General features: G+C 40.4%; 4 protein-coding genes across 11 annotated transcripts; 2 read left to right on the forward strand and 2 right to left on the reverse strand.

Annotated features, from left to right (window-relative positions):
- Positions 1-1,173: 1,173 nt before the first annotated feature.
- On the reverse strand, positions 1,174-22,418 carry MIX23 (mitochondrial matrix import factor 23). 2 transcript variants are annotated; one of them, XM_070935324.1, is made up of 5 exons: positions 22,340-22,418; positions 16,197-16,322; positions 5,320-5,385; positions 2,190-2,249; positions 1,174-1,491 (listed from the first exon to the last, which is right to left on the reverse strand). In XM_070935324.1, the coding sequence occupies exons 1-5, from the start codon at positions 22,388-22,390 to the stop codon at positions 1,441-1,443; spliced, it is 354 nt and encodes a 117-aa protein (XP_070791425.1). In that variant the 5' UTR covers positions 22,391-22,418; the 3' UTR covers positions 1,174-1,440. The 2 variants fall into 2 exon arrangements, with proteins under 2 accessions (XP_070791425.1, XP_070791424.1); XM_070935323.1 differs by having other exon boundaries at positions 1,175-1,491; positions 5,320-5,466.
- Positions 22,419-25,544: 3,126 nt separating this feature from the next.
- On the forward strand, positions 25,545-38,016 carry FAM162A (family with sequence similarity 162 member A). Of its 2 annotated transcripts, XM_070938385.1 has the most exons (6): positions 25,545-25,669; positions 25,868-26,002; positions 29,223-29,325; positions 35,240-35,348; positions 36,784-36,881; positions 37,618-38,016. In XM_070938385.1, the coding sequence occupies exons 1-6, from the start codon at positions 25,645-25,647 to the stop codon at positions 37,670-37,672; spliced, it is 525 nt and encodes a 174-aa protein (XP_070794486.1). In that variant the 5' UTR covers positions 25,545-25,644; the 3' UTR covers positions 37,673-38,016. The 2 variants fall into 2 exon arrangements, with proteins under 2 accessions (XP_070794486.1, XP_070794487.1); XM_070938386.1 differs by lacking the exon at positions 36,784-36,881.
- Positions 38,017-38,304: 288 nt separating this feature from the next.
- On the reverse strand, positions 38,305-92,508 carry KPNA1 (karyopherin subunit alpha 1). 5 transcript variants are annotated; one of them, XR_011600063.1, is made up of 15 exons: positions 92,150-92,259; positions 79,573-79,706; positions 71,084-71,191; positions 69,022-69,121; positions 60,299-60,393; positions 57,468-57,599; positions 57,094-57,182; positions 56,607-56,706; positions 53,740-53,903; positions 51,966-52,044; positions 46,761-46,886; positions 46,081-46,208; positions 45,135-45,313; positions 44,028-44,272; positions 38,305-43,033 (listed from the first exon to the last, which is right to left on the reverse strand). XR_011600063.1 is itself a non-coding variant. In XM_070938382.1 (14 exons), exons 2-14 carry the CDS (start codon positions 79,699-79,701, stop codon positions 44,085-44,087), a joined length of 1,617 nt encoding a protein of 538 aa, XP_070794483.1. In that variant the 5' UTR covers positions 79,702-79,706; positions 92,403-92,508; the 3' UTR covers positions 38,305-44,084. The 5 variants fall into 5 exon arrangements, 4 of the variants coding, with proteins under 4 accessions (XP_070794483.1, XP_070794482.1, XP_070794485.1 ...); XM_070938382.1 differs by lacking the exon at positions 92,150-92,259 and adding an exon at positions 92,403-92,508 and having other exon boundaries at positions 38,305-44,272; XM_070938381.1 differs by having other exon boundaries at positions 38,305-44,272.
- Positions 92,509-108,545: 16,037 nt separating this feature from the next.
- FBXO40 (F-box protein 40) lies at positions 108,546-141,809 on the forward strand. 2 transcript variants are annotated; one of them, XM_070938387.1, is made up of 5 exons: positions 108,546-108,623; positions 110,303-110,367; positions 126,911-126,940; positions 134,213-136,096; positions 139,927-141,809. In XM_070938387.1, exons 1-5 carry the CDS (start codon positions 108,593-108,595, stop codon positions 140,170-140,172), a joined length of 2,256 nt encoding a protein of 751 aa, XP_070794488.1. In that variant the 5' UTR covers positions 108,546-108,592; the 3' UTR covers positions 140,173-141,809. The 2 variants fall into 2 exon arrangements, with proteins under 2 accessions (XP_070794488.1, XP_070794489.1); XM_070938388.1 differs by lacking the exon at positions 110,303-110,367 and having other exon boundaries at positions 108,552-108,623.
- Positions 141,810-144,179: the final 2,370 nt, after the last annotated feature.

Below are 144,179 nucleotides of genomic sequence, written 5' to 3' on the forward strand. Positions count from 1 at the left end.
AATATAGCTGAACTGAATAGTTTAGAAAACCAAAATGAAGCAGGAGACTGGTCTAGCTATTTCTGTACTAGCAACAGCAATAGCATTGAGATTGATATACCACTCCATAGTGGTATATTTATAGCATTCTCTGGGCTATTTACAATGTAGAAGCATTATTGCATATTGCCCCCAACATTTTGGGTCCTCATTTTATCAATCTCGAAAGGATGAAAGGCTGAGTGAACTCCTGGCTGTAGGCAGAGTTTTCCTGCAATACTGCACTTTAACCACTGCACCAGCAGGGCTCCAATGATTTCTTCATAGCTAACACTGTCTTCAAACAACCAAAAGGATGCCTTTATAAATGGGCATAACCAGATGGAGACATAAAATTAAATATAAAAAATACGAAACTAATATTAAACAGGTAAAACAACCATCCTTGGAAATGGAAAGGATGGCCAGCAGCCAGTTGGATGGACTCAGTTACAATGGTGATGGGTGCACCATTGGAAGATCTGAAAGATTTCCATGAGTCATAGAGACTCCCATGTTGTCAACATCAATTTAATGGCACATAATCAATCCAAAACCATACTGTATAGTATCTAATGTCTCTACAAGCATCCCTTAGGTGTTACATTAAACGACTAAGGGGATATCATATATATCAATGTGGAACCCTTTGCTAAGTATTGTATTTATTCTCACAGTACTTTACTTTGATCATATACTACTATTATCACATTCAGAAAATAAACCTGAAGTCCATATTCATGCAAAACATTCCAAAATTTAACCTTACTAATTTTATGTGTATTCTTTACTTAAATCAACAAAAATTTCTAGGGGTGCTAGGGACTGGTTCTGTGGAGGGCAGTTTTTCTGAGGACTGGGGAGGCGTGGTTTTGCATGCTGCTTGGATCCCGCACATGTGCAGATGGGGCTTTGCTCACTTGCGCGGCCTAGTTCCTGATGGGCTGCGGACCAATCCTGGGGGGGGGTGACCCCTGGGCTTTCACACCTCTGAAACATGCCACCACAATGTGATTATTCCAGGATTATACAATGTTGGTAATTAGAATAAAGTTTTGTTTACACTCAATATTTCTCAGTCTGAAAAGGACGTACACAATTAGCAGAGTACAATGTTGTTTTATATGTAAAAATCTCCAGATATATGAGAGTGGATAAACGTAAAGTACATTTGCTGCTGTATCAAAAGAGGTCAAGTATGTGACATCACATTCCATCTGAATATTTTTTTAATGTTTTTTCTTCTCATATGTCTTGTACAAATTAATAGTTGGTTTATCTTTTATTAGCAAAATCACTCATTGTATAGATCCCGTGGTTATCATTTTTCAAGAGGTCCCATGCATTTTGTTCCATGTTTCTTTTCCAGTTTATTTGCATTACTGAAGACCACTTTCAGGGGAATCTTCCCCCGCATTTGCATTATTGTGTCTTTGGGGGTTTATAATGAGTTCTGCAGCGTTCATTAAATATCTAAAATAGCAAAACAGAAAGTTGATTGATACAAATATAAATGGATCAAAATATCTAAAAACTCAATTAGCTGCAAAGCAGTAATCAGAGCCAAATGTATGTGCTCAGAAAAACAAAAAAAAGTTATATCTACTTGTCTAGGTTTGTAGCTTTCAGAATAAAAGGGAGTAAATAACTGGCTGAAATATTTCCACACGTGGCAGACAGAGGTTTTTTATGACAGAACTGTTCCAAAGTTCTGATGGCATCACCCTTGTGGTCACATGACAGCAATCACATGGTCTTTATGGCCAGTTGCAGTTCTGTGGTCATGTGACAGGATTTGCAACTTTTTTTTGCCAGAAATCAACCTTTTCAGCGGGTTCCTGGCAAGAAATGCCCATAGGAATGCATTAATTTGCTTAATGAATGTGGTGTTCGCTTAACAATTGCAGTGTTCACTTAATGACTGCTGCAAAAAGGGATGTAAAATCAGATTGGTCTCATGGGTGTCTTGAGTTATGATTTATGATGGAAGTCCTGGGCTCCATTACAATTGAAGACTACTTGTATGCATTATTTTGGATGTAAGATATTTCTACTTGATTTTCATATTTGGATTTAACTTGAACTATAGTTCTCTTCCTAGCTTTCTTTCCCCATCAATCAGAGCCTTAATATGGTATGACAAAAATTCACAAATTAGGACTGTTCCTTACCTTCCAGCTTCTGTCATTTACCACTTCTTCGACATTTAACTCTGACTGCATTAATTTCAACTACAATAGAGAGAAAAGAAGAAAGGCTTTAGAGACTTAGCATAACAGTTGGGATTGACCATGAGCAGACAAATAGTATAAATTTGGATAACAATATTAAAAATATACTGTATTTTTTGGAGTATAAGATGCTCTGGAGTACAAAATCGCACATTCGTTTTTGGGGAGGAAAACAAGAAAAACATTTCTGCTCTGCCTACTAGCATCCATCAGTATTCATCTGGCTAGCGTGCTTGCAGCAAACAGCAAACAGCCTGGTAAACTTCAGCATGTTATTGCAGCCTGATTCAGTATGAGCAGCTGATTGGTGGTTGGATTGGCCTCCCAGAATATCGCCAATAAGCTGTTCCAGGCTGCGAGGATCGCCACAGCTCATCACCACCTCCGCGAGTTTTCAGCCTCCGCGCGTCAAGCTTTCGGCCGCCACGCGCCCCGGTTTTGGCCTCCACACATCACATTTCCGGCCTGTTCCAGGCGGCGGCAATGGAACCGGCCAAAAATGCGACACACGAAGGCCAAAAGCGGGGCGTGCGGAGGCTGAAAATGCAACGTGCGGAGGCCGAAAACGCAACGAGCGGAGGCGGCGATGGACGGTGATGTGCTGTGGTGATCCTCGCAGCCTGGAACAGCTGTATTTGTATTAGAAGTAAGCATTTTATAGACATTTAGAAGAGAGCAAAGCTAAAGCTAACATTCCATATTGGTGAGAAATCAGAAAATCTTTTTTCTTTTTACCCCAGCTCAAAAATTGCAAAAACAGAGAATATACTTTTGAATGGGTTATTGCAATGCATATGGGTTAATAATGCAACATTTTATGTGCAGCAGACCTAATTTTGCCATGGTTTGCAATAATTGCATAATGATGTCATCAAGCAAATGATGCAAATTACATCATTTAAATCAATTTATTTCAGTGGCATAAAGATGCAATAACACAAATAACTAGATTACCTGGGTGATGTTGTCATATAGATGCTGTAAATCCCCACAATGACAAATTCTTTATTCAACGTAAGTTTCTGAATAAAGAACCCCTCCCTCCTATTTAACTGTTAAAAAAAAGGCAATTTTTTTTTTAGTAATGATTGCAGTTAATTTTAATATGAGTGAATCAAGACCAGAATGTCAGCCCAATTACATGGACAGAAATACAGCAATGTATATTAAATTCCATCATTTCACATTTGCCTTATAAACATTTGCAGATTCTGATGCCTGAAATTACATTCATATGGCAAGTATCTAGATAGTAGAGCCTTATTTTCTATCCAGTTGACCTCTTTGGAACCCTTTAGGAAGAAACTGAGGGTTCTAGCTAACAGTTGCAGTTACAGTGCTCGAAGTATGATAGTTGCCTTGCCCTGTACTGCTCTCTTCTGGACAAAAAATGATTTCACAGTTTGTTCTCTTTCAGGAAACCTTTTTTCTTTTGTCAGTACTGATTGTTTAACAGTAAATAATATACCAAATGTTTGGGAAGCCACCCGAGAGCAGCTGAAATGCATACAGTACATTTTAAAATCACAGAAATGTAAAAAATTGATAGAACATGGGATCTCCAATCTTTACTATCATTATGGAAGAGTCTGAACCATTTACCTTGTAGTGACCACACACACACAAAGGTTGAGGATGTATGTGAGGGGTAACTTTATTGTCTTACATAGTGACATTATATAGTTTGTTACTTTCAAGTTACAGTGTACTTGGCAGCATCTCATTGGCTACAGAATCTTCCAGGTAACTAGAGTCTTTGGTTAACCATTACTGCTTTGCTTAAGCACTTATAATGTTATCTAGGGTTAACACACATCCCACTTCCTTTCCTCCTGTTCCTCTTGTTTATAGAGTTAGGGTCTTAATGCCATTTCCTGGCACCTACATGTGAGTAACCTTCCTTATCTGAGGTTTGCCATCCAAGATAAGGAAACAGTCCTACACATAGCAGACTACAGGCTCCTACATTACCTGTTTTTCTATATCTAAATAAGCATCCCAAGGACTGCTTAGAAATTTAGATGTATAAAATGGTTTATAGGTTAAAATTTCATGTTTGCTTTCCTTTCAAGTTGTGTTTGACTTCAGCTAGCAAACATTAATTTATTAATTTATATTAATAATAGAACATCTGTTTGTACAAGTTTTCATAAACAAGACCTAATTATGTGTGTTTAGCAAGACATGAATACTGTGTTTCCCCAAAAATAAGACCCAGTCTTATATTTTTTGGGGCTACAAAATAAGCACTAGGGCTTATTTTTGGGGGGATGTCTTAATTTTGGGGGGGATGTCATGTACGGGAGGCCCAGTTTTGCTTGCTCATGGCCTCAACAGAGAAGGCAAGCCAAAACACGGTGGGACAGAGTTGGCGGGTGGGCTTGGAGGCTCATCTTCGTGTCTCTCGGCTTTCCCATGGCCCACCTAGCATGTCAGGATCGCCTGCCTTCCCCCCTGCACCTCTGCCTCCGTCTGCTGTCAGTGTCACCATTCGAAGATGAACCTCCCATTGCTGCCTGCCTGCTCCGGCCCACTGACTCTTGGCTTACCTATGTCCCATGCGATGCATCTGGATCATGTGCCTCCCCCCTGCCTTTGCCTGCTGCTTGGACATGTAATCAACTCACCTGCACTGTGTAGGCTGTGGCTGCTGCTGGACACCACCGGCTCCTGCACTGCCTCTGGTGCTGACCACGCCCCCTGCTGCTGACAACCTTAACTAGGGATTATTTTTGGGCTAGGCCTTATATTAGGAGCATGCTATAAAATCAAGCTAGGGCTTATTTTTTGGGTGGGTCTTATTTTAGGGGAACAGCCAGTTTGTCAATTCAGGATTTCTATTTCTATCTGTTTCCTGAATGATGAAACATGGGCATAGAAGAATATCTAATGACAGATACATTTGTTAAGAGAGAACTGGTCCTTTTCCAGCATTAGGATGATTATAATGTCAAATCACAGAACTATTTTTGTAATTTTGCATGTTTTACTTTCCTGTGCCACTGGAACAGTCAATTTTCAATCATATTTTATATAATAGAACTTAAAGCAAACAAATTCTGCTACTTACTTTTGTCTGCTCTTTCCTGAGTTGTTTTAGTAGTGTTATGTCATCTGGAGATTTCTTCCTCTCTTCCTGCAGAAGTTTTACTACATTAGAAGTTTGGGCAATACAGCTTTTGATTATTCTCTCCCTACTTTCATGAGCTTCTTTCAACTAAATAGACAGTAAATATAAACAAAGAAAAACAGATAAGCAAGCAGTCCAATAATGAGTTAAATGTTAAGTAAAATAAAAGCAGAAATTGAGGTGGTTTTAATAAAATTACCACTTTCCATGCACATGTAATGGACACAGAAGAGCTTCTTATTATTCTTAGCACTTTTTATTCCTAGCTCACCCAGATACTGTAGCTGTTAAATAAGTGGTTAGCAGAAAAATCCTTGTCACTTAAAAATACAGAAATTAGCAACCACTTACATTCACTTTCTTTAAAAAAAAAAGGGTGTGTGTGGCAAGGGTCCTAAAGGAGCTTTGTTTAAACTCTTGAGTTGTCTGCACACTTGGTTGCAATGCTCTCTGTTCAAACTTTTTCCTATTTCAAGGCCTATGAAATAGATAAGTATTTTTATTTATGTAAATCTACTTGACAAATAACTAATGTTGTGTTTAGTTACCTTAAATAGGCAGGCACTGAAAACAAGAGGAAACCTCCATTCTCTTGGTCATCATTTTCCCTCCTTTTATGTACCAATGGAGATGATGAAAGTGTCATCTTTCTTATACAAGTAAATAAAATACAACTCATGAATTTAAAGGAATTGAAGATTTGATGGTTATCTTCCAAGCATTTGTCAATATAATGACAACCAAATATCTTCCATTTAGATTCCAGATGAACAGCTTCTGAATACTGCTATATAACAACTTAATAGCAAGCTTACCAAATCTCACGAATCAATTTTTGAAGGACAATTATGCAGGACAAAACAAAAATACTTTCCATGGAATGTAACATACAATTGCAATATTTTGAGTACATCCCAGTAGGGCTTTGTTAGTAACTGGAGAATTCCTCTGTAAGTAAAAATATTGACATTTTGCTGGCTAAATTCCAATAATTTCAAAGAGGAAATAGCTATTTTGCTTCAAAAATATTTGGAGATAAACAAAGCACTGTCAAATTATTGAACAGGATATGTGCAAATTATATATGTGAAGGTTATTTTATTTCCTATTATGCCTGCTGGAAAATGAAAGGGCATTTTGAGGAAAGCAAACACAAAAGATAAAATTTCCATTGTCCCAATAGGACAGGGGCATCAAACTCACGGCCCGCGGCCTAGATATGTTCTGCGCTGGCCACGCCCACCCCCATTTTAGCAAAGGAGAAAAAAGTCATGATACATCACATGACGACAGCATGACGCCCCTGAAATAGGCTATGGATCCTTTTCCAGAATCAAGATTGGCAAAGTGGCATGTATAAACAGCATGTATTACATTCCACTAAAGTAAACTTACATCAACATGTTTATGGCAAAGCTTTGGTAATCTGGAGAATCAGGTGATAGAATAGTGGTCACTCATGATAAAAGCAACATGGTTGGACTACAATAAAGCATATAAGATGCCATAGATATAAATGTGCAAAATTCAAGAACTTCAGCTCCATTTTAACAAAATAAAATTAGGCAGAAAACATAAGCATGTAATTGATTATATTTGGAGAAATAGCAAGACTAAATAATATAAAGAAAAAGGATATAATGGAAATATGGATATTTTATTTAAATTTCTACTAGAATGTTATTAACTCTGGTATTGTGCCAGTGTCTCTTAATGGAGCTTATATCAATATACTGTACTTAAAAGAAAGTCAACATGATGCCCATTGTCCTGATTAACAGGATGCTGCTGCCTTCTTAGTTGCTGCCCAATCCAGGGAAAAGAAAGGCAGTTTTAAAGGGTTGCAGAAAGTTGGTATATTTGTACTCTCACAAGTTTCAAAACACCTTTTTTAAACTAAATCAGGATCTACTGATTGTAGGTCTATTTATTGATTAGTATTGGTGTTAAAATATATTGTTTTCAATGTTTATAATATTCAGCTGTAATCTGTATTGGCAGTTGGCAGTCTACAACAATAAAACTATACAATAATAATAAAACAATACATTAACCTCCTCATCCCTCCCCAAATACTCTCTGGAAAAGCTACCTTTCCTGCTTACGGAGGGCAATTAGGATATGTACCGATTTGATCTCAGGAGCTATTCCGTAACATTGGGTTTGCAACAAAAAACATGTTTGTGAGCCTGAGCTGCCTTTAATGTTTTAGTGATGGAAAACCGTTAATGGATTTTGTTGGGAGCATGCACCATAATGCAGATTCTTCTTGGAGAAGGAGGCCCCAAAAATATTTAGGAGCCAAGCCATCTAGGGTGTATTCAGAACTCGATGGGCAACTAATGTATTCAGAACCTGATGGGCTCACAGCACAGGCATTATGTGGATGTGATGACTGCAAGCTCCACATTTTGCACAAACTTCAGCTTCCCGTAGTCTTCAAAGCAGCCTTTTATATGACATTGTGGAGCAATATGTGCATGAATGGACCTCTCTGGTCATGACCTCCACCTGCCTAATCTAGTTGTAGCGAGGTATCCAGGAGAAACCCCAATCGCATAATTGCTCCTTCAAGAAGTGGAACACCCCATCCAGAATTATAAATGGAGCTGGCAAAAAATCTCCCAAACAAACATCAACTCCATTTTGTTTGGGTTCAGCTTCAGTCCATTTTGTCCCAACCAAACTCTAAGAGCTTCAGGTACCAGATAAATATTTCCTTTGGCCTGACCCAAATAGTGATGATGTAAAATGAATAGCATGTTGGTGCAACCCCAATTATCTGAGATTGACTTGCAAAGATATTAGAAAGCTTGATATATCCAGGCTAATTTGTCACAGATAAGGAGTTGGCAGTCTCTCAGATTAATTTACCGTATTTTCCGGCGTATAAAACGACTTTTTAACACATGAAAATCTTCTCAAAAGTCGGGGGTCGTCTTATACGCCGGGTGTCGTTCTCCTGTAACCAGGCAGACAGCCTGAAAGGCTCTGACGAGCCTTAAATGGCTCTGGCAATCCAAGCTCTGACGATCTGCTAATCAGGGAACTCAGCTGGGATCGCCAGAGCCATGGAGAAGGAAAAAAAATTTCTCCTTTCTCATGGCTCTGACGATCAAAGCTCTGACGATCTGCTAATCAGGCAACTCCGCTGGGATCGCCAGAGCCATGGAGAAGGAAAAAAACTTTTCTCCTTTCACATGGCTCTGGTGATCCAAGCTCTGACGATCTGCTAATCAGGCAACTCAGCTGGGATCGCCAGAGCCATGGAGAAAGAAAAAAGTTTTCCCCCTCCAGCTTGCTTACCTTAGCTACTTGCCTTGCTTCACTTTGCCTTGCTTCGCTTGCCTGAATCCATTCCATCAGCAAGCAACTCCCTGTCTGCAATCAAGCAGGCAGGGAGTTGTGGACTTCAACTCCCAGAATTCCTCAGCCAGCAAAACAAAGCTGGCTGAGGAATTCTGGGAGTTGAAGTCTACAAGTCTTAAAGTTGCCAAGGTTAGAGACCCCTGTTCTATTGGGTAAGTTTTTTTCCCCTTTGGGATCTTTAAAAAAAAAAAGTTAATTGGGGTTTTTTTAGTTGTTCTTTTTTAGACCTAGCCATTTAAAGTTTAGGAAGTTTTAAATTTATCTGTTTTTATATAAAAATAAAAATAAAATAAAATAAAATAATATTTGTGCAGCTTTCTGAGATTTAGTGTGTTTTTGTAGTGTTTCACTCTAACTACACAAACACACAAAATCTCACAAAGCTGTATGTGGAATTTTGTGCGTGTAAAGTGTGAAAGTTGGTTTTTTGGGCTTTTTGTGGCTGTGTGAGTTTCCTGCTTGTTGCAGGGGCCATTTTGGGTCTAGCACAGCTGCTTTTACATTGTGGGTGAGCCAGTTGTGTTGTGTGTGTGTAAAGTGTGAAAGTTGTTTTTTTGGGCTTTTTGTGGCTGTGTGAGTTTCCTGCTTGTTGCAGGGGCCATTTTGGGTCTAGCACAGCTGCTTTTACATTGTGGGTGAGCCAGTTGTGTTGTGTGTGTGTAAAGTGTGAAAGTTGTTTTTGGGGGCTTTTTGTGGCTGTGTGAGGTTCCTGCTTGTTTCAGGGGCCATATTGGGTCTAGCACAGCTGCTTTTACATTGTGGGTGAGCTAGTTGATGTTTTTTAATTTTTATTTGGTGTGCGTTGGAAGAGGGGTAGTCTTATACAGCGAGTATAGCCCAAACCCTATATTTTAACAGGAAAATTCGGGGGTCGTCTTATACACACAGTCGTCTTTTACGCCGGAAAATATGGTACTTCAATAGATTTATTGAATATATATATATATATATTCAATAGGAATATTTCATTTACTATTAGATTTATACGTTGGCTTCTACTCGAGAGTATAAGTAGCATGCATAGCACTGTTGTTGGTTTTTACTTGTTACTTTTTATTGTGGTTGGACCATTCCCTTGTGGCAAGTCCACTATAAATATTTGTTTTGTTTGCTTTGTATCAGGGTGGATTTGATTTAAATCAAGTTGATTTAAATCACAATTTAAATCATGATTTAAATCACTAGTAAAAAGGCTTGATTTAAATCAACTCGATTTAAATCATAATTTTTAAAGAGCAACTGTCATCTCTGCTACTCCTTTCACCCACTGTTGACTCACTGTTGATTCTGGCTTCCGGGGTGTCCCAAGATGGCGGCGGTCGGCTGAGCTCCGCGGAGGAGATGGAGAGGTCGCTGGTGTCAGGGGTCTTCGGGAGCCGCTTTAACTATCTCCGGCTCCAGTCCCAATGAGGGGAATGCCCGCCCTGCCTGCTGAGGGCTTTTTCGCCCTCCGGAATATCAGGGCAGGGCGGGACACGCTGTTTGAAGCCGCCGCGGGAGATGGGGCGGCGGCCTGTTAAAAACAGCTGTTTCCGGCTTGTCAGCGCCGGGAGGAGTGGAAGCCAGAGCGTTCGGCGGCGGTCGGCGTTGCTATGCGGCGGCGGCGGCTTGGAGGTGCCCTTCATCCCCTCGCCCCTCACGGATCTCTGGGACGCTCTCCTGACGTTTTTCGGGGGACCTGGAGGCGCTATGGGGAGCCCAGGGTGCCGGTTGCGAGCCGGCCATGGCGGTGGTGGCGATGGCAGCGGCGGAAGGCAATGGCAGCCACGGATCATCCGGCTGAGGAAAGAACTTGCAGCAGGTGGATGGGGAATACGGACAGCCTTGCCTTGCCCTCAGGATTACCATCTGCTCTTTTTTGAGCCTTGACCCCTGTTATCCGGGGTTTGTTTGTCATCAGAGCTGAGACTGGGGATTTGGGGGAATCTTGGGACGGGAGAGGCGGGAGGCTGACCAGGGCTCTATTGGTCGCCTCGGGTGGCTTCTCCCCCCCTTCTTCCCCCAGGTATGTGTGGGTGTTGGCCTTTGATGGCCACCCATCCTTGGACTTGGACTGGGTTTTTTGTCTGCTATCCCTACTTTCGCCCCAGGGAAGAACTTGTGCCTGTGGGATTATCATCACTGTCTTTAATAACTTTACAAATTGCTGGCTTCTTGTGCGACCCCGAACTGGAGGAGAACTGGGCAAAATGGTGTGCAGGTGCTGAGGGGGCTGTTTGTCATCCGCCAGATGAAAGGATGGACTATTGTGACTTTATTGTCGGTGTCATCTGCCCCAGTCACTGTGAGAGGGTGACTGGGATAATTATCCTCCAGACGTGGGGGGATGTCACTGGCCCCTTTCACTGACGTGAGAGGGCAGTGAACCAGCTCCTGATATGAAGATCTACTTTGACCCAGTATTATTGGACGATCTGGTGAAGCCCTGACCAGTTGACTCTCCATCTCTGTTTTGTGCGATGTTTACGGCTGCTGACCTGCTTGCGCTGCGAGACTCCCCCCTCTCGCAGGTTTGGCCCTCCTCACTATCGAGGGCCTACCTTGATGACGGATTTTGGAATCCCGAGAGGTGGCATGCAGCGAGGAGGGGGTTGTGGGGTTTTTTGGGGAAATTTTTAGATAAGGTTTTAAAGGTTTCTGGGAGGGGGGTGGGTTCGGTGGGTTTGGGGGAGAACCTGTCGGGGAGGAGGCCAGAGCCGGCTGAAGAGCACGGCACTAGAGATGCGGGAACCGGGGTCAAGGAGGGGGTTAGAGCTTGTGTTATGGATGGTCATTACATCAGTACAGTGGGTGGGAGGGGCAGATATGGTGGGAGCAGGGGGCCACATCAGGTTGTGGGAGTGCGCGCCCGCTGGCTTCAAGCGGTGGCGCGCTCCGGCCTCCAATGCTCCTCTCGTTCCCCAGGTTGCACAGACCCTCAGGCCCTAGGCCTTCGGCTGATGCTGTGCAACGCCCGGTCCGTGGTAAATAAAGCCCCCCTCATTTGTGATCTTGTTCAGGAGGGGGGAGCGGACCTGGCAGGTATTACGGAGACCTGGTTGGGCCAGGAGGGGGGGTCCCCCTCGTTGAGATGAGCCCACCCGGTTTCCGCGCATTCCATCAGCCGAGGACACAGGGGAGGGGCGGGGGGGGTGGCGGTTGTTATTAGAGAAGGTCTTGGTCTGAGGGAGGTCACTGTTCCTCAGACGGCTGGTTGTGAGTCCCTCCTTGTGAAGTGGGGTCATGGGGTGCAGATGGGTGTGCTGGTTACGTACCTGGCTCCCTGCCACGTGACGGCAGCCCTGCCCGAGCTGCTCAACATTATAGCCGCGGTGGCGGTTGACACCCCCAGGCTTATGGTCATGGGGGATTTTAACCTGCCATCCGTCGGTGAGGCGTCTGAGGTGGCTCGGGAGTTCATGGCTTCCATGACGGCCATGGACCTGACCCAGTTAGTTCATGGCCCTACTCACACTGGGGGAAACACGCTAGACCTGGTTTTTGTCTCTGGTCAGTGGTTGAGTGATCTTGAGATAGGGGATATAGTGATCAAGCCCTTGTCATGGTCAGATCACTCCCTCCTTCGCTTTGACCTTCGAACCGCTGCACCCCGCCGCAGGGAGGCGGAACCATTGAGGTGGTACCGCCCCAGGCGCCTGATGGATCCTGATAGGTTCCAGACGGAGCTTGGGCCATTTCCTGAGGCTCTGGCACACGGCTCGACTGAGGAGCTGGTGGCCGCCTGGGATAGGGCGGCCGCTGGAGCTTTGGATCGGGTTGTGCCTTTGCGGCCTCTGACCTGGCGTCGATCTCGCCTGGCTCCTTGGTTCACGGAGGAGCTGAGGGAGATGAAGCGCCGGAAAAGACGCCTGGAGAGTGGTTGGAGGGCCAGCCATTCTGAATCTGACCGAACACTGGTAAGGTCTCATATTAAGACCTACCTGGTGACGATAAAAGTGTCGAAGTATAACTATTTTGCCACTCTTATTGCGTCATCAGATAATCGCCCGGCCGCCCTGTTTAGGGTGACCCGCTCCCTGCTCCACCAGGAAGCGCGGGAGGACCCCTTGGAGGGTAGAGCCGAGGATTTTGTACAGTATCTGTATGACAAAATCGCTCAGATTCGGGAACATCTGGACTCTGACTGGGTAGATTCAGCGGGGAGGACAGAGGCAGGTCTTGTGAGTATTATCTGGGAAGAGTTTGATTCTGTGACGCCCGAAGACGTGGACAGGATACTGGGCAGACTGAGTGCAGCCACATGTTTACTGGACCCGTGTCCCTCCTGGTTGGTGCTGGCCTCTCGGGAGGTTACACGAGGCTGGCTCCAGGGGATTATAAATGCTTCCTTGAGTGAGGGTGTCTTCCCTGCCGCCTTGAAAGAGGCGGTGGTGAGGCCTCTCCTCAAGAAACCTTCCCTGGACCCGGCAGTGTTGGCAAATTATCGTCCAGTCTCGAACCTTCGCTTCGTTGCGAAGGTTGTTGAGAGTGTGGTAGCGCAACAGCTCCCCCAGTACCTGGATGAATCGTCGTATCTGGATCCGTTCCAGTCGGGCTTCAGGCCTGGGTACAGCACGGAAACGGCATTGGTCGCGTTGGTTGATGATCTCTGGAGGGCTCGGGACAGGGGCTGTTCCTCTGTCCTGGTCCTATTAGACCTCTCAGCGGCTTTCGATACCATCGACCATGTTATCATGCTGCACCGGCTAGAGGAGTTAGGGGTGGGGGGCACCGTTCTACGGTGGTTCTCCTCCTTTCTCTCTGACCGGTCACAGTCTGTGTTGACAGGGGGGCAGAGGTCGACCCCGAGGCCCCTTGTATGTGGGGTGCCACAAGGGTCGGTCCTCTCGCCCCTTCTGTTCAACATTTATGTGAAGCCGCTGGGTGAGATCATCCGTGGTTTCGGGGTGAAGTACCATCAGTACGCTGATGATACTCAGCTGTACATCTCCACCCCGGACCACCCCAATGATGCCCTTGAAGTGATGTCCCGGTGCCTGGAGGCCGTGTGGATCTGGATGAGGAGAAACAGACTCAGGCTCAACCCATCCAAGACCGAGTGGCTGTGGTTTCCGACATCCCGATATAGTCAGTTGGTGCCATCGCTGACTATTGGGGGCGAGTCACTGGCCCCCACAACTTGGGTGTCCTCCTGGACTCACGGCTGTCTTTAGAAGAGCACATGACGGCCGTGGCCAGGGGGACTTTTTATCAGGTCCGCCTGATTCGCCAGTTGCGTCCCTTTCTGGATCGGGACTCGTTAAATACGGTCACTCATGCTCTCGTTACTTCCCGCTTGGACTACTGCAATGCTCTCTACATGGGGCTCCCCTTGAGGAGCACCCGGAGGCTCCAGCAGGTCCAGAATGCGGCCGCGCGGGTGGTTATGGGAGCGACGTGGCGCTCCCATGTCACTCCCCTCCTGCGCGAGCTGCACTGGCTCCCGGTGGTCTTCCGGGTGCGCTTCAAGGTTTTGGTTACCACTTTTAGAGCGCTCCATGGCATTGGACCGGGGTATCTACAAGACCGCCTTCTGCTACCAATAGCCTCTCACCGACCAGTATGCTCCCATAGAGAGTGGCTCCTCAGGGTGCCGTCGGCCAAACAGTGTTGACTGGCGGCCCCCAGGGGGAGAGCCTTCTCTGTGGGGGCACCTACCATCTGGAACGAGCTCCCCCCAGAGATACGGAAGATCCCGGACCTGCGCATGTTTCGCCGTGCTCTCAAAACTTTTCTATTTCAGCAAGCTGGCCTGGCCTAACTCCCCATCTTTTAAATTTTTTAAATTTTTTAATTTGTGATTTTATAAATTGGGTGTTTTAATCTGTGTTTCGGCCGAAATATTTAATAATTTTAAGGGACTTTTTTAATATTTGGATTATCTGTATTTTATCTTGGCTGTTCACCGCCCTGAGTCCTTCGGGAGTAGGGCGGTATAGAAATTTGATTAATAAATAAATAAATAATAATACCGATAGTCCCAGTGTTGCAGAATATAGAGCCTCATGCTACATAACTAAGCTCCATTTCATGCTGAATAAACTAAATTATTTATGTATCTTAAATAGAAAACTATCTTACGATAGATTTTTACCCCAAAAGTTTTTTATTAAAATAAATTCGATAAAAATCAAAAAAAATCCGATTTAAATAAAAAAAATCTGATTTTTTTGATTTTTTAAAAAAAATCATTGATTTTTATCCACCCTGCTTTGTATATTTTTACAATGAAATAATTTTCTTCAAGGATTTTTAAAATGAATCATGAGTCTTTACTGATTTCCAAGTAGACATATGAGGAGCAAAAGAATTTTGGTTAAGTCTTTTCTGTTGGAAAACATAACAACCTGCCTTTTCTTTTATGGTTTAATTTGGGGCACAAAGCCCTCTTGGCCGGTGCAATATGGAAAACCAATATAGATTAGGTCTACTGCATGTACTATTAAACCTGAGCCTTATGCATCAAAATCAATACAATTAATTGGTGGTTTTAAAGCCCTTTCTGGTTCTAATATTAATTGATCTAAATCTGAGCTGAGGCTGTGGAGCTACAAAATTGTCAAAGCCATTTTTCTCTGGACACATTCCATATCTGTACAAAAGTAATAATTTATTTGAGGCTGAAAATAATAATTGCTATTTGTAGTGCATGTGTCAATTTATATAAAAACTAGTATGTGGTTGGGGTAGTAGTTAAAATGCAAAAATAGCATTGGGGAGACTCAGGTTTTAGATCTCCATTAGGAATGAGAGCCATTGGGTGACTTTGAGCCAGTCAGTCTCTCTTGGCCCAAGCCTGGGAAATAAAAAATATCAAGCCACACTGGATCAATGTGGTGGATTGATTTAGGCTGATAATATATATATATATATTTCTCTATTTTCTTAGTGTCAAATACACTTAACATTAGCAACTTAAGTATACAACATAATACGACTAAGTTTATAAGACCTGTTTTGATTAAAATAAGACAAAAAGAAATATAGTTATCTTTATATATTTTTGGATATAAATGTACTTAAATAATTAAAAGCAGGATACAAATTAAATTGGCAGAGTTTAAAAAAAACCACACAAACAATAGGGAGTTTGGAAGGAATAGCATTGCCACAGATTATATGGTACTATGGAGGAGAAAGAAGTACAATGATCTGTGTCTCTCTTTTGAATTAAGTATCTTTTATTGTATATGACATAAGCAGGAAAATTGGTGACAAGAACAATGAAGGAATAATATATACTTATGATTAAAAAGGCCAGCAGATATGAACTGCAAGAAACAGCTAGATGGCAGCAAAGAACTATAGAAAACTCTCAACCTTTGCTGTCATCTAGTGGTCACCTAGATGTTGGCACTCCCAGATCTATAGCACTATAAGATGCCAATGTAGTCACAAACACCTGGTGAAAACAAAATTAGGTTTTAAATGAAAAAAGTTAAATGAAGAGGAAGGGCAAATATATTTACCGAATGATGAAGTTCTTCACAAGTTTGCCTAGCATCAACTTTTCCTGCGAAAGAAGCTGTTGGAACTGTAGTATTTAATTCATGGACTATTCTGTCATCAATTGTTCTTGTTACCCTGAGCAATTCCTGGGTGGGAGGGGACAGGGGAGGAAAAACTTAGACTTAATGTTGGAAAATTAAATAATAAACAGTATGTTAGCAACCAGATCAAGTAATATATTTTTGAACCACATATTTAAAATTCCTAGAAACTTGCAGAGTACTTTATATGTTGGTTGTGCCAGATTACTATAATCTATATATATAAAAGCGAAAACCACTCATGCCGCGATCACAAAAACTCCAGAACCGTAAAGCCTACAAACTTGAAATTTGGCACCTATATTCCTCTTGGCTTCTCGGTGCTCGCTAAGAAAGGATTTTTCAAAATGACCATCAGATCATTAGTATTTCTTATATTATTAACACGCTCTGATGCTAATTAGTTAGACGTTCTCCTCCCCCTCCCAACATGAAAATAACTCTGGAGAGAACGGGATAGGATAGGCTTCTGTGCGACAACCCTGAGGGACAGTAGGGGTTAGGACAGGAGAGGCTTCTGTGGGGCAAGCCTAAGGGAGAGAAGTGAATAGGATAGGGGAGGCTTCTGTGGGGCAAGCCTGAGGGAGAGAAAGGAATAAGATAGGGGAGGCATCTGTGGGGCAAGCCTGAAGGAGAGAAGGGAATAAGATAGGGGAGGCTTCTGTGGGGCAAGGATGAGGGAGAGAAGGGGATAGGATAGGGAAGGCTTCTGTGGGCCAAGGCTGAGGGAGAGAAGGGGATAGGATAGGGGAGGCTTCTGTGGGCCAAGGCTGAGGGAGAGAAGGGGATAGGATAGAGGAGGCTTCTGTGGAGCAAGGCTGAGGGAGAGAAGTGAATAGGATAGGGATAGGGGAGGCTTCTGTGGGGCAAGCCTGAGGGAGAGAAGGGGAGGAGAGGCCGATCGTAACTACTCATTAATTTGCAAGCTGTAAGTATCGATTTATCAAGGCCGATCACATAGTTTTATAGTGGAGCACGGGTATTCAGCTAGTAGATCATAAGATTGAAAGGAACTCTAGAAGTCTTCTAGTCCAAACTTTGTCCAGGGCAGGAATCCCCTGATCAAAAGCCATGGTCAACAAAAATGATTGTCCAAATTTGAAAATTTTGTGATGCTTTTTACTGGACAGATCATTTGATTCCTTCTACAAAAAGAATAGCAAGTCAAGTTGTGGGATTATGTTTTAATGCCTACAATAACTTCCTATTTTACAAGTATATTTGATCTGGAATTCAACAAACTGAAATACATCTTGTTCCACCCTTTTTCCATAATACAAGAAAGATGCCGAGGAATTGGAAAAAATCCACAGACAAGTGACAAAAATGGTGAGGGGCTTTTGGCTAAATTCTGTGAAGAATGGTTAAAAAAACTGAGTACATTTAGCTTAAAGAGAAGTGGAGACACAATAGCCGTCTTCCAACTGAAGGATTACCTCCTGGAGTAATGGGTATGCCATCACCAGAGATTTTCAAACAAGAAAGCAATTTTTCTGGGATGGTCCGAGGATTCATCTCCGGAGTTGGGAGTTGCACTAAAAAACTTCCAAGTTCCCTTCCAATCCTACAATCCTATTTTTTTTTTTTAATTTGATTTATATGCCGCCCTTCTCCGGAGACTCAGGGCGGCTTACAATGTGCTCAGCAATAGCCTTCATCCTTTTGTATATTTATACAAAGTCAGCTTATTGCCCCCACAAACTGGGTCCTCATTTCACCTACCTTAGAAAGGATGGAAGGCTGAGTCAACCTTGAGCCTTGGCGAGATTCGAACCCTGCAGTAATTGCAGGCAGCTGGTCTTAATAAGCTTAATAACAGGGTGCCTTAAACCCCTGTACTACCAAGGCTTGTTGTTATTATTGTATTTACAAAGTACATTTCTCAGGGTTAAGCTAGCCATGATTTTATCATGATTTTAGCCATGATCATTCAGTTTTATAAATTTGTATAGTGCATTGAACTATAAATTATCTACATTGGCTATTTACCTAGCACAATAGGGTAAATTAATTGGCTAGTTTGTGGTTCGGGATGTTGTGTGCACATGCTTTCTCACAAATAAATTTGATTGAACATGGACGTATTATGGAGAAACAGAGATGAATGTCATTAGAGTACACATGATGCCCAATCTGCATCCATCTATATCATCTGCTTGTTGATGCCTTCTCCTTCTACTATCTTATGCTGATGGTCTTTTTCTATTTACGATGCTTCCTCCCTCTACCTTTCCATTTCAGGGACATCTCATTCTCCATATGTGCTCTAATACTAATATTCTCGGAAAGGGTGGGAATAACTTAAAATCCATGAACAATCACTTATATTGTCTATCCAACCACACCTGAAGCAGAAATTCAATGACAGTAACCTAGCTTTTGTTGAAGGTGCTGTCTTCCTAACTTAGCTCTCATCAAGTAAGAGTGATTTCCCCACCCTCATGTTACCTTAGCCGAACATGGGAATACTCTCATACAACTCACTCTTTTACTCATTTATTGAATTTACAATAAATCATCACCTGATTGGTTTACAACAATTTCAAAATACAATAAAACCACAATAAATGAAACATAAGATAAATTAAATTAAAATTGTAAACACAATCCTGACAATGTCACAATTCACTTCAAAGCCCTCTGAAATAAATTGATTTTAATTAGCGTTTGGAAGTCTATTATCAATGAAGCTATTTTCACTTCCAGGAGAAGCCATTCAAAAGCATCCCAGAAAATTTTTTTTTTTTTGGAGCCTTGGCCTTCCTCCCTAGCAGCAGTTTCTTCCAGGGGAAACATTTTAGGAGGGATGAATCTGGTTGAAAAGAATCCAGATAATCTGCTTTCTTCAAGATAATTTGAAGATGAATCAACACCACCTAGTTGACATTTCCTAAAAAGGGAAGTTTGGAGAATGGGTGACAGTTATCAAACAGTTGCTTCCAGAGATGACCTCTTAAGGAAGGGCACATTACCTCTTTCATGCCCCCATCTTTCCCCAAAGGAGCCAGAAGAGAACCCCAAAAGTGATAGGGGCCATGCTACAAAATTTGACTTAGTATACACGGGTCAAAAGGAGTCCTAGGAGAACTGTCTTGGTCACTACCTTGAATTCTGCCCTTATGGAGTGAAGACCTCAACAATTCTATTTTATATATTCTGAAAAAAAATTTCAGCAGTTACATAGTGCCCAGGAAGGCATCTAGCCATTCTTGCCATCCTAACAATCACAGGCTGATAGCTTACTGATGAAATAAGAGAGGAGAAATAATGTTGCTTTGCCTCTTTTACTACCATAGTGTAAACTCAAACCTGAGGTATGCCTATGTTTGATTAGATTCACTTCCACAAAGTGATCTCACCAAGGCAAGAGTCAATACAATATCTTCCATATCCTTATCATAGTTCCAAAGCAAAGACAAAGACGAGAGTGTGTCCACTTACATGCTTTGGATTACATATCTAAGACTAGTCCACTGTTGCTGTGATGGGTATGAGCTTCATGGCTGTTCCCAGTCTGCTGTCAGAAGGTTTAAGATGTAAACTGCCCAACCCACAAAGAGATTCCAACTTCAGCTAAGATACAAGGTCAAGGAGTCTGGAGAAGGATCCAACTAAGCAGCAGCAGGATCACCAGGATGACACACAGCTTCTCTTTGTAAGACACTATAATGCTGTGCTTCCCAAACTTTTTCCTTCATTCCCCAAAACCACTTATAAGAAAGTCCTTTTTACCCAACGTAGATAAAACACTAAGTCAATCTAAATATCCCTGTTGTGATTGGGCTTATTTGTCATTATCCAAGAAAAGCCACTTTTATCCAACCCAAGTTTGGGATGCACTGATATAATATTTAGGCATTCACGTCCTATTATCACAGAAGTGAGTCTCTGGCCACAAATAAGATCAGTGCCCCCTCTCCTGGACTCATAGAGGCTGCTTTTTTATATGGCTGAGTCCATATTCATTTTTTTTAAAAAAAATATGGACTCTTTTAAAAATTGTAAGCTGACATTTTGAGTCAGGTACCTTGAAATTCAAGAAACAAATAAAAATCTAGAAGGGAAATTCTCCAAAAAGGTGATATCTCATCCAGTCAATTTTGATAATGCAAATCAGGAATAAGAAAAATAATTACCATACACCTATACAAATAGTACTCTTGAAGGGATACATTACTTTGCTACTGCCACTAGGGTGCTTTCACCGATGATGGGCTGTCCCTTGTTCAACTGGTGAAAACAAGCAAACATTAAAGGATCTCAAAGCATCTCAGAACTGGTTCAAGGATCAATTCTGAATTTATAATTAATGCAGTATTTTGCCATTGCAGTAACTGTAAACCCAACTGTGGCTTAACTGTTTGTTCTGCTATGCTTCATACAATTAACTTTTAGACTACAAAATAAAGTATTAGAACCTAGTCATTCTGGTTACAACTATCATAATTCCCATCTTTCTCCTTACTTGCCTTTTTATCCCATTACACTCAATAGATAGACCTTGTTTAGTGATTGTTCACAGTCGGTGGTATTGTGTTGAAGCAGCATCGGAATGCTTTGTAACAGTGGCGGGTTGCTACCAGTTCGGGCAAACCGGTAGCAGCGGTGGGGGAGGCTCTGCCCACCCGCCCGGACGGTTCTGCACATGCACTCACAAGTGAACAGGTAGCAACAGGTTTTGAAATCCACCCCTGCTTTGTACTAAAGAAAGGATGTCTGTTCCCAGGATAAGTCATTTTCCTCATGTTGTTATTCTACCTCAAGAGACCACAATTCCTGTTGCAACCCAATTTCATTCTGGGGAAGCTATTCTAACTCTAAACCAGGAGTCAGCAACCTGTGGCTCTGGAACCGCATGTGTCTCTTTCACCCCTCTGCTGCAGCTTCCTGTCACTCAAAATATGTGTCACAACCGCCAATGTGTGACACCCACAGGCATGCGATTTATTGAACTTTTCAACCCCTGGTAGGCCAACCATGGATAAATCCTAGAAAAGTTTCAGAAGAAAACAGAATGTTTAATTCAACTACATATGCTAGTTTTGTGACCACTCAAGAAATAGTCAGAAATGGGAAGGGTTTTGTGGCTCCTGGTGTTTTCTTTTCTGTGGGAAACAGGTCCAAATGGCTCTTTGAATATTTAAAGTTGCAGACCACTGCCCTAAACCTAACCTCCCATGTTCAAGAGTAACATGAGTCCTGTCTCTTCTGGGGAAGTCTTCCATGTTCCATAACTATAACAAGTGGCTGCAGTTCTAACTGCAGAAGCCCTAACCCAGAGTTTCTTCTGTACATTTTTCTCCCTTTCAAATAACGAGTGATTAAAATAACAGAATGAAAAGAACAAGATTACATTTTCTATGCCTTTGCAATATTTTTAAAAAAACATATTGAAGATAGCATAAGAATTACAGAAATTAATATAACAGAAGAAGAAATGTGTAAATTAACTTTTTCCCTCTTTGCCGATAGTCTCTCAGCTCCCACCTCCTATTATCTGCCATTTGACCCTCGCCTTTTCGCGGGACAAAGGAAGACTCTGACTGACATTCAACTTTTTAATAGAGATCCCCAAGGTCCTTCGGAGAGGCAAACCGTTCACCTTCTCATCTCTTCCTTCCTGCAATGCAGTAATGCCGATCTATTTTAGAGAAAATTACCAGAAAGAGCGTTTCTAAAACCTCGAATACACTATTACACCCAGGTAGGCATCCCTCCCTCCACGCACGTGCACGGCTGTCGGGTGTGGTGGGCAAAGGAAACATTTTATAGCATCCAGGAACCTGGCTCTCCTTCAAGCCCCCCCAAAACGACCCTTCTGTTCTCCTCCCCTCCCCACGCGTGGAGAATCTCTCGAAGTCTGCTCCACGTTGCTGTCCCCGCCCGTCCCGCTCCCCCTCTACGGCGCGAGCAAAGGTACTCCCGGTGAGCGAGGAGCAGCAGCAGCTCCAGATCGGGAGGCGAATCAGCGCGTGCCAGCCGACCGCGCGCGGGGGGGGGGGGTTGGAACGTCCCGGGCACCTCCCCGCAGGGCTCCACCAGCCTCACTTTCGTCTCCGTACCTGAAACTCAGCGAAGTCCTCGCAATTTAGAGCCGAGCCGGGCGCTGCCATGTTGGAAGGTCTCAACGCAGCCAATTGGAAGGCGTGACGGAGGCAGGCCCACCCCCTCCTGCTCCTTCTCCGCGCCACGAGCAGGCTTCCGCGGGATCCCCGAGCCGGGCCGGAAGTCGCGGGGTGTTTGTTGCGCTCCGCGTTTGGCTGCTCCTGGTTCAGTTGGCCGAGAGCGCCGGGGTGCAGATGGTTAGAGATCTTGACCTCGTCACGTAGTGCTTGAGACTGATTTTAAAAAGCAACAGCAGTTGGAGGTGAACCGCGTTTGGAGGTGAAAACCAACACCTGCAGCCGGTCTTTTTCTCGGGGCAGCTTTCTTGGGATGCAAAGTTATTTTGAAGCTTCAAGGTTCTTGTTTAGGCAAGCCGGTTAGGAAAAATAGCTCATTTAGCACATGCAGCCGATCTTGAAGCCATGTGAGAACCAGGGCATGCCACAAAGGAGATTGAAGAGAGGCTGAAAATACACGATTTCAAACGGCTACAGGAAATGGACTTTTAGGGATAATTTTTATTTCAAAGAAATCTTGTCATAAGTTAAATTTCTTAAAAGCCGTTGTAAAATGGAATTAGTTGGGCACTGGGCTTAGCTCCAAAGACTTTGGTACTGTACATTTCAGATATTATCTCAATCACTCTTTTAGGAATTCAACTTCATTTTGTTTAAGGTAATAGTGGGGCAAAAGACAGTAAAATAGAAAAACCCAGGAAAAAAGAAAAAATCAACCCAGGTTGGCAGAAGGCAGCTTAAAATTGCTCAACTAAAAAGCTAGTTGGCAAGATAGAAGAAAAGGAATATTTGGAGATGTATGTGGCAGCCAGGATAGAAAGTTCCTTCTACTCCTGCCCTCTGGATTCTAGTAGAGATAGTGCTAAAGGCTCAGTGGTAGGGAAGAGTTTGAGTGGAGGAAAGGAAGCCAGGAAGGAAAAGGAAGGAAAAAGCTAAGACAGGAACATGGAGGGGATTGAATGCCAGATTTGGAGAAGGCAAGGCAGAGGGGAAAAGAAAGGAAGAGTATTTGGACCAGGTGAGGTTAAGAGCCCTGCTAGGCGAGCAGAAAGGCTGCTAGTGAACTTTGGGAAGAGAATCCAGGAAAAACTTTTGGTCCTTTAACCAAGGTGGATCATGAGCAGCTGCTAGTTTCCCCAGCAAGGAGACTGCAAAGTGGATGGAGCCAGTTTGGTCTAGTCTAGTGATTAAGGCACCAGGCTAGAAAACAAGAGACCAAGAATTCAAGTCCTGCCTTAGCCATGAAAGCCAGCTTGGGTGACTGGGTGACTCTCAGCCCAGCCCACCTCACAGGATTGTTGTGAGGAAATAGGAGAATCATGTGTTGGATATGTTCACCTTGAGTTGTTTGTAAAAATAATAAAGGCTGATACAAAGTGGATCAGATTGTTTCTACCCACAATAGCCATCACTTTGAAAGGCTTCCACCAAATACATTTTTAAATGAGTGCAAAAGACCTAGAGGTAATCCTCAATTTATGACATTTGTTCAGTGACCCAAGTTATGATGCTTTATGAAGGAATTTACAACCTGTGACCAAAGTTCTGGCCACTGGACACATGATCAAAATTCCAGAGCTTAGTAGCCCACTTGTACTTACAACTGCAGGGGTGCTACAAGTTCCCACACCTGCTTATCTCCCTTCATCTCTGCCTCTTTGGCCACCCTCAATTTGTGAAACCTTCAGAAATCTTACCAAGGCTTGTGGCTGGATGACAAAGAATGGCTTGGCTTGACCTGGGTGTATGGTAAACAACGATTCTTGGTTTACAACTGCAATGGGGAGTTGCTGTTGCAAGTTGGTGCAGTCATGTGACATTTTGTTTTACAACCACACACAATAGCAATCCCAGTCACAACTGGTTTACCTGCAATGCCTTTGATTTGTGTTTTGGAGAAGGGGTGGCAACTTGTCAATGGTGGTAAGAAAATAAGATAAAGGTAAAAGTTCCCCTTGCACATATGTGCTAGTTGTTCCCGATTCTAGGCGGCGGTGCTCATCTCCGTTTCAAAGCCAAAGAGCCAGCGCTGTCTGAAGACGTCTCCGTGGTCATGTGGCCGGCATGACTAAACGCCAAAGGCACATGGAACACTGTTACCTTCCCACCAAAGGTGGTCCCTATTTTTCTACTTGCATTTTTACATGCTTTCGAACTGCTAGGTTGGCAGAAACTGGGACAAGTAACGGGAGCTCATCCCATTACGCAGCACTAGGGATTCAAACCACTGAACTGCCGACCTTTTGATCAACAAGCTCAGCGTCTTAGCCACTGAGCTAATGAGTATTATTAATGAGACTGGGATCCTGGGCATATTCTTTCAGGCTGCTGACACCCTTTAAGATGTATTTGTCTTTGAGGGAATCCTATCAATGACAGTTACTCCTCTGTGGGAAGGGAAAAGAGACAATTTCTATTTCAATATAAATTGAATAAAGAGAGGCTGCTTCTGTTGCATGATGCCTCTCGCGAGATGGAGGAGTTCCCCAATTTAGCAGCTGTTTCTTCAATCTGAGGTAGAATCAGATTCAGATCAGGAAGGGACTTTGGAGGTCTTCTAGTCCAATCCTCCAAGGTTGCATTAAGTGGTGGATTTGCAGGCATTTAAAGTAGTCATCAGATTCTTATAGTAACAGAGGGCAGTAAGGGGGCTTGTCCAGTCAAGGAATTCTATGCCACTATAAAAAGCTGTTATTTCTGGTTGATGACCAACTTGTATGGACTAGTATTACAATCCCAGATTTTTTTATTGGCCCCTTCTTTCCAGGCTAGATCCATCTTTCTAGTCTAAACAGAAGCAAGGCTATATTATAGGGGTCATTTTTCTAGCTTGCCACTGTTATTCAGCATATATTTTACCTTTTCCAGTGAAAGGACTAATCCAAACATGTTGGTATTTTTATCAGAATATATTGGCATCATATTAAAGAAAATATGAATTGATACTAGGAAAGCACCAGAAGGGCAATGAAAATTATTTCCACCCCTACAATAGAAGACAATCGTTTTTAGAGTAATGACATTAATATTATTTTACGAAGCAATCCTTATTCTCCTCCCTGCACTTCGCCCTCGTTTTTATTTGAAGTTCGCGCTGGTTCCACTAGTCGGCCTCAGCCACCCAACCTCTCCCGCTTGGCAAGGGGCGAGCGTTGCCATCGAGCCAGTGCGCGAAGAAGAGGGTTGGAGCGGAAGGGCCGGAAACCCGAAGTCGGACCGCGGAAATCCAAGGACGGTTCGCGATCATGTCTCGGTTATCGCTGGCTGTTGGTGGGTGTTTCTGCTGGCGACTTTTATGTTTTCTCGCTTTAGGAAACGGAGCTCCTTTTTTTCTGCTCAGTCTCGTGAAATTTCCCCCTTCGATCATCTGCCCATTCTCTTTCAAGCTAGAGGAATCGGAAGCCAAGCGTTAGGTTACTTCTTAATTTCTCGTTTTTAATTTAATACACTTGTTTCTTTTTCATCCAGGCAAAATTGTCAGGAGACTGGACAAGCGCATTTTTTCGGTTGCACGTGCTGCTAAAAGACCGTATTCTATAACCAATAGGCTGTGTTGCAAAACTGAGAAGGCCGATGAAAAAAACACGCATGTCAAAGGACCAGGTAAAGTTCATAATTCATAATTTCTTGACGAATCCTGTGTATGCTTCGTTGGGAGCAATTCACATGGTGTAGATTTATGCCCCAAAATGCAGTCAGCTGCTTTTTCAGAGTTGGAGAGTTTGATTTATTTGTGAGATCAATAGCATGCGTTTCCGGGAACTTGTACTCTCTAGTTCTACTAAGATCTGTGTCGCAATTAAATTTGGTTTTGATCAGGCTTTTAACTTGGAACTGATGAGAAAATATTAAGGGCCGAAAGAGTATGAATGGAAGTTGACACATCTGTGGGTTTACAGAGTATGCCAACCAAAATGTGATTGCTTGTTTTTTTCTTTCTTAGTATATTATGTGAACTCAACCACTGTTACTAAACCATGATTTTTATAGCTTGTGGTGTATCAATCCAGGTAATTGGTTTGTTCTGGTTAGATGGACCATGGGTTATGTTTTTGGATGAACACAGCCAGTAGATGACTACATTGTATGCTCTCCTTGGTTTTAAAGCTGTATATGTAGAAAGAAAAACTCCAATTTTAGGAAGTTGTATGTATGTACCAAACTCCCATACCCAAACCATTCAGAGCAAATTTTTAATTTGCCCCTCAGAAAAAAAATTGTCAGTTTGGTGTAGTGGTTAAGGTGTCAGGAGACTATGAGTTCCAGTTCCAGGTTGGACACAAAGCCAGCAAGATGACCTTGGGCCAGGCCCTCTTAGTTGTAGGAAATAGGCAAGGACAAGCCATTTCTGAAATCTTGGCAAGAAAAGTTCAGGGTGTTTTCCAGGAAGTCACAGGTGTCAAAATTGGCTTGGTTTTTTTTGCTCCTTTTTTGTTTTGTACTGTAAGGAATTCACACTCCAGAAATATATGTATAGAGCTAAGCACTGTCTTAAACGTACAAAAGTTGACAAAGAGATGTCAAAACAAGATATTAAACATACTTAAAATGTAGTAAAACAGAGTGGACCAATAATATACAGTCATCCCTGTATATAGATTCTGGGATGGCAGGGATGGTGTTACTCCTTTTGGAAAAGAGGCAGTGGTGGGATTCAGCCAGTTCGCACCACTTCGGGAGAACTGGTTGTTAATTTTCTGAGCTGTTTGGTGAACTGGTTGTTGGAAGAAATTATTAGGGCAGAGAACCGGTTGTTAAATTATTTGAATCCCACCACTGAAAAGAGGATATATTAAATCAGAAGCAAGGCATTTTTTTGTGTTGGATTTCTGTATCATTCCCTTGACTGAAGTATTTGAGAATATCAAGGAGTAAATATTTATTAATAGCTGATAAGAAGGGGCCACTTAGGCATACAATCCAACTCTTTGCTCTATGTGTGAATCCAAATTAAACATTTCAAATAGTATGTCTCTACTTGAACAATCCAGTAAGGGAAAACCACTACATCAATGGGTAATTGATTTCAATGTTGAATTGTTCTATTAGAAGATAGGAGGAGGAAGGAATAGGTATGTGCGCCAGCCTGAGTTATTTATAAAAATAAAGGCCAACTGGGTGGGTGTGGCCAGCTTGACACCACTTACAGGACATGGCCGACTGCGGGTATGGCTGATCGGGTGGGCATGGCCAGCTTGACACCACTCCCCAAACTGCTGGCATGTTTCCTCTTCCCACTGGGTAGACTGGGCTGAAGCCATGCTGGTCCGATGTGTCCTTTTCGTACTGGGTAGGCTGGGCCAAAGCCATGCTGGCCTGATGTTTCCTCTTCGCATTGGGTAGACCAGGCCGAAGCCATATCTTGATTAATGGTTACAGCAAAAATCAATGATTATATGAGTGGCTTAAGTTTTCAAAATGTTGATTTCATAAAGTTTAAGAGAATGTAAGGCTTCCCCCTTCCTGCATAATGACTGTATAGTACAATGGCACCCACATAATTCCTTCTCCTAACTCTGATTATTCAGCAGTAAGACTTTTTTCTAGGGAAGTAAGCAGAGGTTTAGTTCAATGTAAACTTTTTTCAAACTAGCAATTGCAATATAAGCAGGTGTGCTTCTGCTATTTTACACAGGCTCCATTCTCAGAGGAGTTAGCAGGTTTGATATTTTGAATCTTATTTTTAGTAATTTATGTTTTGAATCCAAAAAGCATATACAGGTCACCCTCAACTTACAGCTATTCGTTTAGCAACTGTTTGAAGTTAGAGTGGCACTGAAAAAAAGTGACTTACAACTGGTCCTCACACTTAAAACTATTGCAACATTCCCACAGTCACATGGTCAAAGTTTGGGCACTTGACAACCAGCATGTCTTTTCAATGGTTGCAGCATCCCAGGGTCATGTAATCTCCATTTGTGACTTTCCCACCTGGCTTCTGACAAGCAGTGTCAATGGGGAAAGCTGATTTCACTTAACAATTGAACAAGATTCAATTAACTGCAGTGATTCACTTAGCAACCATGGCAAGTGAATGACTACTTATACTGTATATGTAATACATCCCTCTCTGTATTTTTACAGTCCTCACAGCAGATTAGATTAGGATTAGAGAAAGTGATATTCTCAGACTAGTTCATGAGCCTTCTGCTGACTGAGATTTTGAATCCATCTTAATTAGTGCAAAGCCATGATATTTCCTGTGACACTTTTTGGAAGTGAAAGTTGGACTGAAGCAGGAGAGGTAGATTGTTGATGCATTTCATTTTTGGTGTTGATCTTGACTAACACGGACAGCAAGAAAACTACAAGTCAACCCAGAATTCTCACTTGAAGCACAAATAATGAGGTCAAATTATTTTCCTTTGAAAATATACCCAGCTCTCTAGAAAAGGCTGCTGTGAAAATATCCCTTTGACCTGAATATCAGGAGAGAACAATGAAAGAAGGGATAATGGCAGGAAGTCTGGGAGTCACAGAAGTGAAATGTTTACCTCTGCCATCACATGGGAGTGGGGGACTGAATGCCAGTTGCACAGTTGCTTCTCTTTGTGGTGGGCTAAAACTGTCTTCATTGTTGAAACTGGAGAGCCATTTATGCAGAATAGTATAGGATCTTCTGCTTGAGCAGGGGATTGGACTACAAGATCTCCAAGGTCTCTTCCAACCCTGTTATTCTGTATTCTCTTTCTATAAAGTATGTAACCCTTAGGAAAACTGTTAACATGGGGCTCCTTAGCTTTGATGCTAGAATTCAATTCTGATGCTGCCTTTTGTCCTTGGGTTTTCAGGTGGTGCATTTTCTCTTTTGTTTCTCCTGCAGCACACTCCTCTCCATTCAGCCATGAAGTTTCTGAATGGGATAAGAAACTGTTGCTGTGGTCAGGGCGCTTCAAGAAAAAAGAAGATATACCTCAGCACATTTCGTATGTTCATTACCCATTAAAAATGATTATTGCTGACACCAATTGTTTCAAATAGATATATATTTTTCATGTGGTGAAAAGGCAGATGGTCATGGGGACATTAATACAAGAGCAGCAATCTGAGGCCAACATGCTGTTTTCTTGAAAGTTCTGGTGTAGCTTTTGGTCTATAGTCACCTCTGGAATTGCTATCAGTTGAGCCAATTTGCTCTGTCTATAATGCAGTTTGTAACTGGCTACAAATGCAGTCTGGACTGTAGATAATTTTGTCTACAAAATACTCCCATCAAGAACTAGAATATCATATCTTCATGAAATTCTTTGTCAAGATTAAAACCATTTTCCCCAATCTCTCTTTGTAGGACCACTTTTCCATCTTCCTGTTCCAATTTGTTTGAATCTTGAAATATTGTTTGTCCAAAGCTTGACACCGAACTCTAGGTTTAGTCTGACAAATGTAGAGTAGAACAGAATTACTGCTTGTGATTTGGAAAGTCACATCAAATACTTAAGTCATTTCTTTATGAGGAACTACCAAAAAAGTTTGTTTAGTTCAGATAGAAGCTTATAAAACATTACAGACTTATAAAATATGTCCTCTGGGATATCCAGTCAAGTGGATTTTTATCTGCTTCATGCTAAATAAGGCTGAATACTACTGTGGAATTATGATATTGATAGTTATTGGTAGATGGCTGGCTTAAATGGTGGTTTAAAAATAGTTTTGTATAAAATTTATAAATAAAAAATGATTAGGGGACTGGAGGCGAATGTGTATGATGAACTATTGCAAGAACTAGTCTAATGAAGATGACTAGGGATGATATGATAGCAGTCTTCCAATATTTGGGGGGGCTATCACAGAGAAGGGATCAATAGGGTATAGGTATAGAGTCTTCTGCTTGAGCAGGGGGTTGGATTAGAAGATTCCCAAGTTCTCTTGTGTTATTCTATATTCTGTAAATTTGGTGAGAATAATGTCTGTTGGCAACTAAATGGAATGTCTTGTTCAGAGGACATATTTTATCTGCAGAAAAACTTTTGTAAAATTCTTAGGATGCTGAACTAAAGAATAATTGTAGGCATGATTCAGTGAGTTCTATTAGCTTTTCCCAGACTCATCTTTCTCCAGATGTTTAGATTTTCTTAGTTAATATGAGCAATGAAAATTCTGGAATTTGAAGCTCATACATCTGGCTCACATTCAGATTGGAGAAAGCTGTCCACTGTTTTAACTTTCATAGTATAAGCCTACCTTTTACATTTCACTGTAATTGCTATTGTCATGCAAACATGCTATTTCATCTTTTCGTGTAAGCCTGTATAGGAAATTGCAAACATCCTACTGTAATTAACAGGAAGTATGATTGCTTTTCAGTGACTCATCTGTGGAGTCTCTTCAAATGTATTGTTTTAGCCACCTATCAGTATGCAGAAGAGACAGCTAGAATTGCAAGAAAGATGATCCATCAGATAGATTTGATATTTTCTCCTGTTGGAAATTGGCAAATTGTAAGCATCTAGGTTCTTATCTAATTTAAATGGCCACCCAGCTCACAATAAAGTAAAGCACAATAAAAACAGAGCCTTCCCTTGGGGGAAGGGTTACCTCCATGGAGACCCAGAGACCCCCCCCCAGGGAGAGCTGGATGGGGGGGGACGAAATAGGGGAGCTTTACCCATTAGAATGGAAGGCTGAGGGTTACAGGGGCCGGAAAATGACTACAAACTTATGCAGTTTGAATTCCCCCCCCCTCCTTCCGTTGGACTGAGTTTTGGCCTATTGGCCTATTACGATCATAGCTACCCATCCATCTTGGCCTGCTGAACTATTCCTAATTTTCCCCCACTTCTATCTGGCCTGTCTGGATTCCCTACCATGTAGAACTTCTATGACGAACATTTACGAACTTAAACCTCCTTTGAGCTGGATATTGGATTCCCTGATGCTGCTAATCCCAGGAGGGATACTGGTTCTATGGACACGAGGCCGGAGGAGGCGGAATATGTCTATCCTCACCCCTGAGTCTTCTATCAAAGTCTCCATGGGTTGGCCTTGATGAGAGACGGCCGCCCTGGAAACTTTTGGGGTCGAATGATATGTACCTCCTTAGCCATTGTCGTGAGAGGACAGTGGAGCTTGGCGGCCTGACCATGGACTGGAATTTTCCCTATGTTTATAACATCAGTGGTCCCCCACCCTTGGACTTTGTTTCCCCCGATGATTATATGTATTCGGTGTCGGAACTCCTCGCCCTGCGAGATTCTCCTTTCTCGCAGGTTTGGCCCCCCACGTTATCGAGGGCCTATCTCAATGTAGGACTTTGGAGTCTGGAGAGATGGCATGGAGCAAGGAAGAACTTATGGGGTTTTTTAGGGAATTTTTTAAAGATTTTAAGGGGTTCTGGGGGGGGTTGTAATTATTCTTTTAGAGATATTGGGAAGACAACTATGGCGGATGGGGGAAATCCACCAGGGTCAGAGCCGTGCCCGGCACAGGGTAACGATTTGGGGGGCACTGGATGAGGGATTGGGAAAGGGATGGGGGACGTTATCTATGAGGGTTGTACCATCGGCACGGTAGATGGGAGGGGCAGATATGGCGGGAGCAGAGGACCATATCAGGTGTTGGGGGCTCGCACTCGCTGTCTGAGAGCAATTGCTTGCCCTGGTCCCCAAGGCTCTGCTCAGATACTAGGTGGCTTAGATACTCAGGATCTGGGCCTTCGGCTGATGCTGTGCAACGCCAGGTCCGTGGTCAATAAGGCCCCCCTCATTCACAATCTTATTCAAGAGGGAGGAGCGGACCTGGCGGGTATTACGGAGACCTGGTTGGGCCCGGAGGGTGGCGTCCCTCTGGTTGAAATGTGCCCACCAGGCTTCAGAGCATTCCATCAGCCGAGGGCCCAGGGGAGGGGCGGGGGGGGTGGCGGTTATTATTAACGAGGATCTGGGTCCGAGGGAGACCACTGTGCCTCAGATAGCCGGATGTGAGTCCCTCCTTGTGAGGTGGGGCCGTGGGGTTCAGATGGGCTTGCTGCTTATGTACCTGGCTCCCTGCCGTGTGGCAACAGCCCTACCTGAGCTACTCGACGTGATAGCCACGGTGGCAGTAGAAACACCCAGGCTTTTAGTCATGGGTGATTTCAACTTGTCATCCGCTGGTGAAACGTCTGAGATGGCTCGGGAGTTCATGGCTTCCATGACGGCCATGGACCTGACCCAGTTAGTTCATGGCCCTACTCACAGGGGAGGTCACACTCTGGACTTGATTTTTGTCTCTGGCCAGTGGTTGAGTGGTCTTGTTATAGGGGGCATAGACATGGAACCCTTGTCATGGACTGACCACTCACTCCTTCGCCTAGATCTTCGAACCGCGACCCCTCGCCGCAGGGAGGTGGACCCAATTAGATGGATCCGCCCCAGGCGCCTGATGGATCCTGATAGGTTCCAGACGGAGCTTGGGCCATTTCCTGAGGATCTAGCACATGACTTGGCTGAGGACCTGGTAGCTGCCTGGGATCGGGTGGCTGGTGGGGCCTTGGACCGAGTCGTGCCTTTGCGGCCTCTGACCCGGTACCGATCCCGTGCGGCTCCTTGGTTTACTGAGGAGCTGAGGGAAATGAAGCGCCGGAAAAGACGCCTGGAGAGTGGTTGGAGGGCCAGTCTCGCTGAATCTGATCGAACACTGGTAAGGTCACATATTAAGGCCTTCCTAGTGGCGATAAAGACGGCAAAGTTTAATTACTTTTCCGCCTCTATTGCGTCATCAGGGAATCGTCCGGCCGCCCTGCTCCATCCGGGAGTGCGGGAGGATCCCTTAGAAGGCAGGGCAGAGGATTTCGGACAATACCTGTATGACAAAATCGCTCAGATCCGGGGGGATTTGGACTCTGACTGGGTAGATCAGGGCAGGGTGACGAGGAACAATCTTGAGAATGTTATCTGGGAGGAGTTTGATGCTGTGACTCCCGATGATGTGGACAGGATTTTGGGGAGACTTAGTGCGGCCACATGTTTACTGGACCCGTGTCCCTCCTGGTTGGTACTGGCTTCCCGGGAGGTTACACGAGGCTGGCTCCAGGACGTTATTAATGCTTCATTGAGTGAAGGTCACTTCCCCGCTGCCCTGAAAGAGGCGGTGGTGAGGCCTCTCCTCAAGAAGCCGTCCCTGGATCTGGCAATATTGGCTAACTATCGTCCTGTCTCCAACCTTCGCTTTATTGCGAAGGTTGTTGAGAGTGTGGTCGCGCGACAGTTTCCACAATTCCTGGAGGAAACATCTTATCTAGATCCGTTCCAGTTGGGTTTTAGGTCTGGGCACAGCCCGGAAACAGCATTGGTCGCGTTGGTTGATGATCTCTGGAGGGCTCGGGACAGGGGTTGTTCCTCTGTTCTGGTCCTGTTAGATCTATCAGCGGCTTTTGATACCATTGACCATGGTATCATGTTGCACCGGCTGGAAGAGTTGGGGGTGGGAGGCACTGTGTTGCGGTGGTTCTCCTCCTTTCTCTCCGACCGGTCGCAGTTTGTGTTGGCAGGGGGGCAGAGGTCAACCTCGAGGCCTCTCATCTGTGGAGTGCTGCAGGGATCGGTCCTCTCGCCCCTTCTGTTCAACATTTATGTGAAGCCGCTGGGTGAGATCATCCGTGGCTTTGGGGTGAGATACCACCAGTACGCTGATGACACCCAGCTGTACATCTCCACCCCAGGCCACCCCAACGATGCCCTTGAAGTGATGTCCCAGTGCCTGGAGGCTGTGCGGATCTGGATGGGGAGGAACAGACTCAAGCTCAACCCTTCCAAGACTGAGTGGCTGTGGCTCCTGGCATCCCGATATAGTCAGTTGACTCCATCACTGACTATTGGGGGTGAGTCTTTGGCCCCCACTGAAAGGGCTCGCAATCTGGGAGTCCTCCTGGATAGGTAGCTGTCTTTGGAGGAACATCTGACGGCTGTTACCAGGGGGACCTTCTGTCAGGTTCGCCTGATTCGCCAGTTGCGGCCCTTTCTCGATCGGGATTCCTTGTGCACAGTCACTCACGCCCTCGTCACCTCTCGCCTTGACTACTGCAATGCTCTCTACATGGGGCTCCCCTTGAAGAGCACCCAGAGGCTCCAACTGGTCCAGAACGCAGCAGCGCGGGTAGTGATGGGAGCAACATGGCGCTCCCATGTAACACCGCTTCTGCGCGAGCTGCACTGGCTCCCGGTGGTCTTCCGGGTGCGCTTCAAGGAGTTGGTTATCACCTTTAAAGCGCTCCATGGCATAGGGCCTAGCTATCTGCGAGACCGCCTGCTGCTACCGACGACCTCCCATCGACCCGTGCGCTCCCACAGAGAGGGCCTCCTCAGGGTGCCATCAGCCAAACAATGTAGGCTGGTGACCCCCAGGGGGAGGGCCTTCTCTGTGGGGGCTCCTACACTCTGGAATCAGTTGCCCCCTGAGATAAGGAGAATCCATGACTTCAATGCCTTCCGTCGTGCCCTTAAAACCCATCTTTTCCAGCAAGCCGGGCTGGCTTAAGAAGAAATTTTTAAATTCTTTTAATCAGTTTGTGACTTCTTAACTTTCGGGCCAAATTTATATATATTTTTAACTGTTTTTAATATTTGTATTCTATGTTCTTATCTTGGCTGTTCACCGCCCTGAGTCCTCAGGGAGAAGGGCGGTATATAAATTGGAAATTAAATAATTAAATTAAATTAAATTAAATTAAATTAAATTAAATTAAATTAATTAAATTAAATTAAATTAAATTAAATTAAATTAAATTAAATTAAATAATTAATGCTTTAAACCATTAAACAAGTAAAATTTAAGTGTAAGTTAAAACCATGGGAGAATTGCCTTCAAGATCTTACATATAAGATAGCCATTTCCATGGGATAACATTATGTTTGCTTTTTAAAGGGCAAAGATGATGAGTGCAACAAGGAGCAAACTTCGTGTGAAAGTTGCCTACTTCGCAATGGCTATCCTGCTTATGGGTTTTCTATCTGCAGTTTTAATAGGGAAACAGGTTAGTAGAAAATTGTTACAGGGTTGAAAGTGGGAACAAAAGTATTAATGGATTACCCATTATTCAATAATATTTCAAAGGTCATTGAAAATAATGTGGAGAAGACCCCCTGCAATGGCTGACCAAAAAGTATGACTTTCCTAGCCCCTGCCAATCCATCTGTAACTACCTTTTGTTTAAACATCTTCCATGGAGTAGGAAACACTTAGGTCAGTGGTGAAATCTAAAATTTGTTACTACCAGTTCTGTGGGCATTGTTTGGTGGTGGTGGTGGTGGTGTAATGTGACTAGGTGGGCGTGGCCAAAATTTGTTTTTTTTACTTTTAAAAACGAAGAGGTTGTTAAAAATTGCTTTCAAAAGGCTCTGATGATCCCAGCTGAGTTGCCTGATCGGCAGAGACTTTTTTTCTTTTAAATGCCTCTGACGATCAGGCAACTCAGCTTGGATCGTCAGAGGCATTTAAAAGAAAAAAATGTTTTTTTTCTTTTAAATGCCTCTGCCGACCAGGCAACTCAGCTTGGATCGTCAGAGGCATTTAAAAGAAAAAAAGGGGTTTGAGGATCCCAGCTGAGCCACGCGATCATCAGAGGCTTTTTTTTTACTTTTAAAAACATTTTTTCGGCCGAAGAGCTCAGCTGGGGGGAGGGGGGGTAGAGATTTTTGCTACCGGTTCTCCGAACCACCCGCCTCCATCGCTACCATAAACAATATCCAATGAGCCTCTTGGGTGCTCTCTTCCTTATATACATCATAACAATGGCTTCATGATTAATGTTATTGTATCCATCATTTGTCCAAAGAAATCCAGACCAAATACTTTACATCTCCACCCCTGGTGACCCAAGTGATGCTGTTGCTGCCCTTCAGTGCTGGACACTGGGGGGGCCTGGATAAGGGACAACAATTTCAATGGAACTCTGGCAAGACCAAATGGCTTTGGATACTTGGAGCTTCAAGATCCAGGATTCTCAACACATTTAGTTCTGGATGGGGTTCCGCTACCCCAGCAGACCCAGTGTGTAACTCGGGGGTTCTCCTGGACTCTCAATTCTGCTCAAAGTCATAGCCAGGAGAGTCTTTGCCCAACTTTGTATTGTGTGCCAGTTGCATCCCTTCCTGGATCAGTCCTTGCACTCAAGTCTACTCAAGCCCTAGCCATCTCACGCCTGGACTATTGCAATGTACTCTAATGGGGTTACCCTTGAAGAGTATATCTTAGAAACTATAACTGGTGTAGTATGCAGCAGTGCAGGCAGTTCTTGGAGCCTCAATTGGCCCATGTTATACTGTTGCTTCATGAGCTTCGTTGGCTGCTGGTTTGCTTCTGGCTGCAATTCAAAGTGTTATTACCTTTAAAGCCCTGTATAGCTTGGGTCCCAGCTGAGGAACCGCCTCACCCCAATGAGATTTCTTCCCCCTCATCCATGCCAGCAGAGGACATGCTATGGATCCTGTCAGCCAAGGAATTCCAACAGGCAGGATCCAGAAGAGACTTCTCTGTGGTCCCTGCCCTTTGGAACATCATACCCAAGGTGAGATCTGCACTGACCCTCCTGACCTTCCCAAGGGCATGAAGACCTAGCTCTACTAGCGTGTCTGGGTCCCCAACAAGGGGGCATCACTGTGGAGGTAGTTAGTAGATTGAAGACCCCACCTCTCGTGTTTATGCTTTCTCCCCGCCACCTTTAAATTTTTAGTATAACTATTACTACGATTACTGTTTTTAATGTTTCTGGTTTTAATGTTTGTAAGCTGCCCAGTCACCTAGAGATGGGAGGCACATAAATCCAAAAAATACAAACATACATGAACATGGAGTTACCCAATAAAAACATAGGCTACTCTCCTCACCTCTTCCGTTGCAGATTTCAGGCTTCTAGAATTATGTGTGTGTGTATATCCTTAGAACAATGAATGTAAGTGGAAAAATGGTGGCAATTGGGAGTGGTAATATTTGTTGCATTCTCATGGCTTTAGACCAAACTGATCTGAATAAGGTTTGTAGTTTAGAAATATACCTCTGGCTTATTTTAGGAAGCAGTTGTGTTTTGCTCTCACTACTGCTGAATTTAGAAAACAATGTTTGCTGATTTACTCTGTGTTATCCAGTAATCTAACTAGATAACTAAATTTATTTTCTGTCCATTCCTGTATTAGGGATATTTTCAGAATTAAAATAAGTGAACTTTAAGGCATCTATTTGCCATGCTGTAGAAATAACAGGATTAACTGTCTCTTACTTTCCATATTATGGTCATTCTGCTGCAGGATGTTAAAAAATATAGATCACTGCGGTATATGCAGCAAAGCGTTGAGGAGATAGAAGAGACTGCTGAAAGTACTTCTGCCAAGCCATAATCAAAAAGAAGATTAGATCTGTTGGTGTGCGATTTTCATCATGAATTGAAGAGCAATTTAAGAAAATTTACTTCATTTTTTTTCACATTTCAAAAGGAGAATTTATAGTTCAATGGCAATTCTAAAATTTTCATCCTTTCTGATGGAAGACTCCATTTCTGACTAAACCAAAGTCTGTTTTGAAGTTTTGTTTTTGAAAGTCTGAATCTATATTAGAATGTTTCTTTAAATCCTGGATGCTGGATATATATAAAATCTTTGTAACCTGTAAAATATACCCTGCTCTAATAAATGGATATATCCAGGATACTGAATTCATCTGAACTGGGTGACATATACATGAATGGTAAAATAATTCATACTTATTCCCACTTACATGTAAACTTAGATAACTTGCCTTGTTAGTATACCCCTAAAGTTGTATCTCTTGAGTATGTTAGTCTTAGTAATTGTGGCTAACTAGTGTAGCAATTGCATCCAAAGTTACTCTTATTCTTGGGCATTTTTTCCATTTCATGAAATGTCATGTATGATTTAATTTCAAACCAGAATACTGAAATGACATAAGCCTAAAAAATGAGGAATCATTTCCTGACATTTGAAGAAATGCATGGTATTTAATAAACAATAATCTTAACAGCAGCTATCCAAAAGCTACCTAGAATATGAAAGTCTTAAGAAATCATACAACACTTTTAATTACTTCCCAATATTGCTCATGCCAATATTTATTTCAAATGGGAACTTGTTTTTGTTATTAAATGGATATTTGAAAATATGCAAAAGGCTGGAATTTAAAAAAATAGATCCATTCCAAAAGTTGCTACTCAAGTTAAATATGAATTTCATTTAAGTATTAAATTAGATGGTACTGTATGTCTTATTTGGCTGGTAAGAGCACTAAATCTTAATCTTGTACTGTAGTTACAGCATGTGCAGGGTTGATATTGAACCAGCTTTGCCCGCTAGTTATGGAAGTATAGCTGACAATATTGAAAGCAAAGCATCAGTTGGAAAGGCCATATTTCATTTTTTTGGTAAATGTAAGGTCAATACGTGGGGAGATAAACTATGGTAAGAATAGAGTTGAAAAAGCCTGTTTTGAACATCAGTTTTAATATTAATCTTGACTGAGGAAAGCTGGTCATGCCCAGTACAGTTTCTAATACAGGTAGTCCTCGATTTACAATTGAGCCCAAATTTTCTGTTAAGTGAGACATTTCTTGAGTTTTGCCCCATTTTAGAACCTTTCTTGCCACAGTTATTAAGTGAATCAGTGCAATTGATAAGTTAGTAACCCAGTTCTTAAGTGAATCTGGTTCCCCATTGACTTTGCTTGTGAGGTAGCAAAAGGTGATCACATGACCCTGAGACACTGGGAATAAATATGAACCAGTTGCCAAGCATTTGAATTTTGATCACATGATCATGGGGATACTGCAAAGGTCATAACTTTGACATTTTTCAGTGCCGTTGTAACTTTGATCGATCATTAAACTGTTGTAAATTGAGGACTACCTATACTATGGAGTATCTTATGGAATAGTATGAGAAATCACATCCAAATGCCAAGGAATGAACACCCATGAAAATGAATTCCTATCTGTGAGATTCAGGACAAGTACATTTCAGAATTACAGTAGGAGAACAAATGGTGAAGGAGGTGGCATGTTGGAAGCATTCTGACAAAATGACTTCCATGATGGGTATGGCCAATCATACATGACACCATCCATTGCTTACGTCATCTTTTTTAAATGGACAATTGGGGATATCCCCCCCCCAAAAAAAACCCGGGTGAAGCCACTTGCTTTTTTCCATTGTAAAAAAATGTCTATAGGTCTTATGTGTGCTGGAGCATGCCAGTTTCAAAATTGGTTAAATTAAAAAATATTTAAAAATGAAGTCAGATTGTCACAGAACATGACTGACAATCAGCTGTCTACTGATACCTTAATACCTGTGGACAGCAGGCTACCTACCTTGCTGTTTCGGTGATGATAGAACTCAGATGGGATTCCAAGTATAATGCATAGAAGATACTTTTAAAAGTTTGAAAATTAAAGCATTAAATTTAAGTTAAATGCAAGAAAAAACTGAGAAAGGAAACAAAAATAAGATGCATCTCAACTTTTCATAAATGATCAAAGGAGAACTGAATGGAGAAATTCCCTTGTGCATTATTAATGGAATCATACAGACTTTACTAAAATTTCTTCTGTTTTGGTCAACACAGAATCTGTATCGGGGGCACCAAAAAGATTCTCTACAATAACCAGATCTTTGCTGGCAACCTATGCTCAAATTATTACTGTATTGTGCTTAATAATAATGGTATATAGATAATGCATTTCATAAGGCAACATCCAAGGTGTTAAACTGCAGGTTAGGTAACTGTTTTCACTTAAGAATTTAGTTCAGAAGGACAAAATGATATTTCACTGGGACACACAAGATCTGTCTGACTGCAGAGATTTTCTTAGCTGTTAACTGCCAACAATTTGGCAGAACAGCCAATTTTCCATTGGGGGCTGTTCTTACACAACCATTATGCTAACCATAATGCTGTCCATGAATACTTAGCAATGGCATTCTAGCAACTGGATAGCAACTTGAAGTTCAAATTCTCATTATTCTACGTTTCTCCAAAAACAATGACAAAGATCATCTTATCTGCATTCATGCTAAATTAAAATCTCCTGAAGTGTCCTAATCTGCTCTTGTATTTTTGGCATTTGTCAGTGATGTGTAACTTTTTCAAAAAAAAAAAACAAAAAAAAAACACATTTTTCTTAAGACAAAAAGAAAACATTTTATGAAATGTAATTCCTCACTTGAATAATACTGATTATGTCCTGTAGTTTTGGCCAAGCTTGCTGGCAAAACCAGACCTAATTCCTCCTTACTTTCCAGTTGAAAATGTCCATTGCAGTTCAGGTTCAGAAGTAATAAATCAAGGTACAGGTAGTCCTAAACTAAGGACCAGTTGTTTAACAACCAAAGTTACATTCTCAGAAAGGGTGATCTGTACAGGACTTATGGCCATTGCAAAATGTGACCCCCATGGTCAGAAGACTGAATTTCTAGCCAAAAAATGCCCTTTCTGTACAGTACATTGACTCACAACCACGATTCACTAAATGACTGTAAAAATGGTCTAAAAATTGGGTCCAGTCATGTGGTATTTTGACATATAACTGCAACAACCTATGACTAAAATTCAGGTCCCAATTGTGATTGTAAGTTGAGTATCTGTAGAATTATAGAAGGTTAGCCTTAATTTTTGAAATTGGCCTTGAATTCATGAAGTGATGGAAAGTACAGGCTATCATGGAAGGAAAAGAACAGTTCATCCTTCCATATTAATTTTCCTTCATTCTTCTGGCCTATGTTGGGACTATTAAGAGCAGGGGTTCTCCAATCTCTGGGCTGTGACCCACTACCAGGTCGTGGCCTGTTTGGAACTGGGCTGGACAAGCAGCGTGTGTGCGGAACTCCACTCACGTGAGTTGTAGGTGCTTGAGCAAGCGGTGAACACTTGTGTGAATGCACAAAGCTCTGCTCAAATGGAGCTGTGCATGTGTGCGCGTCTGCCACTTACACAGAACCATCCCCTCCTGCTGTATTAGAGGAATCTTTGCTACTGCCAAAAATCTTGTGACTATAACTGTGGATATGTAGATACGATACTAAATCCAGTGTTGGCTTTTCCTTGTAAACAAAAGGTTTGTTCAAAGATGGTCTTTCCAAACTCTCCCATCTCCCCTTTTTTTGAATCACTTTAAGACAACATCACAATTACAGTCTTCTTTCACATTCCATTCAATCCACCCAGTGCACACCTGAAAAGTATTGACACTTGTTTCAGGAGTTTATCTCCTCTCCTTGCTCCACATTAAAAAAAAAAAAACTACCTTCAGCAGGCTACATAACTAGTATCATTTTACAGCTTCAGCTATCTAAAATACTTCAATTATACAACTCTGGACTGTACAGTCTATTTCTACATTTCACCTATATAATGAATCTAATTAACTCTTCTATAAACACATACACACTCCATTCATTTGAATATATGATTTAATTCACCCTTTTAAAGAGAGAACTGTCATTATTTACTAGAAGAAACACCAATGCACCATTATTGTTCTAGGAGCTTCAGAGAAAAACTTCCACTGTGAAGTTTGTGTAAATATACATATATACATACACATTAGCAATTGTCCCAGAAGAGTGTGTATGTGCATGTACAAACTAAGTATGCACACACATTAGTACTGGTATACGTGATACGTTTCAGTATCACATACACACTTCATTGAAGCTGATTTACAAAATACGTAGCTCCTCTCTCTAGAACAACTATGCAATAAAGTACATGATTTAAAGCATATTATATAGAAATGACATGTAGTCAGTAATTTATCCTTTAAAAAACCCAGCCACAAAAAAAAATCGCTGTGGAAACGAAATGGACTTTTTTTTTCATCAGTGTTTCTACCATTCTTTAAGAAAAAAAGATGATTATATAAAATTAAAAATGTTGTTAAAGATTGCTCATTTACTTTTGAACTGCAAACTACGTATTGTTTGCTTTCCTATGTGTAACAGATTATTTTACCCATCTGACTTCTTGGTATTAAAAATGGGGATCTCGTCCCAAAGTAATCCTAGCCAATCAGGAAGCATGATTGTCACATCATCCGGAGTCAAAGTTGTTATGTATACAACAATTAAAATAAGCCTATAAATTCCTTCTCTCACCTGGGCCCAACAATCTGGACAATCAACAAAATGGACAATTAGTTTATTGCGAAATGTACCATCCTAGCCATCTTAGCTCTATTTTTAAAATACTAAGATCAAACAGGAAATTCAACTGACATTGTCACCTTCAGCATAAAAGTGTGCTATCATGAATGCAGTAATTTGGATTGTGATGGCTGCTGAAGAACAGATATCAACGGAAGCTATGTGGGACACAGGATATGAATCAGGCTTCGACAAAGTAGCAAATGTTGTAGGTGATGCTAGTTTTCTTTTTTAAAGTGTAAACAAAGGTCATGTGTTTGGCAAAAATTAAATTGAATGAAAATGCCACTTAATTCATTCATAGGACAACACTCCTGAAATAATTATATTATACTATCAAGATCAGAGGACACGAATGTAGGAGAAGATCAAAGCAACTGGTATTCATTTCCAAGGTCTTAAATCCAAGCTTATTAGAGACCTCCAACCTCATCTTATCCAAAGGGTATTCTTCAAGAAATGGAATCTCTTAGCTGCTGCAGAGGCTGAAGTACTACTTTTTCATTGGAGATAGCTGTATTGAAAATTAAATGAAAGGTGCAAGAGTGTTAAATGGCTGAAGTGCTTATAGTTTAACCATGAAACAGATTATTATTTGGGCGTGTTGGAATCTATTATACAGGGCAGATAGTTTCTGGTATTTTTAATGAAGTTGCTAATAACCAATGTGTCTGATTTGATTTAGAAACTGCAGTTTGTGAAAGCAGATGCAAACTAGGGATCAAGTGTCCTAGCATCAATAATTTAGAATATTAACCACTTACATACAGCTTTGTTTGATGGAGCTGTACAAAAAATTAAGTTGGAAGTTTTCATCACCATGCTAGTGAGGTGAAAGTATGCTTTAGGAGAGAGTGCTAATTTAGACAGTGGTAGAGAGGTTTTCTCTATCAATGGCCCAATTTAGAACATGTCAAAGAAAGTGCTATATTTTTAATAGAAGGATGAGCTGATTTCCTGTCTGCATTGAAGTGAGCAACTCCAAATCATATGCAGTCAAAATGGGAGCACTGAAATCAGCTTGCTGACAATTAGCAATATTCCTAGAACCTGAAGAAAGATATTCATGGGCTGCCATAAACGCAGGGAATAGAATAATTCTAACCATATATGCTTATAAATTAACAGGAATCCAGGCTGCCGCACAGAAGAATGCCACTCAAATTCTGAGTGTGCATTAAATATTTCTCTTAAATTCACTGAACAAGGCAGGCACCTAAAGGAATGCATGGGAAGGAAGAGTCTCTCAAAAGTCTCAGTAGACAGTGAAGAATGCTCCACATGGAAATGTTGTCCTTGTTTGAGATTCTAGGGTTACGTTTTCAGTGTATTAGGAAAATAGGAAAAATCAGGAAAAACGGTATCTTTACAGAAGTGCGCCAGTTCTGAACAATGGGCTCAGTATTTAAGATAAGCCCTTACCAAAGTGGCATCCTACAACTAAGAGCCAAATATTTTTCCAGTTGTGTTTAAGGTAGTGTATGTGCAAAGCAAGCAAATTAGCTCACACATTTATGGTAAATGAGACCACTCAGAGCTCTACATTAATGGCAGACAGGAGCACTTCAGAGCTGGAAACCTTCCATGGGAGCCTCACACTGCTGGAAGATATATTGTTGCTGGCCAATATCAACTTGTGGGACAATGTTGCTGTCTTCTTCTTCTGTCCCAAAGTAATGCTCAATCAGGTCAAAGGCCTTTTGATATATTTCTTGGTTCTCATGACTTTGCAGGAATTCAATCTTATCCAGGCCTGCAAGAAAATACAGAACTTCCATCAAATTTTGAACTGGAAGATATAGTTGCTCTGTTTCAGCCTTTCCCTAAACCTAAAAACTGAACTAACAGACAGCCCGAACTCAACTTATTCTTATGCAAACTGTAAAGAAGACTAGCTCTGCACTATTCAAGATGCTACAGATCTCTTTGGCACTAAAGTTGGTTGAGCCTTATTAATTAATGTTCTCTTTACTATCTTAGAATCTGCAGATGCCAGCTGGACAACAGAGAATGCAGTATACAAATAATTACATATTCTCCAAATCTCTTAATGTTACAGTTCAAATAAATATAATTTGTTTTACCCAATGTAGCCAAGTACAGCTTAAAGTCTAATGGCAAGATATGGCTTCCACAACCTTTTATTGGGTTATATAATAGAACTAGAGAGTTTTCAAATCTTGTTCTTATTTTGAGAACAAAAACCAGGTTTACATTTGTACTAACCTTTTCTATGGCAATATACAAATATTATTTGAAATGGAATATAGGAGGCAACTAAAAAGAAGAATATAGCAAAGATGAAGGCAAAGAGGTTTACAATAACTGCTTTAGACAGGGATTAAAAGAATAGGCACACTGCACTAAAATTCAGATTAAAATAAACAATGGGAAATAAGCAAAGATCAATGTACTGGATATTATTATATTTTTATCCCACCTTTTTATGTATGTATGTCAACTCAAGGCAGCAAGCATAAATACTCCTGCCAATTTTCCCCACAGCAACCCTATGAGGCAAGTTGAGCTGAGAGGGGGGGCTGACCCAACTGGCTTTCATACCAAGGGAGGCTTAGAGCAAACTCAATCTTCTGGTTTCTAGCTATCATCCTTACCGTAGGCTTCTTCGATGAGCGCACAATATGGATTAATGCCAGTGCCACTTCTTCTTGCTTCTTGCTCACCCAGCCTCAGGATGTTTTCCAGTCCATTAAGTGCTACCTGCACAATCTTTGAATCCATCACGGTAAGGAGATCACAGAGTGGCTTGATGCAACCAAGTTCTACTAGATATCTGAAAACCATACCAATTGGAAGTCACCCAGAGGATTTTGTTGGTCAACATGCACATCATGGTTATATCACTTATAAGGACAAATAATTTTGAAACGTAAAATTAATATGACTCAAATGTAAAATCAATATGGCTCAAATGTCCTAAATACATAAGGAAGATTATTGCTGATAATCAATTTTCTCTGGGAAAGTATTGCCAGTAGTAAAATAAAGAATCTTAAACTGCTAAAAAGTATTAAAAGACCAACCTAAATCATTAATGAAGATATATCAAATAAAATTGGTTGCAAGCCAGACAAAATAAAACATGGAATCAGCTCTTACCAAAATTCTTCTATTTTAAAGTATCTTTGGGAGCAATTACAAGAAGGGCAGGCAATTGCTATGGAATGAAGATAGGGTTTGGTTATGTTTGGGTTTTTTGGGAGGGGGGAATTCTGGTTTTTGAAAGAATAGAAGGAATTTGGCAGTGATGTCATTGGAAGATGGAACCAAAATTGGTTATTTTCGTTTTTTGAAAAGTCTGGGAGGTTTAAAATGTAAAATAATGCATTAAGCACTGTAGAATCTTATTATTTTTCTTCTGCACTTTTAACCATAATAATATAAATATCTGCATTGTCCAAATGGCACTTTGATGAATTTCAAGAGCATGATCTTTGGGGGTGTTTTAAGGGGGACAAGAACATGCAGCTCTTGGATCACCACCCTTAATGTTTTGTAATGGTTCTCATAATCAGCTATGAGCAATTCACTACTACTTACTTTATTTGTTCAGCAGAGCCACCTGATGTTGCATTAGTGATAGCCCAAGCTGCTTCTTTTCTTGTCCGAAACTCAGCAGTTTGCAAAATATTTATTAGAGCTGGGAAAATATTAGCATCTATGACAGTCTGAAAAACAAAGGATTTAATATCAAAAAATTATAGACAAACCCCTTTTCCTAGATTTAATTTAAATAAGAATTTGATGGTAGTCATAGCAATGTGCATTTATCCCAATGTATGTCTACACTATATTATTTGACACCAGTTAACTGGTAGTCCTTGTTTAGCAACTGCCTTGTACAGAAACCATTCACAGTTACACTGGTGATGAAACTACCTTTGCAACTAACCTCACTTTTATTACCTTTGTGGGTCTATAAAGCAAATGAAAGCTGAAGTAAGATCATAACCCCAATTTTGGTTTCAACTGATCACTGTTTCACTTAACAACCAAGTTGCCAGTCCCAACTGTAGTCGCTAAATGAGGACTACCTGTATTTCCAAAATGTCAATATAGGTGGAGTTTACTTCCCTTAAAAGTTTCTGCTTAGAAATACAATATAGCATTTCTTGGATTATCAGGAGAAAGTTACATCCTTTTCAAAAGTTTTATAAGGACATCTCACGCTGCCCTTGCAAATATGTCCCTGTTTCTCCCACCCGAAAATAATTAATTACTTGAATCTGTGCTCTGTTTCCAGCTGTAATGTTTGATATTGTCCAACATGCCTCCTTGTTGATTGATTCTTTAGGACTACTTAGCAAGTGTAATAAACTTTGCAGGGCTGCACAGTTCAGTATTACCTAGAAAAAGGGAGAATAGATTTTAGACTATACTCAGACGATGTATTTACTTCAGGGAAATAAGGACGATAATTAACAGAAGAACAAAGCAACATCAGAAAGCGTGGTCCTAGAGTTCAGCAAATAATTAAAAAAGAACCTTAAGAAAAACTTTCACAGAGAAGCATGACGGCAGATGGCTTATCCAGTGAGAAAGGACTGGAGGGATGGTCAGTGGAAACAATATGAGCAATGATTACCAAAGGCTAAAGGGTAAAGGAAACTCTCCCTTGGGTGGAGCTCATGGCAGCAATATGGGCCATTCCCAAGTTCTGGGATGCTTCTTCAACTATAGCCCTGGGATCCTCTTACAGTCCCCCAATTCAAATACTAACTAGATCCACTCAAAAACTAGGCTTTTGAGATTAACCTAAGAATGGCTGAGGGCTATCATGCTGTGGCATCAGACGCAGCACTCTACACTGATGTGTTTGTTTCTTTTTGCTGTTTACTAGTGGCTTTATGTGTGTGTGTTTAAGTGAAGATTTGGAAATGTGAAATTCAAAACCATGGAATAATGGATATTAAAGGGAGATACCACCCCAGCTACACATCAGATCGATTCCATGTAGTTCCCTGGTTTTACTGGATCCTGGATGGAGATCTTACGTAGGTCATTTGAGGGGACCTATCTGCATTCACATATGGCTAGTGGGGGGCTGATGTATTAATGCTGGTGGGCAATAGTCCCTGACCAAGGCAGGTCTGAAATGGTATACTTGCTTTGTAGCCCACAACACACAAGCATCATGGAGCCAACATGTTGGCAGCAGACCAGAACCTAGACTGAAGAAGCCTACTCTGCTCATAGCATCATGAAGCATCTTCGTGGATGTGCAGGCCTGTGCCTTCTAATGCTATTAAAAAAAAGATTTTAAAGTATAAAACAGGAAATTTCTTTTTTGTCAAGCAAGTGATGTTGTGAGCACAGAGCAGCTCCATTTATTTATTTATTTATTTATTTATTTATTTATTTATTTATTTATTTATTTATTTATTTATTTATTTATTTATTTATTTATTCATTCATTCATTCATTCATTCATTCATTCATTCATTCATTCATTCATTCATTCATTTATTTATTATATTTCTATACCGCCTTTCTCCCTTAGGACTCAAGGCGGTGTACAGTCAAGAAAAATATAGACACACAAACATCATATAATTGCTAATTAAAATTGTTACTTAGTTTGGTCAATTAAATAAAACCCAGAATTAGATAACATTTAAAAAATCATTCGCATGTTTGTATGTTTAGCCCTGCCTGTTGGAACATCAGGGTCTTGAGGGCACGGCGGAAAGCACGGAGATCAGGGATATTCCGTATCTCCGGGGGCAGTTCATTCCAAAGGGTTGGAGCCCCCACAGAGAAGGCCCTCCCTCTGGGAGTCACCAGTCGACATAATTTGACTGACGGTACCCTGAGTAGTCCCTCCCTGTGAGAATGAACTGGTCGGTGGGAGGCTATTGGTGGCAAAAGACGGTCTCGTAGGTACCCAGGTCCTAAGCCATGGAGCGCTTTAAAGGTGATAACTAACACCTTGAATCGCACCCGGAAGACCACCGGGAGTCAGTGCAGCTCGCGTAGGAGAGGTGTTACATGGGCGTAACGAGCTGCGCCCATAATCACCCGCGCGGCTACGTTCTGGACCAGTTGGAGCCTCCGGGTGCTTTTCAAGGGGAGCCCCATGTAGAGAGCATTACAGTAGTCCATACGGGAGGTAACTAGGGCATGAGTGACCGTGCGCAAGGCGTCCCGATCCAGAAAGGGACGCAACTGGCGGATCAGGCGAACCTGATAAAAGGCACCCCTGGCCACGGCCGTCAAATGATCTTCTAAAGATAACCGTGAATCCAGGAGGACACCCAAGTTGCGGGCCCTCTCTGTGGGGAGCAAGATCTCATCCCCTATTGTCAGTGATGGTACCAGCTGACTATACCAGGACGCCGGAAGCCACAGCCACTCGGTCTTGGAGGGGTTGAGTCTGAGCTTGTTTCTCCCCATCCAGATCCGCACGGCCTCCAGGCAACGGGACATCACAGCAAGGGCATCATTGGGGTGGTCTGGGGTGGAGATGTATAGTTGTGATGTATACATCTATAGATGTATAGATGTTATGCTGTGCAGAAATGTTTAGGAGGCAAAAAGCTCTGCAGAGAGGATTTTTATACCTAGGCAGAGCTTTCTGTGTTTTGATGGAGCTTGGGCAGGGGCAGCAATCTTGCCCTTTTTTTAAATCCAGCTTTTGCCAGTGTGTCTGTAATGATGAAAATATTGGGTTAGGACTTTAGAGGCATTTGGGGATGTAACTTCCACAGACGTTCACTGGGATATTTTGAAACTCTCAGATCGATCAAACTCAGATGTTTTGTTGTGAAGATAAAATTAAAGCTGAGTATGTCATGTCATTTTGAGCTCCTGGAGAAAAAAAAAATCTAACCAATATATTTTCAAAGAAATTCTCATGGAAGTATTAACATAAGCGACAGTTGAATACAGAGTTTTATTTTTTAATAGCCAGCCACCACCAAGTTCCCAGCAATTCTCTCTACGTGCTAAATCTGCTGCTTGAACTTGAATTGTATATCAATGGCAGGTTATGCTGACTGGCATCTGCCACACAATTTATATTACAACAGAGGAAAGGGCTGTGGACTAGGATTTTGAGCTTAACTGATTTTTAGGTAGCCTACAAATTTCTTAAAAAATGTTTGTATACAGTTTTGAATGGAACTCATAATCATAAGAGAATGGAAACACATAGACTTGCAGATAGCTAGCTAAAGTCTTTGCTACATCTGCCTAAATAACAACATGATAGGAAAGAATCTGAAAGCAAACAGTAAAACAAATTTACATATCAGACATGATGGCAGGGGACAATAGGAGAGCCACAGATTTGACTGGTTATCTAACAGCTGTACTGAACTGTACAGAACTTTTTATCTTGCCCTGATTCTAACCTAAATTAAGGGATTACAGGATCACAGAAACAGCTGTAGCCATAGTTTTTAAAAATGACTTAGGCAAGATCTGAGAAATTGAAAAGCACTTAGCTTAAACTTCTTCCAAGCAAACTGATAGAAATGGTAATCAAAGAAAAAAAAAGCTGCTACATAAAGGAAAAGCCTCTCTGGAGGAAAACCTAAAATATTTGGAATATCAACAGAGATGTGGATGGAGGTGTACCAATCATCACAATATACTCAGATTTTCAAAGTGTCTTTGATAAAATTCCTCACTGACCTATCCTTTAATGCAGCGGTTCCCAACCTTTCTGGCTCCATGGAAAGGCGGCAGCAGCAGCGGCATTGCGTGGGGATGGTTTCGTGCATGCAACCTAGATCCTGCGCATGCAAAATCTAGATCCTGCATATGCACAAATGAAGCTCCGCGCATTCGCCTGCTGCTTGCACGGCCCAGTTCCCAGCAGGCCATGGACCGGTATCAATCCTCAGACTGGGGGTTGGAAACCCTGCTTTAATGGATGATTTATGGTTAAAAAACAGAAAATAAAGAGTAAAATAAATGGGCAATTTTCCCCACTGGCAACTAGAAAACACTGGGAAAGGTGTGGTGTCAATTTCTGTAAAATAAGAAGTATTTAAAATGTGCTAGGATAGCAGATTCAATGTAGTTTGGAAGCTGGAAGATCATAGGAAGTCTGGGGATATGTTTAAAAATGATCCAATGAATCTAAATGAAATGGGTCAGCCTTATTCTCTTATAGAATATATGAAATATTAGCCCAAAAGTATAAATTATAGAAGGCCCAACATGTAATAGCTTTTCATGTAGCTGATAAGCCTTGGCCATTTTCAAAACAATAATTTCCAACCAAAGTAGTATGTACACTTAATTGTCAAACCATAAAACCAATACTTAATCACCGCTAATCAGAATATCATAGAATATTTTATCAAATGCTTGGGCAAATGCTTGAGTCAAATATTAATGAATGCATACAGCAAATAAAAAATTGATAATAATCCTTGTTGATCTTTGGCAATTATTGGCTATTATGATTTAAGGATGGGGTTAAGGTGATGGAGAATACAGAGTGAGAAGGAAAATGTTAGTCTACACCATAGACTTATACTATTCCTCAACATCTAAACAGCTTGTTCTTGAAGCCTAAGCATGCTGCATTCCCTCCTTCCCAACCACCTCAAAACCCAATTATTGGAATACATTTGGTTACAGGACAATCGACTAAGAGAAATCAGAGCTATCAATAATATTGATTGATTGACCAACTAATGTACTTCTAGCTATTAGAGGACCTGATAGATTTTCCCAGTCTTGCACTTGGAAATAACAAGCATATTTATGGCTACAGATCACATTATTTGATACTCAACCACTCACCTGTTTAAACACCATTAAGATCAGATTATTTACATCTGTAGATTCATTTTGAGGAAGGAGAACATGTTCGGAACCAAATGTGAAATAACTAACATTCGTGTGTTAAAAAACCAGCTATCATCAAGGAACACCTACAAATGTAGGTAGCCTTACCCGGAGACAAATGATTGGGTTCATTTCAACAGTACTGACAAATAACTTTCCATTATTTCAGTAAATTTTTGAAGTCCTAGTTCAAGATTAGGAGCTTATTGAAATATTTTTGTTTGTTTAAATATTTCTACACTATATGTAATAAATGATGAATCTCCAGGCTTTGCAGAAAATTCAAAAATATATAGATCTGGTTGAAAATATCTGCTCAACCACTCAGCAATGGACTCTTTTTAATATGCTAATAAGCAACAATATGTGTAACCCTCACAAAAAGGAAAGCACACAAAGCATAGAGTAAAGAATGAGCTTGGCCCTCCCTCCGCCAGCTCACATTTTTATACTAGTTTTTATTCAAATTCTATGTAAAAAAAATAATGTTCAGGGTTAAGCACTAATTCAACAATTTTGTATTTTGTTACCAAGAGTTGAACAATATGAATTAAAGAGCAATGTCTATTTATAGATAGATCCTATTTCTAAATCTTTAAGAAGATGGTACGAAATATTAATACCTGGGTCTGGATATCATCTCCTGTAACAATATTCCCAACTGCTCGCAAGGCAGGTGATATCACTTTGTAGTCATTGTGCCTAAAACAAGTAAAGGGTGCAGTTTATCAGATGTAATGCTCTGTTATAATCAAGAAGCACAGTAAGGCTCCAAAAAATCCAAACCTGATTAAAAAATACCACACAGGAAATTATTACTAGACTGTAAAATGTACACAAATTTTTATTCAAAGGTAGATATTTTGTGATAATTGCTATGTGGTGTCATTGTTTTTATACTACCTTTTTTCAATGAATATTCATGAACACATGACATTGTAACATTTCTGGCTGTGTTTTGCTTTTCGGTTGTATGTAATAGTAATACTGAATATTGCTTATTATAACATTGCTGTACAGTTGTTAACAAAGGCTGAAACCAAATTTGTCACATCCCTTGAAAACGAGTCATGAATGGTTAAAGAAAAACTGCGTATAAAAAATAGACAGAGCTACATTACAGTCTGAGAAGGGACTGTGTGAGTCCATATATGAAAACTATATACAGCTTAGAGATTTAAATTACCAATAATTAAAAAATACAAGATGGAGAATAAGGATCTATCTTCTACTGTCAAATGGGTAAACCATGTGTAAAAGAAGTAACATCTCTGAATTCAGTACTTTAAAAAAAAAAATAGGATTTTGTACTTTTTGGGGAGGGGGGGTGTCACTGAATGGAAGAAAAATATTACCCTAAAGGGAGTCCAGAGTATACTGAATACAAATGTTTAAACAAATTCCTGTTCTTTGAATCAGAGATTTTCACTACTTAGAAACTATAGCAAATTACTAAAAATATAAGCACCGTTCTATACTTTCCTAATTTACCAGTTCATTTGGGAGCAAAGTGGTTTTTTTCCTGGAATGTATAAAAAGATTCAACTCAGTCTCTTTGTACGTCTCCTACAATGCAAGTATAGTTCAATGTTAAGCTATGTGATCCAGCATTAATTACACATTATGAACATAAAGTCAAGAATTGTTCATATTAAATTTTGTAATTTTGGGAGATCAGAGGAAGCAGTGGGATGAGGGGAGGGAACCACATATGTACAAAAACCATATGAAGCTCTAATTTATTACTTCCATTCCTCCTTGGCCAGTTGGTGGATGTCTGTTGTTTGTGTGTGGGAGTGAAAGGTGTGTAGATATGAATAAGATTAAACAAAATGTGACTATATTATCCTCATTAAAGCTACAGTATTAGCTTTAATGAGGACAATATAGATTAGATTCTTTCCATGCTGTTCTGTCATTTAGTATACATAACTCAGTCATCCTTAATCTCTCTGAGTTTATTATCTCACTGAGATGTGTGCAGTTCCCCACAAAAGCCTCCAATTGTTAATTTTGGTTACATGTCCAGCAATGTCAACATGCCCCTTCCCAGCTTTTCATGAACTGTGACACATAAGAAGGAAGAGTTGTTTATATAGGCTTCAATGAGTGACAAAAGGAAGACTGGGCAACTACAAGAGATATTGCAAATGGGCAAGTTTTACTTCCAAATAAAGGCCTTACTCTGAAAATTATTCTTCATCAAGATCAGATAGATAGAAAAATGTGCTGTAAAGCCAAGTTGACTGCTTGTTTAAATGCTATTCAAAAAGGAGGCACTGGAACCAGATGAATCAGTCACTGAATGTGAAACAAATATTCATTCAATCTTACACTGATACAGGAAACAGTATAACTTAATGAAAAATCACATTTACTTGATCTAAAATCCCTTACATCAACAGCTCTACAAGTCTCCTACACACTCCGGCATCAATCACAGCCTGAATTTTATCATTGGGTCCATCAGACAAGTAGGAGAGAGCCCAACATGCATCTGCTAGAACATCTGTATCATTAACGAACAGTAGCCATGAGAGTACACTCAGACAGGGTGATACCTGCAAAGGAAGAAAGAGGAAAATAATCAATGATTTCTATGAAAATGACTCAAGAAATGCTTCTTTATTCAGAAGGTTGCCAAAATTGAATTCTTATGTATAAAAAGAGTGTTCTAGTATATATCAAGTGTACACTGTAAAACTGAACCAGTCCAAAGATTAAATAATTGGAGTGAAAAAATGTATGAAAGGACAATTGGATTATTACTGTTGATTTTAATATTCTAATATTCAGTTTCTACTGAAAAATAAAACCAAAATTTAGAAACGAATTCTCCTTTCAGATTTTACCCAAACTGAAATATGTATTGTTTATGATATGACAAATGGCTGATCCTTTAAATGCCTGTCCATTTATTATTACATTTGCATTTTGTATTTTGATTTTGAATTAACACTTGGAACCTGACAGAAGTAAACAAACTTTTTATTGGGAAAGGATTCCTGCTTTCCATGCACAAAGAAATTACTGACTTCCTATCTAAATTCCTAACTGTTAACTGTGGCTTTAAAATAAGCCACAGATATAATTACCAGTACATGTCGATGAAAAAGAAAAAAGACATATAAAAATTTTCTATTTTTTAGTCTCTTGGAGAACATTTTTAAACAGTAAGAATGGTAGAGATTTGAATGCTTAATTGTCAAATAATTTTTGAAAGTCCAAATGAATGATATTGATGAGGCCATCTCCAACCATGTTCCTCTTGACACTCTCAAATGTTTCGCTAATGAAATCAAGATATACTGTATTACATTTACAGTATCCCCACAATGGGTTTTCCCATTCCCCCAATGTTATACAGCAGCTTATCTGTAATATTTTCCTCAGGTAGACAAGTTACCATGTGTTCTATAACCATCACAAACTCCTCCTGTCATCAAATCGTCTACAACTAAAAGCCTTCAACTATAAGGGGGACTGTTCTTGATATGAAAGAATGTGCATTCATTATCTAAGGATTAGGACTCTCCTATGGGAACATCTCAGTCTTCTTTGAAATTATTGTCAGGCTCCAACTCACATGCTCCGACACTTCAGAGAATTCAAGGGGTTTATTGAGACTTTCCAAACCCTTCTCGGAGTCTTCCCCAGAAAATCTTCAATCCAGTGACAAGGCAACCACTCCCCCCCAAAACAAACAAACGAACAAAAAAAACAACAACAAAAAAAAACAAGTTCACAGCTCAGTTCCGGAATGACTCCAATATGAATCCACAAAGTTGGAGAAATCTCCAAGGCAAGACAAAATAGAAGCAAGGCAAGGCACAAAAACCAAGGTCCACCTTCCAGAGTCTGGAGACAGGGTTCAAGGCAAAGGCAAGTCCAAGAGGCAGATCCAACAGTCAAGGCACAAATCCAGGGTCTAAAATACATGGTCATGGTCAGGAAGCTCAACTAAAAGGCTGGTAAATGCTAGACACCAAAATAGAATGCATTGTTCCCAATGTCACTTCCCTCCTCCTGCTGCGTTAAATAGCCGGCACTCAGTGCAGCCCATCAAGCCCATCAAGAGGGGCAAGGCTGCTGCTTCGTAAGTAAGTGGGCTGACCTCCATTGTTCCTGTCTCTTCTCCGCCTGCATGCTCTTGGACTGGGTGGAGGAGGCAGTTCCTCCTCCTCCTTGCTGGCCAGCTGCAGCTGCACATTCTCTCCATCTGAAGCCTCAGACCCATGCTCAGCTGGCAGCTCATCTGATCGCTCCCCGTGATTGTTCCACTGCGCTTGGACTTGTTGCTCTCTGCTCAAAGCCACCAGCTGCCTCCGGGCCTGTTGCTGCCTCTCCATATGACATGCCTGGGACCGGCTCATCTTCCTTTGAGCTGGCATTCAGAGAAACATTTGGGGAAGCGTCGAAGAAGGCCATCACAATTATGTCCTTCCCCAAGTTCCTTATTCTTCTTGATAGCGAGTTATTTTTTTGAAGACTGAAATAAAGTTAATACATCCCAAATTATCTCCCCTCCATATTTCTCCACCTCTCTAGCTCACGTATTTGGTGTTCAAGAGAATGAACTTCCCTGAGCACAGGATCTCAGTGCATAAAGCACAAGCCTATGACTTAGGCAGATGAGTACAAAACTGACATCCTGTGCAATATACCAAAAATATAGCAGGTGTTGTTGGCAAGTCTGTCTTACTGTTTCTTTAGAAGTGTTTTTTTTAACCATAGGAGCTATGTTTTACCTCCTATGATATATTTCTATAGAATGGACCCCTGTTTTCTTCCATATAGATCTCTTGTTTTTCACTCTGAAAAAAATTAATTGTTTTGAATAAGTTTGCAAAAAGGGAAAGAAACTTCCCGTTGTTTCTCAATTACTGTACTTGAGATGCTTTGTTCCCTCTATTATTAATAATGAGAAATTGGCCACTTCTTCTCTGTGCAGGAGCTGATTGCTATTCCGAAGAAATATTCCAGAAAGATTACTTATAGGTTACAGAAAAATAACAATAATTGGTACAGCTGAGAATGAGAAAGTAATTGTGAACAAGGCATTCTGGGAAAATAAACCTACTGTGAACAACTTTTTCCACAAAGAAAAAGTAACAGGAAAAAAAAACCCAGAAAAGACCAGAATCGAAGAAGCTTCTTGGATGAAAAGTGAAATGTTTTCAAAGAAACAAAAATCAAGAAAGTCCAGTTGCCTTTTGGAAAAAGCATCTTTGGGGCATTAACTCTTCCTGAATTTTATTCTGTACCTTAACAAAATCTGGAGGAGGGTTCTTCCCTCTGCAAAGATTAGATAGTGCCCATACTGCATTCCGAGTCATGGTAAGACGATTCTGTTTGGAAAGCAATCTGAAAATAGAAATAAGAGGTTTGCAATATCATCTTCCTGCATAGTTGACTGACAGTATATTAGATATTTATTATTCAGGCATTATTTATGAACCAACTATATCTTTTTATTGTTAATGAGAAATTACCAATTTGTGAAATACTTCCTTATTTTATCTACACTACGCTTTTTATTTCACTTTCATCAAGGAAATGAAGGTGGCTTAAGTCAGTTTCCCCTGTGGTATTCTATCCAAGCATAGAACAGATCCAGATTATTTAGTTGTAGGAGGACCTGTCAGTTTATAAACTGGAATTATTTTGATGCACTTTGCTGGTAAATAGTTTCTTTTCACAAAGATTGTATCACCCTTGCTAATAAATCTGAGTATCATTTGTATCACTTACTGTAATAGAGGGGGCAAGATGTTGCAGTCGAGTACGTAGTCTCTACACATGGTACTATCACCTGCAATATTACCTAGAGCCCAAACAGCCTGAGAAAGAAAGAAAAGAGTCAGAATTAAACATGTTTCCACTACAAAGATTTTTCTAATATTATATTATGCATCTAAAAAGATTTAAAGACTATACCTCCAGGCTAACTATTAGTAAAATAATAATACAATTTAACCAGTAATAAATCATAAAGTCTCAGTAAAACAAAACACAACATAGCAATCTAGTAAGATAAAGTAATACTATAAAGACAATTTTCAATTGTGGGGAAATCTATACTACTTCATTTCTCCTTTTCCCTTTTTATTTTTTGAGAATCTAACCTGTTCCTGCACATCTTCAAATTCTGAGCTGAGTAGTTCTATGAAGATAGGAACAGCTCCTGCTTGAATCACAATTCGAGTTTGAAGGGAATTTCCAGAGGCAATGTTAGTCAGAACCCAGGCGGCTTCAAACTGCATTAGGAGATAGAAAAAGCTTCAGCCACTGATTTTTAAAATATAACATTAAATTCCATTTGTTTATACTAATTTGTATTTACAGGGTCACATATAAGTTACCAATAATAACAAGAAACACAAGGAAGTCTTTAGTATCTGAATATCTAAGCATCTATGGTTTCTCCAGTGATACTATCTAACTTAGAGAGTTAGATCAAGATAGATCTAAAGAAAAGGTTCTTTAGATATAGAAGGTTAAGCAGAAATTGCTGTTTTCATTCACAATATAATTCCAAATAAACACATTTTAGTGTCTAAACCAGCCTATTTATATCCTATTAGTTCTCAAATTTAGGAGTTTTATCTTCAGCTCCATTTAATATTTTCCCCACAGCTTCCCAGAAGGGAAATATAGAAAAACTCCATATAAAAGTCAATACTGCCCTTATGATATGGGTGCCATAGAAACCACAGCCATGTTCTTCTGTGTTACCAGTTCTACAGAGCCATTTGCCACCAGTTCATTACCTCTCTTTTCTTTAAATTTCCTGGGCACTCTGATAGCTTTTAGTTGCACCATCTGTTAAATAATCAAGAGAAATTTCTCTAAAAGTAGCAAACTTTTGCTAATTATGTATAAGCTTCACCCACAAATGGTTGCTAGTAGTTCTGGTTGATAGGGGATAGTTTTGTGTTGTTCATTTTATTGATGTTTATTTTTATTGATGTTTATTGGTCAATGACCAAAATAAAGTTCTATATGTCTATCTAGTAATCTATCAAAATTGACTGTATCCTTGCTTATTGACCATTCATTCAGCGATCAAAGTTACAGCGGCAATGAACAAGTTACATTTGATCCCCAAAGTTACAGCTGCAAAGCCCCAGCCACCCCTGCAATGCACAGCTGACCTTCATCATCTTTCTTCCATTGCTGACAAGGAGCTCTGCCCAACCTGGTCCTCTGTAGCTGTTGGCTGTATCAAGCCTTCTTCCCAAGGCTGCTTGCGCCCTTCTCCAAATAGCATGCTCCATTCTCACAATGCTTCTGAGGCCTTCTGATGCATCACAAGAACAGCATGTGCAAACTGAAGAATGGTAGGCACAGTCTTCTTATGAGGTTTCAAATTTCAGAAGCCATTCAAAGCATTAATAGAACAGTGCACATTATTTGTAGAATGGTGCATGCTATTTGGATCATTTGTCTTAAATACCATTAAACTCACATTTTTATAAACAAGCCATAATGCAAATTGTGGTTTAAGGCACATGTCCAAAGTGATTAATATGGGGAAAACACATAAAAAGGAAGAGAAAGAAAATGATTTGGCTGCTTAAAGCCCACCATTTTAAAATGAGCATCTTCGGGTGCAATTTAAAAGAAAAAAAAAAGGGGGGGGGAGGGGGAGAAATGCCACTAAAATCTCCAGAACTACCTGTCTTTATTTTCATATCTCCAATTATAGATACTAAAATATTTGAGTCTGGGCTTGCACTCCTTTCGAGAGAGACAGACAGAAATTCATAATAATAGGGAAAGCTTCAGGGAAGATAAACAGCAGCCCTTAGTCTTCAGTTTACTACCTGAACAACATTACAAGGCTCATGGACCCAACTAGTATTAGTTCAAGCTAATACTGATCCTTTGGACAAATTTGTGTAAAGAACTACCAAACCATGCAATGTAAATGGTGACAAACCCACATATTCCACTTTTGTAGCCTTATGGTAGGTAACTTTATGCAACAGCAAGTGTTGCTGACATCTGTTAGATGTTTTCCCTAGTAAATATACCAATGTAACTGATTAAGATATAGTATGATTAAAACATAGAATCCTAAGAGTAATATAAGAAATATACATTAGTTTTAATATCCTTGGGAGCATTAGATGAATTGATACAGGTAGCCCACGGCTTACAACAGTTCACTTAGCGACCATTCGAAATTACAACAGCACTGAAAAAAGTGACATGATCATTTTTCTCATAGGACTATTGCAGTATCCCCATGGTCACGTGATTGACATTCAGATGCTTGACAACTAACTCACATTTATGATGGTTGCAGTGTCCCTAGGTCATGTGATCACCTTTTGCAACCTTCTGGCAAACAAAGTCAATGGGGAAACCAGATTCACTTAACCAATGTGTTACTAACTAATCAATTGCAGTGATTCGCTTAATAAATGTGGCAAGAAAAGTCATTAAATGGGGCAAAACTCACTTAACAAATTTCTCACTTAGCAACATAAATTTTGGGCTCAATTGTGGTTGTAAGTTGAGGACTACCTGTAGTGAGAAAATGCCTTGGTGAATTCTGTCTTCCACCTTAATTTAAGATCAAGGCATTTTGCACACAAACATCTCACTAGTAGTGGGGAAAATGTTATAGTACATCAAGAGTGTCATTAAAGTTTACTATTAAAGATGCATTTACTTGTGTACTTATGGATCCATTTGGGAGTTTAAACAAATTATAAACAAAGAAACAGGAAATAAAACATGCACTCCTCCCAACTGAGTGGAAATAAACTAAAGTGAGACAATGTTCTTTGTAAAAATAATTTTTTTAAAGCTGAACTGCTAAGTTTTTCACAATAAAAGCTTGAGTTTATCATACAGTAGCTTCACTTCAGTGATTTTAAATCACTAAATTTTTAAAATTATGTATGAATATGCATTTTACAAACTAACGAACACACAAACATCACACCTGTAATGTGCAGTTTTCCTTCCGTTTCAGGAACTCCACAAACCTGGCAACAACTCCTGGTGTGCTGATAACTTCATCTATAGGAGGATTTGGTTCTGTTTGAGATGATACAAAATACAAATATATTAAAATAACTGTTATTTTTTAATATGAAGCAATTTAACATTTGGGCAGATAGCTATAGTATGGTTTGTATCATAAATACAAAGCCATTCTTTTAAGATGGTCTGAATCACATTTTGAACCAGGTGATATCTTCTCAAAAAGGGAGCAGGGAAAAATAAAAATTAAGGTAATTAATTGTTAATTAAATGATAAACATATAGTTTCACTCACCTCCAACTCTTATCTGATTTTTATTATAAAATACATGATAGAATTTAGTATGAAGTGCATAAATAGATTCATGTTAAAGGTTTTAAATGATTTGTGCACTCATATATCATCCCAACTATTTCTCTCTCACATACACACAAACATAAATTGCAGAATTTAACTTTTCACCAACTGGTTTTCTGCTCCTATAAAACCAAATGATTCTAGGGTAATAAATGCAGACAGGGACACTGTCCTTTATTTCCTTCCCGTTCTAAAAGATTTATTTTGTTTGTCTCTAAAGAACATACCTCTAGTTAGGTAGACTGAAATTCTCCAGGCTTCCTTCCCTTCCCTTCCATTTCCTCTCAATTCAGTTTTCTTTCTCCTCCATCTCTGGCCTGTTCTTACACGATAGCAGTGGTGAAATCCCCCCCCCCCAGTTCTATCTGGTTCACTGAACCAGTAGCGCTGTGGCAGGAGGCTCTGCCCACCATCTGAGCATGCGCAGAAGAGGAGCGTGCACACATAGTGTGTGCTCCCGTTCCCAAACTGGTAGCGAAGGTAAATGGATTTCACTGCTGCGCGATAGGCTTTTTCTCCATTATAGACTGTAAAATGTAAAAAGACTTGAAAGAAGCCACTTTATCACTATGTTATTTCCTTAACAAACCTTTTATTTTATTTTATTTCATGCAAGTGCCTGCCCCAAGACTAGGAATTTGAAAGTAGAGTCATTGAGGGGACTTCCGGTTGGCACCGCGGGGATCCAGACGGGGAACCAGACGGGGAACTGGCGAGCTCCGCAGAGCTCTGCCAAAACCCCGTCTGCCAAGCTGCCGCCAACAGGTCTTCGGACCTCCCCTGTCTTGAAGGGACAGGGGGACAAGAAGGGACCCTTGGGCGGCCGAGAGGAACGGGCAGGTTCCTCGAGGCCGGAGGCTTTCCCTTCACGCCAGCGGCAGTGGAACGACAGCCATGGCAGCTCTCCCGAAACCGCAACAGGAACAAAGATCGTGCTGGAGGAGAGGAGGAGAAGCGAGAAGCACAGAGCGGAGCAGGGAGTTTGAAAGCCGGGTGAGTTGATTTCTGCCCAGGCGAGAACTGCCCGTAAATGCTGGATTACAAAAAGTGTGCCCCAGCCTTAACAGCGGCTGAGAAACATCGGGGCAAAAAGACTCAAATGAATGGTGGAGAGAAGACCTGTTGACAGATAGCGTTAATTATAGACTTTTTGGAAATGATTTTATTACAGATTTGGTTCTCTTTTTTTATTTTTCTGGCTATTTCTTGTGGCTAAACGATTGGATTACGTTTGAGAGAGAGGAAGGAGAAGAGGAAATAAATATGGTTTTAAAAGAAAAGATGGCTGCCAGCTGAAAAATGAAAGTGTAAATTCCAGACTGCTTGTTACTTGAAAGAGAAACTTTGTTGCTTGTTACTTAAAGTGGATTATTTTGAGAAAAATTTCAAGAGGCTTGACTTTGGACATATAATCTGTGTATTGGAGGATATTGAAAACCAGAAAGAAGAAACTAAATGGAATAATGAAAACTGATTTATTAAGCGTGGCAACAAGAGAAAAAGGGTGTGGCAACAAAAGAAAAGGATACCATATATGGAATAGTCAATTCAGAATTAACTTTATAGAACTTAAAATTTTGAGGACATTGAAATGGAAAATAAATATACTCAGATAGATTGGAGAAGGAAAAAAAATGGAATATAAAGTAACAAGATAACAAAATACTATAGTTTGAATTAAATGGATGTAATGGTGTCTGGGAGTTTGATCTTTGAATAATTTTAGGAGATACCTTCCTTCTTCTCTGGGCTCTTTCTCAATTCTATTTTAATTTTTTTTTTCTTTCCTTTTTTTTTCTTTTGTCCCTTCCCCCCCTCTATTTTTTCTAATTCTCTTTTCAATTTCTTTTGTTATATTTCTATTCTCTTTCCTATTTTTATTTTTGTTTTTTTCTTTTGTTTTTCTTTTAACTATTATTAATATTGTTACTATTATCTCTCTTTTTTCACTATTATTTTTATCTAAGTTGATTTTATGAATATACAACAATTTGACTTGGAAAAAATGAGTATAAATGATTGAAAATTATGATTTTTGGATGTTTTAATACTTTTTTAAACTTGGAATTTTTAAGCTCTATTTACAGACCTAATAATTTAGAAGAAAATGTTCTCTAAGGTGCTGGATATTAAGAAGAATTAATTACAGACTTAAAAATTGTAGAAAATTGATTTTAAAGTGATTTAAAATGTTGATATTCACTGGAAATAAATATGGCACGGGAAAAAGCCTAGGAGAGAATAGGAGCTAAGATATTTGTCAATATACTTTTTTATTTTTAATCAGTTAAAGATATGGAGGAGAATGGATTTAAAAATGAATATGAGTAATATATTGTGAATTAATTTAAAGTTAAATAATTGAATAAGAGATGTAGAAATGGAGGAAAACATAAAGCTGGACAATAATTAAAATAAAATGTTATGAATTAGTTAAACAAATGAAGTTAGGAGTGGAGGGAAGCATGATTCTGGAGAACAGTGAAAGTAAAGCTGTGATCTAGTCTTACAAATAAGGTAGGAGTGGAGGAAAGCATCATACTGGAGAACAGTTAAGGCAAAACTAGGAACCAGTTAAAAATAAAAACAAGAGTTAGGAGTGGAGGAAAGCACGGGCTGGAAAACAACCAAAGTAAAGTGAACCAGCCATTAGAGTTAGGAGTGGATGGAAGCATACGCTAGGTAACAGTTAAAGCAAAACTGTGAACTAGCCAAAAAATAAAAAGTTAGGAGTGGAGGAAAATATACCTGGAGAGCAGCTGAAATATAGTTGTGAATCAGTTAAAAATAGAGGTTGGAGTGGAGGGAAGCATTGCTGGGAAGCAACTATTTGAGTTGCGAACCAGTTTCATAATAGATTTAGGAGAATTGAAGGAGATAACGCTGGTATGCAGTTAAAATTATACTGTGAACCAGCTCAAATAAGTAAGGTCAGGAGTGGAGGAAAGCATCGCTGGAAAGCAACAGATTAAGTTGCGAACCAGCCAAAAAATAAACTCAGGAGGAAGTGGAGGAGACAATAATGGAGAATAGTTAAGCCAAACTGTGAACCAGTTAAATAAATAGAGATAGAAGTGACGGAAAACACTATCGGGAAATAGCTATTATGAATCAGTTAAATATTAGATTTTAAAATAAAGTATTTTGGGAGTGACAAATTTTAGATGGAAATGTTGATTGACTTAGAAACAATTAAGAGAGGAGGAAAATATTCTTTGTCAAGATTATGGATACTAATTGCCATTTAAAAGAGGTACAATATAGACTCGATGTAATGTGTCTTAGAAATGAGGAATATATATGAAATATTGATTGTTAAAATGACAAAGATTTGGAATGATGTCTATTTGGAAATAATTGTTTAGAATTTAGGGTGACATAGTGGAATGTTCAAAATCTAAATGTTTAGAATAAGATTTCTTTTTCTTTCTTTCTTTCTTTTCTTTTTTTAAAGAAGTAAATGGATAAAAATTGGAACAAAATTGGTTGAGGGAATGTGAGTTATTGTATTTACTTGATACCGGATTAAATCCTTGCTCTAAAAAGATGTATTTTATGTTTTATGTTTTAAAAAATAAAAAAAAACTTTTTTAAAAAAAGTAGAGTCATTGTAAGAATGGAAAACTAGTCTTCACCCCTCTGCTCAATGTCACGGTCCCTCCTCCTATCTAATGATGACAACAAATATGCAAACAAGTGTGTGGAACCAGGTATGGTTGGAACATCAATAGTCTCAAAACTGTAATTTAGCTATCTGAATGGTTCTGGAAACAGAAGTGTTTGCTGAACAATTCTTTGACTTCCACAACGAAAGAGGAGGAAGAAAAGGACAATTTTAAAAAAGCAGCACATAGGAATAATACAACAGGTGACTCTAGGAGAAATATGCTTCCCAATTTCTACTTCAATAAGAGAAAGCAACAAAAAGGAATTTTTGTTATATAGTGCAAATACAGAGACAGAAGATACACAGCTGAAATTCAGCAATTCTATTTGTGATCTATGTTTCATTCTACAAGACACTTTTCCGTTTATAAGTTTTCTTCAATTTAATGTTAGTGGATTAGCTTTCAATGTACTTAACTGTAACTACCAATAATCTAGCTTTTTTCCCCTAAATATCTGCATCTTTATTTTAATCTGCAGCCTCTTAACCTGTTCAACAGTTTTTCTCAGAAATGTGACTTGACTCTACTCCCTAACACAGAAAAGTAAGATGCCAAAAAGCATCTTTTTATGTGGCATTTTGAAATGTTTTCAATATTTTGTATTTTAAGTCTAACTTTTCCTTATGTTGATTTTAATTTATTTCTGTGCCATTTGTCTTGAGTATCTTTGGAAACAGATAGGAAATATTAAATAAATGAATAGTAAATACTCTAAATTTCAACTGAACAAATCTAGTAATAATGTAGAGAACATCTGAGTTAAAATAAGTGGGTCAACAAATAAAAACTACTATTGTTGGTGTCAATTACTGTTTGCCCACATAAGGAAAAGACGCTGCAAGTGTATCTAAAACCAAATTGCAAATATTTTTTAAAAGGAGGGGGAGGGGTTTAATCATCCAAATCAACCACTGAGAAAAACTCTGTCAAGTATAGTTCTAACCAGATTTCTGACTTGTGTCAAATTACTCCTTCAGAGGGTGATGGAAGGTCAGCTATTCTTAGCATGATTCTAATAAAAATATTAATATTCAATTAAATTTGACTATAGTCAAAAACATACTTTAAACCTTAAAATGTAGATTTTAATAAATTTAGAGCAATAATCAAGAGGATCCTGTGGCAGAACACTCTTGTGGGAAAAGGAGATTAAGACACATAAGAGTTTCTTTAAAAGGAGATACTAAAAGCACTATCACAAACAATTCCAGTGAATAAAAAATGGGAGGGCATAAAAAGAAGCCCATGTGACAATTAAAAAGCATAGTGCTATTGAAAACTAAAGTTCAGAGTTTGTGAAAGATGCTGAGGATAAAGATGAATGCATTGAGCATAGAATTATAAGAATCAGTATTAGGGCCTAATACTTTTTGTTATTTTTAACAATTACTTGATTTAGAAGGTAGCAGTAATGCTTATTCATTCTGTAGATGGCTTAAAACTGGATCGGATAGTTAATATCCTTACTAGAAAGAGAAATTATGATGATGTAGCTGCAAAAATGACAAATACAACTTTACTCTGGATCAACAGAATTATAACTTTTAAATCATTCTGCATTGGTCTAACCATCCCAAATACTGTGTTTCATTCTGGACCCTACATTTTAAGGATTCAGGAGAATTGGATTCAGGATTCAAAAGAACTGGAACATGTTCATGGAAAAGTGATGAGGATGATCAAGGGACCAAAATCTAAATTCTGTGAAGAGGGTTGAAGGAATTATGCAAAATCAAGTCTTAAGGACAGAATATTTAGAAGAGAATAGGAAAGCCCTGTTCAAATATCTCATGCAGAAGGTATTCTTTGTTGTTGCAGAATCCAAATAGAACCATGGATTTAAATTGCAGGAAGGCAAATTTCAATTAAATTATAAAAGTGTTCTAATTGTAACAGTAATTCAGCAGGTGAAAAAATGGGAGTTTTGACAAATTGTAGACATAATTAAAAAAAGAAACATGATAAAATAAGCAGTAGCAACTGGTTATATTTAATATGCTAGTGATCAGATATTAAACATTGCCTTTAAGTATTAATAAAGACCAAGAGTAGCATTTAGATCTTCATCTTGTGTTGAAGAATTAAGAAAAATATTACATAAATATTTTAAAGAAGGTTATGTGAGGGTGCATGTGAGAGGATATAGGAAAACTACAAAGATGTTGTCAGTGATCTACAAAACAAGAACCCAACAGCAAAGATGCTATGCGAAATCTACTTGAAGCAAACAAATCCTTGAAATTCCATGAAGATCCTTTTCCTTCAGTGGGTAGAGGGAAATCCTCTTCTGGGTTGCTCCTCCCATTCAGACTGATAGGCATGAGTAAAGATTTTGCATGCTCCTACTGTGGAAGGAAGCAGCCCTTCCCCTTCAGTTTTTGAGATAAACTCCTTCAGAATATAGAAGGATGTAAAATAAAAGGTAAATAGGAACAGGTGTTTTCCTCTACTGGGTGAGTATTCACTTGAAAGAGATAGATGCAGTTTATGCCCATCAAGGTGGCAACTTTTTTCTCCCTCCTTGGTTGCTTCATTTGTTACATAGAGGACCCGTGTGGTAGGTAGTCTCCTTTGCCATTGGGGGAAATGGGCCATGAGGATTGGGTGGGGATAGGTCTGCCAAGGTTACCTGGTGCATCCAATGGCAGAAGTCCAGATGAAACGCCGATCACTTGGTCGTGGGAGATGGGGGATTGGCTGCTCGTTGTCTCTAGGCTTAGTCCCTTCCTACCCCATGGTCTCTCAGCTCTTCATGGGGATTGAGGGAGTTCTGTTCACCTGCAGAGGTGGCACAAGTGGAATCTATTGACTCAGTTGTTGAGCCAAGAACTGCTCCTGGGATAGTCTGTGGAAGGGAGGCTGCTGCCGAGGGGTAGGGGGAAGATTTTAGGAAGACCGGTACCTTTTCAAATCAGAGACACACTGTATGTTTTGATCCTCCTCTTAGGGCGAGTGGAGAAGAGCAACCCAGGTAAGAAAATTTCCTCCACTGTGGAACACTTGATCCGTAGATGCACAGTTTTACAAAACTGAATAAACTCTAATTTTGTAGAGAAAGAGCAGAGGAGAGCAGACTTCATCTACAGAAAAATCTTCATATTTAACTTCTATGGACAGCTTATGCACTACTTCATTCTGTTTTCCGACTTTGCGCTTTCTACGACCTCATCATCCAAAAGTATCGTGTAGTTAATTATGAAGAGTATACATGTATATGAATGAATGATGAATGGAACAGGAAATTAAAATATATTATTATTATTTAGAATTATAATAAGCTCATGTCATCCAGCTGCTTTTCCTATATATAAATATTTATCCATAAAAGTTATATAAAATATGAATTATTTTACATTGTGTTCTAAATTTCTTTCCTCTACAACCTTTTTGGTGTGGTGGGTATTATCTGGCATTCTGAAAACCCACTGCAAGTTTAGCTGCAAAATGATTACCGAGTGGGCATAAAGCTGGAAAGAGTTGTAGAGCAATGTAGTGATTAGGACCTAAAGGGCAAAATATTTTGGGATATACATGGAACACCTGTTAGGAATTCCTAACTATATGTAGCTTTTCTTAAGACTCTATTCCTGCTGTGCCAGCCACAAAAGACCAAGAAAAAAATGCAGCTGCTTTAAATTATTTGAGTCTGGTGCAATGCACATATCTATGAATGCTCTGGATTACGTTCTGAATTCACATCATTGTATAGCTTTAAGGCATCGATTTACCAGAATGCTAACCACAAACCCTCACCCTCCACCAAGCCGTGATAGATAGATAGATAGATAGATAGATAGATAGATAGATAGATAGATAATTTTATTTCTATACTGCCCCTCTCCCGAAGGACTCGGAGTGGTGCACAGCCAAGTAAAAAACACAATACAAATCCCAATTAAATTTAAAGACTATTAAAATTATTACATTTACGGCCAAGTTTCGTTAAAAACCCAAACATTTAAAACTCCGAATTTAAAACTACTTTACAAAGATAGCCCTGCCTGTCGGAAGAGCAGGGTCTTGAGGGCACAGCGAAAAACTCGGAGGTCAGAGATTGTACGTATTTCCGGGGGCAGTTCGTTCCAAAGGGCAGGAGCTCCCACAGAGAAGGCTCTCCCGCTGGGTGTCGCCAGCCGACATAGTTTGGCCGACGGCACCCTGAGGAGTCCCTCTCCGTGGGAGCAAACTGGTCGGTGGGAGGCTATCGGTGGCAGAAGGCGGACTCATAAGTACCCAGGTCCTGAGCCATGGAGCGCTTTAAAGGTGGTAACCAACGCCTTGAATGACCTCTATTTACCTTTGTCTATTTTCTGGACATGAAACAGATATACAGGGGAGCAAGCATTAATCTTGTATTTTTCTAGGAGAATTTAGGGATCATAGGAATTCTCAGAAATAATGAAATAGTTGCACATTTGCTCTACATTTGCAAGATGCCATCCATCCAATGTTTTTAATTATTTTTTTTTAATGTAGGAAGTTGAATGGGAATGAGCCTGATGAGCATCCAGGGAGGTTTCTTTGGCACTGGTACTCCTCGGCTCCTTACCTGGCATCCTGTTAATGTGTAATAACTGCTAATAATAGGACAACTTTGATGAAAACCCACAAGACATCCCTAGGAGCAGCAACTTTCTCTAGTACTCTTGCACTCACCTTTTGAAAGAAGTTTTCGGAACTTTTGGGTAGCTGAGAGTTGCTGTTCTGGACTATTGGAAAAGATCATCTCAGTCATGTCGGAAGTGATCACTGCATTCTATAATTCCAAATGGAAAAAAATTACCTAAAAACATGGCTTCAAAATTCAAACAATTAAATTAATTCATTTAAATTAATTACATTTAACAACTGTGGCAAGAAAGGTCATAAAATGGGGCAAAACTCACTTAACAACAGAAATGTTGGGCTCAATTGTGGCTATAAATCAAAAAATACCTGTACAACCTAATACAGGTAGTCCTCAACTTACAACAGTTCATTTAGTGACCATTCAAAGTTACAGCACTGAAAAGTGACTTATGACCATTTTGATCTGGTTCAAACTAACAAAGTCCCTCTAAGGAACAAATAATTTTTTGGGATGAAGAGGGCTGTTGGCTTTATGCTGAACACACTCAGGGACAAAAGCTTGAGAGAAAACAGATCTCAGGTTAAAATGATTTGGCAGTCAGGCTTTTAGAACATGTAGGTTCTACAAAAGGAATCTATGCGTTTCAGATGAGTTAGAAATGTTGGCTTTTTGATCAGAACAGATCTGAAAGGAAGTTTGCCTGGAAAAGGAAGGTGTAAGGTTTGCCTTTTCCAGCCTCTAAGCACTAAGAGGCCATTACATGTTGTTCATGTGTTGATCAAGATTCAGCATAAATTTATTACTGAATAACTAAATATTAACTAAAATATCCTTCAGAGAGAAACTAGAATGGTAACTAGCATTGGTATGGATAATTACAGAATGCTTACTGGGCATTACTTCCAAATCAACACATTGTTTCTCCTAAATTAGGTCTCTGTCTATTTTATATTTACTTCTTATATCAATTTATATAACCATCCATCTCATAATTGCAATTCTCTGTTGTACACATAGGATTAAAACCAGACAATACCAAAAACACTTAGTGAGGAAAGAATGGCAGCCAAAAAAACCCCCAACTCAAATAATGAATTGCTTAGTTCCAGAGAGCGCCAGTTTGGTGTAGTGATAAGACATCAGGTTGCAAGCTCAGATACCATGAGTTCTAATTTACATTTTAGGCACAAAGCCAGCTCTCAGCCCTAGGAAGCAAGTAAGGGCAAATCACTGCTAAAAATCTTGCCAAGAAAACTGCAAGGACTTGTCCAGAATCAGGCACAACTGAATGGAAGAAAAAAAGTTCTGAAGAAACATGCAACAGAAAATCAATTTATTTCAGTTTCAGTTTTAATCAGGGGTGTAAAAAAATATCTGCCATTGATTTTGTTAGAAGCAATATCTGCTTGAAAGAAGATCTAAGACAACAGCTAGCAAGAATGAAGTTCAATAGTTCAATTGGTGGCTCAGCAGACTAAAAGCATTGTGATTAACACCAGCTGTCTGCAATTACTGTAAGTTCAAATCTCACTAGGCTCAAGGTTGACTCAGTCTTCCATCCTTTCTAAGGTAGGTAAAATGAGGACCCAGTTTGTGGGGGCAATAAGCTGACTTTGTATAAATATACAAAAGTATGAAGGCTATTGCTAACGCATTGTAAGCCGCCCTGAGTCTCCGGAGAAGGGCGGCATATAAATCAATTTTTTTAAAAAAATTCTCCCTTTAAATAATCAGATATAGCTTGAAAATGATGTTAGGCTAGGATTTTCCCCCCAGCATTGCGAATATCCTGCATAAATACTGTAACTTAAAGGTTTCCAGAGAGATTGTTTCTCCTATATAGAACAGAATTATTATCTACAAGAGGCTTGAAACTACTGAAAAGAGAGCTTATAAATACGATAACACATTTATAATGCATAGCCCAACTGTTATCTATCTGATTTCCACCCCCAAGGCAAGAATGCAGCATGCTTATTAAATATACTTAATTTGAGAATGTTCAAGCAATTAGTAGATATCTTAATTCCAGAGAATTGTGTTTTGCTTTACAGCTTTAGAAATGATCAATAATGAAATTATTACAATGGCTGGTCACACAGTCAGCCAGATGTTCAGACTGGATTTGGCATTTTATTATGGACTTACAGATGTCATTTCCATGTTATTCATTTGAGTTTCATGGAAACCACCATCTGACATAACTTCCTCTTCTGTCTCTTCATCAGCTGTGGCAACATTTCTACGTTTAAATAACTAGAAGAGAAATGCAATGATATTAAAATTAAAAGTATGTAATTTAGAGAATAAAACAATTCACAATTTATCAAACAATTATAAGGTCCTAGACCCTATAACTTCGTCAGTAATGTCTGGGAAAAAAATGCTGGGAGGGACACAAAATAATATAACTGTTGGAGAAAATGGAGATTATACAATCAGCTATATACAATGGATATATAAAGTCTACACATCTCTGTTAAAGTGCCAGATTTTTGAGATGTAAAAAAAACAAACCAAGATAAATCACTTCAGATTTTTTTCCAGCTTTAACATAACAGAAAAGCTGTACTATCCAATTGAAAAACAAATTGAAATCTTTTAGGGAGAAATATAAAAAACATACAGTAACATGGTCACATAAAGATGCATAACCTTAAACTAATACCTTATTGAAGCATTTTTGATTTTATGACAGCACTCAATCTTTTGGGGTAGGAGCCTGGCACATCTTGCCCTCAGAATCTCTGCCCATTCTTCCTTGCAAAAGTGCTCAAATCTGACAAGATTTCAAGGACGTCTCCTGAGCTTTTCAGGTCGTCCCCAGATTTTTAATTGGATTCCGGTCTGGATCCTTTCAAAACTTTGATCTTCTTGTGATGAAGCCATTATTTTGTTGACTTAGAGGTATGCTTTGATTTGTTGTCAGGTTGAAAAGTGAAATTCCTCTTCATTGTCAGCATCAGAGGCCTGAAGGTTTTATGCCAAAATTGAGTGATATTTGGAACTGTTCCTAATTCCCTCCATCTTGACTAAAGACCCAGTTCCAGCTGAAGAAAAATAGCCCCAAAGCATAATACTGTATGGTATACTTTGATGCTCAGTGTTGTTTTTGTGCCAAACATACTTTTTGGAATTATGGCCAGAAAATTCAACCTTGGTCCGATTAGATCACGGGTGTCAAACTCAATAGCATAATGTGTTATATTGTGACTGTTTGCCTTTGTGGAGCCAGGGCCTGCGCGTGACGTATCTGACCTGTGGGCACCAGTTTGACAGGCCTGCATTAGACTATAATATTTTCCCACATGCTTTTGTCAGACTTGACATAAGTTTTTGCAACAATTTTGTTTTTCCTTGTAAGAAAAGCTTCTGTCTTGCCAGCCTACTCTACAGCCGAGACATATGAAAAATACAGTAGATTGTTGTCACATGAGATACACAACCAGCACTTGCCATAACTTCCTGTAATTTCTTTAATGTTGCTGTAGGGCCTCTTAGCAGCCTCTCGACCAGTTTTGTTTTTTCATCAATTTTGGAGGAAGGTCCAGTTCTTGGTAATGTCACTGTTGTGCCCTATTTTCTCAACTGCTGATGACTGTCTTCACTGTATTCCATGATATATCTAATGCCTTGGAAATTTTTTGTACTGTTTTCCTGACTGATACCTTCCAATAATAAAATCCCTTTAATGCTCTATAACTTCTTTACAGACCATGGCTTTTGCTGTAAGAGGCAACTGAGTAAACGTCAGAAAAATCCAGCAACAGGTGGATATGAGCTTGATCAGAGTTACTTTAATTGATGGCATGTACTACTATTTAACATCAGTATGAATGTGATTGGTTAAATCAGAACATAGCCATATCCCTACTTATGAGGGCGTGCACACTTATGCAACCACGTTATTGTAAATTTTTATTATTTTTATCCCTAAAAGATTCCAGTTTTTCAGATGAATTATGCAGCTTATATGTTGTATTAAAGATTGAAAAAAATCTGATGCAATTTATCTTTGTCTGATTTTTTTAACATATCAAAAATCTGGCATTTTAACAGGGATGTGTAGACTTTCTATATCCATTGTATACTGTGGAATAGAGTATAAATTGAGGCAAAATACAAAAATTGTGCAATAATTGAAAAAGCCTATCCCTCCCCAACTTTCAGCTGTCATGTCTATCTTTACTAGCTGAAAGACTGGATATTCTTCTGTACATCCGTAACAGAATGACTAAAGGCTACTAATATCCTTCAACCTAAAGTAATGGTCTCTGAATTTCAGTCCAATTTAAGTGGGATGTAAAAGTATGTATAGTGGAGCAGGATCATCCAGTTCCCTTTACAGCAGCTATAAAACATGAAATACTAGCCTTTCCAGAAGATTATCAACTAGATCAAGTTTCCAAACTTTCTTAGTTGCTGGCTTTCTTAGTTTATTTACTTTGGGAGTCACAGAGCTAGATATTGAAAGGGCCTCACAGCTCCTTATTAAACTCCTATTTATTTCACATATTTTAAAATAATCAGTGACATATTTTCTGTAAGTTGGAGAGGAGGTAATAGTAGACATAAACTGACATCCTACTAATTTTTTTGGCCTTGGGTGAACCGAAAGAGATTTTCTGAATTTCAATAGTTTCCAGGAGCAGAATACTCAACATATTTTACGTTATTTCATATAGAATATAAAGTGAGTTCTTTTAAATTACTGCAACACAACTATCTTAGAAAGTTCATATAAAACATTATGAATGGAACTCTTTTATCCAGCACTTGAAACCAAAGAACACCAAAAGCATATCCAAAAGTTCGTATTTTTTTCTTCTGAATTATTTCACAAGAACATAATTACACATTTAAGAAATATAATTTTCTAAGTAATAGGGAAGAAAAATATTTATTATGTTCAATGAACAATATATAATGAAATGTATTCCAATCTAATACATGGGAAGGGAAAATTTATATAACACATAACAAAATTTAGATATACTTTGAATAACAGAACCATATCCTTTTAAAAGTAAAAATTATAAACAGAGCAGTAAGAATGACCAGATTTCTTTAAATGTGGTGTTATCCACTATGAATGTGTGCCAGCCTAAAAGAGGCATTGTAATAAATGTATTTTATCGTTTTTGTTAGCCCTTTCGTCATATGAGCAAAGCCTTTTGCCAAATGGGATGCCCTTTTATCTCCCTTCTAAGACTACTGTGGGGTGGCCATTGAATTGAGCTAAGGAAAATGCCTTCTTATACTATACTTGTGATTTGGTAATTATTTGGCAGGATGAAGAGGCTAGTCAAAAATATATCCTTGGGAAGAAATGCTAGGTTTAATTGGCTAGCAATATACTCAATTCATTGTCTCAAAGCTGCTGCTCCATCCTCAATGTTTGAATATGCAGGGCTGATTTAAGGAAATTCTAGGATAAATCAAAATTATCAATAAAAATCCAGGGCCAGACTTAAAGGAGTAGTATGTAAAAATTTTGGCTCAGTATGTAAAAATGTGAAAGCAAGTGTTGGTCTTAATTATATTGCCAGCCTCACAGAAAAAAACTGCATTTGAGACACAGCAAGGAGCTTGGAATGTTCCTTAGAAATTTAATTTGAATGCTTTCTCAAAACAAGGAATCGTACAAGCTTAGTTGGACACAAAAAAACAGCTGAGCTCTAACACTTGGAGTATACAAGTAATAATTAATGCCTCTTTAATATGTAAGAATGATAGCAATGCTGCAGTAACTATCTCAACTTTTATTATTTTATTTATTATCTGTGCTATATATTCTCTATGCATTTTCTGTGAGATCACAGCATGAAAGACTATGCTTATGCCTTGAAACTTATTTAATGTTTGATGTGTCCTTTGTCCCTTTTTATTTTTTTTTATTTTTTTTCTTCTATGTTGAATGTTGTTTGGAATGTGGGAGATTGGTGCTGGGATCTGGGCACAGAAAGGAAGAGGAGGGGAAAGGATTAAAAAAGTTACAGTTTAAATGGGTTTAATAAAAATAATGACATGGAATGTGAAGGGTACAGGGAATCAGATCAAGAGAAGACGATTGGAACTTAAAATTAAAAGAGATCTACCAGATATATTATTTTTGCAAGAAACCCATCAGAAATCTGAAGACTCAAATAAAATGTATATAAAGGGTATGCAAATTTATGAAAAATCTTTTGGAACTTCAAAAGCTAGAGGAATTGCAACATTGATATCAGATAGGGTATATTTTGAAAAAGAAAAAGTAATTGTGGATGAAGAAGGAAGATATGTAATAATTGTGGGAAATAATGAGGAAAAAGTGACACTGGTTAATTTATATCTACCGAATGAGAAGCAAAAAGAATTTCTTGAGAAAATAACTAAAATTTTGGAAATTGAAAGTGTAGGGAAAGTAATTGTGGCTCGGGATTTTAATTTAATTAGAGATAAAATAGATAGTACTAACCTCACTCGTTGTGGAGGAGCAAATAAAATGGGGACCTTAAATAAACGGATATTTCAAAACGGCGTGGTGGATGCTTGGAGAGAAGTGAAAGGAACTGAAAGAGTGTACACTTTTTACTCTAAAATACATAATACATATTCAAGAATTGACTATATCTTAGTTTCTAAAGATTTGTTGAATAATGTGGATAAGATAGATGTGGGAATTTTTAAGGATTCTGATCATGCAGAAGTTACGATGGAAATAGATTTTAATTTTGAGAAAAAAGGAAGTTGTTGGAGATATGATGAAAAACTATAAAAATGAGGAGGATAAAAAATGGATATTTAAAAAATGGGAAGAATGTTGGAGATTGAATGATAATGGAGAGGTTAAATTTGAAATTGTTTGGGATGCGATGAAAGCAGTGTTTAGAGGGGAAAGTATCAAGTTATCAAGCAGAAAATATAAAAATTATAAAAATAAAATTGAAAAAGATAAAAGCCAGATTAAGGAATTGGAGAATCAATTTTTGCTTACTAAAGAAAATTTTTTTTTGGAGGAACTAAATTTGCTAAAAAATAAATTGATAGAAGAAGATATAGAATTGGTAAAAAAGAATATGAGATATTTAAATAGGAATTTTTTTGAATTTAGCAATAAAAACTCTAAGCTATTGGCAAGGATGGCGAAAAATAAAAGAGAGAAGAGAGAAATTGGAGCCTTGATAGATGATAAGGGTATAAGATGTTATAAAAAATTAGAAAAATGTGAAGTGGTCAGGAACTTTTTTCAAAATTTATATTCGAAAAAATTAATTGATCGGGAAAAACTGAGAAGTTATTTAGAAAAACATGTTGTGAAAATTGACCAAACATATAAAGACTTGATGGAAGAAGATATAACACAAGACGAGATTAATGGAGTAATACAAAAAATAAAATTAGGGAAAGCTCTAGGTGAAGATGGATTACCTGCTGAGTTTTATAAAGAATTTAAGGAAATAATAATACCAAAATTGCAAAAACTATTTAATGGAATTTTACATGGTGGAGAAGTTCCGTTGTCATGGAACAGAACAGTGATATCTATAATCCCTAAACCAGATAAAGACTTAGAAAGGATTGAATCCTATCGGCCCATCTCCTTAATTAATCAAGATGCAAAGATATTTACCGCCATTATAAGTAATAGATTAAGTAGATTTATAGACAGATATATAAATTATAACCAAGTAGGCTTTGTGAAGGGTAGATACATGAGTGATATTGTCAGAAGAGTATTAAATATTATAGATGTTGCTGAATATAATGCTGATAAAATAGGTATAGTATCATTAGATATTTTTAAAGCTTTTGACTCTGTACAATGGGAAACTATTAAAACAATTGTTGAGGTACTAGGTTTTGGTAATAAGTTTATACATGTTATTTCAAAACTGTATCAAAAAAGTAGTGCAAGAGTGAAGGTGAACGGAAGGCTGACAGAAGAGATAAGATTGGAAGCAGGTACGAGACAAGGATGTCCCCTGTCTCCAACATTATTTTTATTAGTTATGGAAATTTTGACTAAAATGATAGAAAAAGATGAAGAATTGGAAGGGTATAAGGGATATAAGATAAATCTGTATGCGGATGATACTTTGATTATTTTGAAAGATATAGAGAAAGATTTGAAAAAGATACATAAGCATTTGGAAGAATTTGAGGAAATGACAGGTTTGAAAATAAATTGGTCAAAATCTGAACTATTAATGAATAATAATGGTAAGGAGTGGGAGAATATGCAAGAACAATTTGGGATAAGGATTAAAAAAACACTGAAATATTTGGGCATAACACTTTCACTCAAAGTTAAAGAAATGAAAAAACTAAATTATGATGGGGTGATGAATGAAATTGAGAAAAAGATAGATAAATATAAAATGATAAAGTTGTCTTGGTTTGGTAGAATTGCAATGTGTAAGATGATGTTGTTGCCAAAGTTTAATTTTTTATTTGAGATGTTACCGTTAAACTTGACAGAGAAAGATATTGAAGGATATCAGAAGAAATTCGATAAATTTTGCAATGGTGGGAAAAGACCTAGATTAGTGAAGAAAATGTGGTATCAAAATCAAAAGGAAGGTGGATTAGGAATCCCCAAACTACTCAATTATTATTGGGCTTATGCTATTCGGACTGTGGTAAAAATATTTAAAGGTGAAGATAGTCATTGGAGAGATTTAGAATTAAAAGACATCAAGAGATTTGGCTCAACATGGTTTTTAGATAAAGCAAAATCAAAATGTGTAATTAATAGCTATTGGTTAAAGGGACTGAGTAAAATTTGCAATAAATTTGTTAAAATTTTAATTCCAGATATAATTTTCTTAGGGAAGACAATTGAAAATTGGCCGATTAAAACTAATATAAATCGTGATAGGGTAATGGAAGATGAAAATATACAAACTATAATAGATTGGTTAAAAACTTCAGAAAATGAAAGGAGGAAAAAAGAAATCATTGAAAAATTGGGTTTAGGCTGGTTTGAAAAAATACAGATAGAAAAATGGACTAAGAAGGTAAGGGACAATTGTTCGATAAGTAGAAGTAAAACTGAATTTGAACATTTAGTATTCCAAATTATGAAAGATGAAATTGGGCTAAAGGGACTCGTTAGTAAGATATATAAGATTATAAATTTTGATGGAAAACCACAAAGGGTGATGAAGATGAATTGGGAAAAAGAACTTAATATTAAAATATCAGATTTAGATTGGAATGTGAATTGGAAGAGTAGAATTATGAAGACTTTATCTGTAAGGATTAAAGAGCATAATTATAAGGTTGTTTGGAAATGGTATTTGACTCCATTAAGATTGTCATTGATGGATAACAAAATTAGTAAACAATGTTGGAGATGTGATATGGAATTAGGGACTTATGAACATATGTGGTACAAATGTGATAAAAGTTAAAAAGTTTTGGCAACAATTGGAGGAAATGATATTTGAAATGATGGGGAAAGCAATAATATTGAGACCAGAAACTATATTACTGTTGATAATTAAGGAAATAGAACCAACAAAATATGAGAAAGAATTGATTAGAATTATGATTATAATTATAATGGGTAGAATTATAATAGCCAGATATTGGAAATTAGATGTGAATTTTAGAATAGAAGAATGGTATTGTGAAATGTGGAAATTAGCTTTAAACGATAAAATGACATGTGATATTAAAATTAGAAATGGTGACTATAAAGAAGATATTTTCTGGAAAATTTGGAAACCATTTGTGGACTATGCGCTGGGAAAATTGGATGCTTCGGTATCTGTACCCCGAGAACTTGGATTTTGGCGATCATGAGGATATATCCGAAGAACCAAATCTTCCTTTCTTATGTATAGCACAGGGTGAAATATTGTATATGTTGTTTGTAATGTTAGTAATTAAAAAATTTTTAAAAAAAATAAAAAAAAGAAACTGAAATCAAATGAGTCTTAATGATATAGGTTTGTGGGAAATCCATGCTAACTTCAAGTAATCACTGATTTTTTTTCAAATGTTTACAGAACTATCACTATGAACTAGCATCTTCCTAGGTATCAAAGTCAAACTGATTGACCTTTAGTTCCTGGAACATTCTTTCTCTTACTTTTAAAGTCAACGTTTGGCTTCTTTTACTTAACTGGCCTTTCATCATCCAGGAAATTCATAGATATGGCCACTGCCAATAAATTATTTCAATATACCACTTTTAGTAAATAATTATATCATTTTACTGTTTAAATTTCAAAGATTTCTCAACTGTTATCACACATACACACACATAAAAATGTTTTTATTACTTGCCAAAAAGTATGTCTTTCTTAAAATCAATTAAGAATTCCATTAAACCAATTAAAATTTTGGAAAATCCATTGGCTTAAAAAAATTAAAATGCAGGAACATAAAGCATTAGAAAATTTTACAATTAGAGATAATTTTATTCATTACTGAACTTTATTAATAGAGTTTTTCTTAATTATATTTGAAAATGACTTTCTAGGAAGAATATTTTTTGTTCCATTTTCTCCCTTTCTTTTGCTTCTTGATAATTTTCACTAAATATTTTGTGTGTGTGTGTGTGTGTGTACATACGTATGAGTGTATATATACGTATATGCATTTACATGAATATAGCCCTTTCATTTCATAGAATTTCATTCTACCTGCTCCTCTCGTTTTTGCTTCCGCAGTTGAAGGCCCTCTTCTTCCCGACGGCGACGCATTTCATCAGGGTTCAGAGACTTGTTTTTATAACTTTTGAGTCGAAAATTCTCTTTTCCTGACGATGTCATGGTTTCTAAACAGTGAAGTAATTAGAAAGGAAATCTGTATCAAGTGACATGTGACATGAAAAATGTATTATTTAAAATCAATAGTGGAAAGGCTTTGGAGGAATTATCTTGTTTGAGAAAAAAATAACAGTTTGATAAGCTATTTTTATTCTTCTAATATTGGCCTCATTTTGTCTAATTATTAGTAGAGATATTTCTGAGCAACTATATTGCCTTAATAAGAAAAACAAGCAAATTAAACATAATCTCAAAAATAAAAAAGGAGAAGAAAACACAAGCAAACTGGAATAAGTAAGATCTGAAAATAGGTGCAATCAGAATAAATTTACCTGGAAAAATGAACCAACAATCAGTGTGATTTCTTTCTCTTTCTTTAATAAATGGACTAAAGCTACTTTATATCTTTCAAGTTTCTACAACTTCCCTTCTCCTTTGAAGTTCACATAATTTACAGCCCCTACAGATGTAACGTTAAAGAGACACAAACATTTAGGCTTCTGACTTACTATTTTCCCATTTTTATTATTCATTCTTCAATCTTTCTTGACCACCAAGAATCCAACCAAGCTAAAACCAGAGTCAAAAAAAGTCCTACAGAAATAAATTCTTACTGTAAGTACCTAAAAGTAAGATAGTCTTCAACTCAAGCTTTACTTGAATTTCATGGTCATATCATATATGTAATTCTTAAATACTGATCAGTCTTAGTTTACAATTCCAGATAAGATTGGCCCAAAACTTTCACAAGGTAACAATTTCATATATACATAGGAGTTTCCTAACAGGATATGGCTCTTTTTATCTCATGCTTATCTTAGATTTATTTCATCCTGATACAATCAATAAACCAACCTTCTTCAGCAAGTCAACTGTAGATTGGTTACAAATACTGCATATAGTTCTAGGCAAAGCTTTTTAAGAAGAATGTGACAAACAGGAGCATATCCAAAGGAAAGCAGGCAAAGATTAAGTTCAGGAAAGGCAAATCTATTAAATATAGTTGACAGAATAACAGAGTTGGAAGGGACCTTGGAGGTCTTCTATTCTAACCCCCTGCTCAAGCAGGAGAACCTATACCATTTCAGACAAGTGGCTATCCAGTCTCTTCTTAAAAGCCTCCAGCGATGGAGCACCCACAACTTCTGAAGGCAACCTGTTCCACTGGTTGACTGTTCTCACTGTCAGGAAACTTTTCCTTAGTTCTGGGTTGGAGAAACTGGGTATGCTTAATCTGGAGAAAATAGTGGGGAGATATGTTGGCAATCTTCAAAAGCTACTGTGTAGAAAAAAAAAAAGCAGAATTGTTAAGTTCTTCCAGAAGACAAGAAACAATGGCTTAAATTACAAGGAAATTGATTTTTTATGGACATTAGAAAAGATCCCTAATAGTTAAACAGACTGCCTTATCAGGCAGTGGATGTTTAAACAGAGGATGAAGGAAAGCTTTGTACTTCTGTTACCATAGTAACAGAAAGTATTAGAATAATTATTTTGGCAGTCAACCCCAAGCAATGCAGTTGTGAATTACCAGTAGTTTTGTTTTCACTCCTCTTCTAAGTAAGTCTCAGATTAAAATTATTTTAATTTGCATTCTAACCTTTGTTATTACAAAAGCAGCACAGTCTTTAAAAATTATTCTGAGGAGATGTCAGGTGAAATGCCCCCGGACCACAGGTAGTGGCAGTAAAAACTATACTAAACTACTATCTCAAAGCAGAATACTGTATGGGACCAAGGTATGAAGATTTGTAGGGTTTCTGGAAAAGCTTTTTCCCTGTGGGTTTTAGGATTCATTATAAGTATAATCATTCAACAGACAACTTTGGGTCCAGGCGAAACAGCATAAAAATAAATGCCATAAATAACACTAGGAGTAAAACAAAGCTGGAAGAGAAGTATATGAGCAGTCAACATAAGGTAAATGGAAGCAAAGGAAGAACTACGTAAAGAATAAAAGTAGTAAAAATATCCCTGGCGCTACTGGGAATAATAAACACTACCACTAAGATGGAGCTCAGTGCCAAGGTTAAGGAGTTGTAATAATGTAATTTGGCATTTAAATGACTTCAAGAGGAAATAAACCCAGGAACAGGACAGCTCTGTATAAGGAGAAAGTGCTAAGCACAAATAGTAAGATAAAGTCTGTCTCCGAGAAGGATTTCACTGGAAATGTACAGATTGGACTATGTGCTGCTGACTTCTCCCAAGTGGAGGTTTACTTCTCCTTCCAAAGTAGATCCAAGAGGTACCTGACGGACTACATCCCGAAGTTCTAAAGGAGCTGGCAGATGTCATCTCAGAACCACTGTACATCTTTCAAAAATCCTGGAGCACTGGGGAACTACCAGAGGACTAGAAAAGAGCTGATGTTCCCATCTTCAAAAAAGGAAGAAAAACAGACCCAGGAAACTAAAGGCCAATCAGCCTAATATCAATACCCGGGAAGATACTGGAAAAGATAATAAAAAAACAGATCTGCCAACACCTAGAAACGAGTAAAGTAATAACTAGCAGCCAGCACGGGTTTGTTAAAAACTGATCATGCCTAACCAATCTTATTTCATTCTTCAACCTAGTGTCTAAATTAGTAGACTAGCGAAATACTGTGGACATAATATACTTAGACTTCAGCAAGGCATTCGACAAAGTAGACCACAACCTACTTCTTGGTAAGCTAGAAAGCTAGTGGGATAGATAGCATCACCACCAGATGGATTCACAGCTGGCTGACAAACCGTACCCAATGAGTAGTCCTTAGGCCCAGTACTCTTCAATATCTTCATAAACGACTTAGATGAGGGAATAGAAGAGGAACTTACCAAATTTGCAGATGATACTAAGCTGGCAGGAATAGCTAACACCCTAGAAGATAGGCTCAAGTTCCAGATGGATCTTGACAGTCTTGAACACTGGGCCCTATCTAACAAAATGAAATTCAATGAAGAGAAAAGTAAAGTCTTACACTTAGGCAAGAAAAACTGAAAGTACACATATAGACTGGGTGAAACCAGGCTTAATACCAGTAAATGTGAGAGGGATCTTGAATTCTTAGTGGACAACCAGCCTTGGTAAGACCACACCTAGAATACAGCATCCAGTTTTGGTCACCACACTATAAAAAAGATGTTGAGACTCTAGAAAAAGCGCAGAGAAGAGCAACCAGGATGATTAGGGGACTGGAGACTAAAACATATGAAGAACGGTTACAGGAACTGGGCATGGCTTGTCTAGTGAAGAGAAGGACCAGGGGAGACATGATAGCAGTGTTCCAATATTGAGGGGCTGCCACAGAGAGGAAGGGGTCAAGCTATTTTCCAAGGCACCTGAAGGCCAAATAAGGAATAATGGATAGAAACTGATCAAGGAGAGATTCAAACTAGAAATAAGGAAGAATTTTCTGACAGTGAGAACAATCAACCAATGGAACAGCTTACCTTCAGACATTGTGGGAGCTTCATCACTGGAGGCTTTCAAGAAGAGATTGGACTGCCATTTGTCGGAAATGGTGTAAGATACTATCTATGGGAAATGTTTGGCTAGAAAATAAACCAAACTCTGCAATCACTTCTGGCTTGAAATACAGGTAGTTCTTAATTTGTGAATGTAACTAAACCCAGAATTATGGTTATAACTAGTTTTGGTTTATAAGTCAAGGCATCACATGACTGGACCCTATTTTTTGGCATTTTTTTGCAGCGGTCATTAAGCAAGTCAATTTTCTCAATGGGCATTTTTTTGCTGGAACCTTTAAGTAAATGCTGGAAATCAGCAAGAAACATTGCCAGTCATGGTCATGTGATCAGGGGATGCTGCAAATGGCAATAAAGATAAGCCCAAAATATGATCATGTGACTGGGCACAGAGGTGCACTGTCACAATTACAAAAACAGCTTGTAAATAGATTTTTTTGAGGGATCCATTATAACTCTCAACAGTCATTAAGTGATGTAAGTTGAGGACCACCTGTACTCTGCAAAGTTTTTGCAAGCTATTCAGCCACAGCCTTTCTACACTACAATACAGGAAGAAGTGAGTACACTGAAATTAACAGGACAATTTATGAACATATTTTTTTTAAAAAAATTGAAACCAATATCTCTTTTGATACAAATTTCCATCTTTTGTTTCTGAAAACAAAAAACTGCTTTCAATATCAGCAATTCTAAAAATCCTTTATTTCTCAAAATATTTATTTTAATTGAAAACACCCATTTCTGCTGTGGGGAAACAAAAAAAATACAATGACTTCACAATAAGCATTTTCATATTATAGCAAGTTAATCATATAACCTTATTCTTGTAACATTTCTGTACGCTGTACTTTTTCAAATGTATATGCTGCCCATCTCACTAGCAACACTATCATCTCCCCCTTTCGAAAAAGAATAAAAGGCCGAAGAAGGCTTATTTCCTTCTTATTAGGCAAAACTTTATCTAAATTGCTTTTCATTTTGTTACCTAGATCACAAAAAAAGGGTGAGTGTCAGCGTGCATACACAAATGTTTCCAGTCTCAATTAAACTAAGGCTTCAATTTAAGAACCACTCTTGCCAAAGTGAACTTACATAATATTATAAGAACTATTCTTTTGGCTAATCTACCGTATTTGATTACTAATTTCCAGAAACAAGGCCCTTTTGGTTGTGGCACTACAATTGTGCAATTCTTTAAGGAAGATATTTGACTAAATATGTGATGTTAAAGAGACATGACAAAGATGTCCCTTGTAACCTTTATATTTTCTTTTAGTTCCGAAAATATTAAATAAGAGACATAAGATATTTGAAAATAAAGACAATTAAAAATTGAGAGCTTTTGCCATTAACGTGGTTTTGGTATTGCCAGATGGTATAGAACATTTAATGAAGAAGCTGAAGGATTTTGGTAGACTAGCAGGTTTTTAAGGTCAACAAAAAGATCAAGATTTTGGTTAAAAATATAAATACACAAAAGTGATTTTGATGAGAAATACTGGTTTAAAATTGAGAGGGAGGCTAAATACTTAGGGATTATACTAATTAACATGACTTGTATGTTGGTATGTTGTTTCTGAATCATAGAATCAGAACTGGAAGCGACCTTGGACCTTCTAGACTAAGCTTCTACTTCTACAGGAGACCTTATATCATCCTGGTCAAGTGACTGTCTAGTTTATGCTTGAAAACCTCCAGCAATGGAGCACTTATATCTCTGGGAGGAAAGCTGTTCCAATGATTAATTAAAAGTTAACTGTCAGGAAATTTCTCCTTAGTTCTAGATTGGTTCTCTCTTTAACAAGCTTCAACTCATTGCTTCTTATCCTGCCCTCTGGTGCTTTAGATAAGTTGACCTCTTTTTCTCTGTGACAGCTCAAGTATTGGAAGACAGCCATCATGTCACCTAGTTCCTCTCTTCCTTAGACTAGACATACCCAATTCCTGCAGCTGCTCATCATATGCTTTAGCCTCCAGTCCCCTAACAACATTTTTGTTGCTTTCCTCTCCTCTCCTTCCTTCTCCTCTCTTCCCTTCCCCCCCTCCAGAATAACTATGAAGTATGGAATGATATTAACAAAGACCTAGTGAGATAGGGTAAATTACAATCATGTAGAATCTTGGACTTTTTGTTTGAGAAAAATAGAAATGAAGTTTTGATTTTAGCATTCAATGATTAGCTCTGTCATGATGATAAAAATATCGGACGTTGTCTTACCTGAACGTCCTTTCTCGGCGCGCTGCTAGAGAATATGTATTTTTATTATTAGGCATGTTTACTATATATTCTTTTGTTTATTTTAAGTTTAAATAGATGTTATTTTATTACAAAATTGTTATTTTGATTGTTTAAATAATATTTTTATATTGTCTGTGTTTTAACTTAAGAGTAAGAGGTTACTATATAACTGAATCCCCCTTTTAACTTTTCCCCCTTTTGATCCCCTCCATTTTTCCTTTTATTTTGTATTTTATCCTTCTTTGAAATGTAATAAAGTTGATTAATAAAGACATCCAAAAAGCTTCCTTCCCATATATAGATGTATCTTTAATTTTTTTGACCTTGCAAAATGTGTGCTATAATTTTCAAACTGAATTTATTTATTTTGCTGTGTTTTATTTTGAAATCAGCGAAACAATTATCTATGAATAATATAAAGATAGGCAAATGGCAAACCCTTTGAAGTAACCAGCCTTAAGCAAGATATAGCAATAGCAATAGCACTTAGACTTATATACCACTTCACAGTGCTTTTGCAGCCCTCTCTAAGCGGTTTACAGAGTCAGCATATTGCCTTCAACAATCTGGGTTCTCATTTTACCCACCTCAGAAGGATGGAAGGCTGAGTCAACCTTGAGACTGGTGAGATTCGATCTGCCAAACTGCAGGCAGCCGGCTGTCAGTCGCCTGCAGTACTGCACTCTAACCACTGCGCCACCGCACACTTCCCTCACACTAACATTTTGTAAAGTACCCCTTTCAAATATTAAATAACTTGCTATGCCAAACCATTTCCAATGGTAGTCAAAACCCATTGAGACTAATGTGGCAAGGTAAGCTATCTGGGTAATCAATATCCCATACACTTTTTCCAACCACTCTTAAGATACTGGGGAGCTCCTTATTAGCATGCTTACAGCCAACTAAATGTATTAATATATATGTTTAATCAGCTTCTGAGCCATCATATTTAATTCTCAGGTGGAAGAAAAAATATGATTTATTATCTTCCTCAATTATTGATGAGGATCGAAAGATTAAATATAGGGACTAAATGGCACTGGAAATATTTGTCTATGACAAATATGAGCACAGAAAAAAATGATCCAACATAAATGGATATGTTGAGGTCCTGTTGTTTTCAAATGACTTCACTTCTGCTGGTTAATAAAGCAAAAATAAAATGGATAGCTGGTATCAGAAATCTGCTATATTAATTTTCCACTCAGCTTTACTTAGGCTGGGAGCCACATAAACTGAAGAGGGTTCTAGAGTGAGATCTAATAGATACTTGACTTGGGCTAGGAATTAGTCTGATGTAAACCTATTACCAAATAGAGAAATTGAAATTCATTTTTAGAAAATGCTTAATAATATTCATGAAATTTTGTTTCATAACACTATATCACATTTGCTGGAATAAAAGGGAATTATTAGAGAACATAAACAGACATATTTTTAATAGAACTGATGCTTGTCTAGATTTTCATTCAGAAGATTCTAGACCCAGATTTAGTTTTGAAATTTGCTACTATTCTGTTCATACGATGGTCTGAGAAACTGGTTTTCCATTACTCTCTTTACAAAGCACAAGAACCATGGTGGTGCATTGGTTAGATTGCAGTATTGCAGGCTAGTTTTGCTGACTGCCAGCAGTTTGATCCTCACCTGCTCAAGGTTGACTCAGCCTTCCATCCTTCCAAAATCAGTAAAATGACCCAGATTGTTGGAGACAATATGCTGACTCTGTAAACAGCTTAGAGATGGCTGTAAAGCACTATAAAGCGGTATATACTTCTAACTGCTATTGCTATCTGATTTCTACACACAGGTACTTTCTCATTCATATGTTCATGATTGACAGAAGTCTAAATTTGTTTCCTTTCTCTCTAGCATTATATTAAACAATGTACTCCCAATACCTGTGCAAGTTTACAATGTGCAATCAAGAACCCAGTCTCTCCTACCAAAAGCCAAATATTTTTGCATTAAATGCCAGCTTTCATCTGAATTCATCTACAAATTTGTCAGTCTCCTCTATAAACCTGTATTTGAATACCTGACTTGTCATCCAGTTCTATAAACATTCATTAATTAGGCGCATCAGTTCTCCCCCTTTTATTATTCCTCTTCCTCTTATTGCTTTTCCATAGACAGAAGTGACTCCTATCCAAGTTTTAAAAAATGCATTTGTGTATCTGTGAATTTCTCTCAAAGGCAAAACTGACTCAATTAAGCAAGGAGGTTTTTTTTGGTGTGGCACAGATCACAATTTCTTAAGAAAATGATTCCATGTGCTGTGGAGAATAATGACAATATGTTATTGGAATGGGCATGGTCAATTCTGGGGGCATTTTGTATTTTAATAAACATACTATAATCAAACTGTTGTAAACAAAATCAAAGACATTGACATATATAAATCCAGACACTAAGATAGAAATGGACAATCAGCCATCGTGTTGAAATGACAATAAGACATGGTGAGGCAGGCAGAAAGAAGGCAGTTGGGATCAGCTTAAATCTGGTGAGATAGTAAAATACTCACTCTAACAGATTCAACTTCTTCTCAGGTTTATAACAATGTAGTATAAGAAAAAACAATTCAGGAAAGCAACACATATAACAAACTAAGAGAAAAATATGTACATATATTATAGCAAATAATTAAAAGAAAAAAATGGAAAATTGTGTCAGAAACAGAAAAATTCCAAGAGTGTGTGCCAATTTGATTGAAAATCCTCTTATTCATCCTTCTGCCCAAAAGAGAGAAAAAAATGAAAAAAGGCTTTTTCCAACACTGATAAACCATACCTTTTAACAATCCTAGTATATATATATATATATATATATATATATTATTGCATTTATTTTTTTGACTAAGTTCCCTGTGCAAGAACTCCACAATTCTTGGTGCTTTGATAAATCCCAAATTTATAAAACATAGCGAAGGATGCATACATTTGATAAGCAAGATCATTTACTTATTTATTAAATTTGTGTCCTATCTTTCCTCCATGGGCCTGAGCTAGTTTACTTGAGAATTTCTCATTTTAATCTTTACAACATCCCTCCTATGAAGTAACACATATGCAGTATCCATGAGAGTGTACCCTTGAATTCTCTACAACGCTAAATCACTATGCCACACAGGCTTTCTATTAATAATCATGTAAATAATATGTGGAAAATAGTCCAAAATATGTCAATCACAGGATAAACTGAGGCCATGTGAGTTAATCTTCTAACTACAGAAGTGCAGTGCCAAATAAGGTAAATATAACCAACCTTTGTTAAACATTATCTGAGGTGTCCTATAAACACAAATGAAGTTTTCTATTGTATTATCTTTATTTTGAAATAAACTTTATTAATTAAACTAGCAAAAATGTTCAGTTTATACAACATTCATTGAATTGTTCATGAAATTTCTTCACAGTAGACAGGTACAACTAGGAGAGATGTTGCTGGGGCTTATAGCATCAATTTCACTCCAAACTCTCCAAAACAAATCTATTCTGCCTATTGATGGAGTTCAACACTATGATATAAAACCTGAAGCAATCCTCAAGCTGACAAAAGTTGCACACGTTGCTTTAAAACAAAATTTACCAGAACAGGGTACTTACATAGTAATACCGTAAGACAAAACAGATAATTAAGAACTCTTTAACAAATCTTCTGAAAAGTTTTTAGAAGCTTCCAGAAAAACATTTGCAATTTACTCATTAGAAAGTTCCACTTAGATATTCTTATACAAGCATGGTGTGTGTTTTGGAATAATTCCAGTGGAGGGGGGAGACATAGACCATTTCAGAATCAAGGTACTTAAGAGAATGACCAAGAACAGTAAAGAAAACAGAAACAACCTTCCCCGAGCTACCATTCCAGAAACATAAACCATATCAGTTGAGGGGGAAAAAAATATGGTATCTTCAAGTAATGAGTTCAGAGGAAGTCCTTAATTAATATCACACCTATTTAATCAATTACAATAGATTTCACTGTGAATTAGACAGATTGATATATAAAAAGAGAAAGTTACAGCTAGAGATGGAATAAAACATTTAGTTAAACCCAAAACATATTGCAGGAATTAAAAACAGCAATCTGAAGAATTCCTTCAATGTCTCATTGGCAATGCTCCTAAAATAAATAGCACAAGCACTTTGACAAATACTTCAGCTTTATATATACGTAACGTTTGTACAATATTGAAATGGAAATTGATTCCAATATAAATATTTGAAATATTTTTCAAAACTACATGACCGGTTACTGCATTTACTGTAAGAACATGAACATATAGTTTATTTTTTCCATCCCTAGGGAATATTTTAGATATTCTATATCTTATCTATTCCTTATCCCCAAGTAGCATTTTATACGCATATCTATGTTGAACATAAGGGCAGGGATCAGTATATCCTATTATCATTATCAAAGAAAATGTAAGAATTGTAGTTTTAAAAGAAAATATTCCATATTTCTCTGAGCTTGAAGTATTTTAGCATGCATGTAATAAATAAATTATCTTTGCATTTTTTTATCCACTAACTGGGTCAAAGTTGCTTAATATAAGCAAGCACAGTAATTTCTCAGGCGGTTCCAACTTTATTTGGATAAACAACTCATCTGCAACCTTGCCTGGCTCAAGGGCCACATTTGGTTCCTGAGGAACATGCAGAGAATGAACATGTGGCCAGAGAAAGATAAGCAGGTACAAAGATACAATTGATGTATACTTGGTATATGTAAATGTCAGTTTACACGTACAAACGTATCACAACTTAACATAATTTTAAAATCCATGTTTTAAAATAAACTGATTTCCCATTCTACATTTTTAAAATGAAGCAATAAAACAATCTAAAAGTGCTAAAAGTTGTTAGAATGACTGGAAAAATGTATGGTACCAAAGTACCACACAAAGATTTTAAGTGATTCTCTGGGGGAGAACATTCCTTAAATGAAGCAATACCAGGGAACAGAGTACTTCTGATTTGTCAGGATAAGAAGCTTGGATGAAGAACTAAAGGTCTAAGTAGGTAAGTACCAAAAGAGATGTATCTCTTGTAGATTGAACACAAACTGTTTAGGATTTTATAAATACCAGTATCTTGAATTTCACTTGGAAATAATACAGGATTAGAATTAGTACAGGCTTAGGGGTTTTTTTGTGTGGCACAGATCACAATTTCTTAAGAAAATGATTCCATGTGCTGTGAAGAATAATGACAATATGTTATTGGAATGGGCATGGTCAATTCTGGGGGCATTTTGTATTTTAATAAATATACTGTAATCAAACTGTAAACAAAATCAAAGACACTGACATATATAAATCCAGACCCTAAGATAGAAATGGACAATAAGCCTTCGTGTTGAAATGACAATAAGACATGGTGAGGCAGGCAGAAAGAAGGTAGTTGGGGTCAGCTTAAATCTGGTGAGATAGTAACATACTCACTCTAACAGATTCAACTTCTTCTCAGTTTTATAACAACGTAGTATAAGAAAAAACAATTCAGGAAAGCAACGCATATAACAAACTAAGAGAAAAATATGTACATATATTACTGCAAACAATTAAAGGAAAAAACTCCTTTAATTAAAGGAAAATTGTGTCAGAAACAGAAAAATTCCAGAACAGAAAAAAATCAAAAATATATCAATCAGTCTCATAGTGATAATTCACTTTGTAACAGAATGGGTGCAACTGGGCAAAATACTCATCTATGATTATAATGCAACTTTAATATCACTAGAGCTAACATTTCTCTATCCATGACATCAATCCTTTTTAATTGGTTGGCGAAGCGATCATATAGTTCTGATTCTGGAAGAATCCAAAATCAGCAGCTAGAAAGAAGGAAACTAGGTATCAGGAAGAAAGAGGGAGGTGAAAGGAGGATATGAAATTCCGTGTGCATGGAATTTCACTGACTGATCCCTGAATCTCACAAGAATGGTTATTTGCAGCAACTCAGAAATCCCTGAAGTTATGCGCAAGACAACAGGATATACTACTTACAACACTCTTATCTCCCAGAAAAACATTTTGGTTAATTGTCTCATCTGGAACGACTATACGCTGGGTCTAATGATAATAGCTAACAGAAAAATAAAGATCTGCACACTCTTAAATATTTGGGCAAGACTCGCTTCGTTTGCACAAGGAGGTGGAGGGCAATTTACAGGGGTTGTCCCCCCCCCCAGGAAATAAGACTGGTGTGAAAGTTCTCTTCAATTATCAAAAAAGCTTCTTATAATGGGCAAAGGGTACCCAAATCTTCCACAGGTGCCAAACAAAGTCCCTGGCGCTATCAAACCATCCCAGGTAGGAAATGCCAAGACAAACTTTCCTTCTAAACCCTGGAAGGCGAAGGTAGGCCGTGTCCAGCTACTTCATGCCTTCCGAGTAACCCCCCTCCCCACCTTCCAGCGCAGCAAGTCACCACCTCAACGTCCCGCGAGTAAGCAGCAGCAGCAGCAGCAGCAGCCCTCTCGAGGGGCCTCCTTGGGGGACGCCAAGGACGCCTTGGGGGAGCCTGGCGTCCTCCTTGTTGGACGCCAGGCTCAGCCTGCGGGCGCCCCCAACCAAAAGGCCGCGCACACTCCCAGCCCTCCTTTTGCCTCCTCCCTGGCCTGCTCACAGCCCTGGGCGAAACGCAGCCCAGCGGCCGCACCTCTTAGGCAAGGCCGGCCCCTCGAATCAGGCGCGAACAACTGATCTACCACCAACTCCCAGTACCTGCTGTTGCGGCCGGCTAAAGAGCCGGCCTACACTGTCCCAAAATCCTTCTTGGGCCCAAGGCGCGCACAGGCGCCTCTCCCTCTACGCAAGGCGAAGCCGGGTGCGAAAAGCTACAGCGCGCAGGCGCGGTTCAGCCAGCCATTTGGCGCAGCTTCCGGTCCGCCTGTACGTAAATAAGTCTAGGGACAGAAGGGGCCTTGAGGGAGGGAGAGAGAGAGAAAGAAGTGGAGGGGAGGTTTCCCGGGCTTACCTGCCGCGGGAGCGCAAGAAAGATCCCATGTAAGACGCGCGAGAAGCGTAACGAACGAGCCGTTTCTTTACTTGCTTCTAGGGCGGGAAGTATAACCGGCGGAGATCCATCACTTTACTCAGCGAGCCACTGAACGAGAGGAGGTTGCAGCTTTTTTCTTGGTGTTTGCGCACCTTCGACGGGGTAACTAAAGCCAGCCCACGGAGAGGAATTCACAAGGAAAAAAAAAGAGAGAGAGGCAGATGGGCCATGAGCATTCTTAAATAACGGTGAATTAAAAAAGGAAATCCAAAAAGCGGATTCTTTTTTTTTTTTTTTTATTGCAAAAGTTTTACAATTACATTTTCACCCCTTTTTTCACCCCCCCACCTCCCTCCCCAAACTTCCCATCCTCCCTAACCCTCCCTGACCCGCCCCCCCCCCCGACTTCCCTATTACATACTCATAACTAATAACACTAATATATAAGCCTGAACCCATCCCTCCCCCTATATAATTTTTCCTCTTTAATATTTCTAATACATTATTTTCAAATAAAAGCTATTTGATACTTTCTAGTTTGGTATTTGTTCTGAACATATTCTATCCACCTTTTCCATTCCCATTCATAAGTCTCTTGTGAACAATCCTTTAAATACGCTGAAATCTTCGCCATCTCTGCAAAACTAGCCATCTTCAAAGTCCATTCCTCGATAGTAGGCAAAGCTTCATTCTTCCAATATTTACCTATCAACAATCTTGCTGCAGTTATCATATACAATATTAATTTTATTTCACCCCGTGTAAAACCCTTAACTATACCCAATAAAAACAATTGTGGAGAAAATTGAATTTTTTTCTTCAAAACATTCTGCATGACCCACCAAATTTTTATCCAAAAAGCCTTAACTTTCCTACAGGTCCACCAAACATGATAATACGTAGCATCCAAACATTCGCATCTCCAACATTTTGGCTGAACATTAGGGTACATACATGACAACTTTTTGGGATCTAAATGCCATCTGTAAAACATTTTGTAGAAATTTTCCCTCAGGTTCTGGGACTGTGTAAATTTAACATTCTGAACCCAAATATTTTCCCATGTTTCCAACATCACTGGTTCTTCAAAATTTTGTGCCCACTTAATCATACAATCTTTAACTAATTCAGTTTCTGAATCCCTTTCTAGCAAAACATTATAAAGCCTTTTAATATGCATTGGACCTTTCTCTCTTATATGTCTAACCAATTCTTCCTCATGCAACATAATACCAGTTTTTTGGTCCTCTTTCCATCTCAATTGTAATTGATTATATTGTAACCAATTTAAATTAATTCCTTCGTCCAACAGTGTCTGTAATGTCTTCAGCTGCCATCTGCCCGCATCTGTAAAAAGAACCTCTTTGTATAAAAACCCCCCGAGTGACATTATATTTGTATTCCACAAAGTATGACCAAGATCCAGCCATAACGGTATTTTATAATCCCATTTGAGTCGGTGCTTCTTCCAAACTCTCATCAAAGATTCTCTAAGTATATGACTTTTAAATACTTTATCTATTTTGTCGTCGTAAAATAAATAAGCATGCCATCCAAATTCAAGATCAAAACTTTCTGCATTCAATATTCCAGCCTTCTTATTTCCAAACCAATCGCTTGTTAAAGTTAAAGCTGCTGCATCATAATATAACTGTAGGTTTGGGAGTTTAAGACCTCCTCTTTCTGGAACATCTTGCATAATTTTCAATTTCACTCTCGGCTTTTTCTCGTTCCAGACAAACTTATTCACGCCAGACTGCCAGACTTTCAGTTGTTTATCACTTTTAAGCACCGGAATCATTTGAAACAAAAACAGAAATCTTGGCAAAATATTCATCTTAACTGCTGCTATTCTTCCAAGTAAAGACAGTTGCAGCTTTTTCCAAGTCTCCATGTCTTTCTGAACCTCTCGCCACAACACCTCGTAATTATTTTGAAACAATTTCATATTTGATTCTGCAACCTGAACTCCAAGATATTTTACCTTAGGTACAATTTCAAAATCTGCCCTCCTTTCAAGCTCATGTTTACGATCTTGTGTCATATTCTTAACTATCATTTTAGTCTTTTTTGAATTCAGTCTAAAACCTGAAACTCTACCATAGTCTTGTATAATGTCGTTCATCAGGATTGTTGATTCCATTGGTTGTGATAGGGTAACAACCAGATCATCTGCAAATGCCTTTATTCTATAATCCTCTTGCCTTATCACTATGCCTTTCAGAATTTTTGAGTCCCGTATTGTATTTAGCAAGACTTCCAATGTTAAAATAAATAAAAGTGGGGACAACGGACATCCCTGTCTTGTTCCTTTTTCAATTTTAAACTCTGTCGTCAAACTTCCATTAATAATAATCTGTGCTTTTTGCTCTTGATAAATTGCTGAAATCGCCTGTATAAATTGGTCCCCAAAGCCCATCTTTTTTAAAGTCTTTAGTAGAAAATTCCAATCCACTCTATCAAAGGCCTTCTCCGCATCCAAAAAAACCAGCACTGCAGAAATCTGTTTATTCTTATCAAGATATTCCAATAAGTCTATTACTTGCCTTACATTGTCCTTCATGTATCTGCCCTCAATAAATCCCGCTTGGTCCTCATGAATCACTTTTTGGATTACTGGCATCAACCTGTTGGCTAATACCTTCGCATAAATTTTATAGTCTGTGTTCAAAAGAGATATTGGTCTGTAGTTCTCTGGTTTTTTAGGACCAACTTGTTCCTTTGGTATCCAAGATATATAAGCAGTTGTCCAAGATGGGGGTATTCTACCCCCTTGTTGAATATTGCAAAATAAATCTCTAAGTTGTCCCACCATTTCAGCTTGTAAAGTTTTATAATACACTGCAGTCAAACCATCCGTGCCAGGAGCTTTGGCTGTTTTTAGCTGCTTAATTGCCGCTATTATCTCCTCCTCTGTTATAGGATAATTCATTCTTTCCTTTTGTTGATCAGTAATTTTTGTAACTCTCTTATCCTTTAAATATTTTTCTATAAGTCCATTCTGCACCTCTTCTTTGGCATATAATTTAGTATAATAATCCACAAAAGCTTCTTTAATTAATTTTTGTTGAAAAATTTCTTTCCCTCCAATGTCAATACTATCAATAGTCCGTATACTTTGTTTTTTCCTCAGTGTGTAAGCCAACCATCTGCCCGGTTTGTTAGCGTTGCAAAATGTATTATGCTTCGCGTATTGTAAACTTGTTGCAACTTGTTCCGCCATAAGCATTTGAAATTGGTCTTTCAAAAGTTTTATAGCGCTTCGTATTCTTTCATCTGTTGGGTTTTTAATAAGTAACTGTTCTTTATTCTTTATTTCCATTTCCAACTCAGATCTTTTCTTTTGTCGGAACAGTCTATGTTTAGAATTCATGTAGATAAGTACCCCTCTCATATAAGCTTTACTTGCGTCCCAAACAATTTCAATTGGAGTACCTTTATTCAAATTTATTTCAAAAAATTCTTTCAAATGCTTTTTTGAAAAAAAAAGCGGATTCTTTTTGGATACCCTTGGTGCAGCTCAGAACATTGAACATGCACATTTCCTAAAATGATCCTTCTGCAACTTGATCCAACAGATCTTGGAAAGCGGTAGCAGCTGACTTAATTGGGAAGTGCGCATCATTTATGGAAACCAGTAAAAGTTCTCTTCAGGAGATCTGACATAGAACTTTATTTCATGTGATTTTTTTTTTTTGCAGGTTCCATGGGAAACGATGGATTGCATCTTTTTGTACAGAATGAACCCTAAATTCAGTACCATCAAAAATGTACCATCATTTTTATGTAGGCTCCACCAGAAGCCATCTCTTGGCACAAATAATATCATACTATATCAAAAACAAAGAAACGTGGGATTTTTATTTTATGGCATTAGTAGTACATTTCCAACATTGACTCTTGGGATAAATCTTAAAATAATCCACGAACTAATAAAAGCATTGGATGTGAAACCAATTGGATGAAATGATTAGTTTCTAATGTGTTTGGGGGAGGGGGTGTTTCTTCTCTGAACTTCCTGTAAAGCAGTGCCAGGCTGTGTTAAACACACAAGGTGCTTTAGGGACAGTGCTTTTTTGCATCTAATCCAAGAACACACTATTCAATGCTCAATGCTTGAAATACCAACCATAAAACACATCGTTTGGTTGTTGGGGGCACAACCCCCAGTTTTATCCTAAATGGTAATGGACGTTGTCTTACCTGAACGTCCCTTTTCTGGGCGCTGCGTACACTATCCATGCATGGGTTAATCCTTCAGTGCTTGGCAAACAACTGAGTGAAAACAAAAGGCTTTTGTTCCCCTTTCCGGCTCCCAAGCCACGCCTCTGGTCCCATGATCCCCCAGTCTGAACGAAGGCGCAGCAGACAAGAAACCACACCAAGAATAACTTATAGAACTCAACTTTATTAACTCAAATAACTTAAGGAAACTAAACTGGTCTCAGCCATAAACAGTGGCAGGCAGCCCCAATGGGCGGGTTATGGATAGTGTACGCAGCGCCCAGAAAAGGGACGTTCAGGTAAGACAACGTCCATTTTCCTGTGCGCTGCTCCCACTATCCATGCATGGGATATACCCAAGCTTAAACTCCCTGGGTGGGGAGCTGACTGCCTCCAGAGTCCTCCTCTGTCAGTACTTTCTGCAGAATTCTGCGGCCAAAGGATGCCTCGGCCGAGTTGTACGCATCAATCTTGTAGTGGCGGATGAACGGTGTGAGGGATGACCACGTCGCAGCTCTGCAGATGTCCACGACCGAGGCTTGGGTGGCCCAGGCCACCGTGGTGGCCGCGCTACGAGTCGAGTGCGGTAGGATCTTGCTGGGGGCCGGTTTGGCGCTCAGGTCGTATGCCAGGGCGATGCAGGCCTTGATCCATCTGCTGACTGTGGCTGCTGATATTTTCTGACCCATGGACTTCGGGTTGAAGGAGACCAGGAGTCCCTCCGTACGGCGGAAGGGAGTAGTCCGTCGGATGTAGATGCGGATGGCGCGTCGCACGTCTAGGGTGTGCCACCTCTTTTCTCTGGGATCACGAGGTGAGGGGCAGAAATCCGGCAGGATGAGCTCCTGGGCTCGGTGGAACCACGAGTTGACCTTCGGGATGAAGGCAGGATCCAGGCGTAGGGTCACCGTGGAGTCGTGGAAGATGCACAAGTCTTTGCGGACTGACAGAGCCGCTAGTTCTGAGACCCTCCTTGCTGAGGTGATCGCCAGCAGGAAGGTCACCTTAAACGATAGGTACTTAAGAGATGCTGAGTCTAGGGGCTCAAAGGGGGGCCCGGTCAAAGCCCGCAAAACAAGAGGTAAATCCCATGAGGGATAACGGTGAACTGTGGGGGGCCGCAGGTTGGTGGCCCCATGAAGAAACCCCTTGATGCGCGGATGGTGCGCGAGAGATTGGTACGGGGGGCAAGTAATGACTGTTGACAATGCTGCCGTCTGTCTCCGTAGGGTTGCAGGGGCCAAGCCCTTGTCTAGGCCAGCTTGTAGGAACCGCAGAATGTCCCGAATAGCGGCTGATGTGGGGTCGATGTGCTGGTGGGCGCTCCAGCGACAGAACGCCTGCCATGATGACTCGTAGATGCGGGTCGTAGCTGGACGTCTGGCTGCCTGGATAGTGGCAACCACCTCATCTGGTAGGCTGTCCTTCTTCAGGATGACCCGTTCAAATGCCAGACGGCTAATTGCAGCCACTGGGGCTCTGGGTGCGTGACTGCTCCTTGGCACAGGACGAGCTGCTGTGGTGGGATCACCCATGGCTGTTCTACGGACAGTGCTACTAGGTCGGCGAACCATGGTCTCCGGGGCCAGTTCGGGGCTACCAGGAGCAGGTCGGCTTTTTCTGCCAGCAGCTTCCGAATGAGACGCGGGAGCAGTGGGACCGGTGGGAATGCGTACAGGAGACCCTCGGGCCATGTGCAGCGCAGCGCATCGTGGTCCTCCGCTTGTGGTGTCGGATAGCGTGATATGAAGCGGGGGAGCTGAGCATTGGTCGGGGTTGCGAAGAGATCTACGACCGGGTTTCCGAAGCGAGAAGCGAGTTCTTGAAACAGCTGAGGTTGGAGCTGCCATTCCGCTTGATCTATTGTTTCGCGGCTGAGCCAGTCCGCCCTCACATTGGTTGCTCCGGAGATGTGATCTGCTCTGATCGAGAGCAGGTGTCTCTCTGCCCAGCTGAACAGCTCCTCGGCCTCCTTCATCAGTGTACGGGACCTCGTGCCCCCCTCCCTGTTGACGTGCGCCTTGGCCGAGATGTTGTCGGTCAGGATTAAGATGTGATGCCCCTGCACCGTCGGCTGGAAGTTGCGCAGTGCCAGTCTGATCGCCCGAAGCTCTAGGAGGTTGATGCTGCATTGCTGTTCTTCCTGCGACCACTGTCCTTGCGTGACTAGGTTGTGGAGATGGGCTCCCCACCCCCGGAGGCTGGCGTCGGTGGTGAGTATCAGACGGTCTGGCTCTAGGAAGCTGGAGCCCTTTAGGAGCGACTGCGATGTCCACCACCTGAGGGACCTGCGGGCCTGCAGGGTGAGGCGTACTTCCTTCTTGGAGTTGGCCCTTCCCGTTCGCTGGAATGGGAGAAGGAACCACTGCAGGGGTCTCGAATGTCTGCGTGCCCACGGTACGATGCCGAAGCAGGATACCATCTTCCCGAGGAGGGTTGAGAGGTGGATCAGGGCAACTCTCCTCCTCGTCAGGGTCTGCAGAGTTAAAGTTCGGATGCTTTGGACTCTGTCCGGTGATAAAAATACCTGGCCGCTGGCCGAATCTAACAGTGCCCCCAGGTGAAGAAGACTGGTGGTGGGCAGGAGGTGACTCTTTGTGAAGTTTATGGTGAAGCCGTGATCCTGGAAGACCTTGATCACCATCTTCATGTCTCTGTAAGCTTGGTCGGGCGTGGACGACAGGACCAGAATGTCGTCCAGATAACAGAGCACCCGGATCGGGACGGCTCGGAGCTTGGCCGCCACCACCGCTACCAGCTTGGTAAAGGTGCGGGGAGCTGAGGAAAGTCCGAATGGCATCGCGCGATATTGGTAGTGACGGCCCGCGTATTCGAACCTCAGGTACTGACGGTGATGCGGGTGAATCGGCACGTGCAGATAAGCCTCCCGGAGGTCGACTGATTGAAGGAAGTCGCCCTGTCTCACTCCCGCTAAGATGGACTTGAGGGAGTGCATCTTGAACCTGCGGTATTGTACCGACAGGTTCAGGCGCTTTAGATTCAGTATGCCCCTCCAGCCCCCGGAATTCTTGGGAACCAAGAAGAGGGTCGAGTAGAATCCTGAGCCCCGCTGGCTGTGCGGGACCGGCTCTATGGCCTCGACCTCCAGGAGGTGGGCAATCTCCTGCGACATCAGGTCCTGAAGTTCCGAGGATCGAGGGGTTGGACAACGGACGAACCGGTGGGGTGGCTGGCCGGAGAATTCGATGGACAGTCCGGAAGAGGTCGTACGCCTTACCCAGGAGTCCGAAGTCGAACTGGCCCATTGTTGATGGAAGAGGATGAGTCGTCCCCCTATGGGCCCCGTGGGCCTGGAGTCATTTCCCTCTTCTGGCGGGCTTAGGGCCGGCTCCACGGAAGTTGCGTTTAGGCTGCTGGTGTCTTCCCCGGTCTCGGAACTGTTGTCTGTCGTTGAATCTGTCTCCTCCCTGGTAATGGGAGCGGTGTAAGGAGGACCCCCTGGGTCCGGCGCCTGCACGAAAGGGCTGTTGGAGCGGGTACGGCGTGTACCTGCGCTCCTGGCGCCTGTAGGTTGATGGGAGGATCTTCCTCTTGTCCTTCCCTTCAATCAGTAGGGGTTCCAGCGAGGCCCCAAACAGCTCTGGTGCTTTATATGGGGAAGCCGCCAACTTCCACTTGGCCTTGAAGTCGGCTTTCCATGGCCGAAGCCAGAATAGCCTCCTAGCAGTAAGAGTAGAGGCCAGCGCCCTTGAGGCGAACTTGGCTGAGTTCAGGGAGCTGTCAGCAGTGTATTCGGTGGCAGCTATTATCTTATTTAGATCTTGATGCAGTCTAGTGTCCTCAGGCGGGAGTTTGTCCTGCATGTGACGAAGCCAAATGAGCGAGGCTCTGTTGAAGAAGGACGAAGCTGTCGCGGATCTGATTGCCCAGCCAACGGCCTGGTGCGCTTTGCGGAAGGCCCATTCCATCCTCTTCTCTTCCGCCTTGAGCGTGTCTAGAGGGTCGGTAGAGATCAGGGAGCTGGAAGATAAGGCTGCCACCGGCTGATCTACTGAAGGGAGCACCAGGAGGTCCTCTAACTCTGGGGCTGAACAGTAGAGTTTCTTATCGAGGTTGCTGGGTGTCGCCAGGGAGGCCGGCTGCACCCAGGGATTCTGAATCACGTCCGTGAAGAGCTGCGGGCAAGGGATGTAGTCCTTCTGCGGCTTTGAGGACTTGAAAAGGGCGTCATGAGGGCCCGCCGTTGACGTGGAGGGTGTTGTAACGTCTCCTGGCACTCCAAGGTTGGTTGTAAGTCGTGCCTTGTGGAGGAGCGACTTGAATAGAGCCGGGCGGAAGAGGCCTGTAAAGGCCGGGGTGTCCGGTGCTAGACCCTCATCCTCCGATAGCTCCATCTCCTCTGGGCCCTCCTCCGCTTGGTCTGATTCGTCTGATGAGGAGTCTCGACCTTGTTCTGGGAGGGGTTGCTTCTGGGGTTGAAATGGTCCTGCCTGGTCCAGTGCGTTTTGTACGGGAACCTGGGATGCCTGCTGCATTGTTGCCGTGAAGAAAGATGACAGGGCCGCTGAAAACATGGCCTGGAAGTCCACTGGGGGTGCCAACCCCAGTCCGCCTTGACCCTGTGGGTCTGCCCTTGACGGTGTGGCGGTTGCCTCCCTAGCCCGGCGATGCTGGTTTGGTGCGGGGGAATTTGAGGCCTCCCGCCCGGGCCCTGACGCTGTGTCGCTGCGGGGTGTTGTGCGAGTCGGCCCAGCCCCTTCAGGGGTTCTGGGAGTGACTGTGATGTCGCCCACCGACATAAGCCCCCGTTCCTCCTCTCTTGGGGAGTTGGGTGAAGGCTCCCCAGGTGCAGGATCCCTGGACAGAACTCCTGAAGCCGCCTTGTGCGCCCTCTCCCACTGTCGTTCCAGGGCGTTGTGTCTCCTTAGGGCATCCCTATCCTGGAAGGGAAGGGAACCTTCAGAGGCCGCCCTGCTGGCCGAGCTCACGTGCCTCTTTTTTGATTTCTTTTTCCCCCTTTTTTCACTAATGCGTGGGGGGCTTAGTTCCAGTTCCATGTCTGACGATGGGGGGGAGCGAGACATGGCTGAGGCGGCTTGAAACTTGCAGCGGAGACTTGCCCTGCAGCTCGCGGGTACTCGATGCCTGAGCGCCCAGGGGGCTCCCCAAACCTCTTTAACGTTGGTGGTGGAGGAGGTTTGATGCCCCTCCCAGCAGTGGGGGGGGGAGGAGGTGCCGGTTTGCAGCTGGTTCCCTGATGGGGGGAAGCACAAGCTGACAATGTTGCCCAAAATGGCGGCCCGAAGGTCCGCCAATATGGCGCTGCCCCGTGGTGCGCTCCTCCACGTGGGGCAGGCTTGGCAGCGGGCTTACAATGGCGGCCCGAGGGTCCGACCAGACGCCGCGCAATCCCCTAACGAGGGGTTATTCTGTAGTGCAGGGAGGGCTGTCTCCTCTTCGGCGCTTGTCCTGCCTCGCGCCCTCGTTCCGCTGCAGTAGTGCGAGGCTCAGCCTTGGATCAGGCTCGAGATCCTCGCCGCGTGGGTGGCCGGCGCTTCCGGCTCCGCCGGCCAGCTGATGAGCGCGCCGCCGCTATTTGAAGGCTCCGGCGCGGGGGGCGATGTTTTGAGCCGCTTGCCAGCTGGGAAGGGCTCTGATCGTGCCGGTAACGCCGCGGTTGCGGAGAGCTGGCCGGTATGAAGCTGAGGGGCTAGCGAGCGAGCGTGTGAGCGCCCTGCTCCACTCCCCCTCCTCCGCTGAAATTCGCCCCGAAGCAAGTAGAAAACGCGAAGGGGAGCTACTCAAAAATAACACAAAATCCTAGACGTTTAAAGGAAAGGAGAAAGCCAAGAACTAAAGAGATCTAAAGAAAAAAGGAGAAGAAAAAAACCCCCACAGACACACAATACCTTAGAATCTGTGGAGCTCCAAAAATCACTACAGTGTTTGCCAGCAACTGAGTGAAGACTGGGGGATCATGGGACCAGAGGCGTGGCTTGGGAGCCGGAAAGGGGAACAAAAGCCTTTTGTTTTCACTCAGTTGTTTGCCAAGCACTGAAGGATTAACCCATGCATGGATAGTGGGAGCAGCGCACAGGAAAATATCCCTGCATCATCACTGTGCAACAGCCACAACACATTTCCCTGCCCCATGCTAAGAACTGAAGTGGTTATTGTAAGATTGAGTGATGATCAGAACAAGATGGAATTCTGTGGGACATTAGAAGACAAGAACTGAGATGCCAAAAATCTTGCATTATCTTCTGGACATGATACAACAGGAAAGACTAGCTATGATAGCCTACCAGACAGTGCAGAGTGTTGACATCCTGTGGTCTCATAGTACTAATATGGCTGTTCTTTTCCCATTCAGCTCCTGGCTGAAAAACTCTATTTATTTGAAACATTTATATAGCTGTCCATCTTATAACAAACTTTAGCAGCTTCCAATTTAAAATTAAAGCAACACAAAAACCATAGTAAAATGATAACCTAACACATGAAAGAAAAACCTGATGCTAAGTCAAGCTTCAGTCACCTCGTCTTATCCCAGCAGTTGTGTGAAAAGCCAGGTCTTCAGTGCTTTGCAAAAGACCAAGAGAGTAGCGGTCTGCCAAACTTCAGGAGGAAGGGCAAGGGCTGCCATGGTTTTTGGCAAGCCACTAACACACTAACCCATCTGGTAAACTGATGTCATGTTGAAAGGATAAGCTGTTCCATATGAGTTATCCCCAGCCTTCTTTCTGCAATGAACTCCAAAACTGTCTTGAAGTCTCAAGATCCTATAGATCTAGTTAATACAGTGATATTAAATAACATTGTTTTTTTATTAATTTATTTGCCACCCATTTCACGGTTCAAAGTGACTGAGTGGCTTACAGCATGATAAAATATATACATAGCTAGACAATTATAAGTATAAAAACATTAAAATTACAAAAAAGGGGTGGACAAGCACAACATTAAGATGTGCTTTCTGTCTTAATGCACCAACCACTTCCAGCCCAGCAGCTTCTCCTTCAGAACTCCATGCCAGCTAACAGCCAAGTTTTCAAGATTTTTCCTGAAGGCTAAAGGAGAGGGTGGGGGGGGGGGGAGAGGGGAATCTTACCACCTGCAGCAAGATATTCCAAAGGCTGGAATATCCTGGATCTCTCCATCTAAAATTCCTTGGCTGATGAGATCCACAGAGGCCCCTTCTGCCAGCACAAGTAGGGTGGTCAATCCCATTGGGAAAAGATGGTTCTTCAGATATCCTGCACCCTTGCCATAGACCCATTAAAATTCAATTTGAATTTGTGTGCTTGTTGCCTTATCTTATTTTTGACTACATAAATCTTTCCCAGTAAACTCCTTTTGATATCTAGAGAACTGGTCTCACTGATTTAAAAATCAAATGTTACAGTTAAACTATAAGTACATGCAAGGTAGCACAGAACTATCCTTGAATTTCAAGAGAGACACAAAGTTCCTTATGTTTGTTAATTCCTGAGTTTTGGGCAGGAGGTCCTAAAACGCGCTCTTTTTTTTTGCTATTTTTTTTAATACTGGACGAAAGGGAGAAGCACTAAGAGCTCCCCAGCAATATTAACTATAGTTTGTCATGAGCTTCAGTTTTAGTAGCAATAACTCCTCATAATTTTATGATTACTCTTGGGAAAGGGTGGACTGCTAAGGTTTAAATTATCCCTTCTCCCAGTCTTTAAGTCATTCTCCAATATGACTGGAAGGAAACAATAGGCTATTAGGCTGTGAAAGTCAAAACTAGGAAAGCTATTTCTGGAATACAATTTTATTAATGGAAGAATAATTCTATATCTCAAATTTGTGTGCTTGAGTTTATATTGGAATTTAACATATACTATATATTACTTAAAAAAATAGAATGGAAACAAGAATGGAAAGGTATCCCTGTTTCCATTTTGTTTTCTTGTGATGTTACTTTCTGTTGCCACTTTTGCCCATGAAAACAGGCTGGTGAGTGATATGCAGGTAGTCCTTGACTTATGACCATAATTCAGCCCAAATTTATGTTGCTAAGTGAGACAGTTATTAAATGAGCTTTGGTCCATTTTACTTCTTTTCTTGCCACAGTTGTTAAGTGAATCACTGCAGTTGTTAAGTGAATCTCACTTCCCCATTGACTTTGCTTGTCAGAGCGTTGCAAAAGGTGACATGACCCAAGGACCCAGCAACCATCATAAATATGAACCAGTTGCCAAGCAGTAAAAACAATCCATGAAACTACAGGCCCATTAGAGTGTTGTTAGCAAGTTGTATGCTGAACACCTAAACCACAAACTTCAAGATTGGATAATCTCAGGCCATAATTAAAGACAAACAAGCTGGATTTAGGGAAGGGAGATCAACAGTTGATCATATTTTGGTACTTCACCACCTTGTACAAAAAAGAAATCTTCTCTTTTTCTGGCCTTCCTTGACTTTAAACAAGTGTTTGATTCGCTATCCAGAAGTACCCCCTGGAATAAACTAAAAAATACTACTATTGATAAATACCTCCTCTATCTCATACAAAAACTATATTCTAACTCCACCTTCAAAGTAAGGTGTAACCCATAAGGGACTTTATCTGGCTCAATAAGTGTACAAAGAGGACTACATCAGGGATAAATACATTTAAGTGCTTTGGGGTGGTTTTCCATAAGAAAGGTATTTGGAACCACATGATGCAATCAACTGTTAGATCTTCAAATGCTATCAAACACTTTTTTTACATGGGTGGAGGACAATTAGTCCCCATAGCCTTAAAACAAGTTGAGGCTAAAAAACTGAGACAAATTCTCTATGGGGAACAAGCAAGATTTTTTTTTTGAAGAAAGAATCTTTAGAAACCAAACAAATAAAATTCCTCCGATCCATTTTCACTGCACCTAACAGGACATCAAACGCCCAGTTGAAAATTGAGGCAGGAATACCAAATTCAGGTAAGGGCCTGGTTGAAAATTCCATTCTTCCCAGAGGGCTTGACCCCTTTAGTCCTGATAGTCAACGTCCCCTCTTCCTGTAAATAAGCGATAGAGCATAAGTTGGCCTTCTATGGACCTTCCCCACTGTTTTTAATATCCCTATGATCAAGCCAAGCAAGTGGTTATAAATAGAATAAGAGACATGAAGTTCCAGCTAGAATTTAACAGGATATCTCTCTACAGCAGAAATCAGATTAAATGGAGTGTTTGGGAACCAGCAAGGTGTCTGGAAGACCTGATTTTTCCTAAGAACAGAATAGCATTTTTTAGAGCTAGACCTAATATCCTCCCCTTAGCACTCCTGCAAGGCAGGTATGATAAAACCCCAATAGCTGAGCGAATGTGTACCTGTGGCAATGGGGAAGTTGAAGATATCTCACATGTCCTATTGTGTTGCAAGTTCTACAGGTACATCAGATCAATGTATATCCTCCCTCTGTTGGAGAGATTTCTAGGGAGATCAGATAATTTCCATGTGCACCATCTCCTTCAGGATTCGAATCCAGCTACCATTCTTGCAGTAGCAAAATTTTGTGCTGCTGTAATGATAATAAGGAAAAAACACCTAAAGATTCATATTACTACTTTGCTTAGTTATTTTCCAATAATTTTTAGAGAACATATTTATTTTAATATTTAATTCTTGTGCTGGTCTGTAACTGTAATAAAGATTGATTCTGATTCTGCCAAAATTTTGATCACGTGACTTTGGGCATGCTGCAATGGTCATAAGTGTGAAAAACAGTCATGTTTTTCAATGACGTTATAACTTCAAACGGTCACTAAATGAACTGTTGTAAGTCAAGGACTACTTATATACAATTACTGTATAGCTAGAAAGAAAACAGAACAGTGATGAGATGTGACGGAGAACTGGGAAAACAATTAACAATGGATTGGCAGGTTTAATCACAATTTGCTACTGACTAATTTATAAACAGGGATTTAAACAAAGTCTATTCATTTATCATTATTTTCTCATATTGTGTGCTCCATGTCTGTAGTGATCATGTGTCCTCATTATAAAGAACAGTCCTTTATTTCAGAAAGCCATTCTTTAGATTTTTTTTTTACAAGTTTTATTGGTTCCCCCAATACACACCCGCATATTTTTTGAAACAGAGCATTAACCGTATCACATCATATCATATTCAAATATATTTTACTTTGTTAGTTTCTGCCAAAGTGTTCTTTTTCCATATTTATTAATCAACTTTTAATTTTTCTTTTCTTATTTCTATAAACAGTATCTTCTTTCACCCTCAAATTCTATTTTTCCCATTCTTAATCATTTTCCATTCTCCTTTAATTTTTTAAAATAGTTCATTCTTTATCTTGATATATTTAAACGTATTCAGGAATGCCTTTCCTCCATTTCATCTTTTTTGATTTACAGCAATCTTTCTTCTCTTTCTCTTCCTTTCCCTCCCTTCTTTCATCCTTTTTACCTTCATCTTCCCTCCTCTCCTATTCCTTCTCTACTTCCCTTTCCTTTTTCTCCCTCCTCCTTTCCTCCCCGCTATTTAACCTTCTCTCCTACTCTTATTTCCCTTTCCTGTCTTCCTCTCCTCTTCCCTTTCTTCTGCTCCTCTCTCTCCTTCTCCCTTCCTTCAGTCTCTCTACTCCTTTTTCTGTCTCTCTCTTTTGCTGTTTTTATTTTCAATTCAGTGCTTTTGCTATGGTGTCCAGGCATCCCCGTTTTTCTTCTCTTTATATCATATATTCGTCAAGATTTTCATCATATTATTAAAATTCTTAACATTGTATTTCCAACTTATTTCATATTTACCTTAAAATCTTTTCAATTTAATTAACTTTCCACCCTTATTTTCATTTAATAGTTATTTTTCTTTTTCCCTATCATTTCAGTTACTTCCAATTATTTTTACATTTGGACCATTCTACATCTGCTGGTCCACTTACAACATTCTTATATTATTTATCTAACATTTCAATTTCATTTAGATTAATAATTTAAAAAAACACAATTTGTCATTTAACTTTTAATCTACAAACAGTACCACTTAACACAGTCTTTCACATTCATGTAAAAATATGGAAATTGAATTGCTTTTTTAAAAATAAATGTACATATTCTGTTTAATTGTAGATATTTTTCTTAGAATATACATTTTTGTAAACTTTTCCTTTGTTTTGCTCTTTAAATTTTTTTGGTAAAACTAAGTTATAAACATAGCAATTAAATATTGTTATCCTTATATGAACCCCTTTTAGATTTGCCCCTTTTTCTGGTTTGTCCTTTATTTTTTCGAACAAATTGTGGTTACTGTTGATATGCTTCAAAATGAGGTTAAAAAGAAGTTTGCAAGGAGTAAAATAGTAGGATCTGTGCCTTAGTCAAAATTTAGGCCTGATACATTTCTATAAATCCAGAGTAAAGCTCATTAGAAAATGGAATGAAAAGCTCCTGCTAAGATGGAAGAAAGGAACAACCAACCCATATCTACTTTCAAGCATCTAAACTATGATTTGGACTTGGGTTATTACTTAACTGTTAATGTCAGTAAGATTCATAAAAATAGTTTAAACTTTTATGTCTTCAGACAAGAAAGCTAATATTTTGTACTGAATAAAGATTTGTGATCTAGCTGCTATGTATGGAAAAGGCTGAGGAAAAATATTTGTAGTGAAAAATAAAAGGAAGAAGGAATGCAAAACTTTCTCTATAATACAGCAAAGAAAATACCATTGCCCTTTACTGGTAATATTGTCCTCTATTAAGATATGAATCACCTGTTCAACAGCTATTCTGTTAAATATCACTCTAGCAGTAGTGGAGAGAAATGCCATGAAAGGACAGTGTTCCATAAAGTGAATCATGCTGCTGAGTTCATCAGTTTTATTTTTAACAGTCCATGTCACATGGATCCATTTCAGTTATTTTATTTCCTGCCTCCTCAGATTTCTTTGTGCAGTGTTTTGCTCCAAGCATTCTCCGGCCATTTCAGCTCAACTGCATAAATCCAAGAGAACTTTATGTACATGAAAAGAGATTGTACATTTAACGGTAAGACTTTTTTAAAAAACCCATTTGAACAGAAGCTGAAAGATAAACGCTATATTGTTATGTCAAAATCACTATCAAAAAGAATAACTTGCAGTTAATTTGCAAATTGTTTTGTCCAAATATTTAGACTATTTTGAAGCTTGAAGGATTGATTAAAGTTGGGACTGCAGGTTTACAAACTATACTTCCACTAGAAAATAAGAAATATATATCAAGTTGATTAACTGAAGAGAGATATTAAGCATTAACCTATTTGAGCTAACTGCTTCAGATACTTACCTCCCTAAATCCCATCAGCAGTTGCACAGTTTATGTATAAGTTTACATGTAGTCTCAAAGTTTACGTATCTTGGTTATTTTTTTTTCTGTCCTGTGTTTATTCTACTTCCGTCAACAGATGATAGTCAGCCTAAGGTATGATCTCATCTTTAGAATCTGTTTTCAGTGCCAGGGCTCCCTCTCTTAGGATATTAAATCAAAAGAAGGCCAGGAGTGCTCTTATTTCTCTTCTGATCAGCTTAGAGCCAGAGTGGACAGAATGATAATGTAATGACATCACACAATTGTTAGCATTGGAATGTCAGTGGTTGTGCATTGTTTTTGAAGTGTGTTACTGTGATTTATATACCATTCTTGTTTTATGACAAATACCATGGAGAAATTGTATTTTATTTTTTGGGAATTTGTCACCACTCATCCAAGATGAAATTTCTGGGAGGAAGTGGGTTGGGGACATTTAAAAAAATAGCTTTTATACTTGCATCTAGCCCTCAACCTGTCTATCTTTGTATCAAATAATAACAAGGAATCTTAGTAAATGAAAAAAAAACTTTGTACTAAGTAATAATGATGATTTATAATGAAGGGGGCACAATGGTTCAGGTTAAAGACATTGAACTTGTCAGCTAGAAAACTGACAGCCTGGTTTTGAGACCGGAACTGTGTAATGGGCTAATCTCTTATTACTTGCCCCAGCTCCTGCCTACCTAGCAGCTCAATAGCATGCAAATGTGAGTAGATAAATAGGTACCATTTCGGTGGGAAAGTAACAATCACTTAAGTATGAGTCAGCAGTATGCTGCATATGCCAAAAAGGCCAATGGAGTCCTAGGCTGCATCAACAGAGGGACAGCATCAAGATCACTTGAAGTTATAGTACCATGTTATATTGTACTGGTAACAGCAAACTTGCAATATTGCATCTAGTTTTGGTCATCATGGTACAAAAAGACATTGAGACTCCAGAAAGAGTTTAGAGAAGAGCAACAAAGATGATTAGGGGTCTGGAGGTTAAATGGTTGCAGGAACTAGGTATGTTTACCTTAATGAAGACAAGGAGCAGGAGTGACATGATATCAGTCTTCCAATACTTGACAGGTTGTGACAGAAAAGAGGAAGTTGACCTATTTTCTAAAGTATTTGAGAACAGGACAAGAAGTAACAGATGAAAGATTATTAAGGAGAAAACCAATGTAGAACTAAGAAGACATTTCCTGATGGTGAGAACAGTTAATCACTGGAATAGTTTGTCTCTAGAAGTTGGGTACTCCATCACTGGAGGTTTTCAAGAAGAGACTGGACAACCATTTGTCCAGAATGATATAGGGTCTCCTGCCTTGAGCAAGGACTTGGATTAGAAGACCTCCAAGAATCTTTCCAACTCTGTTATTCTGTTATAGGAAGGCAGGCTAGCAGAACTTTATGCAGACAGATGTATGAGCAGCTGGGAGTCAAAAGGAATGCAGTAGGTCATTTTTAATTTTTTTTATCACACCTTTATTATTTTTATAAATAATGCACAGTGAAGAACATATTAATTCTCCTTTCTCCAGTTCCTCCACAATAACAATCCTGAGAGATGAATTGGGCTGAGAGATCGAATGGTCCAAAGTCACCCAGCTGGCTTTCATGTCTAAGGCAGGACTAGAATTAAGACTTCTGGATTCTTGCCTAAAGCCTTAACAACTAGACCAAACTGGCCCTCTCTCTAAAGGCATTTATCTATGAATGGGTGTACATACATACAATACATCCACATCCACACCTGTATACTTGTTTGTGTCTGTGTCTATACAGGTATTCCTCATATAGTGACAGCCTTGATTAGTGATAATTTGCAGTTACGGTGGTGATGAAAACCTAACTTTATGACCAGTCCTTGCATTTAAATCTTTGTAAGTCTGCAAAGCAAAGGAAAGCTGAAGTAAGATCATAAGCACAGTTGCAGTTGCACTTAGCAGCTACTTTGCATAAGGACTATTTTCTGCTTCCAACTGTGGTCGCTAAGCGAGGACCATCTGTATTTGATATCTTTGCTGGAGTAGATATCATTGGTATCTCTGATCTACAATACTGAGGATAGCTATAGCTGAACTTGAACCTGATCTAAGATCTCAGTTGAAGAAACAAGTTATTATTATGAAAACAAAGATAACAACAGGGAAATTCATTTTCTCTAATCATAAAGGACCCCATGTGTTTTTCATATATGAGACAAACCTCTTCGCATTGTACATATTGTCCATGCTTTCCAATGCCACGCATGATTGTTCATGCTGATTTCATGAGAACAGAGTTTGCCAGAGTAAACAACAACAACAATAATAATAAAATAAATAAAAGAATAAAAGAAACTCAAGATCTTGTGGGACTTTAGGATTCAGACTGACAGGCACTTGGTTCACAACACACCTGACATAACAATAGTTGAAAAGAAAGAAATATGGTTCATTGATATTGCAATACCTGGTGATGCATGGAATGAAGATAAGCAGCAAGAAAAAATCACAAAGTACCGGGACTTGCAAATTGAAGTTGAGCGACTGTGGAAAAAGAAATCGTGTGTTGTCCCGATTGTAATTGGAGCCCTTGGAGCAATACCCAAAGGGCTACCCCGCTATTTAGAACTTCTAAATTTGCCGGACTTGAACATTTTGACTCTACAAAAAACCACCTTACTCGGAACAGCTTACATCCTCCAACGATACCTTAACAGTTCCTAGGTCCTTGGTTAGGACTCGAGCTGCTGAGCTATTAACCAACCTCAAAGGCTGTGAATCTCACTAAAGATTAAATAATAATAATAATAATAATAATAATAATAATAATAATAATAATAATAATAATAATAATAGCTTTTATTGTCATTGTACACCATGTATACAACGAAATTGATTTAGCCTCTACTGGTGCAATCCATAACAAAAAACACAGGACAATACAGTTCCCAATTTATATAAGTAATTGGGGAAAGGAAAAACTAGTCATACGTTTCCATATGTATGTGGAGTGATTTGATTGTGTTTAGGAGTCTGACAGCCAATGGGTAGAAGCTGTTTTTAAACCTGTTTGTCTGGCTGCCTATACTTCGATGTCTTCTGCCCGATGGTAAAAGTGACAATTTTCTCTCAGTTTTCTATCATCATAGAAGTTAGGGGAGAAAAAGTACTGCAGGAAGCAGGTTCAAAGGAAGAGTTCTGAAAAGTAAGCACCATCTTCAGGCTGATCTTGTCTCCTCAGGACCATTTTGAACATGTTCCTGTTTTCTTTGCAATATAGGAGTGCCACCATCTGGGATTTTTTTTAAACTTCCCACTCTAGCCCACCGCCCTGGTGTAATATGAACATCCAAGTACTAACCAGGCCCATCTTCTTCTTCCTTCTCAGCCCTGACAAAGTCAAGCAGATCCTGAAGATTATATCTTCAGATCAGGAGAAAAGAGAGCAAATATTTCATCTTTGGTTTGCTCTCTGTCCCTAAGTGTTTCTTATGGTCAAAAGAATAAAAGTACAAAGAGTCAATGTTTTTGAGTTGCATCGAGAATTGGTCACAACCTCAAATAGCACCCCAGATTGGATAGTGCCATTTGGCAGCTTAGAGATGCCAGGTCAACATGAAGATGAGGTTAATGCAGTAGTGAAATGTAAAATTTGTTAGTACCAGTTCTGTGGGCATGACTTGGTGGTGGTGGTGGTGGTGGTGGTGGTGGTGTTGTAATGTGACTGGGTGGGCATGGCCAACTTTCTTTTTTACTTTTACAAGTATTTTTTCTACAACCTTAAGAGGTTGCAGAAAAAAAATGCTTTTAGAAGCCTCTGATGATCAGGCAACTTGGCTGGGATCGCCAGAGGCTTTTAAAGGCATTTTTTTTCCTACAAACTCTTCGGCTGAAGAGGTTGCAGAAAAAAATGCTTTTAAAAGCCTCTGACGATCCCAGCTGAGCTGCGGGATCATCAGAGGCTTTCTTTTTACTTTTAAAAGCATTTTTTTGTCCGAAGAGGTTGCAGGAAAAAATGCTTTTAAAAGAAAAAAAAAATCCCGTGGCTCAGCTGGGCATTGGTGGGGGGGGGCAGGGATTTTTGCTACCGGTTCTGCCATCGCTACCGGATTGGGTGATCCGGTCCGAACCGGGAGCATTTCGCCCCTGGGTTAATGGTTTTTCTTTTGACACTTTTTTAATCATTGTGATGTGTGGAAACTAGGGCACCAGGGGCAGGTTTCAAAACCCATTGCTACCGGTTTGCTTGTGGGTGTGCTCACGCGAGAAGCTTCTGCGCATGCGCAGAAGTGTCTGGATGGGTGGGCCAATCCGGGGCGAACCGGTAGCAACCCACCACCGTAGGGCACCTACTAAATTTCATCAATGGATGCAGCCTCAGTTTTCATAAAATTACATAGGCTGAGGAGAGAAATGCAGGAAACAACATTGTTAAGATTAGGTCCCGCTACTCTTCCAATAGACCATATTAAGGAGGGGGAAAAAGCAAAATCATTCTTAAACCTGGTATAGGAGTAAAAAAAAAAGGGAGGAGGAAATTTTACTCCCTAACCCATTTTTTATTCTGAAGGGGGTTACTCAATTAAGACAGGGTCCTCATCTAGCGAAGGATAGAAAAGTAAACTTAGGCCTAACTCTGTTGTTGTTCAGTCACTAAGTCATGTCCAACTCTTTGTGACACCATGGACCATAGCACCCCAGGCCCCCCTGTCCTCCACTGTCTCCCTGAGTCTGCCCAAACTCATACCCACTGCATCGATGACACTATCTAACCATCTCATCCTCTGTCACTCCCTTCTCCATTTGCTTTCACTCTGTCTCAACTTCAGGGTCTTTTCCAATGAGTCCTCTCTTCTCATGGCCAAAGTATTTGAGCTGCAGCTTCCGTATCTGTTCTTCCAAAGGACAGTCAGAGTTGATTTCCTTTAGGGTTGACTGATTTGATCTCCTTGCAGTCCAAGGGACTCTCAATAGTCTTCTCCAACACCACAATTCAAAAGTCATCAATAAGTCTAGTGCTTGATAACAGGGTTTTACTCTAGACCACCTGGAAGTTAAGTTGAGACAGAAATTTTCAGGGAAAGATGTCAGTTATGCATGTATCCAGAAGTTACCCAGCTTCAAGGCCAAGATAGGCAGAGCATAAAGTATGTTAAACTACTGTATGGGAAGGATGGGAGAAAAGAAGAAAAGACTTAAGCTACAGCAGATATAATGAGAATAACTAAATCTTCATGATGACAAAGGGCAATTCACTGCTTTAGTGACTCTTTTCTAATATGCAGTAAGATTTACACTACCCAGCTTTTTATGTATTTCAAAGAGCATTGAACCAAGTACAAGTCAAATCATATCAAATGTTCACAAAATTCTTCTAAAATCTAGCCAGTGAACCTGACTGACAGACAAATTAGGTGCTCATAATTCAATCCTTAGACAAATCAAAGATGGTTATCAAAAGACCTTTCACTCCATGCAACTCTTCAGTGATTCATCCTTCAACCAAATAAAACTGCAATCCAGAGCCATGGCAGTTTACAGAATGATCTCATTTTGAGAGTATAAAGGTAAAGGTAAAATTTCCCCTCGCACATATGTGCTAGTCGTTCCCAACTCTAGGTGGTGGTGCTCATCTTTGTTTCATCTTTGTTTTTAAAGCTGTCCGAAGACGTCTCCATGGTCATGTGGCTGGCATGACTAAATGCCAAAGGCACACAGAGCAATGTTACCTTCCCACCAAAGGTGGTCCCTATTTTTCTACTTGCATTTTTTACGTGCTTTCAAACTGCTAGGTTGGCAGAAGCTGGGATAAGTAACAGGAGCTCACCCTGTTACGCGGCACTAGGGATTCGAACTGCTGAACTGCCGACCTTTCAATCAACAAGCTCAGCATCTTAGCCACTGAGCCACTGCATCTTTGTTTTTAGGCTCATTGGTCTGTTTATATTTTCTGGAAATAAAGTTCATTGCGAGTTGAACCTTTAAATTCGCTCACTTGCCAATCCCTTGCTGCAGCATGAGACCCAAATGATTAACAATATCTGTCAATTCAGATGGTTGAACTGAAAGCCCTACACATGGCCCTTGTTCCAGTGCTGGCCCAAGACATTGTACTGTAGCTGAAGTAGCCAGAGCTGACCCTGAGTATTTGCCTCCTTGCTACACAAATATTATAAGAATGCAGGTATATTTATAGCTCATAGTAAATTAATCATCTCTATGAGACACTATGATTTTCTCATTATGCTTAAGTAGGGTTCATGTTAGCCTAATGATAGGGGGAGCTGCAAAATGAGCAATCTCTGTTGGATAACTTCACTAATTTTGTAGCATGTCTAGAGGCTAACTTCAAGAATCCAACTTCATTTGGGTCTCATGCTGGAGCGAGGCATTAGCAACTGTGTCTTCCAGTTACGAAATGTGTTATCTCTAATAGGTTAAGCCTTTAGGTCAGAAGTATTCACTGAGTTTCAGCTATGTATTAGCTCAGAATTTGGACTAGAAGAAAATAAACTCAACTTACTGGTATAAAGGACTGCCAGGCAAAATACAGAATGATCTCATTTAGGAAGGGATTCCACAAACTGTGATAACCTGACCTGTTCCAGCATTAGTGAAATAATTGTAATGAAGTATGGATAGGGGGAAAAAGATATTTATTGCAGACATTTTGCTGAGCTGTGTCTGTGAGTCTTCTGCCAAATAAGCCCCCATCTGAATAAGGAGCTAAGTTGTCAGGAGACCCAAGATTTATCGCTGTACTCAGTGTAAAGCCTGACAGTAATCAAAACTGACTACTTAACATTCATTGATTTCTTAAAGGAAAGGCTTATTTCATCTGGCCGAGAGTAGATGACATGAAAGTTTCTTTAATTTGCTTCTGATAATCTTTATAGTCAATTGCCCATATTTGAAAAGACTGATGAAAGTTCAGACTGAAGGGGAGACAACCTTAAAAGGGGCTCTGTTGAGCCATCATGGAAACTGGAATCAATGGAAAAGATTTTATAAACTATTCCAAAATGGTGGGGGGTTTTGACAGGTATCATACTTTTCCTGGTAAGATGTTAAGCTGAAAAACCAGAGAATACGAAACCCTTACCTTGGTATAATTCAGAGAATTATGATTTCCACCTGCAATTGATGCAGTGATTTCACTTTTTTCCTCAGCCATTCATAAACCATGAATGGTTATCCATATAAAAATGTTGATAGAAGTTCACCTAGAGTTTTAGATAGAACTTTGGTAGAACCTGATATACCTAGAGACAAAAAAGATCCTCAATTTTCTAGAATTGTGAGGAATCAAAATTGTTTTAACGGAGTACCTAACAGATTTCAAACTCATAAGTAAGATGTTGTATAATAGTGTCATTGTATAATATAAAGATGACTGTACTGGAACATACTGTATTGGTTTTAACCCCGATATCATTGGTTCTCAGATCTTATCATGCAGATTTCTTAAATAGAGAAGACATACTTGATGATGAGGGAGGGACAGAAATGCTGTGGCAAAAGTATCAAAATGATGCTGAAATTCTTGATTCTAAGAAAAACCAAAATGATTGCAGTCAAACACAAATTTTGTACCACTAAATAACAATTTTGCTATTTAAACAATAACAACAATAACAATAACAAATTTGAGACAGAAGACAATAGTAGGAAAAGGATTCAAGATGAATGAAGCTTCTAAAACAACCCAATTCCAATTAAGAAGAATAACATCAACTATAATCAGAAGCAGTTTATGTGCTATGCAAAAACTTAAGATGTAAAAATAAAAGAAAGAATGGAGGAAGGGGCATCAAGCAAAGGTACATGGACATCCATGGAGGTCAATGGAGGCAAATTCCCAAACCCTTTCTTTTTTGTATTTGTTTGTAAGTACTAATGGGAGGAACTTTGATTATGATATCACAATACATGTGTTATGTCCTTATAAGGGCATCCGCCAGGGATTGGCTAATCCACTGGCGGGAGATTTAAATAACTGTCATTGGGCGGCTGAGTCTGCCGGAGCGTATTTAAAGAGCCCCGGCAGCACAGCCGCCCGTCTGTTTTTCAGAGCTGAATAAAGGTTCTGAAGGGACCAGAGCTGGTCGCGTCTTTCTTTCCCTGCGCCGATCTAACACTGGCGACGAAGGAATCAAGAACCAAGCGACGAACCTCGTGGCACGAAGCCAGCAACAAAGAGCTAGTCACTAGGAGCTGAAGTCACACATAGGAACCTTCCAGCAACATGGCAGCACCAGAAACCGCACTGCTGACCCTCGCACCCTTCCTCCCAGGGAAGGAAAAATGTAAGTCCTACATGATTAGGTTTCGGTAGTTCCTGAGAGGCAACAACATCTGAGACATCGATGATGACTGAAGGAGAACACTGTTCCTGGCCCACTGAAGCACCGAAGTCCTGGAGATGGCAGTCGACCTGGTAGCGCCAAGGGACATCGAGGAGTTGCCATGGGCCGACCTGCAACAGATCCTGCAGGACCACTGCGCACCGATGGGAACGCCGGTTGCAAACCGTTTCACCTTTCACCAGAGAGACCAGAGAGAGGGTGAAACGATCAAAGAATTTGTGGCCGCCCTGCGCCAAATCGCTGCCAGCTGCGAGCTTGACCATGTGGACAATGCAATAGCAGATCGCATTGTGTTTGGCATGAGGGACAGAGCCCTACAGAAAATATTCCTGAGCAAAAAGAAGCTTGTGCTCGCAGATGTGGTAGAGGAAGCCACGGCTTCCGAAACATCCGAGAGAGCGGCAGCCGCGATGCTTCGGGCTAAAGGGATCCACAAGATCCGCAGGTCCCCACAGTCATCTACAGAAGAATCTACTGCTGGATTGGAATCAGAGGAGGAAGAGGCTGTCCATAAAGTCTCCAGATCCCCGAAGTGGGAAACCGCTCGGAAAAGTGACTGGGGGGAGCGCTGTGCCAGCTGCAGAGGAGACCATGCCAGGGCTAACTGCAAGTGGAGGGATGCGACCTGCAGACATTGCAACGAGAGGGGTCACATCGCTGAAGCTTGCAGAGCCAAAGAGCCAGCTCCAGAGCCATCCAGCCACCGGCCACGCGAAAATCAGGAGGACAATGCGAGATCATCCAGATGGTCTTCCTACCAGTCCAGACGCGGTGAGAGTGACAGGAACCGGAGGAGAGCAGTCCACCAGACGACCATCGACTTCTCCAATGACGACGACTCCGCCACCAAGTGCCACATGACCGTGCGCGTGGAAGGGACACCATGCACCATGGAAGTAGATTCGGGCTCAATCTACTCCATCATGGATTGGCAGCAGCTCAAGCGCATCAAACCGGGCGTCAGCAAAAAAGACCTGAAGCCCCTGCGCTCCAGATTAGTCGATTTCGGAGGAAACCCAATCGGAGTCCTGGGAAGAACTTCACTACAGATCTCCTACCGCCAGTTCCAAGGCGACCTCCCCATCACCATCGTCGACCACAGCCAACCGACCCTGCTGGGCATGGAGTGGTTCAAGCCTCTAGGGCTCAAAATCAAAGGGGTCAACCAAATCCGGCAGGATGAACTCGACACACCCCTCGAAGAGTTCAAGGAAGTCTTCGATGGTAAGCTGGGGAAATTTGTGGGGAAGCCCATTTCCTTTAATCTTGATAAGGCAATTACACCAATTAGGCTTAAGCCCCGCAGACTTCTGTTTGCCTTGAGGCCCAAAGTAGATGCTCAGCTGGATAAGCTGATAGCCCAAGGTATCCTGGAGCCAATCGATCATGCAACATGGGAGACGCCCATTGTGACCCCCATGAAGCAGGATGGAACTGTGCGCATCTGCGCCGACTATAAATGTTCCATAAATAAGGCCCTGCAGCAGAGCGCATACCCAGTCCCAGTGGTGCAACATCTGCTGCATTCACTTGGGAGTGGATCAATTTTTGCCAAACTGGACCTGGCCCAGGCTTACCAGCAACTGCCAGTAGACGAAAAAACTGCGGAGGCTCAAACCATTGTCACTCACAGGGGCGCATTCAAATGCAACCGTCTCCAGTTTGGAGTCAGTGCAGCCCCTGGAATTTTCCAATCAATGATGGAACACCTTCTCCAAGGCATTCCAGGGGTGGTGCCGTACTTTGATGATGTATTAATCTCCGGGCACTCCAAAACCCAGCTACTTGAGCGATTGAAGCAAGTTCTCCAGCGCTTTAAGGAGAAGGGTTTGAGAGTCAGGAGAGACAAATGCATCATTGGGGTCCAGGAGGTCGAGTTCCTGGGCTATCTCATAGATGGCACTGGCATACACCCCACCAAATCAAAAATTAAAGCAATTCACGAAGCTCCAGCCCCACAAAACAAAGTGGAGCTTCAGGCCTTCTTGGGACTGCTGAACTTCTACAGTGTTTTTTTAAAACAGAAGGCCACAGCTGCTGAGCCACTCCATCGCCTGTTGGGGAAAGCGGTACCGTGGAAGTGGGGGAAGGAAGAGGAAACAGCCTTCCGAACCATCAAAGGGCTACTCTCCTCAGACAGCGTGCTCATCCAATATCATGAGACGCTCCCACTACTGCTGACCTGCGATGCATCACCTTATGGAATTGGAGCAGTTCTCAGCCACCAACTTCCCAATGGCACAGAAGCACCCATCGCATTTTTCTCCAAGACCATGTCCAGCACTGAGAGGAATTACAGCTAGCTGGACAAAGAAGCACTGGCCATCGTGGCAGGCACCAAACGCTTTCACGAATATGTATATGGCAGGACTTTTACTATTGTAACGGACCACAAACCGTTACTTGGGCTCCTGGCCGGGGACAAACCCACCCCGTCATTCATGTCACCCAGAATGACACGTTGGGCAATATTCCTGGCTGGCTACGCCTACAGACTCATCCACAGACCCGGAACGTCCATAGGAAATGCTGACGCGCTGAGCAGATGCCCATCCAAGGAGCCAGTGGAAGACCCCGCACCCACCCTCAGCCTTCTCCACATCGACGCCGGCAGAGACTGCCCAGTCACATCCGCAGACGTGGCAGTCCACACCCAGAGGGACCCCGTCCTCAAGCAAGTATGGTCGTGGGTCCTGCGAGGCTGGCCTAACGAGAAACTGGCAGAGGAATTCAGCCCATTCATTCGGAAGCAACAGGAGCTGTCCACGATGAAAGGCTGTCTTCTATGGGGAGACCGAGTGCTGATTCCCAGCGCCTTGCAGAGGAAGACGCTAGAAACGCTTCACAACGGACACCCTGGCATCATGCGGATGAAAGGACTGGCACGGAGTTACGTCTGGTGGCCATCCCTGGACAAAGACATTGAAGAGTGGGTCGCCAGATGTGACCCGTGCCAGGAGGTACGCCCTGCCCCCGCTCAAGCCCAATCCTCGGAGTGGGAGACGCCCAGCTGCCCTTGGGCACAGATCCACATCGACTTCGTGGGTCCGATGCAGGGGCAGTACCTCCTAATCATCGTGGATGCCTTCTCCAAGTGGCTAGAGGTCATCCCCATGGCGTCTACCACTTCTGAAGCCACCATCAGGGCACTCCGGCGCCTATTCACAATGCACAGGCTGCCAGATCTCCTGGTCTCGGACAATGGCACCCAATTCACATCCAAGACCATGGAGGAGTTCCTGGCTGGATGGGACATCCACCATGCCCTCTCGGCCCCCTACAGGCCAGCTGGCAACGGACAAGCTGAGAGAATGGTGAGACTGACCAAAGAAACGCTCACCAAGATGGGCACGGGCGACTGGCAGGAAAGAATAGACAACTTCCTCCTCACCCAGCACATCACGCCGCATGCCACCACCCGAAAAAGCCCAGCCGAATTGTTGATGGGCAGACACCTGAGGTCGCCCTTTGACAACCCAGAGGTGTCAGCAACGGCCGCCCGCCCACTTCGCACCTTTGCCATAGGAGACCTGGTGTTTGCGCTAAACTTCCATGGCTCGCCGAAGTGGCTGAAGGGGAAGATAGAGAGCACAACTGGCCCGAAGTCCTACCGAGTGGAGCTGGAAGATGGACAGGTCTGTAGATGTCACATCGACCAACTCCGGAAAAGGTGGGGGGAGTCGGGTCGAAACCTCCCCGACGAGGTAGGCCTACAACACCCCGATGAGGTAGACCTGCCACATCCCTATGAGGGAGGTCTGCCACCCACCGATGAGGTAGGACCGTGACACCCCGGCAGGGTGGAGCCGCACCGTTCCAACGAGACGTGGCATAGACGATCCAGGCGAGTAGACCGGTACCCACAGGACGAGGGGAGTCAGCACGGCACCAGCAAGGGGACCAGCTATCACCCCAGCAAGGGGGACCCCCACCTCAACGGCCAGGTAGACCGGGGATGACCCAGGGAGGGAGCGTCACACCCCCCCAGCGAGGACGGCCCCCGACACCCCGGTGAGGGAGACCGCCAGCACAGCACAGTAGACCGGGGACACCCAGAGGAGAGGGACACACAACGCCCCAGCAAAGCCAACCAACGACCCACCGGTGAGGGAGACTGCTGCGACCATCCCAACAGGGTCGACCAGCACCACCCCGGCGAGGTCGACCAGCACCACCCCGGCGAAGTCGACCAGCACCGACCCTGCGAGGTTGACCAGCACCACCCCGTGAGGTCAATCAGCACCACCCCTGTGAGGTCGACCCGCACCAGCCCGACAGGGTAGGCAGACGACAACCCAGCAAGGTCGACTGCCCGCGTCGTCAACCCAACTCGCGAGGTGACACCCAACAATGTCAACAACAACAGCATCAACAACAATATCAACAACAACAGCAGCAACAATAACAACATCAACAACAATAGCATCAACATCAACTGGAGTCGCAGAAGTCAAAAGGAACACCAGTGGACTTACCGGACTTTGGACGGCACCCACTGAGCGACAGCGATGTCCAGCCGCGAGGTTCCAGGGATCCCGGTCAGGGGAAGGACCGGCGCCACCAGCAGGAAGATCCAGCCATTGCGGCCGGAGGTCCGGGGACGGGCCCCACACACTCGACGGCCGGTCTCTGGGGCTCCCCAGGCGGGGAGCCGGAGAGGACAGGAGCTCCGCCCACCCAGGTCAGCGGCAGCTTTAATAAAGATAGTTAATCTGACAAAAGTGTCAAGGAGATAATTTACAAAAGCAGTTTACTTTACTTGATCAAAGGTAGAAACTATAATCAACAGCTAAAGGCATCCTCCTGAGCTTCACTCAGAAGAGATTCTCTGGAAGGATCAACTATATCAGTAAATGACACAGGGAAGGACCTCCATTGGACTTGTTCACCCAGACAATAAATAACAGCTCTAAAAGACGTTTCACTCCATTTACAATTCCAATTCTGGTCCCAATGAATATGGAAAAAGGAGGGATACTTAATTTACTTAACATTTCCTTGACCAGCAAAGAGATCATCTATTTTTAATTGTTTTACTGTTTAGCAAAATGTTGACAGCTTCTGCGTTAATGAGATCACACTTGGAGCACTATAATCTGTGGTAAGGGCAAGACAATGATTCTCTCTCAGTCCTAGGAAGAATGCCATGACAAACTACTCCTGCCAAGGAAACCGTAGGGATTTGTTCAGGCAGTCACGAGGATTTCAACAAGCCTCAAATTACAAAATGGGCAACAAACAACATTTAATAATAAAACACTAACTTGAAGACAGATAAAAATGTAATGTCACAAAGATGATTAATTTTCCTGCATGTTTAAAAGGATTGGACTAGATGACCCTAATAGTCTCTCCCAACTCCAGAATATTATGATTCATTGGACTTGTGTTGCTTGTTGTTTATATTTTAATTATACAGGGAGCTGACAAACTGCAATTGTCTTATACTTCTCTTTCAGTAGTTGTTTGCTTTAGTTACCAAAAGCTTCAACAGATAGAACCAAATTGCATGGATTATTTACTATGGCGTAACTAAGCATTTTCAGATTTTTATATACATATTTTAAATATTTTTAGAATAGTAGTTATGGATCAGGTAATTACAGCTGGAAAATAATTTTCCAGCTGTAATTTTTAGAATAGTAGTTATGGATCAGGTAATTACAGCTGGAAATAATTTTCCTTTGTTGGACTTTGTTGGATACAGTTCCAACTAATTTTTAATTCTCCTATATGGAAAATGTTATAAGTGTAGGCACTAAAGTTTAATTTGGTACAGTAGTTAAATTATTTGCAACAAGAATATAGTTTTTCAGTTCAGATTTATTCCTGACATATTTTTTAGCATTTCACTCAGGGGTGAAATCCAGCAGGTTCTGACAGGTTCTGGAGAACCGATAGCGGAAATTTGGAGCGGTTCAGAGAACCAATAGCAAAAATTTTGAGTAGTTTGGAGAACCAGCAAATACCATCTCTGGCTGGCCCCAGAGTGGGGTAGGAATGGAGATTTTGCAATATCCTTCCCCCAGGAGTGGGGAGGGAATGGAGATTTTGCAGTATCCTTCCCCTGCCACGCCCACCAAGCCACACCCATTGTATTATAGGTCCATATGAGAAGAAAAACAGAGATCATTATAACTTGGTACAGAATATCTGAGATATCAAATAATTTAAATTTTCAGAACAAATCTTAATTCAACAGCTGCCTTTTTTACTACCTACATTAAGATGTGCTATATTAATATTTGATCCAAGAATATTACAAAATGAATTATTTCCTCATTTGTCAGGATGCCTTGTGGAATTCATCAAGGATGGTTTTCATCACCTCATACAGTATAGTAAATTAGATTTGGGGACTATTGACCTGTTTTATTGGATAATTAAAGGCTATTCTGAATATAAAAGGAACTGCCATTTAACACATATTATTACTGCATGCTGATGATATATATCTGATTGATAATTATCAAAGTTCTACATAAAATTAGTTGATATAGTATGAACATTTGATAAATTATCAGGTCAACTAATTGAAATAAATCTCACATACTCCCTGTAGGCTCTTATCTATGGAAATTTGTAAAAATAGGAGTCTCATAAGTTGTTTAAATTTCAAACAATATTTTGAAATAATTCACATAAAAATATTTACTTGGAAAAGTAAATATTTCTTTATATTACTATTATGCAAATGCAATCTCACTTAATTCTTTTTGTCCAACTGATTTAGTAACAACAACATAATCTGAAGAAGCAAATTCTTTAAAGGCACTCAAACCTTAATGGCTGATAATAATGAGAATATCATCTGGTGAAGCTTTCCATTTTTAGTATGGATATGATCACAGTCAGTTATACCTGATCATATGTTGAACAGTATGAAAAATTCTGAGAGGAGTCCATTTATAAAAGTTGCATATCTTTTTAAATACAGAAACATGAACAATAGATACTAGGTGGCTCAGTGGCTAAGATGCTGAGCTTGTCGATCAGAAAGGTTGGCGGTTCGAATCCCTAGTATAGGTCTCCTGCGTAAGCAGGGGGTTGGACTATATGACCTCCAAGGTCCCTTCCAACTCTGTTACTGTTATTATTATAGGATAGTCAGTTGCATTTTTGTTGTCTTTAAGTTTAAATCAATTAATTAGTTTTAGTAATCTTAGCATTGGAGGCATCAATTATGCTAGGGAGGAAGTTGTAAACTCATTATGTAGCCAACTAATAGCATTGAAGAGTTTATGTCAGAATATGTGGCTTTTCTGCCTCCAGGAGGAAAAGTAAATGTTTATTATAGTCAGAAGAAATCTATTGCAATATCATAGTCTTAATATGAGAAGACCACATTCACTTTTATTTACCAAAAACATCTAGTCACTAACAGGGTAACGCTATAAAATATAGGGTTTTTTTGTAGACAGTGTCCAAGCTATATACGTAGGGATCTGGTTGGCTCTATTAACAGTGCAAAATTCCTTCTTTATTCTACTGTTGGTCTTGACTGGGAGAAAGAAGTAGGGATTCGTCATCATTGTGTTAACTCCCCCTGCCCAAATTACATTATTTTATTTGAAATCAATTTTTTTTTTTTTTGATTTGTATACCGCCCTACTCCCGAAGGACTCAGGGCGGTGAGCAGCCAAGCAATAAAATACATAAATACACAAAATTTAAAACCAGATAAAATCAAATTAAATCATTTTGGCCCAGACAGATTAAAACACCCCAATAATTTAAAAACAGATTAAAATTTACATATTAAAAGAGGGAAGAGATTAGGCCAAGCCCGCTTGATGGAATAAAAAAGTCTTCACAGCGCGGCGGAAGGTGCGCAGATCCGGAATCCTCTGTATCTCTGGGGGGAGCTCATTCCAGACGGTAGGTGCCCCCTCAGAGAAGGCTCTCCCCCTAGGGGTCGCCAGCCGACACTGTTTGGCTGACGGCACCCGGAGGAGTCCCTCTCTATGAGAGCGTACTGGCCGGTGGGAGGCTATTGGTGGTAGTAGGCGGTCCCGTAGATAACCAGGTCCTAAGCCATGGAGTGCTTTGAAGGTGGTAACCAAAACCTTGAAGCGCACCCGGAAGACCACCGGGAGCCAGTGCAGCTTGCGCAGGAGAGGTGTCACATGGGAGCGCCATGACGCTCCCATTACCACCCGCGCGGCCGCACTCTGCGCCAGTTGGATCCTCTGGGTGCTCCTCAAGGGGAGCCCCATGTAGAGAGCATTACAATAGTCCAGGCGGGAGGTGACGAGGGCATGAGTGACCGTGTGTAACGAGTCCCGATCCAGAAAGGGACGCAACTGGCGAATCAGGCGAACCTGATAAAAAATCCTCCTGGTCACGGCCGTCAGGTGCTCTTCTAAAGACAGCCGTGAATCCAGGAGGACGCCCAAGTTGCGAGCCCTCTCCGTGGGGGCCAGTGATTCGCCCCCAATAGTCAGTGATGGCGTCAACTGACTATATCGGGACGTCGGAAACCACAGCCACTCGGTCTTGGATGGGTTGAGCCTGAGCCTGTTCCTCCCCATCCAGATCCGTACGGCCTCCAGGCACCGGGACATCACTTCAAGGGCATCGTTGGGGTGATCCAGGGTGGAGATGTACAGCTGGGTGTCGTCAGCGTACTGATGGTACTCCACCCCGAAACCACGGATGATCTCGCCCAGCGGCTTCACATAAATGTTGAACAGGAGAGGCGAGAGGACCGACCCCTGCGGCACCCCACATATGAGGGGCCTCGGGGTCGACCTCTGTCCCCCTGTCAACACAGACTGCGACTGGTCAGAGAGAAAGGAGGAGAACCACCGCAACACAGTGCCTCCCACCCCTAACTCTTCTAACTGGTGCAGCATGATACCATGGTCGATGGTATCAAAAGCCGCTGAGAGATCTAACAGGACCAGGACAGAGGAGCACCCCCTGTCCCGAGCCCTCCAGAGATCATCCACCAACGTGACCAATGCCGTTTCCGTGCTGTACCCGGGCCTGAAGCCTGACTGGAACGGATCCAGATACGTCGTTTCATCCAGGTGCTGGGGGAGCTGTTGTGCGACCACACTCTCAACAACCTTCGCCACAAAACGAAGGTTGGAGACCGGACGATAATTTACCAACATTGCCGGGTCCAGGGAAGGCTTCTTGAGGAGAGGCCTCACCACCGCCTCTTTCAAGGCGGCAGGAAAGACACCCTCACCCAACGAAGCATTTATAATCCCCTGGAACCAGCCTCGTGTCACCTCCCGAGAAGCCAGCATTAACCAGGAGGGACACGGGTCCAATAAACAAGTGGTCGCGTTCAGTCTACCCAGAATCCTGTCCACGTCCTCAGGGTCTCACAGGATGTTTCCTGTGCTGGCGTGCACAACAGTAGTTTGGGCCCTGCTTAATGATGCAAGGAATAGGTATAATTTTGAAAGGTAATAGAATCTCAAGCCATCCTAGGAATTCTGGTAAAAATTCTTTTTTATCCTTTAATCCTAATAATAAAATGTCAAATACAATCTGTAAGCCAATGGCATTAACACTATGCTTCTAGTATTGCTTTTGATAGTATCTCTTTAAATACAATATCACACATCTCATTCTAAATTTCAGGAAGGAGTTGACCTCTTTTTATTAACTATTTTAATTTTTTTTCCAGAGACATCAAAGACAACTGACTGGAGCTATGGTAGGTACATTTGAAAAATAATAATTATAAAGAAGAAAAAAATGTGTGGTTTTTTTTGTTAGTGTCATTATCCTTCAGTTTTGTTTGAGATGGTGATCTAATAATGGCTCTCTAATAATAATAATAATAATAATAATAATAATAATAATAATAATAATAATAATAATAATAATAATAATAATAGCCAGCAGATAAAGTATGTCTGTTTCTCAAATGTTAATTGAGTTGGCAGTCTGCTAAATCAGGTTTATTTCTCTGGTTTATTAAATGAACTACATTGGCCACTTTCATACAGAAACAATTAAACCATGTTATGGTTTAGAATGATGAGTGGGATTCTGTTAAATTTCTGTTTCTCAGTTCCTTGCTATTTTCTCTACATCCTAAATGAAAAAGTGGGATATTAATCCAATAATTAAATGAATAATAAGCTCTAAAAGCACTTAGTATCCTTGAATATTGTTTAAATTAATAGTTTAATAATTTCATACCCTGTTTTTATAGAAAATAGCCATCTGATGCTAATTGCTTTTTGTGCTGGTGAGTATAAATTATTGAAAAAAATTATCGGTATATGGCCACCCATCTTAAGCAATTCTGGGAGTCTTCAACTACAGTTAAACAATTAAATGTAGAAATGAGCAAATTTCTATAACTGCAATTCTATGATGTTCAAATCTCAATTCCCTACTCAGTAAAAGAATGCAAATTAATGTATCACAGGCTGATGTTGTCCAGCCTCTGCTTGGACAGTACTGCACTTTACTAGCTTTTACTAGCTTGCCAGTAAAGGGGAACTTATCACTATCTGGAATGAAACATTCCACTGTTAAACTGCTGATAAGATAATATTTTTCTAACAGTCTTTTTTTTTTTTTTTAATTTGATTTATATGCCGCCCTTCTCCGAAGACTCAGGGCGCCTTACAATGTGCTCAGCAATGTGCTCAGTCTGATAGATCCATAAAGATGTCAAGAGTCAAACATGTCTTAAAGACTATATTTTACAAAAATAAATCCCAAACCCATAAGATTATTAAAGCTCTTAGGATCTGAATATAGAAAAGTGTATTTCTTAAAAGTTTATATCACTGTCCTTTTCAAATAAAGTAAGCTTTAATTTTTTGCTGGTATAAATTCATATTTTTTGCATCATCTTTGGAAAGATGAGATATTGTAGAGCAAACAGCCTGTTTCAAATTCTTTAATCAGTTAAGAGGACAATTAAGACATTTTCTTATTTTCTTCTTATCTACTTGTTTTTTGCTTATTCTTTTTTTCTTCCCAAATTATCCACTGGTACATTCAAACAGTCCACTTACATATTAGTACAGCAGTTATTTTTAACAGATAACAGAGTTGGAAGGGATCTTGTAGGTCATCTAGTCCAACCCCCTGCCCAAGCAGGAGATCCTACACCATTTCTGACAGATGGCATTCCAGTCTCTTCTTGAAAGCTTCCAGTGATGAAACACCTACAACTTCTTCTTCTTTTGTATATATTTTTAATTTGATTTTTAAATATACATCAACATCAATACATGAACAGTGTGGCATCTGGGTGTCATTCATTTTGATACAAATAACAATAATGATGTTAATAATATTTGTTACATTAGTCAAATGTATGTAATCGTAGTGTTAATAGACATGTTTGTTTTTCTTTTATTCTATTATATAAAAATGTGTATACTAATTTTCCCCCTATTTCTTATTTCTACCTCTATTCTAGCTTTTAGTCAGGCCACCATTACTAGTCCTAGTGTTGATGCACATTTTTATTCTGAGATATAAACCTTCATTATTTAGTTGTTCAATGTTTCAGTGTACCATTCTAATGCCAATCACCATATTATTTAAACATACATAATAATGCATCTTTCAACCTCTAATCTTTCTGTCTAGCTATTGCTTTTATTCTATTATGTAAAAGTGTGAATTTTTATTTCTACCTCTATTCTAGCTTTTAGTTAGGTGACCATTATATTAAAAGGCATTTCCTTTCTATCCATCATCAGCATCAACTACTGCAATGCTCTCTACATGGGGCTGCCCTTGAAGACCACTTGGAGGCTTCAACTGGTGCAGAATGCGGCCGCGCAGGTAGTGATGGGAGTGTCCCGACACTCCCATGTTACACCTCTCCTGCGCGACTTGCATTGGTTGCCGGTTGCCCTCCGGGTGAGATTCAAGGTGCTGGTGATCACCTATAAAGCCCTACATGGCTTAGGCCCGGGATACTTGGCGGACCTTCTGCAGCCAGTAACAGCTTCCCATCGCCCGGTGCGCTCTCACAGGGAGGGCCTACTCAGGGTGCCGTCGGCCAGACAGTGTCGGCTGGTGACCCTAAGGGAGAGAGCTTTCTCTGTAGGCGCACTCACCCTTTGGAATCAACTCCCTCTGGAGCTCCGGGTGGCCCCTGACTTTTGCTCCTTCCGCCGTGGGCTGAAAACAGGGCTATTTCATCTAGCCGCCCTAGACTGATGGGGTTTTTAATAGAACTTTATGGGGTTTTATTGAATTTTTGTCAATTTTATCATGGACTTTGTTTTTAATGGTTTGTTTGTTTTGTTTATTGTTGTGAGTGGCCCTGAGTCCTGTGGAGATAGGGCAGCATATAAGTCCAATTAAATAAATAAATAAATAAATAAATCTCTTGCCCATTTTAATACTACAATTCTTATTTGTTTTTTGGCTTGCCTCCCATATTCCTCTCTTTAACCTTTGTCTCTATCAACATCTACATCTTTACTATTCAGTCTAAATATTTCTCCCATCTCTCCCATCTTATGCTGCCAGGCCTCCAGAGTGTCTGCCTAAGCCCCTATCTCCCTTTCGAAAGTAGCTTCCTGATTATCCAATTCCATTTTTAAATCTCTTAAAATATTTTTCCCTTAATTTGTTTCATCAGTCATTATTATCTTTATTGTCTTCTCCTTCTTGTCTTCTTGTTTTATTTGCTGATTTGTCTGTTCTATCTTTACCTCCATTCTTTCTGTTGTCACCTTCCTTTCCTGGACACTTCAATCTTTTTCCATTGTCCCTTGGAGAATATTTTCTATTTTCCCGTCTATGCCATGCATTTGGTTCTTTATCTTCCTGTGGTTCTTTGTCACAATGTCATTAATGGAACATCAACGCCATTTCTTTTAAAATTCCACTCATTTACCCCTGATGAAGCATCTCGTCTTATTAAAGTAATAAATTAAATAAATAAATTAAAGCAAGAGTATATCCCACTCTTGCTCAATAGTCCAAAAACCACATATTCAGGTCTAATGTTGCTCCTTAGAGAGTACAATAATCACAGTTCTTTATATCCCAGGTTTATTCAATCAGTTCCATTTAGGTAGTCCAGGAAGTTTTCCAAATATCTCCTTAAGTCCACTCTATAAGTTTAGTCATATATCTTAAAATTCAAGAGTCTCTTTACTTAGGTATCTTCCTTGTTCTTGCAGTTGAACCTCCAGTAATCATACAGTAGATAAATATAGAACAGTAGGTATCACCACAGTCCTCCAGATAAATGTTTTTTATTTCTCTTATCAGAAATTTTCCCAGACTTGTAGGAGTATGGTATATTTTCCATTCATCAGTAGGTGGCACCCTCAACTTAGGTTTCAGCATTGTCTCAAATCTGATAGGTATTTAATCTAATTTTAATTTGATTTATGGAAGCAAAGTCAGTTATTTAAGTAGATAGTTCCAGCATTTTAAAATGTCTTTCCAAAACAGCGCCTACCCAGTTTAAAAGGCCAATTTTCTATGTTTTAAAACTCCCAGTTTTTTACTTTTCTTGCCTTAGTTCCTTTTTTTCAGGTCTGGGATTTTTCTCTAAGTAATTGTTTGCCGCTTTAACAGATAGTTCTAAGAATCTCTTTTCCTGAATTTTTTTTTCCTTTTAGGGTTGGGTTCTAAAAAAGAAATAATCTCACCCAGTTCCAATCACTGTTCATCTATACCGCTGCTGCATTTTCTTTGTTGACTCTGTGTTCCAGCTTCATGGCAGCCATGATGGCCTCCTCTTCTCCTCACTGTGGATGAGAGGGAAAAAAGCCTTGGGTCAAGCGGGACAGTTGCGACTCTCCGCAACCTGCCGGGGGCCTCTCTTTTCTTCACTACCCCTATAGGGTGTCTTTAGCTCCTTTTGGAGCCCTCCAATGGGGAGAACTTGGTGTGGAAGTGCGGAGATCTGCACCTCACGTCCTATCTCGCCGTGATATCAGCCAGAAGACGAGGTGCCCACAACTTCTGAAGGCAAGCTGTTCCATTGGTTGGTTGTTCTCACTGTCAGAAAATTCTTCCTTATTTCTAGGTTGAATCTCTCATTGTTCAATTTACATCCATTATTCCTTGTCTGGTCTTCAGGTGCTTTGGAAAATAGGTTGACCCCCTCCTCTCTGTGGCAGCCCCTCAATATTGGAACACTGCTATCATGTCTCCCCTGGTCCTTCTTTTCACTAGACAAGCCATGCCCAGTTCCTGCAACCATTCATTGTATGTTTTAGCCTCCAACCCCTAATCATCTTGGTTCTTCTTCTCTGCACTCTTTCTAGAGTCTCAACATCTTTTTTATAGTGTGGTGGCCAAAACTGGATGCAGTATTCTAGGTGTGGTCTTACTAAGACTTTATAGAGTGGTATTAGTACCTCATTTGATCTTGATTGTATCCCTCTGTTAATGCAATTTAGGATTGCATTGGCTTTTTGTGGCTGCCACTGCTTATATTTAATTAACCAATTAAATATGAGCAGTGGCAGCCAAAAAAAGCCAATGCAATCAAGACAATCCACTAAGACTCCAAGATCCCTCTCACATTTACTGGTATTAAGCTTGGTTTTACCCAGTCTATATGCGTACTTTTGGTTTTTCTTGCCTAAGTGTAAGACTTTACTTTTCTCTACACTGAATTTATTTTTGTTAGATAGGGCCCAGTGTTCAAGTCTGTCAAGATCCATCTGGAACTTGAGCCTATCTTCTAGGGTGTTAGCTATTCCTGCCAGCTTAATATCATCTGCAAATTTGGTAAGTTCCTCTTCTATTCCCTCATCTAAGTTGTTTATGAAGATATTGAAGAGTACTGGGCCTAAGATGGAAACTTGTGGTACCCCACTGCTTACTTCCCTCCATGTAGATGTAGTACCATTAAGGACTACTCATTGATTATTTTTATCTAAGTGCTATGTAGAGAAGAAAAACAAGAAACATATCACAAACTGTTTGAAGTTACAATGTAACTGAAAAAAGTGACCTATGATCAGTTTTCACACTTATAATATCCCTGGGCAAGTACTTAAGGCATGTGCTGACCAGCTGGCCTTTGTTCTTACAGACATATTCAATCTTTTGCTGCATGAGGCCATGGTTCCATCATGTTTTAAGACTGCAACCATTGTACCAGTCCCCCAAAAATCTAAAATTACATGTCTTAATGATTACCGTCCAGTTGTTCTCACTTCCATTATGATGAAGTGTTTTGAGAGATTGATAAAGGACTATATGGTTTCATGCCTTCCCCCTACATTTGACTCATTATAGTTTGCTTATCGGAAGAACCGCTCTATAGATGATGCATTTTCCTGTGTGCTTCATTTTAGTTTGGCACACCTGGAGGAGAAGAATACTCATGTGCAAATGCTGTTTGTTGATTTTAGTTCGGCGTTCAATACAATCATTCCTCAGCATTTGGTGAACAAACTGGGCCTATTAGGTTTTAATACTTCTTTATGTAACTGGATACTTGATTTCCTTTTTGATAGGCCCCCGTTTGTGCGAATTGGAAGGAAAGTTCTAATTCCATCTCCTTGAGTATAGGTTCCCCATAGGGCTGTGTCTTGAATCTGTTACTGTTCACCTTGATCACCCATGAATGCTGTGCCAAGTCTACTATGAATCATATTGTGAAGTATGCGGATGACTTGGCTTATCCAGGATGACAATGAAGATTCTTATAGGAGGAGGTGAAGGCTTTGGTAGACTGGTGCAATAAAAATAACTCAGTTTTGAATGTTAACAAAACAAAGGAAATCATTGTTGATTTTAGAAAGAGCCGGCTTTGTATCAAAGCTGCAGCTGTGGAGGTGGTCAATAGTATTAAGTATCTGGGGGTGCAGATAACTAACAATCTGGTCTCTCCAAAACATCATCCTTACTGAAGTGTGCAAACCAGCGTCTGCATTTCCTGCATCGAATGAGGAGAGCACACCTTTCTCCTTGTGTCCTGGCTACTTTTTACAGAGGCACGATTGAGAACGTTTTAACAAGTGCATCATTGTTTGGTTTGGTGGTAGCAGTACCTCAGATAGAAGGTCCATACAGAGAGTGGTAAGGACAGCTGAGAAGATTATAGGAAGTTCACTTCCCATTACTCAGGATACTGCTTCTAAGTGCTATGTGCTTAGAGCTCAAAGTATCATTAGAGACCCCACACACCCACCTCATGGTCTGTTTCTGTTACTCCCCTCTGGGAAGAGGTTTCAAAGTATCTATAGCAGGACTAACTAGTTCCTTATGCCATCCGTCTTGTAAACTTGCAGGATTCTTTTTTTTTTTCACCATGCATATGTATACATTTGAACTAGATTGTGATATTTCTCTATGTCATACACACACACACACACACACACACATGCAAGTTTTGGTGTATTCGGGTCTTTTCCCATGTAAGATTGAGAGTATCTTGGCGACGTTTTGACGAGGTCCCACTCATCATCTTCAGGCTGGGGTCTTTGGCTTCGTGCTTGTGCAAGGAAAGCTATATATATGTATATATATATATATATATGTATGTATATATGTATATGCAAAATATAGCTTTTGAAAGCTGAATTTAATGAAATTTCATTTTAATGTATGCTGATTAAGTGTACATTTAAAGTGACAATAAAATTTCTATTCTATTCTATTCTATTCTATTCTATTCTATTCTATTCTATTCTATTCTATTCTATTCTATTCTATTCTATTCTATTCCATTCCATTCCATTCCATTCTATTTTCATTATAGGTTCAGGATTCATGTTTTGCAATGATTCAGACAGCCTTAATTTTCTTATTGGTTATGGATGAACCTGAATTACTTGATTTTTATATTAAAATTGTAGCTACATGTCATAGTTATTTTGAAAGTGGCTGGTTATCTGCCAAACCTTTTTTGTGCAAAATATTTCATGTACAGTTCAACATGCAGAATTCTTTTAGCTATAAACATTGTTTCAGTGTTCCAAAATGCTTTGAATACTTGCTTCACCTTTTCTCCCCTGCCTTCCTTTAGATTAGCAGACGGCGGACTCCACTTGGACTACATAAGCACTGTGAGAAGTGTTTCAACAAATACTGCCAAGCTCCAGCAGAGCCTTCAGTCTCATGTGTAGTGATCAGTTGCCACTCTCACTGTGGTGCTGTCTTTCATATGTGCAAAGAAGATGATCATAAACTCCTGTGTCCCCAGGAACAAGTTTCATGCATAAATTCTGTTTATGGCTGCCCTTTTACAATGGCCCGTTTTAAAGTGGCAAAACATCTCCAAGTTTGCCCTGCCAGCATAGTTTCCTGTTCTATGGAATGGAACCGTTGGCCATGTGCGGATTCTGAAGCCATTCTTCATGAGAACATTATGAAGCAACAGTCCAAGGAAGAGTGCCTGGATGTAGCCATAGCTCTGAGAGATCAGGCAGCTCTCTTTAAAGCACTCAAAATGGCTGAGCTCTTCCCAGAATGCAGAGGGGCTTGTACCCTGGAAGAAACAACAGATGATATTGACTATTTTGAAGAAAAAGCTGTTGGAGGAATTGCTGAGCAGGGCACAACAAATGAAGCTGAGGCAGTTGTGCTCACCCAGCAGGAACGTGAAAATCTGGCAAAAAATAAAGAAGGGGTGGATTTGATTGGTTACAAAAGCTGGGAAAATATGTTTAGTAAAGAATTTAAAGCATGCCAAGCAGCAGACCTGTCACCCAGCAATACAAAAAATGCATCTGAAAGTGGATCTCCACGTAAAGAACATGCTTCTGGTAGCACTGTGGAAGCAGCCAGCAGTACAGAAGACACTGAAAAAAACAAAATCCATCAAATCAATTTAGCAGCTGAAAAAACAGGGTTGGCTCCTTGGCAAGATGGAGTGCTAGAGAGGCTGAAGAATGAGGTTCCTGTTGGGGAGTATAACATGTACTTGGTGCACCATGGAAGGATGCTCATTCATTTTGGTCAGATGCCTGCTTGCACTCCCAGAGAAAAAGACTTTGTATATGGAAACCTGGAAGTTCAGGAACTGAAGACTGAGACCACCTTCAGACCGCCAGTTAGTTACTGTGGCAAAAGAGCAAAGCTTGGGGATCCTTTGGCACATAAAAAGCCAGGTAAGAGCATATCCCTGGATACTTCAGAGTTGGACGTAGATGTTGAGGAACTTCCCAAGTCAAATACAATAAAATCTACACTGTTGTGCGCTCTTGAGAGGGAACTAAAAGGTCATGAGATATCTAAAACAAAGTCCACTGATGCCTTATATGTGGATATTGGGACTCAAACATACAGCTTTGTTGCCCAACCTTTTTCTTCAAGAGCTGTTCTAGCAGATATTTTAGATACAAAAGACCCACTGGATCTCCATCTGCATCTCCATAGTGAGAGTGTAACCCAAAGATACAACAAAAGCAGCTCTGCATTTACATTCTCCTGCAACCACTTTTTTAGGAGAGATGAGTTTTCTTCACATTTCAAGAATGTTCATGCAGATATCCAGTCCTCCTTAGATGGGTGGTTCCAGCGTCGCTGCCCACTTGCCTATTTGGGATGCACTTTTGTTCAATATCCTTGGCATCCTTCTGGGCAAAAGACAAATGTTATCTACAATCAGCACCTCATGGCGTTTGCTGTTAAACCAGAGATTGATCCTGTGCTCTCAGAAGCCAAGAAAAGTAACTTTATAAGAAGTAGACAAAGGAATGAAAGGATTGCTCTAACTAATCTTCCCTTGGAGATTCTGAAGTACATTGCTGGATTTTTGGATAGTGTTAGCTTGTCTCAACTGGCTCAGGTGTCAGTACAAATGAGGGATATCTGTGCTACTCTGCTGCATGAAAGAGGAATGGTTTTTCTGCTATGGAAAAAGAAAAGATATTCTCATGGAAGAACATCATGGAGAGTCTGTGGAAAGGTAAGTGCTGGGAGTACCGAAAAATACAGCAGAATTATCCAAATAGAAGGACAGAGAGATATTTATACTGGCTTCTAAGTTATGGATATTTTTAGCATTACGAAGTGCAGGTAGTCCTCAACTTATAGCCATTCGTTTAGTGATTGTTCAAAATTACAATGGTACTGAAAAAAAGTTACTTATGACCATTTTTCACACTTAACAACAGTTGCCGCATCTCCATGGTCATGTGATCAAAATTCAGACACGTGGCAATTAACTGATATTTATGACTTGCAGGGTCCCAGGGTCATGAGATTACTTTTTGTGACCTTTCTGACAAGCAAAGTCAATGGGGAAGCAGATACACTTAGCAACCAGGTTACTAACTGAACAACTGCAGTGATTCACTTAACAACTATGGCAAGAAAGATTGTAAAATGGGGCAAAACTCACTTAACAAATGTCTCACTTAGCAAAAGAAATTTTGGGCTCAGTTGTGGTCTAAAGTTGGGGACTACCTGTAATTTTAGTTAAGCATGAACATACCATAGTTTAAACAATCCTGTGACAAGCAGAATTGCATGATTATAGGATTTGATTTAAACTTCTCAAATGAAGGGTCAGAGTCTCCAAATGACAAATTTCAAAATGATTGGCCAAACCATAGGCAGCTGATTGATTAAATTCAGGCAAGAGGGACTGGTGTTAGTCAGTAGAAGCTGTGCATGGAGGCTAAGTTTCATCCTATTTTGTGTGATGTTATGTTGCCTCAGAAAGAAGATATGCAGCTCTTTGATTGTTATCTCTCACTGAACATAATTGGCATCTGGGGTGAAGAGCATCTTTATGTAATTATGACTACAGTACCAGCTGATAACGTCCTTGAAAGAGTCAAGAATATCAGATATCGGATCACCCCAACGATGCCCTTGAAGTGATGTCCCGGTGCCTGGAGGCCGTACGGATCTGGATGGGGAGGAACAGGCTCAGGCTCAACCCATCCAAGACTGAGTGGCTGTGGTTTCCGACGTCCCGATATAGTCAGTTGACGCCATCACTGACTATTGGGGGCGAATCATTGGCCCCCACGGAGAGGGCTCGCAACTTGGGCGTCCTCCTGGATTCACGGCTGTCTTTAGAAGAGCACTTGACGGCCGTGACCGGGAGGATTTTTCATCAGGTTCGCCTGATTCGCCAGTTGCGTCCCTTTCTGGATCGGGACTCTTTACGCACAGTCACTCATGCCCTTGTCACCTCCCGCCTGGACTATTGCAACGCTCTCTACATGGGGCTCCCCTTGAGGAGCACCCGGAGGCTCCAACTGGCGCAGAGTGCGGCCGCGCGGGTGGTAATGGGAGCGACATGGCGTTCCCATGTAACACCTCTCCTGCGCGAGCTGCACTGGCTCCCGGTGGTCTTCCGGGTGCGCTTCAAGGCTTTGGTTACCACCTTTAAAGCGCTCCATGGCTTAGGACCCGGGTACTTGCGGGACCGCCTACTACCACCAATAGCCTCCCACCGGCCGGTACGCTCCCATAGAGAGGGGCTCCTCCGGGTGCCGTCAGCCAAACAATGCCGACTGGCGGCCCCCAGGGGGAGAGCCTTCTCTGTGGGGGCACCTACTATCTGGAACGAGCTCCCCCCAGAGATACGGAGGATCCCGGATCTGCGCACCTTCCGCCGCGCCTTAAAGACCTTACTATTTCACCAGGCCGGCCTGGCCTAATTTTTCCCCCTCTTTTATAAAAGATTTTTAAAATTTTAAATATCTTTTAGTATTTATATATTCAATTTTAAATTGGTTTTAAAAGTTTGGGGTTTTAAATTTGTCGGGGCCAAAATTATTTAATTTGATTTTATTCTATTTTTTAAATTTTGTATTGTATGTGTTTTTATTGTCTGGCTGTGCACCGCCCTGAGTCCTTCGGGAGTAGGGCGGTATAGAAATCTAATAAATAAAAATAAATAAATAATAAAAAAGAATATGATTTGGATTATTAGAGTGTAATAATCTTTGGATTATTAGAGTGTACAAAATCTAGGACTGTTTTTACAAGTGTCAGAATTTACCACTGGTGTAAAATGAGGCAGCTTGGCAGTTAACAGTGCAAAGTTCAAAGATCATATGATACTTAGAATTAGAGATTTGTATTGAATATCAATTTTGTCACAGGTAGAACAGTGCATTACAGTTAATCCTGAAACAAGAAATGACTTAGAAGTTGACAATCTGAGGGACAATATTTCCTATTGCAAACCTGGCTAGGTGATAACATCTATAGGAAAGATCATAGAATCATAGGGCTGAAAGGGACCTTGGGAGATCTTCTAGTTCAACCCCCTGCCCAAGCAGGATACTTGATTTCATTTTGGACAAATGGCTTCTAATCTTTTCTTGAAAACCTCTAGAAAACTTCTAGAAAACCCCCATATCTTTGGGAGGTAAGCTGTTCTGTTGGTTAATTCAGTGGCCCCCAGTGGGCATCAGGGACTGGTTCCATGGAGAGAGGTTTTCTGCAGACTGGAAGAGGGGTGATCTCATGTGCTGCTTGCAACCCTGCTGGTAGGGCTTCACTTGTTTGTGCGGACCGGTTTCTGGCATGCTGCGGACTGGTGTTGGTCCATGGACTGGAGAGACCCCTGTGCAGAGGTGGGATTCACTTGCTTCCTCTACTGGTTCGCAAATGTGAGCACATGTGCCACCTCTGCACATGTGCACAGCCTTCTGTGCATTTACAGTGGTTTGCCCATTACATCTGGGCGGGTGGGTGGACCCTCCCCCAGTCTCCACTACCTGTTCGCATGATCCAGAGAGAACTGGCTGAATCCTACCACTGCCCCTGGGTTAATTGTTCTCACTGTCAGGAAATTTCTCTTTAGTTCCAAGTTGGATCTTATTTAGATCCTCCATGAATCCAAAGAATTATATATTTTGAATTTGAATCAAGGAAATATGAACATTCAAATAAAAAATATATTAATATCTTTGCCCATACCACATCTATAGCTAAAGTTATCTAGAATTTTTACTATAATTTCCATTTCCAACCATCTCAACTAAAGCATTTAACCAACAATTTGTTAATTCAACTTCAGATGGTATATAGATAAAAAATGGGCCTTGGAATTACATTAAAATAAAAATGTTTCTTCCTATAGAGAACACTTTATTTATCAACAGATACCACAGATAGCATAGTCTTCCTGACAACAAGCACAATAGTCAACATCTGTGGCAGCATGGAAGCTTCTGATGCTAATATGGCTTCCATAGCTTTTTTACTTGGAGTTGGGGACTTTCTGGAACGCTGACAATCTGGTGTTTGAATAAAATCTCTAATTCTGAAATGCTCTTTAAAAAAGGGTAGTAACATATGACTTAGTAGTTTAAAAAAAAAAACAATGCAGGCTATAAAACAATGGATAGCCATGCTAAACCAGTACTTGTCCAAGAGTTTTAAAGAAATCATATAAAATGCTTTTTCAACATCTAAAAAAATAGGTGCTGGATTTTTAGTGTTTTGAGCTAAAGCACTTACGGTATACATCATTAAATATTCTGTTAAAATCAAAAAGTTATTTATCTCATATAATTGATACTATCTTTCATTTTTTTTTAAAAATCAGATAGTATTTATTCTTTCAATGAGATCGGTGGCCACATAAATTTAATAAATAAAATAACACAAACACTTTCCTGTTTTCACCATGACAAATTTATTGAAATAATTAATATACAAATATTGTTCATGCTTTCCTTTGGTTCATATAGGGAAGAGTTATTTGCAATATTTTATTATCACAATACTGATATTTTCTTATTCTCTTTTGTTCATCTCTTTTGCTAGATCTGGAAATTTAGCACTCTGTTCTCAACTATCAATAGGTGGCAACTCAGCAATATTCCATCCATAGCTGTACACTTGAAAACTTGCCCTTTTTATGAAGTGGAACATAAACAGGATCCTATTTTGCTTACTAGCATGCTTTTACCTCAAGAACAAACAGAAGAGAATTTGGTCTCCACATTTAAACACAGACGTGGATGTGGACCTGGTTCCAAGAAATTTCAAGAAGACTGCACTGATTTCTGAAAGCATATGACAAAGCATTTGGGATTCTTTGAAATGCATTGCATAGTCTGTTTTAATAGGTCAACAAAGTATTTTTTTGATAGTTTGCTGATTGTTCAGGATGATATGCTGTGCTCTAATTTTATAATTTTTGCTTCCTACACTGGCTCTAGAAGTTCCAGAGGACCTTTTTATCTATGAATATTATTTACAATAGTGCTATTATCTATTTTTTCCTCTTTCCTACAGTTTTTTAAAAATCTACTGCTGCTTATTTTATCTGGTTTATTTAAATTCTTATTGCTGTTTTGGTCTATGATTGGACATTTAATAAATAAATGTCAAAAGAATATTATTAAAAACATTAATTGTATCATTAAGTGTATTTAAAACTAAACTAACCCAATTGAAGGGCCAAATGCACATTGGAATAAAATTACTTTAGCTCTGAGGAGACGGTCTTCTATATAACAGCTTGATAACATTGCTCAGCATGGATTTCTCAAGAAGTCGTCTTGCTAAACTTTCCTTATTTAATTTTTTATTAGATTATTTATTTAACTGATTGTGGGAAATGGGGTAGACATATCTTTATTTTTTACATAATGTAAATAGAATGAAGAATCAAATGGGGTGGGATGCCAAAAGGTTCAATTCTGGGCCTCTCTACCCATTAATATTTTTACTAAAGACTTAGGTAAGATAGTGGAAGGTATCAATAGAAGATACTTGTAATTTAGGGTTGAACTGTGGGGTCCTCTGAGCTTGGTGGTTTTCGTGCAGACATTTCATTACCAAACTAGGTAACATCCTCAGTGCTAGTAGGGACTGCGGTTTGCTCTTATTTTTATATAAGCTCAGAGAGCATCAAATAAGGAATGCTTATCATATCTAAAGATCACACAAAATTGTGTGGGATACATTGTAATGGTGTATTCCTTCAACTTTAGACACATATTAAAACTTAATTGAAGAATATTCATTTGTTGGACATTGGATCCTCCCACCTCATTATTTTTATCTTGTTGCTTATTTTGTATTTCATGATCTTTGACATCAGAATCTACATTTGCAGAGATCAGGAGATTGAGAATTGGTTGAAGAGAAATGGAAAACAAAAAACAAAAACAAGCAGAAAGCTCTGCATATTTTCTCCTGCCTCCCTTTTTTCTGGTTGCCTAAGTCCCAAATTTTTTTGCTTTTCAGATTTCCTATTTAGTTTTCTGAGTCCCTAAACTTTATATTTCCCATTTTTTATTATTTTTCTGTTGATTTACATTCCCAAAATTCATATCTCTCTCCCCATTCATTGCTTACTTGCCTAATGGATCCTAATGCCTAATGTGATCCTTCAAATTGTCCCTCTTGACTCATCAAGAGTGGTGTCCATATTGTTGGGGGGACAAGGGAATACAATAGCTTTCTTCAATGAAAGAAAGTCTAAACTGTTATCCCAGAATGCACTAACTTGTTACAAGCAAGAAGATTCCTTTTATGTTTTTTATGAATTTGGATCTGGATTTAAAAGTACTGTTTTAGTGTGTATGTTTGATATTAATTATTCTTTAATGCTGTTTAATGCTCGAGAACTGCTTTTTTAGGAAAATGTCCTTGTAAGTTAAGATTGGACAACAGATAAATTATCTAAATAAATACTTTATGTGATCACTTTTATGTACGGTATTTCATAATTTTTTCAGTTTCATGACATAATACTTTAGAATTCAGCAGCAAATATGAAGGATCTATAAAGGCTGCATCTAGGCCTGGGGAGGGGGGGCATTGCATGTTGTCCTGAGGACTCAGATTTGCATCTTGCAATTACTATGTATTTAACTTAGAGCTCAGGGCAGGGGCGGGGTGGTGGTGGTTATTATAAAGGAAAGTCTGGATCCAAGGGAGACCACTGTTCCAGATAGCCGGATGTGAGTCCCTTTTTGTGAAGTGGGGTCGTGGAGTACAGATGGGCTTGTTGATCACGTACCTGGCTCCTGCCACGTGGCAACGGCCCTGCCCGAGCTGCTCAACGTCATAGCCGAAGTGGCGGTTGATACCCCCAGACTTGCTGTCATGGGGGATTTCAACCTGCCATCTATCGGTGAAATGTCTGAGGTGGCTCGAGAGTTCATGGCTTCCATGACGGCCATGGACCTTACTCAGTTAATTCATGACCCCACTCACACAGGTGGACACACTCTGGACTTAGTTTTTGTCTCTGGTCAGTGGTTGAGTGGCCTTGATATAGGGGATATAGCCATCAAACCCTTGTCATGGTCTGATCACTCGCTCCTTCGACTGGACTTTTTAACTGCTGCACCCCGCTACAGGGAGGCGGGACCGACCAGGTGGTTCCGCCCCAGGCGCCTGATGGATCCTGATAGGTTCCAGATGGAGCTTGGGCCATTTCCTGAGACTCTGGCTCATGACTCGGCTGAAGACCTGGTGGCCGCCTGGGATAGTGCGGCCGCCGGGGCCTTGGACCGTGTCGTGCCTTTGCAGCCTCTGACCCGGCACAGAACTCACCTAGCTCCTTGGTTCTCCGAGGAGCTGAGGGAGATGAAGTGCCGGAAAAGACGCCTGGAGAGTAGCTGGAGGACCAGCTGCTCCGAATCTGACCGAACACGGGTGAGGTCTCACATTAAGACCTACCTAGTGGCGATAAAAGCAGCGAAATCTAGCTATTTTGCCGCTCTTATCGCGTCATCAGATAATCGCCCAGCCGCCCTGTTTAGGGTGACCTGCTCCCTCCTCCATCTGGAAGCGCGGGATGACCCCTTGCAGGGTCGAGCTGAGGATTTTGTGCAGTATCTGTATGACAAAATTGCTCAGATTCGGGAAGGGCTGGCCTCTGACTGGGTATGTCCGGACGGGATGACTGAGGCAGGTCTTGAGAGCGTTATCTGGGAGGAGTTTGATCCTGTGGCTCCCGAGGACATGGACAGGATCCTGGGACGGCTGAACGCGACCACATGTTTATTGGACCCGTGTCCCTCCTGGTTGGTACTGGCTTCCCGGGAGGTTACACGAGGCTGGCTCCAGAGGATTAACGCTTCTCTGAGTGAGGGGGTCCTGCCAGCCACTTTGAAAGAAGTGGTGGTGAGGCCCCTCCTCAAGAAGCCCTCTCTGGATCCGGCTGTTTTGGCTAACTATCGTCCAGTCTCCAACCTTTGCTTCATTGCGAAGGTTGTTGAGAGTGTGGTGGCGCAGCAGCTTCCCCGGTACCTGGATGAAGCTGTCTATCTAGACCCGCTCCAGTCCGGCTTCCGGCCTGGGCACAGCACGGAAACAGCATTGGTCGTGTTGGTGGATGATCTCTGGAGGGCTCGGGATAGGGGTTGCTCCTCTATCCTGGTCCTGTTAGATCTCTCAGCAGCTTTTGATACCATCGACCATGGTATCATGTTGCACTGGTTGGAGGGGCTGGGGGTGAGGGGCACCGTTCTGCGGTGGTTCTCCTCCTACCTCTCTGACCGGTCGCAATCTGTGTTGACAGGGGGGGCAGCGGTCGACCCCGAGGCACCTTGCTTGTGGGATTCCACAAGGGTCGGTCCTCTCGCCCCTTCTGTTCAACATTTATGTAAAGCCGCTGGGTGAGATCATCCGTGGCTTCGGGGTGGAGTTCCATCAGTACGCTGACGACACCCAGCTGTACATCATCACCCCAGGCCACCCCAACAATGCCCTTGAAGTGATGTCCCAATGCCTGGAGGCTGTGCGGGCCTGGATGGGGAGAAACAGGCTCCGACTCAACCCTTCCAAGACCGAGTGGCTGTGGCTTCCAGTGTCCCGATATAGCCAGCTCTGCCCCCACGGAGAGGGCTTGCAACTTGGGCATCCTCCTGGATGCACGGCTGTCTTTAGAAGACCATTTGACGGCCGTGACCAGGGGGGCTTTTTATCAGGTTCGCCTGATACGCCAGTTGCGCCCCTTTCTAGATCGGGACTCTCTACGCATGGTCACTCGGGCACTCGTCACCTCCCGCCTGGACTACTGCAATGCTCTTTACATGGAGCTCCCCCTGGGGTGC

This window comes from Pituophis catenifer, unplaced genomic scaffold (assembly GCF_029215685.1).
Source record: "Pituophis catenifer annectens isolate HBS135680 unplaced genomic scaffold, rPitCat1.0.hap2 SCAF_2, whole genome shotgun sequence".
Classification (NCBI taxonomy): domain Eukaryota; kingdom Metazoa; phylum Chordata; class Lepidosauria; order Squamata; family Colubridae; genus Pituophis; species Pituophis catenifer.

Coding starts and splice junctions, on each gene's coding strand:
- MIX23 (XM_070935323.1), bottom strand. CDS start 22,390: ATGGCAGCGCCCGGCTCGGCTCTAAATTGCGAGGACTTCGCTGAGTTT. Junction 16,323..22,339: donor AGGACTTCGCTGAGTTTCAG/GTACGGAGACGA, acceptor CCTCCCACCCAG/GAATTGCTCAGGGTAACAAG. Junction 1,492..2,189: donor TAAATGACAGAAGCTGGAAG/GTAAGGAACAGT, acceptor TTGCTATTTTAG/ATATTTAATGAACGCTGCAG.
- FAM162A (XM_070938385.1), top strand. CDS start 25,645: ATGTCTCGGTTATCGCTGGCTGTTG. Junction 26,003..29,222: donor CACGCATGTCAAAGGACCAG/GTAAAGTTCATA, acceptor TTTCTCCTGCAG/CACACTCCTCTCCATTCAGC. Junction 36,882..37,617: donor TTTGGAACATCATACCCAAG/GTGAGATCTGCA, acceptor ATTCTGCTGCAG/GATGTTAAAAAATATAGATC.
- KPNA1 (XM_070938382.1), bottom strand. CDS start 79,701: ATGACATCGTCAGGAAAAGAGAATTTTCGACTCAAAAGTTATAAAAAC. Junction 71,192..79,572: donor AGCAAAAACGAGAGGAGCAG/GTAGAATGAAAT, acceptor TTTCTCTTCTAG/TTATTTAAACGTAGAAATGT. Junction 57,600..60,298: donor AGGAAAACTGCACATTACAG/GTGTGATGTTTG, acceptor CTCCTAATGCAG/TTTGAAGCCGCCTGGGTTCT.
- FBXO40 (XM_070938387.1), top strand. CDS start 108,593: ATGTACATGAAAAGAGATTGTACATTTAACG. Junction 108,624..110,302: donor AAGAGATTGTACATTTAACG/GTAAGACTTTTT, acceptor ATTCTGTTATAG/GAAGGCAGGCTAGCAGAACT. Junction 136,097..139,926: donor CATGGAGAGTCTGTGGAAAG/GTAAGTGCTGGG, acceptor CTCTTTTGCTAG/ATCTGGAAATTTAGCACTCT.